The sequence below is a fragment of the Coregonus lavaretus genome, assembly GCF_964263955.1.
Source record: "Coregonus lavaretus genome assembly, chromosome: 6".
Classification (NCBI taxonomy): domain Eukaryota; kingdom Metazoa; phylum Chordata; class Actinopteri; order Salmoniformes; family Salmonidae; genus Coregonus; species Coregonus lavaretus.
In genome coordinates this window covers 39,060,171-39,203,355 of record NC_139993.1, presented here as the reverse complement: position 1 = coordinate 39,203,355, position 143,185 = coordinate 39,060,171, and the positions used below count along the sequence as shown (strand labels likewise).

The 143,185-nt window shown below is 43.9% G+C and overlaps 7 protein-coding genes across 10 annotated transcripts in view; 3 read left to right on the top strand and 4 right to left on the bottom strand.

The window, feature by feature from the left end:
• LOC311131541 (RNA exonuclease 1 homolog) overlaps window positions 1-3,525 on the bottom strand; it is a 17,853-nt gene extending 14,328 nt beyond the window's left edge. Inside the window, exons 1-4 of the mRNA XM_084164583.1 lie at window positions 3,161-3,525; window positions 636-2,644; window positions 312-416; window positions 1-217 (exon numbers count right to left, since the gene is read on the bottom strand). The exon at window positions 1-217 is cut by the window's left edge and continues 6 nt beyond it. Coding sequence (XP_084020709.1) covers window positions 1-217; window positions 312-416; window positions 636-2,644; window positions 3,161-3,347 — 2,518 coding nt within the window. The 5' untranslated portion in view covers window positions 3,348-3,525. The remainder of the gene's footprint in view (window positions 218-311; window positions 417-635; window positions 2,645-3,160) is intronic.
• A 22,987-nt stretch (window positions 3,526-26,512) lies between these two features.
• On the bottom strand, window positions 26,513-41,672 carry LOC311131553 (MAP kinase-interacting serine/threonine-protein kinase 2-like). 2 transcript variants are annotated; one of them, XM_084164604.1, is made up of 14 exons: window positions 41,560-41,672; window positions 40,812-41,027; window positions 40,251-40,338; window positions 39,983-40,102; window positions 39,780-39,877; window positions 37,485-37,564; window positions 37,190-37,263; window positions 36,863-36,967; window positions 36,404-36,459; window positions 36,074-36,169; window positions 31,302-31,496; window positions 30,894-31,058; window positions 30,755-30,795; window positions 26,513-30,598 (listed from the first exon to the last, which is right to left on the bottom strand). In XM_084164604.1, exons 2-14 carry the CDS (start codon window positions 40,860-40,862, stop codon window positions 30,325-30,327), a joined length of 1,443 nt encoding a protein of 480 aa, XP_084020730.1. In that variant the 5' UTR covers window positions 40,863-41,027; window positions 41,560-41,672; the 3' UTR covers window positions 26,513-30,324. The 2 variants fall into 2 exon arrangements, with proteins under 2 accessions (XP_084020730.1, XP_084020731.1); XM_084164605.1 differs by having other exon boundaries at window positions 39,983-40,084; window positions 41,560-41,658.
• Window positions 41,673-50,717: 9,045 nt separating this feature from the next.
• On the bottom strand, window positions 50,718-54,043 carry mob3a (MOB kinase activator 3A). 2 transcript variants are annotated; one of them, XM_084164619.1, is made up of 4 exons: window positions 53,832-54,043; window positions 52,224-52,783; window positions 51,366-51,568; window positions 50,718-51,108 (listed from the first exon to the last, which is right to left on the bottom strand). In XM_084164619.1, the coding sequence occupies exons 2-4, from the start codon at window positions 52,639-52,641 to the stop codon at window positions 51,079-51,081; spliced, it is 651 nt and encodes a 216-aa protein (XP_084020745.1). In that variant the 5' UTR covers window positions 52,642-52,783; window positions 53,832-54,043; the 3' UTR covers window positions 50,718-51,078. The 2 variants fall into 2 exon arrangements, with proteins under 2 accessions (XP_084020745.1, XP_084020746.1); XM_084164620.1 differs by lacking the exon at window positions 53,832-54,043 and adding an exon at window positions 53,471-53,803.
• A 390-nt stretch (window positions 54,044-54,433) lies between these two features.
• Window positions 54,434-65,637, bottom strand: LOC311131547 (tyrosine-protein kinase ZAP-70-like). The gene is made up of 13 exons (XM_084164594.1): window positions 65,541-65,637; window positions 57,872-58,366; window positions 57,500-57,660; window positions 57,272-57,410; window positions 57,090-57,171; window positions 56,956-56,978; window positions 56,819-56,858; window positions 56,495-56,705; window positions 56,032-56,238; window positions 55,618-55,810; window positions 55,343-55,483; window positions 55,102-55,214; window positions 54,434-54,985 (listed from the first exon to the last, which is right to left on the bottom strand). Exons 2-13 carry the CDS (start codon window positions 58,274-58,276, stop codon window positions 54,868-54,870), a joined length of 1,833 nt encoding a protein of 610 aa, XP_084020720.1. The 5' UTR covers window positions 58,277-58,366; window positions 65,541-65,637; the 3' UTR covers window positions 54,434-54,867.
• A 7,885-nt stretch (window positions 65,638-73,522) lies between these two features.
• adamts10 (ADAM metallopeptidase with thrombospondin type 1 motif, 10) lies at window positions 73,523-103,699 on the top strand. The gene is made up of 24 exons (XM_084164584.1): window positions 73,523-73,793; window positions 76,945-77,315; window positions 78,411-78,561; window positions 78,826-79,028; window positions 79,485-79,568; window positions 82,146-82,291; window positions 83,341-83,384; window positions 83,792-83,897; window positions 85,048-85,194; window positions 85,354-85,495; window positions 86,235-86,342; window positions 86,440-86,585; window positions 87,024-87,087; window positions 87,440-87,551; window positions 91,737-91,870; window positions 93,902-94,025; window positions 97,500-97,580; window positions 97,788-97,951; window positions 98,047-98,173; window positions 99,041-99,170; window positions 99,324-99,528; window positions 99,778-99,954; window positions 101,543-101,717; window positions 101,833-103,699. Exons 1-24 carry the CDS (start codon window positions 73,688-73,690, stop codon window positions 101,940-101,942), a joined length of 3,357 nt encoding a protein of 1,118 aa, XP_084020710.1. The 5' UTR covers window positions 73,523-73,687; the 3' UTR covers window positions 101,943-103,699.
• An 11,224-nt stretch (window positions 103,700-114,923) lies between these two features.
• Window positions 114,924-134,559, top strand: myo1f (myosin IF). Its single transcript, XM_084164585.1, has 28 exons — window positions 114,924-115,115; window positions 119,930-120,061; window positions 120,951-121,040; window positions 121,736-121,830; window positions 123,587-123,674; window positions 124,311-124,400; window positions 125,228-125,359; window positions 125,545-125,679; window positions 127,921-128,053; window positions 128,269-128,465; window positions 128,581-128,661; window positions 128,771-128,857; window positions 128,968-129,054; window positions 129,156-129,323; window positions 129,501-129,586; window positions 129,686-129,767; window positions 129,891-129,997; window positions 130,129-130,227; window positions 130,381-130,525; window positions 130,690-130,804; window positions 130,964-131,133; window positions 131,292-131,437; window positions 131,685-131,831; window positions 131,982-132,130; window positions 132,299-132,361; window positions 132,560-132,761; window positions 132,937-133,112; window positions 133,397-134,559. Exons 1-28 carry the CDS (start codon window positions 115,113-115,115, stop codon window positions 133,471-133,473), a joined length of 3,282 nt encoding a protein of 1,093 aa, XP_084020711.1. The 5' UTR covers window positions 114,924-115,112; the 3' UTR covers window positions 133,474-134,559.
• A 2,081-nt stretch (window positions 134,560-136,640) lies between these two features.
• On the top strand, window positions 136,641-140,615 carry acer1 (alkaline ceramidase 1). 2 transcript variants are annotated; one of them, XM_084164617.1, is made up of 7 exons: window positions 136,641-136,762; window positions 137,460-137,572; window positions 137,805-137,919; window positions 138,116-138,254; window positions 138,833-138,970; window positions 139,107-139,244; window positions 139,367-140,615. In XM_084164617.1, exons 1-7 carry the CDS (start codon window positions 136,756-136,758, stop codon window positions 139,542-139,544), a joined length of 828 nt encoding a protein of 275 aa, XP_084020743.1. In that variant the 5' UTR covers window positions 136,641-136,755; the 3' UTR covers window positions 139,545-140,615. The 2 variants fall into 2 exon arrangements, with proteins under 2 accessions (XP_084020743.1, XP_084020744.1); XM_084164618.1 differs by lacking the exon at window positions 136,641-136,762 and adding an exon at window positions 136,803-136,876.
• The last annotated feature ends 2,570 nt before the right edge of the window (window positions 140,616-143,185 follow it).

The window sequence follows — 143,185 nt, the reverse complement described above, 5'->3', positions numbered from 1 at the left end:
TGGAGGAGGATGGTAAGGGGGTGGGGCGGTGGGCTACTCTCTTCCTCTCCCCAGGGAAGGGGCTGGGGCTGGGTCTTGGCCTGGGTCTGGGTGTAGAGGCAGTCTTCACGGCTGCAGCAAGCTGGGCGGCCTGCTGCTGGGCAATCTGCATGCGCTGGTAACAGATCTCCTGGGCAGTCAGTCTCCTGTACGGTGGAGGCTTTGGCGTTGCCTCAGTCTGAAAACACAGAATCCAGTTTGTATTCAATGAAACGCTTTTTGCTACCGTGGTTACCATAGAGATGTGGGTAAATACCAGAGAACAAACTCACACTTCCTTTGGCAGAGAAATGTGAAACCCTCTTCTTCTGCCCAGGAAAGAGAGTAGTTTGATTGCTGTCTGTGGTGGCATCCTCATCGTCAGAATCTTTCGAGGGCTGGGAAGGGAGAGGAAAAACTGAATAAAATGTACATTTCACACAATATTTTACGAATAGAATATTGGAGACAAACACATTACATTCAGTCCCATTCTAAAACAAATTACACCAATTATTACTGATCTGTATGAACAGGATAAACTGCAATGAATGCTAACCTAAGGAAATATTGTACAAAACAAGTTACAATGAAGGGAGATGGCAATCTATGGGTACCTTGGCTTGCCTTCCCTTGTCCTCTGTCTTCACATCCTTGGATTCATTGAAGATCCGTAAGCACTCCTCCATTGGGTCATCATCCAGGTCAAAGTCCAGGTCCACCTGCAGACCGGAGTAGTCCACTCCACCACCATCCATGTCATCATAGCCTCTGTCATCATCTGGACCAACGTCATCATCCTCTGAGGATGAGGGGGTGAGCTCTGTGGCATTCCTCTTGTTCAAACGCCCCCTCTTGAAAGCAGCAGCTGACTTCCTCACAATTGTCTCCTCTTCGTCATCCTCCTCAGGTTTCTCCTCTGCACTCTCATCCCCAAACAGATCTACGTGACTCAGAGATCTTTGTTTTACCTTTCCTGTTTTGCCATCCGAGGAGCTTCTGCTGGTTTTCTTCACCTTGTCTTTACTGCTGTTAGAACTGTTAGAACTCCCTTTGCTAACTTTATTGCAGTCCTTTTCTCTTCCACTGCTGTAATGTTTACCATTCTTGTGTTCTTTAAACTTAGAAGAGTCCTTTTCCTTGTCTGAATTCTTCAGTTTTTTACTATCCCCACCCCCCTTTTCTCTCTCACTCTCGCTCTTGCTTGACTCCCCTTTTACTTTGTCTGTCCTTATCTTACTCTTTCCATCACTTCTCTTTCCTTCCTGTCCCTCCTTGCCTTTGTCTATGGATTTATCCTTTATCTTGCTTTTCTCCTCTTCTTTCTTTCCCTGATTCTTGCTGTCCTTCTTTGCAGTTTCGTGGCTTGATTTCTTTGAATCACTTATTTTCTTACCGTCCCCTGCTCCTTTTTCTTTACTACCACCACTCTTTTTACTGGACTCCTTTTCAGATTTATGCACCTTCTCTACTTTGCTGCTCTTCATGTGGCTGGTTTTAAATGGCCCTTTTTCAGTCTCTGGCCTGTCTTTTTGCCTTGCTACTTCCTGCTTCTCCGAGTCCTCCTGCTCTTTAACCTCCCTTCTCCTCTGTTGTTTCAGCCCATCTAGAGCTCCTTCTGTCCTCTCTCCTTTCCCTGGACCAGAGGCCTCCTCCACTAACCCACTGCTGCTCTTCCTCCTCTGCAGACGGCTGAGAGAGGTGGGTCGATACTCTGTCCCAGAGCTCTCCTCATCAGACTCAGAGAAACTGGCAGTGTACTTCAGTGGGTCTGGTATCACCTGCCGAGGCTTCTTGATTGTTGGCACATATTCCTCATCAGTTGACGGCTTTCCTGTCCCTGACAGGTGAGGTCTTTTTTTCCCTTCTCCCTTAGAAGCACCTGTCCTCTGGTCTTTCTTATTCTTGCCAGCAATTTTAGCTGAATAGTTGGAGAGAGGGTCATATTCCATGTCTGTGGATGGTTTAGAATTATCCACTGTGTACTTGTTCTTGGAGGACGCATTAGTGGAGTATTTAGGACTAGTAGGGGGAGAGGGTAGATGAGGAGTTCGTGTTCGAGGAGCAGGCTTTTTCAAAGCTGTTTTGGTAACTGAGGTGGGCACATATTCCATGGAGCTGGCATGGTTGTCCTTGCTGTCAGAGTCCAAGGTGTACTTACTGGAGCGAGGGGTGGGGTTGTAATCTGCTGTTGTAGTCATCTGATAACTGCCTGGGTCATACGCCAAGTGGGATGCCACGGCCGGTAGTTTTGGCCAGTTAGCCATCACTTTGGGGGAACTGGTGGTAGGGTCATATTCCTGGTCCCCAGTTCCTGAGAGTGGTTTTGGCACCACTTTGGGGGAACTGGCAGTAGGGTCATATTTTTTGTCCCCAGTTTGAGAGAGTGGTTTCGGCTGTTTCGCCAACACTTTGGGAGAACTGGCAGAAGGGTCATATTCCTGGTCTCCGATTCGTGAGAGCTTCTTCTTTTCCCGCTCCACCTCACTGCGTACCTCCTCGATGGCACGGTTGACCAACTCAAGCTCGAGGGCACCCATGTCCACTGTTGCAGCAGCAGGCTCCCCATTCTGTTGCGCCTCTGGTCTTACTACCTCTGGGTTGAATGGGTCATAGCCACCTTGCTCTGAAGAAAGCCATTAAGATACCAATTAGGATTAGCAAATTGTCAATAATTTTCTATGGTAAGTATAATGCACAGTTTTACAGTACTCTTAACAGTTCAGTTGAATATGTTATGTCTTTACCTTGCATAGAAATAAGGTTTCAAATGCCATTGTCAACAAACCTGACTTCAGACAACACGCAGAACCATTCAGAGTTCAAAGGGTTAACATCAGGACACCACTTACTTCACTCTGACTTTACTAGCTAGCTAATGGTAATGCAGCTAAAACGAATTACACAGTATAGCCGATTGAGGATTTATTTAATGTACAAGATGTGACGTTATCAACCCCTCAGTAAGGCTGAAACATGTTTTATATATTTCACAATGGTTAACACATTAGCTTTAGCTTCAATACTTGCACATTTAGTTAAACACTGTAGCTAACGTTATGCAGCCACTGCGACATCAATAAACATTGGATAGCTAGCTAACATAGCGAAGTTATAGGAATACAAAATAAATGCAAGTCACCCTTTTGGTTGGAGTAAAGTTCTTTTGATTTTCTAGTGTAATTTGATCCATAAGACGCACGTCTATGTTTGCTGTGTCTGAAGTGACAGTATGGTCTGTTGCACCCATATTTGCCGCTTTCCTCGTTGTAGCTATCCGTGTAAAACGGGCAGTCAATTCCACGGAAGAAACCGGTGGATCTCAGCATAGTCTTCCCAGACCTCTCTCATACCCGCAGAATCGAGACCGACAATTTGGTGTCGTAGTTCGTGTTTGAGTTGTAATAAATCGAGAAGAATCCACTTGTCTTCACATAAATAGGTCCATGTAAAACAACAATACAGCGTCCCTACGACGCCATGTTGGATGGTTAAAAAAAAGCTGTCGCGAGAAGCCCCACGTCGCACAAATCCACGTCATTGAGAATACCAAGTATTTGCCTGTGCAAGTTCAGGCCAAGGCAATGCGAGCATGTGGGTGTAAGAAAACTACCCACAGCATACTTTTGTCGTTTCATTTCTCACCTTCAAAATACGTTAACATTTGCCATCTCATTGTGTAAACGTGACTAAGGACTTAAAGTGACTATGAACATTAACAGTTCACCCTGCTACCTCAGCCTCGCTGACGCTTAACTACACAGGTGTTGGCAAGACTAGCGACCTCAAGCTTCTGTTAAGAATGTTTTAGCGCACAGTAAATAACCTTTGAAGTCTGTGTAGCTTGACTTGAGACCCAGTAGTCAGGTCAGCCTAATTTGTTCAGTTCTCCTCCTGGTGTTTACACAGGCAGCCAGATGCTGATTATTTTCTCTCACTAATTGGTCTATTGACCAATCAGATCTGAAAGAAATCTGTGATTAGACAAAATACCAATTAGTGGGAGGGGGGAAAAAAAATCAGAATTGGGCTGCATGTGTAAACGCTGCCTAAGTGGGCTGCAGCATTCTATAGCTTAATACCTGTGACTCAGATCTGAGTTTAAGATGAAAGAAACCAGACCATGAAGAAAGTGTTTATTTCACAAGTTTATTTTTTCCAGTCCTTATATGGTAATCAGAACAGCTGATATCTTGATGAGAAACTGCACTCTTCCTAATCAAAACATATGTAGGTAGGCCTATAGGAAAACGAAAAATGTGTTTACCAGAATTACACTGATTTGAGAGATTGAAACAGATGTTACCACATTCAATCTACCAAAAAAAAGGTCACGTATGGCATCAAAATACACACATTTACTTTGTCTGATTCTTCAAGCAGGTTTTTGTTGCCAAAATTGTTTTGGCCAAATGAGTTTAGACATAATACGACATCAATCGAGGATATGGGTCTATAAAATCAATATAACCATAAACAATTCATTATCATCTGTTAACACACAAAATGGTTATGCACGCAGTAACCCAACCATACCTTCCTGAGCTGAACCTCAAAGTCACCAACTCGCATACGAGGCCAGCTCTGCCCTTTTATACATGTTCTTCACCTGTTGCGCCCAACTGATCAATTAAACCAAACAATTATGCAAATTGTTTGGTATAGCCAGCCCTACAATACATTTGTCCAAAATAGAGTAGGGCAAATGGGAACCTTTGAGCATATTTTGAGTCTATAAAAAGCGCTATGGGCTATGTAGACCTAATAATAATACATTAGAATGTATTCAACTTTTATAGCGCTTTTCTATTATCAGGGCTATGCATAGGCTATTAATTAGACTATAAGGAACAAACACTTTTTCATGATAGACATTCAAGTAAATAAGTAGCTCAAGAGCAAATGCATGCATTTTATTACTGTGTATAGTTGTCTTTGACTTTGCTTGAAATAGTTATTGTGTGTCTACTGTGTCACAAATAAGAACGCAATACGCAATAGTTTATGACGCTTAGAGCGCTCCAGTGTGTGTTCTTGCTGAATTTTCTCTCTGTTAAACCAAGCTTCAAACGCACCATTAACGGGGCAAATTCTGAACACAAAATGTAGCAGGCTAGCTAGATGATGGTTTCCATCGCCAATATGTTTGCTACCGCAAATAATGATTTCAGCAATGGTGTGCATGTCTCTTCACGGCCTCTGTTCCTGGGTCTTGATGTGGCAATCCTTATCAAGACCATTGTGATTTTATTCTGCTCGGGCCTCATACTGTGGTGCTTATGGGATCTATGGAGAAGAAAGGATGAAGACTTCGATGACAATGATTTTTTGTAAGTTTAGAAACATGTTTTGTTTGTGTGTATGTGTGTGTGTGTGTGTGTGTGAGAGAGAGAGAGAGAGAGAGAGAGAGAGAGAGAGAGAGAGAGAGAGAGAGAGAGAGAGAGAGAGAGAGAGAGAGGGGAGAGAGAGAGAGAGGGAGTGTGTGTGTGCTCTAGCCAACACTTAAGTAATTTTCTCTTCAAAAAATGTTTTTACTAATATCAGTGATATCTTTTCTCACAAGGGACATGCTGAAGGATTTGACCACCCAGAGCTACACCCTATACAGTAGCTGCTTAGACCTTGTGAATGAACTGGATGATCTGCTGGAGAACACTGTGCACAAGGTCAGCTGTAGGAGCAGAAGACAGAGGAAGCCAAGGCAGCAGCGGTCTCAAGATTCCTACGACACGGCCAGTGAACTGGATACAAAGAGAAAACCTTCATTTTCCTCCAAACGTCATGTCGAGTTACTGGCTGACTGCAAACAGTGCAGGTCTATGCACCTGTGTAACAACGATGGTGGCAGGTGCGTCGACATCAGAGTGGACACTCCAGAGTCCAGAAACAAAACCACCACCAGCAGTAAGACTGAGGACAGCTTTTGGCCTCTGAACATTATGGGTTCCTCTGATTCTATCAGCTCATTTACCTCCTGGTCCTCCCTCAGCTCCTCAACATCCAGTCTATCCACTCTTGTGCCTGCAAGATCTGAGATGAGTGAAGCGATCCATGCTCCACCAGTGGTTTCCAAGGATGAGCCATGCTCTACTAACAAAGGTCCTGCTGGCAGGTCAGAGTTGAATAACCCACTGTCAGTAGAATTGCAGGGGAGGCACGGGCTAGAGCACAGTATCCGCAAAGAGGCCACAAAGAGGATTCCTGAGCTTGTTTTCAATGTTGAAGAGGAAAAACATCAACCTATGGTGTGTGACAAAGTTACAGATCCCGAACAGCACAACGCAAAGACCACATTTCAAAAAAGTCTTGCCATGTTTGAATATCTTATTAAAATCGAGGAAAAATCTTTTGGCAAATTATCAAAAGTGAACACTACTGATATATCCTGGGTGGCCTTCAATGATCAGAAAGCTCAGAAACGGGAAAAGATGGACCTCTTGTCTAAGCCACAGGGAAATGCTCGTCCTAAGAGGTTGGTGAAGAAGCTAGTCGGACCAGGTATTCGCATCCCTATAACCAGAGTGAAACATGTTTTATTAATAGAAAAGGCATCCATTCAACTTCTTGAGATGAACCTGAAACAGAAGCGTTTGGCAAATGTATTGGGAGCGACAACCATCTTCAGCAAGTCCATGGAACTGATCACACCCGAAGAAACTCCTCAGCCTAAGGAAGTGACATCATCAGAGGTAGAGTTGGAATTGAATTGCTCTAAGACACTTTTCATCAGCAAAGAAATGAGAGACAAGCTAGAGTTCCACATCAAACGCAAGACAATCCAACACCTCTGGGGTCTGCCTCAGGTGGTGCCAAAGTCTATTGATGCCCTCTTTCCCAAGGCACCAAAGATAGACCGGAGCAGAGTTTTCCCAAAGCCCAAGTATGACATTGAGGTGATGACAAGTGACTTGCCGTTTTTGACTGACGAACAGAAAGAGGCTTTAGAGGGCAATGTGAGGAAAAAGAAGGCTCACAAAAACTGGGGTTACCCAAAACGGATAATGGACTCTCTGAAGGCATTTGAGGTTCCTGAGGGTGTGGCCAAAGACCTGGACAAGAGACCTCGCCCTGTAGCCAAAGTCCAACACCCCCCAGCGGCCTCTAAGGTTAAGGATATCCCTGTGGAGCCCAAAGAGCCTCAGTCATCAGCTACATCCGAAACCAACGACCTCAAAGAAATGAGTAATAAACAACAGAACAAGCAGAACAACTCCCACAACCTATTAGAATCCAGCACCGCTAAGATTCAAGAAAGAGGACTTCCCAAAGTAACTTTTGGGCATTTTTCTAAGAAGTGTTTCCATTCCGAGTATCCAGTACTCACAACGTTTTTGAAATTTGGATCCAATCTAAATAAATATTCACTACACAAAGGCTCCAATGTGCACAGAGAGTTGATTGCAGGGAGCACAGAAGGGGAGGGAAGAGACAAGGCATCCCCATCTCCACAGACACAGACTACCTGTCTGTCAGAGCAGCCATCAGTGTCAACCAGCAGACCCTGCAGGAAGGAAAATCTTTTTTTTAATCACTGTGAGTACCAACATTAAAAGTTTACTCTATGGCTGATACAATGTAATGTTATCATTCAAAGAAATTTTGCCATTTAGTAATAATTTCTTATTTCCCCTCAACAGGAGTCCTGAAGGAAGAACATATTTTTCCCTCAACAGGAGTCCTCTTTCTAAAGAAAGAATACTTTATTTTGACCAACATCAAATAAATACAGATATTATTTAGCATTTATCCCTTGATTCTGTGCAATATTTTTAGGCGAATGAAGTAGTTTCAGAAAGTAAACACTAGGGGGAAACATACTCTTAGGATTTGAGCACTGCTCTAACTGTACTTAGCTAGATATAAACACTCCTACATATTTATTTGGACAGCAGTGCTTGACTTGGACTGAAATAGGTGACGGTACTCATTTTGGGTGCCGGTACTGTTTATATTTAGGTGCAGGAGCTGTGGGAGCTCTGAGGTACCGGAAAATCACCTTTATAATAAAGCATTGCATGCATATCATTGCATTTGCGAAGTGGTCTAGACTAGAGGAGTAGAGGTACAGTACCAGTCAAAAGTTTGGACACACCTACTCTTTCAAGGGTTTTTCTTAATTTTTTACTATTTTCTACATTGTAGAATAATAGTGAAGACATCAAAACTATGAAATAACACATATGGAATCATGTAGTAACCAAAGAAGTGTAAAACAAATCAAAACATATTTTATATTTGAGATTCTTCAAAGTAGCCACCCTTTGCCTTGATGACAGCTTTGCACACTCTTGGCATTCTCTCAACCAGCTTACATTTACATTTACATCATTTAGCAGACGCTCTTATCCAGAGCGACTTACAAATTGGTGCATTCAACTTATGATAGCCAGTGGGACAACCACCTTTTTTAAATAATTGTTTTTTAAATGGGGGATGGGGGAAGAAGGATTACTTTATACTATTCCAGGTATTCCTTAAAGAGGTAGGGTTTCAAGTGTCTCCGGAAGGTGGTCAGTGACTCCGCTGTCCTGGCGTCGTGGGGGAGCTTGTTCCACCATTGGGGTGCCAGAGCAGCGAATAGCTTTGACTGGGCTGAGCGGGAACTGTGCTTCCGTAGAGGTAGGGGAGCTAGCCAGAGGTGGATGAACGTAGTGCCCTCGTTTGGGTGTAGGGTCTGATCAGAGCCTGAAGGTAAGGAGGTGCCGTTCCTCTCACAGCTCCGTAGGCAAGCACCATGGTCTTGTAGTAGATGCGAGCCTCAACTGGAAGCCAGTGGAGTGTGCGGAGGCACGGGGTGACATGAGAGAACTTGGGAAGACGGGCTGCAGCGTTCTGGATAAGTTGTAGGGGTTTAATGGCACAGGCAGGGAGCCCAGCCAACAGCGAGTTGCAGTAATCCAGACGGGAGATGACAAGTGCCTGGATTAGGACCTGTGCCGCTTTCTGTGTAAGTTAGGGTCGTACTCTGCGAATGTTGTAGAGCATGAACCTGCAGGATCGGGTCACCGCTTTGATGTTAGCGGAGAACGACAGGGTGTTGTCCAGGGTCACGCCAAGGTTCTTTGCACTCTGGGAGGAGGACACAATGGAGTTGTCAACCGTGATGGCGAGATCATGGAGCGGGCAGTCCTTCCCCGGGAGGAAGAGCAGCTCCGTCTTGCCGAGGTTCAGCTTGAGGTGGTGATCCGACATTCACATTGATATGTCTGCCAGACATGCAGAGATGCGATTCGCCACCTGGTTATCAGAAGGGGGAAAGGAGAAAATTAATTGTGTGTCGTCTGTGTAGCAATGATAGGAGAGACCATGTGAGGATATGACAGAGCCAAGTGACTTGGTGTATAGAGAGAATAGGAGAGGGCCAGGAACTGAGCCCTGGGGGGCACCAGTGGTGAGAGCACGTGGTGCGGAGACAGATTCTCGCCACGCCACCTGGTAGGAGCGACCTGTCAGGTAGGACGAAATCCAAGAGAGAGCAGCGCCGGAGATGCCCAACTCGGAGAGGGTGGAGAGGAGGATCTGATGGTTCACAGTATCAAAGGCAGCGGATAGGTCTAGAAGGATAAGAGCAGAGGAGAGAGAGTTAGCTTTAGCAGTGCGGAGAGCCTCCGTGACACAGAGAAGAGCAGTCTCAGTTGAATGACCAGTCTTGAAACCTGACTGGTTTGGATCAAGAAGGTCATTCTGAGAGAGATAGCAGGAGAGTTGGCTAGAGACGGCACGCTCAAGAGTTTTGGAGAGAAAAGAAAGAAGGGATACTGGTCTGTAGTTGTTGACATCAGAGGGATCGAGTGTAGTTTTTTGAGGAGGGGTGCAACTCTCGCTCTCTTGAAGACGGAAGGGACATGGCCAGCGGTCAAGGATGAGTTGATGAGCGAGGTGAGGTAAGGGAGAAGGTCTCCGGAAATGGTCTGGAGAAGAGAGGAGGGGATAGGGTCAAGCGGGCAGGTTGTTGGGCGCCCGGCCGTCACAAGTCGCAAGATTTCATCTGGAGAGAGAGGGGAGAAAGAAGTCAAAGCATAGGGTAGGGCAGTGTGAGCAGGACCAGCGGTGTCATTTGACTTAATAAATGAGGATCGGATGTCGTCAACCTTCTTTTCAAAATGGTGACGAAGTCATCCACAGAGAGGGAGGAGGGAGGGGGAGGAGGAGGAGGATTCAGCAGGGAGGAGAAGGTGGCAAAGAGCTTCCTAGGGTTAGAGGCAGAGGCTTGAAATTTAGAGTGGTAGAAAGTGGCTTTAGCAGCGGAAACAGAGGAAGATAATGTAGAGAGGAGGGAGTGAAAAGATGACAGGTCCGCAGGGGGTCTAGTTTTCCTCCATTTCCGCTCGGCTGCCCGGAGCCCTCTTCTGTGAGCTCGCAATGAGTCGTCAAGCCATGGAGCAGGAGGGGAGGACCGAGCCGGCCGGGAGGATAGGGGACATAGAGAGTCAAAAGATGCAGAAAGGGAGGAGAGGAGGGTTGAGGAGGCAGAATCAGGAGATTGGAGGGAGAAGGATTTAGCAGAGGGAAGAGATGATAGGATGGAAGAGGAGAGAGTAGTGGGAGAGAGAGAGCGAAGGTTGCGACGGCACATTAACATCTGAGTAGGGGCAGAGTGAGTAGTGTTGGAGGAGAGCGAGAGAGAAAAGGATACAAAGTAGTGGTCGGAGACTTGGAGGGGAGTTGCAGTGGGATTAATAGAAGAACAGCATCTAGTAAAGATGAGGTCAAGCGTATTGCCTGCCTTGTGAGTAGGGGGGGACGGTGAGAGGGTGAGGTCAAAAGAGGAAAGGAGTGGAAAGAAGGAGGCAGAGAGAAATGAGTCAAAGGCAGACGTAGGGAGGTTAAAGTCACCCAGAACTGTGAGAGGTGAGCCATCCTCAGGAAAGGAACTTATCAAGGCGTCTTGATAAGTGTGCCTTGAATTCTAAATAAATCACAGAGAGTGTCACCAGCAAAGCAGCCCACACCATAACACCTCCTCCTCCATGCTTCACGGTGGGAACCACACATGCGGAGATCATCCATTCACCTACACTGCATCTCACAAAGACACGGCGGTTGGAACCAAAAATCTCAAATTTGGACTCCGGTCTAATGTCCATTGCTCGTGTTTGTTGGCCCAAGCAAGTCTCTTCTTCTTGGTGTCCTTTAGCAGTGGTTTCTTTGCAGAAATTCGACCATGAAGGCCTGATTCACGCATTCTCCTCTGAACAGTTGGTGTTGAGATGTGTCTGTTACTTGAACTCTTTGAAGCATTTATTTGGGCTGCAATCTGAGGTGCAGTTAATTGCCGATTTCTGAGGCAGTACATCCAACCGGCCTCACAACCGCAAACATTTTACATTTTAGTCATTTAGCAGACGCTCTTATCCAGAGCGACTCACAGTTAGTGAGTGCATACATTTTCATACTGGCCCCCCGTGGGAAACGAACCCACAACCCTGTCGTTGCATACGCCATGCTCTACCAACTGAGCTACAAGGGACTACGTGTAACACGCCAGTCCAGGACATCTATATCCGGCTTCTTCACCTGCAGGATAATCTGAGACCAGCCACCCGGACAGCTGATGAAACTGCAGAGTATTTCTGTCTGTAATAAAGCACTTTTGTGGGGGGAAATTTATTCTGATTGGCTGGGCCTGGCTCCCCAGTGGGTGGTCCTATGCACTCCCAGGCCCACCCATGGCTGCACCCCTGCCCAGTCATGTGAAATCCATTGATTAGGGCCTAATGAATTTATTTCAATTGACTGATTTCCTTTTATGAACTGTAACTTCGTAAAATCGTTGAAATTGTCTCATGTTGCATTCATATTTTTGTTCAGTATAAAAGGCGAGAGATAGGCTTTTGGCACTAGCACATCCGCCATCGCCGGTGAAACTGGAAAGCTTTTTTAGGACTATAATTTCCCCCTATATTGTACAATATGTGAGTCTCCTCCACACACTTAGGTCTAGGCTATTGATGGATTCAAGATGAGATCGTTTTTAATGATCTCACATTCTCAGTTTGTCAGTGTCAAAGTAGCCTGACATTTCAATCATTGGTGCGGTATTAAAAAAGATTCTGCTGAAGTCTCCAGTCATGTAAAATTACATCGAATTGCCTGAAATGCGTATATACAAGGCCACATTTTTCCCCGACCCTAGGCTTCAAAAAAGATTCTGCAAGTGCCTCTACTCTACTGCTCTAGTCTAGACCACTACGCAAATGCAATGATATACATGCAATGCTTTACTATAAAGGTGATTTTCCGGTATTTCAGAGCTCCCCAGGTCACCCCCCCACACTCACTTTATATTCCGGAACCTCCCGATTTACAAATTAAGCACTGGGCATAAGTATTTGGACAAATTCACTTATAGTGTATTACATTTTGTCAAAAGTTTAGGATTTGGTCCCGTAGGCCTATTCCTAGCACGCGGTGACTACATAATTCTTGTGACTCTACAAACTTGTTAAATGCTGCTAGTGAAAACCTTGATGACCTTGTACCTAGCCGGTGGGGATTCCGGTGGGGTACTGGGGGTGGCAGTGCTGGCAACACTGGCTGCAGTAACCCATGGGGAGGGGGTCACACTCGGACAATCAGAGAGGAGGCATTTTATTGTGGCCCTGGTGGCACAAAATAATCAAAGGTCTGACTGCACAGAGATGCTGGGGAAAATGGTCACAACGGGGGACCCACATGTGTGTGTTTCATGGGGGGTGGATCTCCATCACCTAGGACTTTACATTGGTTCATAAAATCTCACATTTTAGCAAATGTGTTGCTCAATCTTGCATGCTTTCTCAAACAGCTGTAACTGTATATGCATTCGTAAATCAGGTCCTTTCTTGAGTTGGGCTCTGGGATGTAACAACTTATGGTTGATTGTGGGGGAAAGGGGTTGAGTGTGTAAGAGTGTGTGTGTGTGTCTGTATGTATCCCACATCTGTTGCAATGGGGTAAGGATGTTAGGGATTGTTTGCTAAAATAATAATTGCTTGACAAAAATGTAATGTAATGCAATGGCAATCCTGGTTATAGGTAACAATCCTTTGCATGAACTGCCAACATTATTACGCATATTAATTCTTAATGATGGAAATTAAGATACGCAAGATATTTGAATATATATATATATATATATATATTATAGCTATATATAAAGCAAATTGAGGTGAGAGCATTGGAAATACTTTTAGAGGTTGATCTGCTTCTGTTCTGTGGGTGGCACTGTGTACTGTTTTCGAAGGATGGGGCCTAGGGATCCGGGGGGATGGGGGTGGTCTGCAGGTCACTGGGATGGGGAGGGGCTTTAGCGGGTGGAATAGTGGAGGACAATTGGAGGGTTACTTAGTAGCAATGCAAATATCACTATGGTACTTTTTAATGGTACATTTACAAACATATATTATGCTAAATAGATTTGAAACTTGTATTTCATTATAGTAAATGGTGAAATAAGTATAGCCAGTTATAATTGTAATGGCTTAGCAGATAATAAGAAAAGAAGAACAATATTTACCTGGCTCAAAGAGAAGGAATATAATATCTATTGTTTACAGGAAACTCATTCAACAATTTTAGATGAAGTTGTGTGGAAAAAGGACTGGGGGGGGGGCGAAATATACTTCTCCCATGGGCAAAGAAACTCAAAAGGGGTAATGATGTTAATTAACAGTCATTTTGATTTTGAATGTGCAAATTGTCCAAACAGATCCACAAGGTGATTTTAAATATGTTATTGGACCATAAACAGATATGGCTCATTAACCTTTACGGACCAAATAACGATGATCCACGCTTTTTTGAAAATATATATAATACATTATTAACCCTACAAGCAATACAATACTCTATTATTATGGTGGGAGATTATAATACTGTTTTAAATACCTCAATGGACCTTAAAGGAAATCACACTACAAACTATCACCCGCATCCTCTTAAGGAAATCATGAATGTCATGGATATATTGGAACTAGTGGATATATGGAGGCTTAAATATCCTGACCTAGTGAGATATACATGGCGGAGGCTCAATCAAGCTAGTCGTCTTCACTTATTTCTTATGTCATTCTCGTTGGCACCAAAAGTTTAAAAAGTGTTGATAGGGGACAGAATGCGGTCGGACCATCAGATAATAGTCATACAGTGGCTTGCCAAAGTATTCACCCCCCTTGGCATTTTTCCTATTTTGTTGCCTTACAACCTAGAATTAAAATTGATTTTGGGGGGGGGGTTGTATCATTTGATTTACACAACATTCCTTTGAAGATGCAAAATATTTTTTTGTGTGAAACAAACAACAAATAAGACAAAAAAACAGAAAACTTGAGCGTGCATAACTATTAACCCCCCCAAAGTCAATACTTTGTAGAGCCACCTTTTGCAGCAATTACAGCTGCAAGTGTCTTGGGGTATGTCTCTATAAGCTTGGTACATCTAGCCACTGGGATTTTTTCCCATTCTTCAAGGCAAAACTGCTCCAGCTCCTTCAAGTTGGATGGGTTCCGCTGGTGTACGTCAATCTTTAAGTCATACCACAGATTCTATATTGGATTGAGGTCTGGGCTTTGACTAGGCCATTCAAAGACATTTAAATGTTTCCCCTTAAACCACTTGAGTGTTGCTTTAGCAGTATGCTTAGGGTCATTGTCCTGTTGGAAGATGAACCTCCGTCCCAGTCTCAAATCTCTGGAAGACTGAAACAGGTTTCCCTCAAGAATTTCCCTGTATTTAGCGCCATCCATCATTCCTTCAATTCTGACCAGTTTCCCAGTCACTGCCGATGAAAAACATCCCCACAGCATGATGCTGCCACCACCATGCTTCACTGTGGGGATGGTGTTCTCGGGGTGATGAGAGGTGTTGGGTTTGCGCCAGACATAACGTTTTCCTTGATGGCCAAAAAGCTAAATTTTAGTCTCATCTGACCAGAGTACCTTCTTCCATATGTTTGGGGAGTCTCCCACATGGCTTTTGGCGAATACCAAATGTGTTTGCTTATTTTTTTCTTTAAGCAATGGCTTTTTTCTGGCCACTCTTCCGTAAATCCCAGCTCTGTGGAGTGTACGGCTTAAAGTGGTCCTATGGACAGATACTCCAATCTCCGCTGTGGAGCTTTGCAGCTCCTTCAGGGTTATCTTTGGTCTCTTTGTTGCCTCTCTGATTAATGCCCTCCTTGCCTGGTCCATGAGTTTTGGTGGGCGGCCCTCTCTTGGCAGGTTTGTTGTGGTGCCATATTCTTTCTATTTTTTAATAATGGATTTAATGGTGCTCCGTGGGATGTTCAAAGTTTCAGATATTTTTTTATAACCCAACCCTGATCTGTACTTCTCCACAACTTTGTCCCTGACCTGTTTGGAGAGCTCTTTGGTCTTCATGGTGCCGCTTGCTTGGTGGTGCCTCTTGCTTAGTGGTGTTGCAGACTCTGCGGCCTTTCAGAACAGGTGTATATATACTGAGATCATGTGACACTTAGATTGCACACAGGTGAACTTTATTTGACTAATTATGTGACTTCTGAATGTAATTGCTTGCACCAGATCTTATTTAGGGGCTTCATAGCAAAGGGGGTGAATACATATGCACGCACCACTTTTCCTTTATTTACTTTTTAGAATATTTTGAAACAAGTTTTTTTTTTCATTTTACTTCACCAATTTGGACTATTTTGTGTATGTCCATTACATGAAATCCATATAAATAAAAATCCATTTAAATTACAGGTTGTAATGCAACAAAATAGGAAAAACACCAAGGGGGATGAATACTTTTGCAAGGCACTGTATACACTACCGGTCAAAGGTTTTAGAACACAGACTGCCAAGAGTGTGCAAAGCTGTCATCAAGGCAAAGGGTGTCTATTTGAAGAATCTCAAATATAAAATATATTTTGATTTGTTTAACACTCTTTTGGTTACTACATGATTCCATATGTGTTATTTCATAGTTTTGATGTCTTCACTGTTATTCTATAATGTAAAAAATAGTAAAAATAAAGAAAAACCCATTAACTTTTGACTGGTAGTGTATATTTGCAAAACAATATATGGGGGATTGGAAGTGATACAGACAATTACATTGATGGAAGCTAAAATCTATGTGCAATATTAAAGCAGATCTACCCCCTAAAAAATAAATAAATAAATAACAAATACAAATGTAAAACTTGTTAAATGCATTTGCAGTTTGTTTTGGTTGTGTTTCGGACTGGTTGAGCCCAATAGAAATTGATGGTAAATAGTGTATTGTGTCATTTTAGAGTAACTTTTATTGTAAATAAGAATGGAATATGTTTCTGAACACTTCTGCATTAATGTGGATGCTACCATGATTACGGATAATCAATCAATCGTGTATAATGATGAGTGAGAAAGTTACAGATGCACAAATATCATGCCCCCAAACATGCTCTCACCATTACCAATAACATGGGAGGTCTTTTTGGGGGGGGGGGGTATGATATTTATGCCACTGTAACTTTCTCACTCACTTATTCACGATTCATTAATGATTATCCGTAATACATTGTTAATTACAGCTGTGAGTCTTTCTGGGTAAGTCTCCAAGAGATTTCCACACCTGGATTGCACAACATTTGCCCATTATTCTTTTCAAAATTCTTCAAGCTCTGTAAAATTGGTTGTTGATCATTGCTAGACAACCATTTTCAGCTCTTGCCATAGATTTTCAAGTAGATTTAAGTCAAAACTGTAACTTGGCCACTCAGGAACATTCACTTTAATCTTGGTAAGCAACTCCAGGGTAGATTTGGCCTTGTGTTTTAGGTTACTGTCCTGCTGAAAGGTGAATTGATCTCCCAGTGTCTGGTGGAAAGCAGACTGAACCAGGTTTTCCTCTAGGATTTTGCCTGTGCGTAGCTCCATTCCATTTATTTTTTATCCTGATTTTTGTCCCCAGTCCTTAACGATTACAAGCATACCAATAACATGATGCAGCCACCACTATGCTAAAAAATATGGAGAGTGGTACTCACTGTTGCTTGTTGTAATGTGTTGTATTGCATTTGCCCCAAACATAACAATTATTGTTCAGGACAAAAAGGGAATTGTTTTGCCACATTTTTTGCAGTATTACTTTAGTGCCTTGTTGCAAACAGGATGCATGTTTTGGAAACAATGTATTCTGTACAGGCTTCCTTCTTTTCACTCTGTCAATTAAGTTAGTATTGTGGAGTAACTACAATGTTGTTGACCCATCCTCAGTTTTCTCCTATCACAGCCATTAAACTCTGTAACTGTTTCAAAGTCACCATTGACCTCATTGTGAAATCACTGAGCGGTTTCCTTCCTCTCCGGCAATGTCACGGTTTCGGCCGAGGCTGCCTCTCTCCCTTGTTCGGGCAGGCTTCGGCGTTCGTTGTCTCCGGAATACTAGCTGCCACCGTTGTATGTTTCATGTTCGTTTGCTTTTGTCTGATTGTTGTCACACCTGTTATCATTTAGTGTCATTAGTGTCCTATTTAGTTCTCGTTGTGTTTGTCAGGTGTTGTGTGTTATTGATTTTGGTCTGTCGTGTGTTGGGCTTATTTTCGCCCTTTCGCTCGGTTGAGCTTTCCTCCACTGCGTTGGAGCGTTTCGCACCTGTTAGTGCACTTGTTGCTATTTCGCCTTCGTGCGTATTTTTGCCTTCGGGCAAGTGTTGTTATTTTTCCTGTTTGGAGATTAACTAAAGTTGTTTGGACTATCCTTCGGTGTTCTGCGTTTGATTCCACCACTCCACCCACCTACAGCACGCGTGACAGAATAACACACCAATAATGGAATCAGCAGGAGCCGCAGCAGCCCAGACGACGCTGGAGGACCAGGTTCGGGAACAACGGGACCAGATCCTGCAGATGGGGACCGCACTGCAGGAGGTGATCACCACCACCCGAGGCTGGGGACGCCTCCACCACCACCCTCCCTGCCAGCACCATCGGCCAGTCCGCCCATTCCTGCACCGGAATCCCGAGGAGTCCGACTCTCGCTCCCGAGGGCCTACGACGGAACCGCGGCCGGGTGTCAGGGATTCCTTCTCCAGGTGGAGCTGTACCTGGCCACCGTGCACCCGGCGCCCTCGGGACATGAGAGCGTGTCCGCCCTGATCTCCTGCCTTTCCGGGAAGGCATTGGAATGGGCCAACGCGGAGTGGAGGAGGATCGACGCGGACACCATCACGTACGACGAGTTCTCCCGCCGCTTCAGGGCAGTGTTTGACCATCCCCCGGAGGGGAAAGCGGCGGGGGAGCGTCTGGTCTTCCTCCGGCAGGGGAGGAGGAGTGCCCAAGAGTTCGCCCTCGAATTCCGTACTCTAGAGGCAGATGCAGGGTGGAATGATCGGGCTCTCGTCGATCACTACAGATGTAGTCTACGAGAGGACGTCCGTCGGGAGCTGGCTTGTAGGGACACCAGCCTCTCGTTCGACCAGTTGGTCGACATGTCCATCAGGCTGGATAACCTACTAGCTACCCGCGGACGTCCCGAGGGGGGTCCGTCCATTTCACCCTCCAGCGCCTCCGAGCCGTGTCCCATGGAGCTCGGGGGCGCTGGCGCTAGAGAGAGGAGGGGTCGGCTTACTAGGGGGTCCATCCCCTGCACCAACTGTGGTCGGGGAGGACACACCGCGGCTAGGTGCTGGGGATGGCCTCCTAGGGGAGAGGACGACAGGTCCCGCACTGGGGATTCCTTCCAGGTGAGTAGGCGCCCCACTCACCCAGAGCTCTCTGTTGCACATTTTTGTATACCTGTGAGTTTTCCACAGGTAGCACCTCATTCCCAGCATAAGGCGCTGGTAGATTCAGGCGCGGCTGGGAATTTTGTTGATAAGAAGTTTTGTTTAGCCTTAGGGATTCCCCTTCTTCCTGTTGATGTCCCTTTCCCCGTTCATGCCCTAGATAGCCGTCCGTTGGGTGCGGGCTTGATCAGGGAGGTCACTGCGCCACTTAGGATGTGTGCGCAGGGGGGTCATCAGGAGATGATTCAGCTATTTCTGATTGACTCTCCTGCGTATCCGGTGGTGCTGGGCATGCCCTGGTTGAGTACCCATAACCCATTTATTTCGTGGCAGGAGAGGGCTCTGATGGAGTGGTCTGCCCAGTGTGTGGGTCGATGTTTGGGCGTTTCCGTAGGGGCTACCTCGGTGGAGAGTCCAAACCAGGTGCCCGCATTGCACGTTCCCCCTGAGTATGGGGATTTGGCCATCGCGTTTAGTAAGTCGAGGGCGACGCGGTTGCCGCCCCATAGGCAGGGAGATTGTGCGATAGACCTCCAGGCAGGAGCTGCGCTCCCACGGAGCCATGTGTATCCTCTGTCTCAGGAGGAGAAGAAAGCTATGGAAACTTACATAGACGAATCTCTGAGACAAGGATACATACGGCCTTCCACTTCCCCTGCGTCCTCGAGTTTCTTTTTTGTGAAGAAGAAGGATGGGGGTTTACGCCCGTGCATCGATTACCGTGGTCTCAATCAGATCACGGTGAAGTACAGTTATCCACTCCCGCTGATTGCGACCATGACTGAGTCCTTGCATGGGGCGCGTTTCTTCACTAAATTAGATCTCAGGAGCGCGTACAACTTTGTGCGCATCAGGGAGGGCGATGAATGGAAGACAGCCTTTAGTACCACCTCGGGCCATTACGAGTATCTTGTCATGCCATACGGGTTGATGAACGCTCCGTCAGTTTTCCAATCATTCGTGGATGAGATCTTCAGGGACATGCAGGGGCAGGGGGTCGTGGTGTACATAGATGACATTCTCGTGTACTCGCCTACCCGTGTCGAGCATGTGGCCCTGGTGCGCAGAGTGTTGCGGAGGCTGGTGGAGCACGACCTGTATGTTAAGGCAGAGAAGTGTCTGTTTTTCCAGGAGTCGGTCTCCTTTTTGGGGTATCAGTTGTCTGCGTCAGGGGTGAGGATGGAGGTAGACCTGGTGTCAGCCGTGCGTAATTGGCAAACACCAACCACTGTGAAGGAGGTGCAGCAGTTTTTGGGGTTTGCGAATTACTACCGGAGGTTTATCCGGGGTTTTGGACAGGTGGCAGCTCCCATCACGTCTCTCTTGAAGGGGGGTCCGGTGCGTCTGCAGTGGTCTGCCGAGGCGGACAGGGCATTTGGGAGGCTGAAGGACCTGTTTACCTCGGCTCCAGTGCTGGCGCATCCGGATCCCTCTTTACCATTTCAGGTAGAGGTGGACGCGTCTGAGGCCGGTATTGGAGCCGTGCTTTCACAACGGTCAGGCGCGCCACCTAAACTCCGCCCCTGTGCCTTCTATTCCAAGAAGCTCAGTCCGGCGGAGCGAAACTATGACGTAGGGGACAGGGAGCTGTTAGCCGTGGTACAGGCCCTAAAGGTGTGGAGGCACTGGCTTGAGGGGGCTCAACACCCTTTCCTCATTTTGACGGACCACCGTAACCTGGAGTACATCCGGGCAGCGAGGAGGCTAAACCCTCGGCAGGCTAGATGGAATATGTTTTTGACCCGGTTTACATTTAAGATCACGTACATCCCTGGGTCACAGAACGGTAAGGCAGATGCGCTGTCTCGGCGGTATGACACGGAGGAGAGGTCCGTGGAGCCCACTCCCATACTGCCGGAGTCGTGTCTGGTGGCACCGGTAGTGTGGGAGGTCGATGCTGAGCTCGAGCGGGCGTTACGCACCGATCCTAGTCCACCACAGTGCCCGGAGGGTCGGAAGTACGTTCCGCTCGAGGTTCGGGATCGATTGATCTATTGGGCTCACACGTCACCCTCCTCTGGACACCCGGGTATCGGCCGGACAGTGCACTGTCTTAGTGCCAAGTACTGGTGGCCCACGTTGGCAAGGGATGTGAGGGTTTATGTTTCCTCCTGCTCGGTGTGCGCCCAGTGTAAGGCGCCTAGACATCTGCCTAGGGGTAAGTTACTACCCCTGCCCGTTCCACAACGACCATGGTCCCACCTCTCGGTGGATTTCCTTACTGACCTTCCTCCTTCACAGGGGAATACCACTATACTGGTCGTTGTGGACCGGTTTTCTAAGGCCTGTCGTTTGCTCCCCATGCCGGGCCTTCCTACCGCCCTGCAAACTGCCGAAGCCCTATTCACCCATGTGTTCCGGCACTACGGGGTACCCGAGGATATTGTGTCTGATCGGGGTCCCCAATTTACCTCCAGAGTCTGGAGGGCCTTTATGGAGCGGTTGGGGGTCTCGGTGAGCCTCACCTCGGGTTACCACCCGGAGAGTAATGGGCAGGTGGAACGTGTGAACCAGGATGTGGGTAGGTTTCTTAGAACATACTGCCAGGACCGGCCGGAGGAGAGGGCAAGGTACGTTCCCTGGGCCGAAATGGCCCAGAATTCCCTACGCCATTCCTCCACTAACCTAACCCCTTTCCAATGTGTGTTAGGTTACCAGCCGGTTCTGGCACCTTGGCAGCAGAGCCAGATCGAGGCTCCTGCGGTGGATGAGTGGGCGCGGCGCTCGGAGGAGACCTGGAACGCTGCACACGTCCACCTGCAGCGGGCCCTCCGACGTCATAAGGCGAGCGCCGATCTCCACCGCAGTGAGGGACCGGTGTACGCACCTGGTGATCGAGTCTGGCTCTCTACCAGAAACCTGCCCCTCCGCCTGCCCTGTCGGAAACTGGGTCGGCGGTTTGTAGGGCCATTTAAAGTCCTGGGAAGGTTGAACGAGGTGTGTTATAAATTACAACTACCTGTTGAATATAAAAGTATTAACCCCTCGTTCCATGTGTCCCTTCTCAGGCCGGTGGTAGCTGGCCCACTCCAAGAAAGTGAGATCAGGGAGACTCCTCCGCCCCCATTGGATATCGAGGGGGCACCGGCGTACTCCGTGAGGTCCATCTTGGATTCGAGACGTCGGATGGGGGGTCTCCAGTATCTAGTGGAGTGGGAGGGGTACGGTCCGGAGGAGCGGTGCTGGGTGCCGAGGAGAGACATTTTGGACCCGTCTCTCCTGACGGAATTCCATCGTGGGCACCCGACGCACCCTGCTCCGCGTCCTCCGGGTCGTCCCCGAGGCCGGAGTCGGCGCACGTCTGGAGCCGCGCGTCAAGGGGGGGGTACTGTCACGGTTTCGGCCGAGGCTGCCTCTCTCCCTTGTTCGGGCAGGCTTCGGCGTTCGTTGTCTCCGGAATACTAGCTGCCACCGTTGTATGTTTCATGTTCGTTTGCTTTTGTCTGATTGTTGTCACACCTGTTATCATTTAGTGTCATTAGTGTCCTATTTAGTTCTCGTTGTGTTTGTCAGGTGTTGTGTGTTATTGATTTTGGTCTGTCGTGTGTTGGGCTTATTTTCGCCCTTTCGCTCGGTTGAGCTTTCCTCCACTGCGTTGGAGCGTTTCGCACCTGTTAGTGCGCTTGTTGCTATTTCGCCTTCGTGCGTATTTTTGCCTTCGGGCAAGTGTTGTTATTTTTCCTGTTTGGAGATTAACTAAAGTTGTTTGGACTATCCTTCGGTGTTCTGCGTTTGATTCCACCACTCCACCCACCTACAGCACGCGTGACAGGCAAGTGAGTTAGGAAGGATGCCTGTATCTTTGTAGTGACTAGGTGTATTGACACACCATCCAAAGTGTAAGTACACTGAACAAAAATATAAACGCAACATGCAACAATTTCAAAGATTTGACTGAGTTATCAGTCAATTGCAATAAATGCATTATGCCCTAATCTATGGATTTCATATGGCTGGGCAAGGGCACAGCCACGGGAGAGCCAGGCCCAGCCAATCAGAATGAGTTTTTCTTTATTACAGACAGAAATCTGGTCTGCGGTTGTGAGTCCGTTTGGACATACTGCCAAAATCTCTAAAACAACGTTGGATGAGGCTTATGGTAGAGAAATTAACATTCAATTATCTGGCAACAGCTCTGGTGGACATTCCTGCTATCAGCATGCCAACTGAATGTTCCTTCAATACTTGAGACATCTGTGGCATTGTGTTGTGTAACAAAACTGCACATTTTAGAGTGGCCTTTTATTGTCCCCAGCATAAGGTGCACCTGTGTAATGATTGTGCTGTTTAATCAGCTTCTTGATATGCCACACCTGTCAGGTGGATCGATTATCTTGGCAAAGGAGAAATGCTTACTAACAGGGATGTAAACAAATTTGTACACAAAATTTGAGAGAAATAAGCTATTTTTTTGCTCATGAAACATGGGACCAACACTTTAGATGTTGTGTTTATATTTTTGTTCAGTATAATAACTTCACCATTCTCAAAGGGATATTTAATGTCTGCTTTTTTATTTTTTTACCAATAGGTGCCCTTCGTTGTGAGGCATTGGAAAACCTCCCTGGTCTTTGTGGTTGAATCTGTGATTGAAATGCACTGCTCAACTGAGGGACTGTACAGATACAGTGGGGAAAAAAAGTATTTAGTCAGCCACCAATTGTGCAAGTTCTCCCACTTAAAAAGATGAGAGAGGCCTGTAATTTTCATCATAGGTACACGTCAACTATGACAGACAAATTGAGAAAAGAAAATCCAGAAAATCACATTGTAGGATTTTTAATGCATTTATTTGCAAATTATGGTGGAAAATAAGTATTTGGTCACCTACAAACAAGCAAGATTTCTGGCTCTCACAGACCTGTAACTTCTTCTTTAAGAGGCTCCTCTGTCCTCCACTCGTTACCTGTATTAATGGCACCTGTTTGAACTTGTTATCAGTATAAAAGACACCTGTCCACAACCTCAAACAGTCACACTCCAAACTCCACTATGGCCAAGACCAAAGAGCTGTCAAAGGACACCAGAAACAAAATTGTAGACCTGCACCAGGCTGGGAAGACTGAATCTGCAATAGGTAAGCAGCTTGGTTTGAAGAAATCAACTGTGGGAGCAATTATTAGGAAATGGAAGACATACAAGACCACTGATAATCTCCCTCGATCTGGGGCTCCACGCAAGATCTCACCCCGTGGGGTCAAAATGATCACAAAAACGGTGAGCAAAAATCCCAGAACCACACGGGGGGACCTAGTGAATGACCTGCAGAGAGCTGGGACCAAAGTAACAAAGCCTACCATCAGTAACACACTACGCCGCCAGGGACTCAAATCCTGCAGTGCCAGACGTGTCCCCCTGCTTAAGCCAGTACATGTCCAGGCCCGTCTGAAGTTTGCTAGAGTACATTTGGATGATCCAGAAGAGGATTGGGATAATGTCATATGGTCAGATGAAACCAAAATAGAACTTTTTGGTAAAAACTCAACTCGTCGTGTTTGGAGGACAAAGAATGCTGAGTTGCATCCAAAGAACACCATACCTACTGTGAAGCATGGGGGTGGAAACATCATGCTTTGGGGCTGTTTTTCTGCAAAGGGACCAGGACGACTGATCCGTGTAAAGGAAAGAATGAATGGGGCCATGTATCGTGAGATTTTGAGTGAAAACCTCCTTCCACCAGCAAGGGCATTGAAGATGAAACGTGGCTGGGTCTTTCAGCATGACAATGATCCCAAACACACCGCCCGGGCAACGAAGGAGTGGCTTCGTAAGAAGCATTTCAAGGTCCTGGAGTGGCCTAGCCAGTCTCCAGATCTCAACCCCATAGAAAATCTTTGGAGGGAGTTGAAAGTCCGTGTTGCCCAGCGACAGCCCCAAAACATCACTGCTCTAGAGGAGATCTGCATGGAGGAATGGGCCAAAATACCAGCAACAGTGTGTGAAAACCTTGTGAAGACTTACAGAAAACGTTTGACCTGTCTCATTGCCAACAAAGGGTATATAACAAAGTATTGAGAAACTTTTGTTATTGACCAAATACTTATTTTCCACCATAATTTGTAAATAAATTCATTAAAAATCCTACAATGTGATTTTCTGGATTTATTTTCTTCTCATTTTGTCTGTCATAGTTGACGTGTACCTATGATGAAAATTACAGGCCTCTCTCATCTTTTTAAGTGGGAGAACTTGCACAATTGGTGGCTGACTAAATACTTGTTTTCCCCACTGTAATTATACACTATATATATAAAAGTATGTGGACAGCCCTTCAAATTAGTGGATTCGGCTATTTCAGCCACACGTTGCTGACAGGTGTATAAAATTGAGCACACAGCCATGCAATCTCCATAGACAAACATTGGCAGTAGAATGGCCTTACTGAAGAGCTCAGTGACTTTCAACGTGGCACTGTCATAGGATGCTACCTTTCCAACAAGTCAGTTCGTCAAATTTCTGTCCTGCTAGAGCTGCCCCGGTCAACTGTAAGTGCTGCTATTGTGAAGTGGACACATCTAGGAGCAACAACAGCTCAACCACAAAGTGGTAGGCCACACAAGCTCACAGAACTGGACCGCCGAGTGCTGAAGTGCGTGGTGCGTAAAAATAGTCTGTCCTCGGTTGCAACACTCACTACCCAGTTCCAAACTGCCTCTGGTAGCAACGTCAGCACAATAACTGTTCGTAGAGAGGTTCACGAAATGGGTTTCCATGGCCAAGCAGCCGCACACAAGCCTAAGATCACCATGCGCAATGCCTAGCGTCGGCTGGAGTGGTGTAAAGCTCGCCGCCATTGGACTCTGGAGCAGTGGAAACACGTTCTCTGGAGTGATGAATCAAGCTTCACCATCTGGCAGTCCGACGGACAAATCTGGGTTTGGCGGATGCCAGGAGAACGCTACCTGCCCGAATGAATAGTGCCAACTGTAAAGTTTGGTGGAGGATGAATAATGGTCTGGGGCTGGTTTTCATGGTTTGGGGCTAGGCCCCTTAGTTCCAGTGAAGGGAAATCTTAACGCTACAGCATAGAATGACATTCTAGACGATTCTGTGCTTCCAACATTGTGGCAACAATTTGGGGAAGACCCTTTCCTGTTTCAGCATGACAATGCCCCTGTGCACAAAGCGAGGTCCATACAGAAATGGTTTATCAAGATCGGTGTGGAAGAACATGACTGGCCTGCACAGAGCCCTGACCTCAACCCCATCGAACACCTTTGGGATTCATTGAAACACTGACTGCAAGCCAGGCCTAATCGCCCAACATCAGTGCTCGACCTCAGTAAAGCTCTTATGGCTGAATGGAAGCAAGTCCCCGCAGCAATGTTCCAACATCTAGTGGAAAGCCTTCCCAGAAGACTAGAGGCTGTTATAGCAGTAAAGGGGCAGGACCAACTCCTTATTAATGCCCATGATTTTGGAATGAGATGTTCGACGAGCAGGTGTCCACATACTTTTGTCATGTAGTGTATATGTGGGGTACAGAGACAAGGTAGTCGTTCAAAAATCATGTTAAACACTATTATTGCACTTGTGACTTGTTAAGCACATTTTCACTCTTGAATTTATTTAAGCTTGCCATAACAAAAAGGGGTTGAATACTTACAAGACATTTCAACTTTTAAGTTTAAATTATTCAGGAAAAACAATTCCACTGACATTATGGGGTATTCTGTGTGCAGGCCTGTGAATTTCTCTCCAATTTAAAATTCAGGCTGTAACAAACATTTTGAAAAAGTCAAGGGGTGTGAATTTTCTGAACAGCAGAAAGAAAAGAAAATGTGTTTCAAAGCATTTTTATTGTATATTTTTTAGAAAAACAATACAAAATTCTGCAACAGTCAGATGTTGCTTTGCGTGAACTGCAAATCAGTCACATGTTACAGTAAAGTGCTTATTTAAAATCAATGTTTGTCTGATGTAATTTCCAACATTTTCCCCATCAATATTTTGGGCTGGGAGAGAACAGTTAAAAAAAGTATTAACAACACTCAAGAAAAGCCTGAAGGCTTGAGGAGATCATAACCACATTGTAGAAAAAAAATCTACATTACCTCCCTCAAACTCAACTATTTATAAAAATGTTTAATTAAAATGTAAATGTTAAAATGCATTGCCGGTGGGCTACATTCAAATTGTGGGGAAGTGGATTATGACTGTCCAGTTGAAGGTCTCCATTTTACTTCAAAAAGGTCTCACAATGTAAGGAGGGATAGCTTGTATCCACTCTCCAAATAAAAAAGGCAGTCCAAAACTACTGCATTGGGTAAAAGTAGAAATGGTTATGACCAAGGAAACTCATACCATAATTATATCTAAGCGTACTACCCAAGTCTTTGTGCATTTCTGAGAATCCCAACCCTAACAAAATGTAGGGAGAAACATGTCCGATACAAAAGTTGAAATACTGAATTGAATAGGGATTTTCAAATCCCTAAAGTTTGCCTGACTTAGCTTAATGATTTTGTTCAGATTCTTGATAGCAAGGTAGTTCCACAAACAAAGAAGAAAGAGCTGCATACACAAATTCAAGTAAGTCTTACTATAAGACATAAAACCCCACAAAGATGCATCGGTAGAAGGTTTCTTTAAAAGATTACAATCAGTGTCCTATTATCAGCATAATGGGCCATATGACGCCAAGGGAGCCATTTTTTCCAGAGTACCACACTGCAGTGCTGGCAACACCACATGGACATTCATGAGTTTAGTAGTTTCTTACGCCTTGAATGCGCACTCGTGTAAAAAACCTCAAGTCAAAACACTTGTCATGACTTTTACCCTCTTTGGCAAATGGCTACAATGTCTTGAGACCATCACCGTAAAATAATTGTTCAATTTCAGAAAGAGCCAAACTTGTTTCCAAACAGATAGTTAAACACTTTCACATACAAAAACAGTAAAAGAAAACGCCTTCACTGGGCATTCATTTCGCTCCAGATACAAATAAAACACTTTCCCCATCTCACATCCTCTTGTTCATTCAACTAGAACTCAAGAACAAACGCTTAAAAAATAATCTTAAGAAAAACATCTGGTGTTCCACCTGAACACCACATGCAGGTCGATATAAAAAATAAAAATAAAAACCCGCTTAAAAACAGCCATAAAAATATCAGTGGCACAGTTAAACATTGATGTCGTTATCAAACATAAAATAAAGTAAACTTTTTAAAGAACTCATTAATACAGCTACATGTCCTCAGAATATATATATATATATATATATATATATATATATATATATATATTTTGAATGCTTTTCCATTGTGTTTATTGTTTTTAAATATGGTTTTCATAGTCTCCTTCACCATGTTCTATGCAAATTTGCAACGTTATGATGCAGTTTAGAATCATTCTGAGGGTGTGCGTCACATTAGAGGACAACATCAGGTTACCCTCTTAACGGAAAAGCCTGATTGAAACCGGATCTCAGAAATACAATAGCTCTAAGTCACAGCGGCCAAAATGTGCTTTTTTAACCCTGCTATGCTTGACAGGTTATTATGACAGCCATGGCATACAATTACTTCACACTAACCGGCAGTCAAATTACTTAAGACGTATTAGCTGTGAACATCGAATGGTCTGATGACGACAAAACTTAGTACACAATTTGGCATGGGGAACCATATTTGCCATTTTTAATGAGAGGGTAGCATCAGGCAAACCCCATTCAAAATGTCAGAGGCGTATACTACAAAGCAGGATCAATGAGTTTGCCAGCTAACGTGCCAAAATGTTCAGATTAAAAAAAAATATATTTTTTTTAAGTTGAGCTTGAAATGGGAAGTCTCTTTAGCTAGGTTTCCATCCAATTGGCGATAGATATGTAAATATTCAAAAACATTGCATAAAAACAAATATGCATATTTTCTCACCAGAGATAGGTTTTTATCAAATTGACCTGTTGCGGATAAAATGCTGTACGTGATGACGTAGTGCTCATAAATTACTTTTGCGGATAAATTCCCATGTACCGAATAAAGAATACAAGTTACGTCAACATTTTTTGTTATATTGCTAAATGTGCCCACTGGTCTTGGCACATGTGTTCTAGCCAACAGCTCGCAGATAGAGTGCCGGTAGGATAGCCTACATGAGATTATTATGGACAAAAGAGAAAGATTTGTCAAAAAGCAGCCAAGCGTCAATCATGTTTCCAGAATAAGACCCTTGATATTTATTGGAAAGGAGCAATCAAATCACTGCGTGCACTTTCGCCACCTTGTGAAGTTATGATTCACTTATTTCATATGTAGCCTAATAAACTGCATTCTTTGATGAGTCGTAGTGGGAGGACCACACAACATATCGCGTGACCAAGTTATATCAATATTTGCGCATAAAGGCATTTGCGTCACCATTTCCTCACATAATTAAATTGTACCGACAAATATCCCCCCTAGTCTATCATATTTTGTTTTAACATTTGTTAAGTTCACTGACAAATTTGCCGTTTCCATCAGGCCTGCCGTGAATTAAAAATAATAATAAAAGAGACGTACTTAAAAATAAAAAATAAACGCATAAAACGGTTGGATGGAAACATGGTTAGCAACTCAACCAAAAAACATTAAGTTTAGCTTTCTTAATGAACAAGAAAATAAAGTTACTTCTGGTTGTTCAAAGTTAGCTGGCTAACTCATTGATCCTGATTTGTAGTATACCCCTCTGGTATCAAATTAGTTACATGTGCCAAGAACTTTGAGTTGGTGCATAAAGCCTCTCTTGCAGAGGCAGGAAAAACACATTTAATTCAACCCCTATTGCATTGTAGAAATTCAGGAGGAATGAACGTTGAATGATGCATGGCCAGTGCTAGTTTGGCATAATTCATTTAATCTATTAAACTGCATTGGTAGACATTGCAGCGTAATAAGGGCTGGTTATAGATACACGTTCTCTGGTACTAGAGGCTCAAGTGCACAGCCACAAGGTTTTGTACTGTGGGCTTAAACCTTCTACAGAGTCAGTGTAGTTGAAGAGGAATTTATCCATTAAGATAAACAAAATAATCAGAAAGCTTTGAAAGTCCCAGCCAAACAATGGACTGCACCAGGAACTAACATCATTCGCGTCCAGCCTGCTCTACACTGAATCCCTCCACACGTCATCTTGGCTATTGCATAAGCATGTATGTATCTGCTGATGAGGCATTCATGCATACACAGACATACAGGCAAAGAGAACATTCTAGGTAAACTTAAGTCACAGTTGATCTAGTTATAACGTGAAAGCAGCACAACAGGTAGTACTTTGGTGTCTGAGCTTGGTTCAAATTTTCTGCCTTAGCTTGAGGCCTCCAATCCCATCGACCTCCCAGTCCCTAGCAGGCCCAGCAGCCCGTCAGCCTGGATGTGCGTGTGTATGCAGGCCCGGCTGATGTGCTTTACAAGTGCTGCTGTGGGGCAGAAGGCAGTTAGGAAACAGACAGCAGGCATGGCAGCAGTCTCCTGTTAAAGAGGGGGTCATGCCTGCAGTCAGTCAGTGTGGCTGAGGAGCTGCGGCCAGGTAGTGGCAGAGAGGCCAGGCTGAGCGGTCGTCTAGAGATCAGAATCGGTGTTGGGGGGAGGTGTCAAAGATGGTGGTTTAGGCACATGATGACGTGATGACAAGGGGGGTGAGGAGCTGGCAGAGTTCGGCGGCAGAGACGGGCTCAGTCTTCAAGAGGCTGCCCCTCTGCCTGCGCTTGGCCAGCTTTGAGTTGGATGGAGGGTAGAGGCGCATGGAGGTGGAGCTGGCTGTGATGACCAAGGGAGCCTCGTCAAGCTGCTGCTTCTCCTCCATCACTGCCTGCTCAGCCAGCTGCCGGTTCATGGCCACCGCCTTGCCAGCAAAGAACGTCAAGTCCTTGGCACTGTTTCTGATAGGGTAGGAGGAGACCAAACAAAAACATTAACAATGCAGGTGGTGACACTCCATTTTCAATAGTTGTACTTTCCTATAATGAGCTGATCAGGATACACTAGAATAAATAACATACCCCATATCCCTCAGGAACTCTGAAAGATGAACTCACCTTTGATGTAGGATGGATGTTGGCAGAGTGTCAGAGAAACCCTAAAAAAACAAAAAGCAGAGAGACCTGTTTTAACAGGTGGGTAGACAAAAACAACCCCCACCCATTCTACCCAAGAGAGAGAGAGCGCGAGACTTACCCCCTGCACCCAAGGGTGCTGCAGAACCTGGCCAGCACTCAGGCGGTTCTTGGCGTCACGAACAAGCAGTTTGGAAATCAGGTCTTTGGCACTTGAGGAGATGTGAGCCCAGTCCTTCTCAGGAAACTCATACTTCCCTTCCTGGATACTCTCGAACAACGTGTTCTGGAGAATAAATAAGCGCTTTCTTTACCATCACATAGTAAGGAACTTGAAGAAACGTATGGCTTGAATTTCACAATTGTGTGCAAGCCACAGGTGCCCTATGTAAACGTGCATCTAGGACTACTATACTACCTACTAAACAAACAGGATACCATTTCAGGAGCGCACATGATAAACAAAAGGGAGAGAAAGCTCGAGCGAGAATCTGACGCAGCCGGAGGTGGCCTTGGTTTCCTTTCTTACCTGGCATGTGTGGCATGGTTCTCCCATATCCCAGCCACAGTCGCTGCCGCAGCGGCCCACGAAGGGCGGGTAGCCACTCAGCAGGATATAAAGGATGACCCCCAGGCTCCACAGGTCACAGCGCTTGTCATAGTTGGTGGCCTCCTCACTGAAGGCCTCCACCACCTCAGGGGCCATGTACTCTGCCGAGCCACACTGCAGGAAACAGACAGATCGCAGGGTTAGTTAGCTCTGGGCTGGGAACAGTCAACAACTCCCACCTGAGGCTACTGCTGCAGCTATATAAAAACAGAGCTGAATGTAATATGTGGGTACAACAGTGAAAAGGAAAAACAAGTCTATGCTGTCCAATATCTGTGAACAAGTTTTTGGTAAAAAAAAAAGAAAAACTGCATTACTCTCCATTCAGCTGATGCCTCATGTGCCTGCACAGAATAATAAGCCTGTCTGAGACTCTGTTGTATGAGAGTCACATGGTAGACAGCAGCTCTGGGCTAAACTAAACTAGTACAGCAGAGGGGCTCAGGAGGAGGGGGGATTATCCACACTGATGGATTCCTTTAAGTGCCTCTGCTTTCCAAAACATCTCTGTAGAAAACATAACAAGGCATGGAGAACATAATGTGCAGTGGGCAGGGAGGTGAGGGCAGTGATGAGTGGGGCCTGTGTGACTCACACAGCCTGCTCTTAGCACTCTGCTCAAAACCCACTGTGGATCAGCTACAGGCTCAGCGTGACTGTGTCGGATGTGACACTAGGCCAAGCACTGAGCTAAGAAAAGAGGATTGTCGGTGGGTCAGTCTAAGAAAGCCCAGCACAGTTGCATAACTCCGGCAAACAAAAACACCCAATGGTGTTTCAATACTAGCACAGCTTGGCGGGTCATGTTTCGGAGGACGCATGTCTCGACCTTCGCCTCTCCTGAGCACGTTGAGAGTTGCAGCGATGAGACGAGGTCAAAACTACCAATTGGATATCGTGAAAATGGCGTAAAGATTACAATAATCAACAAACATGATTGAGGAATCTGTGGGGTTAGATTGACCAGACCATAGAAACTAAACCCAGGTCAGCAGAGGTATCAAGGACACCCTTTAAACAATCCTGATTGGCTAGCTAGCTTTATCATGAAAGGTGCTCTAGATAACCTCTGGTAAACCAAATGTCCATAAAACCCAAACAATGAGAGAGTCTGCTGCAAATCCCATTCCTCTATCCAAGGAGAGGCTGGAGAGCAGTCTGTTTGCACACAGTTAGCCTCTATTGTGAGCCCTGGTCCAGCTGTCACCCCAGCTCCGTCCCACTGCACCCTTATGCAATGCAATTTCGCAGTGCAGGACTCAGAGCAGACAAAGCCTAGTCTGTTGGCCAGCGCGCCCCAACACAGCTGGTTGCCTTCCTCAACAACACTCCCAGATTCAGGTCAACTCCAACCCTCTCTCATGCAACACCCAAGAGAAACTGCAACACTGCCAGCTAAAACAGCATCATGGAACAAAATATATTTCTGTACACCAAGGTGCTTCAGAGGAGTAATGGGATTATGATCATCAAAAGAGTACTCATGTTTCAGAGCTCCCTTCAAAAACATGGCTAAACCCAGCAGCCAGAGATAGGCTGGCTAGACTGACTGCTCAAGGCACTGATAAGGGTGTGGGGTTGCTAAAGGGGGTAGGATGAGAGAGCTCAGTTCTACTGATACTTGTACAGCAGATTTGACTTTCTAGAGTAGATAAACATAACCCTGCTGGTGCAATACTACTGTAGACTTGCATCAGTCAATACTACTGGACTTGCATAAGGCAATAGTACTGAAGACTTGCATCAGTCTCAGCCTCAATCCATCCTGCTGTGACACAGATAGTGGTTAATCAGCGGACGTATGAGGATTTGTTGGTGAAGTCAACCTGGGACTTTCCTAACCATGTGACCAGTCAGCCCATACAGTCATCATATGACAACACAGCTGTTGTTTGAGGACAGCTTACAGAAAGAGGAGTTGGTCTTTCATCAGCGCCTCAGTTGCACAAAAGTGCCTGACAAACCTCTGACAACTCTGTGAATTCCCCTTAAGGCGCAGCACAGGCCTGTGTGTGGTCTCGTACTGCTGCACACAGCCCCATGCAGATCTGCTTTCACCACTCAGTTCTCAGGAAACCACTTGAACATGATTCTCAGAAAAGAGACCAGCTAGTCCCTGAAATTCACACCCCTCTCCACCTGAAGACTTTCAACCTCTACAAGTACAGTTAAACAAATTGCCCACGCTTGCTTTTATCAAATTCTATTTACTCAAGCACATGAAAATCTGTAAATACATTGGGGAATAACATGGCCTAAGTGCAGGCATGTGGGTAAAGAAGGGGGAAAAACAATTTAAAGAGGGGGAGGGAGAGAAATAAATCAGAAAATATTGTCCCTGTGATGAGGCCAAAGAAAAACAAGGGAGAGCGCTGGGTACACACGCCACTCCCCCCACTCCCCCTCCCACTGGCTCAGCCAATCAAAGCACAGTTGCTAGGTACAAGGGCAAGACTCAATTTCTATAGAACAAGCTTCAGACATGGGGCTTTTGTTTCATGAATACAAAGAGAAATGCAGGCTTGCACAAATGTGGTGAGAGAAAGTGGGTGGTGATTACAGTGCGGGAAGAGACTGGAGGGTGGGTGGCAATGCTATTTCTGTTTCTGCATGTTACAGCACAAGTGATACAAGAGGATTGTAGCAGAGGATCAGTGAAGGAAAACATTGTTTCGTTCCAATTACCGTTCCAAGGAAAATAAGGTTCTCATTCAACCACTTCCACATACCATGGCTTGGCCTCGCTGTCTGTGCAATCTGTTCCCTGTAGCCTTAATCCTACTCAAGGATATTACATCTAGTTCTTTCCACAGGAATGACAAAATACCTTTATTCAAAACAAGTCTGACCCGACCCAGGGCACTCTCAGATAAAGACCAGGCCATTGTTGAAACCAGAGGGGGATGCAGGCAAGGTGAGGGAGAGAGCAGAGACCCATGATCATAGAGGGGGAGAACACTCACGCCACCCAGTCGGCCAAATGTGCGAGTGTGACCCCCCCATCCCACCAGACTAAACACGTGAGAGCCCTGGTCCCACAACTAATCAACCAACAGGCCAGGGCAGAGCTGGCCCGCCAACAGGCTGCTAAAGCTAGGTCAGGTTACAATGCAAAATCCACCACCCCCTACATTTCTCCACATTCCCCCTCTAGCTAGCCTGGACGGGCGATCAGCTTCACCTGCTCACACCCATCTCCCTTCCTCTGACAGCTATGGGATGAGGCGCAAAGAATGGGATGGGTTTCCTTTACATTTGAACCATTCCAATAACTGTGCCATTCAGGGTTCAAAGAGTTGTGTTTGACGAAACTTGGGGTTATGATGGTTTAACCCCATGTGCCTCACTATTTCCACTGATAAGTAGCAGGATGTGGACATTAGACTTCTGGGAATTTGAGTGGAGTTGACAGGAGCAATCCAGATATCTAAGCCTAGGAGCTGCCAGATAGGAGAGCGCGCCAAGGGCGGGGTACACACACACTGCTTGAGAGTCAATCCCCAGATGACACCACCTGATCTTGTCCAATACCATACAGGCCAGCCCATTTAACTGGGGAGTGGCATTGTAAAACCACCCTGCATATTATCCACCTGCCCCGTGTAAACAGCCAGCGGCAGGGCATGTGACCGATTAACCTCACTGGGGCTTTGTGCCACGTCCTATAATCACAGCACATCTGCCTTCTAGGGACGTAACAATTCACCAATACGCATCAGTCCCCGATTCAAATGTTTAAGATATGACTGCATCGGTCCGCAGACCCCAAACCGATCCAAATGTAACATGAATCAGTCAGCAAAAAAAATATTCAAACGCTACGAATCGCCGATTCAGTCAAATGATCATGGCTATACCTTCGGACTTACAATAGATGTTATTTCGATTGTTCAGGTTCCCCATCAGCAATAGTTTTGCTTTAAGCAATCAGTGTATATGGTCATTTTTAGATATACACATGTAATGTTGATAATTTCATAACAAGGAATCACTTTTGCGAGGTGCACTACATGGCCAAAGCGGGCGGAGAAAAGAAACCCAACAAAAACTTCCAAACGGTCAAAACCATTCGATTTTGAGATGCGGTGAAATCCAAAGTTGTGCGCTATATCTATTTATGCTATGTCATAGCTAATTTGTAAATATTGATACATTACTAGCTCAAACACTTAATCTGCAAAAATGACAAGTTAGTGTGTGATTGTAATTTCAGAACCAAAGTAGGGGGACAAAACATAGGCTACACTGCCCCCCCTAATTTATAGTGGTAGTGGGGTGGTAGATGCCCAGTCTCCCTTATGGCTCAGATCAGGTGCCTACAGAGTATACGCCATAGACATACATAATTTACACCCACACTGAAGTCAGCTCAGACAGATCCAGCTAATGAGCTCCATCAACAGATTTGAACTTAGAATAGAAAATGAATGCGTTTATGCAACAAATGTTACAAATCGCATCCATTCATTCTCTAATCAAACTGAAACGCACCGAATCGTTTCAAACTAAAATGTATCGTTTTAACCCATTTATTTAGATACGTATCAAATAGTCTTCAAAAGGAACGATGCAGATCCCTACTGCCTTCCATAGAATTTCTCCCATAGCATTTCCACAAGATTATTTATTCATGCAGTCAAAATGAGTCAAGGTGAACTGGACTGGCGCAACAGTGTAGTATACGGACTGACCGGAGTGAGGAGTTCTGGGGTGGAGATGGGTGAGCTGTCGCTGTTCAGCTTGATCCCACTGCCCAGGTCAAAGTCACAGATCTTCACAGGAGAGATCTACAGAGGAAGGGAGAAAGGCACGTTTTAGAGGTTACAAAAACATCCTTTCTTCTGATGCCGCTCAATAGATTTGTGACCAAAGTTCAGGGTGTAGGTTGTCGTTTATGCCTTTCATTGGGTATGATAGCACTTTAGGGGAAGGCGATTTATTGGCAATCATACTTAACTTCAGATTAGAGTGCCCTTGGGCCAGTGACTAAAGATATCAGACACCCGTCAATGGAAACTTACCTTGTCCACATGCTCACACAAGATGTTTTCTGGCTTCAGATCTCTATGTGCCATTCCTTTAAAAAAAGGAAAAGAGGCGTCATTCTGAGGCATGGTGAATTAAACAGTAGGGGTGGGGGGATTTTGGCATGTGGCAACTGACCAGCATGGGCTACTGCTAGGGATCACAGGGCGTCTATGGCTAACCTTTGACCCAACAGCCCAGGTGTGGAGGCAACACGCGAGACCATAAGCCCATTTATTATACCCAGGCGTACAGTTGGCCGAGCCTTCCAACAATCTGCTGAAACCAGATCAGATAGTTGCAATGCCCTTGTGAGACGCGCCAGCCCATCTCCAGATGCCAGCGCCCATTGCCATGCCATGCCATTCCCAGTATCCACGTTAAAACCCCATCCTCCCCCTTGGCCTGGAAGGCGTGCCCTGGGCTATGGCTCGACCCTGCTGGAGGAGGCTTACCTTTGTTATGCAGGAAATCCAGAGCGCTGGCGATGTCCTGCACCACAACGCAGGCTTCCTGCTCGCTAAAGTGTTGTCTCCTGTGGATGTGAGCCAGGACCGAACCTGCGGGTCAACAAGACTCTTATTACTCTGCTCAACCCAATTACATTGGCTTGTATAAAAAGTGCCTGTATTAAGCTACACCGACCAATTCAATATGAGACGCATGCAAGAGGAAATGGTGCATTTTACTATAGCTTTCCATTAGCGCGCGAGCCCCCCCCCCCCCCCCCCGAGACTGGGTGTGAGTGTTCAGAGCATTTAAGCATGGTTAGAAGCACTCACCTCCTCTTAGCATTTCAAACACCAAGTAAAACTTGTCTTCCTCCTCAAAGAATTCCACCAGCTCCAGGATGTTTCTGCAGTGAAGGAAACAGGACACGGTCATTATGTGGTCATACGATTACAACCATTACTAAAACAGCTGTCAGTCTGGAAATATGTATTGAATAACTGGAAAAACATCTCAGAGCATTACTCATTAAGTGCCAAGAGCATCTGGTGAAGTAAGGTGCACTGCTTTCTACTAAAAAGTGTCACAAGTCAGCCATGTGGTTGGACATATAGGCAGTAATCTTACCTGTGACCCTGGCACTGGTACAGCATCTCCACCTCCCTGAAAACGCGACTGCGGCTGTGACCTGGTCTCTTCTCAATGATCTGGAATGGAGGAGTCTGGGTTAGGGGATGGGGTTCCAAACACCATGTATGCATCATACTATACTGTGCACGGAATGGAAATAACCATGTGCCCTTAGCCCCACCTTCCAACCTTTACCACTTTAGGCACAGTTAGGATGAAGGGTTAACATACTTCTGAGGTTTGCCTAGTGCCTACCCACCCAGACAGCCAATAGGTTAAGCATCACACCTCTAAATATAGTATACGTGTGTAACCTATATTCCAATCTTCAAGGCTTGCTCCATGAAATCAAAAGGTTTCATTCCAGCCCCCACAGGCAACCAGTTCCCAGTTGCATCAACAACAGAGTGGAGACTAAATTTAGCTGTAGTACTGTTGTGGGCCGCTGCTTGGCAGCCTAGCTTGTTGCAAAGCCAAAAGAGACTGCTGACACTAAAAGCAAACGCCTCCATTTTTCCAGCTGCCCCCTCTTCTCATTGTCTGAGGGTGTACGTGACGCTCTTCCTGCTAGCTGGATTAGGGATGCCATTGAAACCCACCGGGTCAGAGCACAATGTTTATAGGATTAGAGGCCTGCGTTGTCCAAAGCTTAAGCAATATTCTAAACAGTCAGCACAAAAACCTGTTACTTTCTCCTGAACACAACCTCCAATGAGTAGCCTCCAAGTAGCAGACACTAGTATTGATTAACTAATAAATGGGAGAATTGATAGATGGCTAAATGGATAGCCAACACATGGGGGTGAGCCCCTTTTGTCCCCATGGAGGGCTGTGGGGATTTTACTGTCCTCTCAGAGACAGTCACCCAGCACCTCCAGGGGCTATAAATCCCTGCAGCCTGGCTTCAGGATGGCCCTATTGAATCATACTGCAGGTCTGTAAATAAACCCAGACATGTGAATGCCTAGACAGCCCAGGAGCACTCAGTGTGCTGGGCCCCAGGATGAAGCTAGCCAGGCAGGGAAGAAGGTAAGCAGATAGGAGACCGGCCCCTTCAGTTTGTTTTCCTGCAGCTCTGGCTTTTGTTCGGATTGCAACACTAGAGTCCCCGCCCCCCTTCCAGACATCGGGAGGGGGAGGGGTAGTTGACGAGGACATCTGGTGTGGGCGGTCTGAGCCCCTTCAGAGCCTCAACTGACCTTCAGACACTGGTTCTCCCACAACCCCCACCCCCCCCCCCCCCATAGGACCCCTCTTTTCAGTAAACAACTCTATTACTAGAAAGATTTAACGGGAACAAATACCATTAATATACTGGATGCAAAAGTAGTCTTACAGCAGTCAAAGAATCCATACAAAATATGGAACTAACTAAATCTTACAACACTTCTGCAAAAATGAAAACCAGACCAAATTGCACAACATCTCATGGCAAAAGGAGAGAGAAAGAGGCAAGAAGCCACAGGAATCCAACGACTGTTTTTCAATCCACGCCCCATTTTGTAGAAGAAATAAAACTGTGGCGCTAGAGGAACAAAAAAAAAAAAGTGAACACACCAGGTCACAACCCTTACCCAGGTTTATGTTTTGGTACAGCTGCCAGCACACCTCCTGCCACTAGGAGCCTGGCTGACGAATGAGAGCAAAGAGGGGTGGTGTCTTATTGGCTGGCAGAGCCAGAAAAACACAGTAAAGTTTCTGTGCTAGCAGTAGCTAGGTACCCAGTGCCCATAAAAACTACAACAGCAGCACAACACTGGCAGAGCCTCAGACATCAGTTAAAAATAACAAAAATGATCAATTCTGTCTTGGAATGTCCCAAACAAGGTTACAGTCCACAAATGTAGATGCCAGAGAAGACTGTGTCAAAGAGACTCATTGATATAGTGCATCTATAGGGTCTTCCATTAAAAAAAAAAAACATGAAATGAATTAAGGGGCTACATTTCCAGAGCAATTCCTTCACGTGCACAATTCACAGCTTGTGGCTAATGATCAGATAACCATGTGCAGTCTTTTGCAATGTAACATTCCCATATCGATCGCAACCCAAGGCCCAGACAGCAAAGAAGTGCGATGTGAAATGATAGCAGTCACATACCCATGTCAGGAGTGACGCACACTTCAGACACTATCCTCTGAAGTTGGCAATATCCTGGGAGAGCCTTCAATAACCTTTCCTAGAAAAATGGTCACGTTCCCAAATTCTATACAAACCACTCAAACATTCAGGCACTCAATGATATTGGGGTTCCTTTTCAAAGAACTCGTGCAGCATGAGAAACATCTTACCTTCACAGCATATTCTTTATTGGTGATGAGGTTGATGCAGCTCTGCACTCTTGCATATGCCCCCTCTCCAAGAACCTCTGCCTGCAGCCTGTAGACATCTGGTAGGACAAATGTACAAAAAATGTAAACTGTAGAAAAAAATTGCTTGATTTTGTACTATAATCTACAGAATCTGTCCTTTACATGAGAAGAAAATTACTCACCCTCAAATCGGCCAGAGAAGCTGTCAGTTGCCCTGCAACGCTTTTTCTTCTTATTTCTCTTCTTGGCATCAGGGATGTCAATAGGCTGGCTGGAGAGAATATCTACACAATCATAAAAATCTGTAAGAATAATTTAGAATTACAGGGTGCTACTTAACATAGGAAATGCTACTACAGAGTTTGTGTCCCAGGATGCCGATATTGACCTATTGGAGTAAGATGAGAACTTCTAGTCAAGGGTTCAGTACAAACAAATGAATACACTTACCATGTCTATTAGACGACTCAAAATTGAAGTCGGAATCAAGGAGGGATCCATTTTTTGTGAATTCATCAGTCTCAAAGGGATTTTGGCCCTAGATGAACAGAACAAATGGGTGAATTTAAACTAAAAGTTAAGCATTGTTCAAAATTACCCACACAATTTATGATAAAATTATCAAACCATTAGCTACAGTGGCCATGGCCTCATCCATTTCAATATTGAGTCAAGTTTCAAGAATTTCACAGCTGATACTGTATCCAGTGAACAATTCTGTACACTGCCCACTTGTACACAGGCTTCACATATACAATAACATCTGAACCAATATGTGATGTTGTGCCATTTAAAAACATTGTCCAAGTAGGCCAATTTAACATTTTCCCTGGGAAACTCAATTAGTCTGTCATTATCCATATCTGCATGTGTGAACTGTAAACATTGGTAGCAAGGCCACACGTTTGTCACCCAAGTGTGAAGACAGATGTAGTTAAATATAGCAAGATGGAGCCTGGTCTCACTTCGTCATCTTGTAACCAATGCAATCTAATAGAAACACTCATTCACCTTGAAAGAGCTATGGAATCCAGTGACTTCGCTGATCATATTTTGCACCATTTTGCTTTGATTAAATTTGATTATGAGGGACTGATGGCGGCTGCAGCGTTTATGTAGTATCAAATTACACTCTCCCAAAACAAAATGTTTATTTTAGAGAATGAAGCAAATTATCGCTGTGCTGTCTGGTCAAGATGATGCGGCGCTTTCAACCCGACGGGAGCACTGTGGTGAAAAAGAAATGCATTGTATAAACATTAGACAACAATCGGGAATATTTGACAACAATAGCCTAGTTAGGCCTATATCAAGCTAGACATTAAACATTGGAAGAATGTAACTTTAAGGAGTAGCTGTAATATTACATTTCAAAATAGTTCACCCAATTCACATAACGCAACATGGCCCGTTGTCCAACCACGTTTACTGAACCCACACTGCGCTACTAGAAGCAAACACTTTGCGTGAGAACACTGCATAGCAGCATGAATTTGCAGTTAACTAATCTAGCTAGTTAGTTAATCAATCGCACCAATATCCTCAAATTAATTACCAACTGAGTCAACCGACTAAACAATCTAAGCGTAAAGCAATATGGAAATGGCATTTTAAAACAATGAATGCCAATTCAACGATTTGGCTAGCCAGATAGCTAGTTAATGCTGTCGAGCCATCGACAGAAGCATTAAATTCGATAAACTCCGAGTAAAAAGGACGTCAAGCCAAAGTAACTATCGACAAACTAGTTTTAATTTACCCCGTTTTCGTTTTTCACAGCTCCAGTGTTAAAGCCGTTGTTTGACCCACTGCTTTCATCAAAGCCGCAGAGATTGTCGAGGGGAAACCAGATCGTGAGTGTGTGGAAGGTGGAACGAAATGCATCCCGACAAGGCTTTTTAATCTCACGACTGTTTCCGCCCACTTCTCGGTTCATCCAGCCCATTCGGTTACTCGCACCCAAAACACAGCAACAGACGGTTGGTTCATCACATGGGCTGGGATTAGGAATTACGTGTGTTCTCTAGGTCTGATTCCATTTCAGCCAATAGCATCTTTCCTAACGCCTTCTCATTCACCCTTCAGAAATGATCTGAAATTATTTTGTAGGTGTGCAAGCAAACACAGCCTTTCACCACATTGTGGAGATTCTGCCATGTCGCTTTCTTCTATAAAGAATGTTCAGAGTGCTAGGTTTTAGGAGAGGGGACAGAAATGGAACTGGGCGAGAGTGGATTGCTTTGTTCCCCATGAGTTCCAGTGAAGAGGCATGCTGGAATGAAGAGGATGTACACTAGTGTGTGTTAGGACACAAACAATGATCATGTTTATTCAGGTGTAGGCTTATCGTGTTCTGTCAGACATGGCGAGATATGCATTTCAACAATAGCATAAATCTAAGTATTTTTCACATTAGATCCTGAATAAAAAGTGCCCGCTAGACAGTTATCCTACTTACGGATGCTGGTGATGACAAATTGCAATAGGGGTACACACATAGACTAACCAGGTGAATCCAGGTGAAAGCATTGATCCGTTATTGATGTCACTTGTTAAATCTACTTCAGTCAGTGCAGATGAAGGGGAGGAGACAGGTTAAATAAGGAATTTTAAGCCTTGAGACAATTGAGACATGGATTGTGTATGTGTGCCATTCAAAGGTTGAATGGGCAAGACAAAATATGTATGTGCCTTTGAACAGGGTGTGGTAGTAGGTGCCAGGCACACCGGTTTGTGTCAAGAACTGAAACACTGCTGGTTTTGGTCCACCACCCAAAGGACATCCAGCCAACTTGACACAACTATGGGAAGCATTGGAGTCAACATGGACCAGCATCCCTATGGAACGGGGGAGGGGGGGTGCAACTCAATATTAGGAAGGTGCTCCTAATGTTTGGGATACTCAGTGTATGTGAATGCACACACACTAGTTTAGTGCAACATACATGTCATATAAATCAAATCAAATTTTATTTGTCACATACACATGTTTAGCAGATGTTATAGCGGGTGTAGCGAAATGCTTGTGCTTCTAGCTCTGACAGTGCAGTAATATCTAACAAGTAATATCTAACAATTTCACAACATATACCCTATACACACAAAACTAGTAAGGAATGGAATTTAAGAAAATATACATGGACAAGCAATGACAGAGCGGCATGGACTAAGATACAGTAGAATATTATAGAATAGAATGCAGTATATACATATGACATGAGTAGTGTAAGATATGTAAACATGATTAAAGTGACTAGTGTTCAATTTCTTAAAGTGGCCAGTGATTTCAATAGGCAGCAGCAGCCTCTAATGTGCTAGTGATGGCTATTTAACAGTCTGATGGCCTTGAGATAGAAGCTGAGGAAAGTAAAATATTAGTAGTATAGGACCCTCCTTCATGTCTTCACACTACACATCTATGGCATGTTATCTCTTGAATCGTGACCTAGCATCGCACGTTTCAGAAATTGCTGAGGTGGTACGCTGGCAATCAATTGTCTCTCACAGCAGTGATAATGAAATAACTCTCTGAGGATTTTCAAATGAGCTACTGTATCTTCCCGTTACGCCTAAGCAACATTGACACAATGAGTAGAAGAGTGACCCCGTTTATTTTGGTAATGTGCAATGGATTGCTTTCTCACAATGTTTAAGAACGAGTTTTAGCAAGTTCTATAAAATGACCCATTACATACAGTGCCTTCAGAAAGTATTCACACCTCTTGACTTTTTCCGCATTTTGTTGTATTACAAAGTGGGATTAAAATTGATGTAATTGTCATTTTTGGTCAACAATCTACACAAAATACTCTGTAATGTCAAAGTCGAAGAAAAATTCTAACATTCATGAAAAATTTATGAAAAATACAACTTGATTAGATAAGTATTCACTCCCCTGAGACAATACATCTTAAAAACACCTTTGGCAGCGATTACAGCTGTGTCTTTTTGGATAAGTCTCTAAGAACTTTGCACACCTGGATTGTACAGTATTTGCCCGTTTTTATTTTACAATTCTTCAAGCTCTGTCAAGTTTGTTGTTGATCATTGTTAGAAAGCCATTTTCAAGTTTTGCCATAGATTTTCAAGCTGATTTAAGTCAAAACTGTAACTAGGCCACTCAGCAACATTCAATGTCATCTTGGTAAGCAACTCCAGTGTAGATTTGGCCTTGTGTTTTAGGTTACTGTCCTGTTGAAAGGTGAATTCGCCTCCCAGTGTCTGTTGGAAAGGAGACTGAACCAGGTTTTACTCTAAGATTTTGCCTGTGCTTAGCTGTATTCCGTTTGTTTTTATCCTAAAAATATTCCAGTCCTTGCCAATGACAAGCATACCCATAACTTGATACAGCCACCACCATGCTTGAAAATATGAAGAGTGGTACATTTCTTTGCCACATTTTTTTCAGTATTACTTAATAAGTGCCTTGTTGCAAACAGGATGCATGTTTTGGAATATTTTTATTATGTACAGGCTTCTTTCTTTTCACTCTGTCATTTAGGTTAGTATTGTGGAGTAACTACAATGTTGTTGATCCATCCTCATTTATCTCATATCACTCACAACCATTAAACTCTGTAACTGTTTTAAAGTCACCATCGGCCTCATGGTGATATCCTTGAGCAGTTTACATCCTCTACGGCAACTGAGTTAGGAAGGACGCCTGTATCTTTGTAGTGACTGGGTGTATTGATACACCATCCAAAGCCTAAATAATAACTTCACCATGCTCAAAGGGATATTCAGCGGCTTTTTTTTTTACACGGCTACCAATCGGTGCCCTTCTTTACAAGGCATTGAAAAACTTCCCTGGTCTTTGTGGTGGAATCTGTGCTTGAAATTCACTACTCGGTTGAGGGACCTTATAGATAATTGTATGTGTGGGGTACAGAGATGGGGTAGTCTTAAAAAATCATTTAAACCACTAATATTGAACACAGAATGAGTCCATGCAACTTATTATGTGATTTATTAAGCACATTTTTACTCCTGAACTTATTTAGACTTGCCATAACAAAGGGGTTGAATACTTATTGACTCAAGACATTTCAAATTCCACTTAGACATGATGGGGTATTGTGTGTAGATCAGTGACACAAAATCTACATTTAATCCATTTTAAATACAGGCTGTAAGACAATAAAATGTGGAAAAAGTAAAGGGGTGTGAATACTTTCTGAAGGCACTGTAGCCTATGCTGCACCCAAAATAATGTATCTGTTTATTTAATGGTTGTGCAAAATATGTTGAATTATTGCCATGACCCAAACTTTTCGGTCATGTTCTTTCTGTTGTTTACCTATTGTTACTAACTATGTGGCCATGAAACACTTGCTACTGTATGTGCTAGTTTCCTTGTAGGACTTGTTTATAAGAAGAGGAACATCTTGTGACTGTGTTTTCTCTCTCCTTTCCTCTCCCCGGGCACTCAGTGTATCTTGGCCCATATACTTGGGCCTTAAACTGCAGCAAACATTATGTAAAGGTTTGGCTGCTACTCAATAGGGCCAGGACCAAATTATGCAATCCCAGGTTAGGTTGTAAAACAAACCATGGGGCTGAGGAGGGGCACTATGGGGTAACAGTAGCAGGGGCATAGTAAAAGGCTTCAAGTGGCAGCCTCATTCCAATAACAACATCCCAGGAGGTAGTCTTTCAGAGAGGGGATATTTCTGCCTGCTCACGGATTGGCTGAGATCAGGAGGCGTGGCTGACAGGATGATAACAACAATGGATTGCATTTATACAGCACTTTTGTGTGCTACAGTCAGTTACTCATTCACCACCAGTGTGTAGCAACCACCTGCGTGATGTATGACTGACATGCATCAGAATGTGTACAATACATTAACTACAAACCTCTGCAAACTTCTTGAATGGCCAACTCCTTGAATATTTCCCCCCCTTAAGTGTGTGTACATTACTGTATTTATACTTTGGATATCGCTTTTCAAGGGGAAAGTAAAACAAATAGCTGGTGGGGGTCTTTAATGTGTAGTAGCTCAAGACATCATACAGTGGGGAAAAAAAGTATTTAGTCAGCCACCAATTGTGCAAGTTCTCCCACTTAAAAAGATGAGAGAGGCCTGTAATTTTCATCATAGGTACACGTCAACTATGACAGACAAATTGAGAAAATAATTTCCAGAAAATCACATTGTAGGATTTTTAATGAATTTATTTGCAAATTATGGTGGAAAATAAGTATTTGGTCAATAACAAAAGTTTCTCAATACTTTGTTATATACCCTTTGTTGGCAATGACACAGGTCAAACGTTTTCTGTAAGTCTTCACAAGGTTTTCACACACTGTTGCTGGTATTTTGGCCCATTCCTCCATGCAGATCTCTAGAGCAGTGATGTTTTGGGGCTGTCGCTGGGCAACACGGACTTTCAACTCCCTCCAAAGATTTTCTATGGGGTTGAGATCTGGAGACTGGCTAGGCCACTCCAGGACCTTGAAATGCTTCTTACGAAGCCACTCCTTCGTTGCCCGGGCGGTGTGTTTGGGATCATTGTCATGCTGAAAGACCCAGCCACGTTTCATCTTCAATGCCCTTGCTGATGGAAGGAGGTTTTCACTCAAAATCTCACGATACATGGCCCCATTCATTCTTTCCTTTACACGGATCAGTCGTCCTGGTCCCTTTGCAGAAAAACAGCCCCAAAGCATGATGTTTCCACCCCCATGCTTCACAGTAGGTATGGTGTTCTTTGGATGCAACTCAGCATTCTTTGTCCTCCAAACACGACGAGTTGAGTTTTTACCAAAAAGTTATATTTTGGTTTCATCTGACCATATGACATTCTCCCAATCCTCTTCTGGATCATCCAAATGCACTCTAGCAAACTTCAGACGGGCCTGGACATGTACTGGCTTAAGCAGGGGGACACGTCTTGCACTGCAGGATTTGAGTCCCTGGCGGCGTAGTGTGTTACTGATGGTAGGCTTTGTTACTTTGGTCCCAGCTCTCTGCAGGTCATTCACTAGGTCCCCCCGTGTGGTTCTGGGATTTTTGCTCACCGTTCTTGTGATCATTTTGACCCCACGGGGTGAGATCTTGCGTGGAGCCCCAGATCGAGGGAGATTATCAGTGGTCTTGTATGTCTTCCATTTCCTAATAATTGCTCCCACAGTTGATTTCTTCAAACCAAGCTGCTTACCTATTGCAGATTCAGTCTTCCCAGCCTGGTGCAGGTCTACAATTTTGTTTCTGGTGTCCTTTGACAGCTCTTTGGTCTTGGCCATAGTGGAGTTTGGAGTGTGACTGTTTGAGGTTGTGGACAGGTGTCTTATATACTGATAACAAGTTCAAACAGGTGCCATTAATACAGGTAACGAGTGGAGGACAGAGGAGCCTCTTAAAGAAGAAGTTACAGGTCTGTGAGAGACAGAAATCTTGCTTGTTTGTAGGTGACCAAATACTTATTTTCCACCATAATTTGTAAATAAATTCATAAAAAATCCTACAACGTGATTTTCTGGATTTTTTTTTTCTCAATTTGTCTGTCATAGTTGACGTGTACCTATAATACAAATTACAGGCCTCTCTCATCTTTTTAAGTGGGAGAACTTGCACAATTGGTGGCTGACTAAATACTTTTTTCCCCCACTGTACATAACAGGTTAATTGATTTAAACAACATACTTACAGTAAGGACTAACAAGTATGTACATACATTATATAGGCCTACAACTACAGTAAGTAGGAATTAAAACCAAAACAAACTTGTTTTTTGTTTAGGGGGGTCTACACGTGTCTGTGATGTATACAAATACGTGTGTATGTATCGTAGGTGTGTGGATGTGTGCACAAATGCTTAATACTCTCCACAAGAGAGATGAGTGTGCTGCAGTTAGCAGTCCTCTTCTGTTTCATCTTGGCTGCTGGGTTTTTCCAAGGAGTCAGCGCTCAAGGTCACATGGTAAAGATTTACACACACTTGTTCTTAGAATGAGGTTCCCAGAAAAATAGAAACATGACCACCTTTAAAGGAAAGGAAAAACTACAACTTTCAAGCAAAATAAAATATTATTACAGAAATACATGTTATCCAAATACCACCTTTACACGTCCCAATGACACTTTAGTTGAGGATAAAGACATAATAGCACCAAAAGTACACATATTACTAAGTTATAGGTTCCTGAGACCACACATGATACAGCCCACCCAATACTTTCTCCAAGATATTCCCACTAAGGACATGAAAAATTGCTCAAATGTGCTGTGAAATTAATATACTGTGGAGTGGGTGTATTCCTGGTCAGCTCATGTTACATAACAATGTTACATAACATATGGCATTAATTTAAATTCTCCTTATTCAAACTGAGATAATACTAACAAAGGAGATTAGTGAACAATCAGCACACTTGGATGAAACATATTCAGTTCACTTCAGGACCACAGTGTTTGGCATTTTGTATATTATTTGAAGAAGATTTCACTTAAATGTAGGACTAGTCCAGACCAACCACTCAACCAACAGACAATCTTAACTGAAAAAATTCCCTATGGTGTCCCTAAAGCTGTATTTGCATGGTACTCAGGTAGGCAGGTACATTTTCTATACGAGTTATCTTACATGTCTGGCAACTGTAGTAATTACTATGTTGGCCTAATAATATGTTCCTACACTGTAGTTATACTGTACCTGTCCTTGTACTTATCTAGTAAACATATATATATTTTTAGGGGCTTCAAATTTAAGTAGAACCACAAACTGTGAAGGAAATTGTTTAATGAGTAGCATAGGATGGTTGTTTAGCAACAAAAGCGACTCATTCGCAAATTTGGGGCAAAACAGACAGGGTTGGCTTAGATTGTTGACAATGTAAACTATATGTCATCTGCAATGTTTAGGCTATTGAAAACATGCTGTAAATACATTTGCACAATGATGAGCACTTGTTGTCTCTCAAATATATCCTTACAGTTGTTGGTTAGCTAGCTAGCGAAGTTGAGCCATATTAGCATAGACGTGACATCAGTCAAAACACCTAAAACAAAACATGGTATCAAGAACAAGATAGAACTAGCTGAAACAAGCCACCTATGATTCCACACATAGCAGCTTCTTGTCATTGTTGCTAGTTATCTGGCCATCCAGAATCACAACAACACAAGGACTTCTGCTCCATTGAAGCGTGCACATCGTTTCCATGACGTTGTCAGCTAACCCGTCTATACAGGAGAACATATTGTAAACTGTGACTACCTAATTCTACTTGAACCCAATTTGACACTTTTGGTCCCTTTCTGTGTACATTTGAGAATATTTCATTATAAAGTCCTAAATATTAGACATCCCAAGCACTTGTTTTATTGTAATATCCTAATATGTAACGGGAATAATATCCTATTTCAAATAGAACTTAACTATAATTGAAATAAGACCATTTGAACTGACAGTCTGTGAGATAATACAGAGGACCATACATGAGGCAACTGACTTGCAAGTCATGAAACCGTTAGGGTGTGCACTCAAAGCCTAATATTTGCTGAGTCACATAATCCACCATGTCAATGATCACATTTGCATTCAAAACAGTACAAGCACATTGTCATTGCAACAACTCAGACAGAGTTGAGTAAGCTTCCGTTTGATTGGTGCTACTGAAATTCTTTAACTTGATCGCCTTGATACAGTTGAAAGTATGGTTCTTATTATACCTCAGTGGTCTAGTCTGGTCTAAAACATTCCAGTAAATAAAAAACAAGCAGATTGAGATGAGTTAAAAATACCTCCTGCCTGTTTTACACGTAGCTCCGTCTTACACGTAGCTCACGTAGCTCACACAGCGAGACCAGTCACAGGGTTGCTGTAGCGGGGAGAATGAGGGGAAATTATTCTTGTGAGTTGGCACTGAGACTACATATTCAAGCAGATGCAGAGAGAATTTTGATTAGAACCTGCTATGTACTATTGTTGACCGAGGGTAGATAGAAAAAATAATATTCCCCTCACAGCTAGTGGTTATGTACTCCTTTAACACGGCCAGTAGGTACTATTGGCACAACAGCCTGAAATAAAGGTGGTTTCCAGGTGTTGCAACCTGGTCTCAGAGCATTTCGTATTATTCTGTACGTAAATACGAGACACATTTCGTATGGTATGTATTAATTCGTGTATGATACTGTATGTTACGAATTACAATTTGTATTATATGTTATGAATTTGCAAAACGTATGATATGTTATGAAATCTAGCTAGGTGGCTAATGTTAGCTATCTGGCTAACATTAGCTAGGCTAGGGGTTAGGGTTACGTTTAGGAATTAGGTTAAAGGGTTAGCTAAAAGGTTTAAGGTTAGGGTTAGCTAAAAGGGTTAAGGTTAAGGGAAGGGTTAGCTAACATTCTAAGTAGTTGAAAAGTTGCTAATTAGCTAAAATGCTAAAGTTGCCGTGATGAGATTTGAACTCGCAACCTTTGGGTTGCTAGACGTTCGCGTTATACGCCCACCCATCCCGACTAAGTAACCATCTGTCTTATGTAATCATACGAAACGTAACGTATCGTATTAAATGGAGGGTCTCGGCTTTACGTAAGACTAATACAAAATGCTCTGAGACCAGATTGACAACCGGAATGGGCTTCCTACTACATATAAACTCCACAACCCAGCCATATGTATGTGTTCTTTATGCCACCTTGTGGACTAACTTAAGACCTGCACAACTGGTTTATTATGTTGGTTGGCTTCGCTCGACAGGCTTTGTTCTCAGTTCTTTTATTGCTTTTACAAAACAATGCCATAGATTTCATAAACAAACAATATACCAGTTTGAATGTATATTCTGGAAAAATAACAATGTATGATAACACAGCATGGCTTCAAACGCTGTTCGTCTAATCAGCATCCAAACTACCCATTCTATAATTAAACATAAGACACTGAGTTTAGAGTTTAGAGTAGGAACAGAGTGCGTTTAATCTCTCCACATACTACAATCTTAGATATGTACAAACATACATATATTATTTTAAGATAAGAAGAGAACAACTAAATGACAGGAATGATTCAGCTTCAAATTAAAATAGAAAGATTTCTCTCTTAATACTGTGCTCTGATAAAATGCTCAAAACATTAAAAGGAAGAGAATGCCTTACAATGTTCCTGGTTAAACAAACCTACATGGTTAAAATAGATTACAGTACTTGTTTATAAAAAATAAAGACTCTTTTAGATTTGGTTTATGTTTCCTGTTTCATTCTTCTACATGGACGGAACTAGTCTTCAAGGGGGAATGTGTCAAGTGGTCAGTGGCGCTCCCTTAGTGGCACATCTGTGATGTCATCTCTTTCTGTAGGAGACAGGAGTGGTAGTTTAGCAACATTATCATAGCAAAAGCACACAAATGTGCTTGTAAACATCACAATTCTAGGGTGCAACACAGACATAACTTCAGGCAGCTTCCTTTACAAAAAAAAGCCATGTAATGTGTAAGAAATTATATGAAAATTAAAATGTATCCTTGCCTTTATGAGTTTGTGCAATCGTTTGTTTAACAGCTCGCCTACCAACAAGATAGACAATTCAATTATTTGTATCCTCACTCACCAGTGGCTCGAGCTCCTTGTGGTCTGTGAGGTTGAACTCTGTTACAAAGTAGTAGAAGTGCTTGTAACAGGTGTTGACGTGGGCCTCTGCACCCATCTGGCTCACACGATCAAAGTGGTGGATGTAGACGTGGACGAACACACGAAACAAGCGAGACAAAATCTTCTTAGCTACCTGCATGAAGGTCTTGGGGAAGGGAGTACCTTCAAAAACCAAACAAAAGATGACAAAAGAATATGAAGATGTGTCCTCCGGGGACATGTAAAGTAAACACAAAAGTAGTCATGCTCTCAACCGTATCTGTGTTTGAATCAGTCTGTTTGTCAGATTAATTCTCAACTTTAAATATTACCTTGGGTGCAAATAAAATATATTTTGTTTTTGTGAACTACAGGATTATGCTTGTATCACTCGAAGGAGATATGTGAGCCTTTAAATGACAACACCTAGGGTAGAGGATTTATATTTTCCTTCATCCATCAAGAATAGATGAAGTTATCTGTCCATCCGTTTACACTAATCTAATAGTATTTTAGCAATGCATTTCCAGGGACATGTGCACATGCCATGCCTATTTATACCCTACTGTAGATTGTGTGACCCATTTCTAATGCCATTGCTTGGATGTTTCTACAGATAGTCAGATACCAAGTTGTGTGGTTGGAATTACGTGAAGAATGCAAGGTTAGGAATTTTTGGATCATTGTAGATGAACAGATACAGCTGTTGCACTTGGTAAAAGAGAACAAGGAATTCAGCCTATCAAGATGCTCTTTTGTAACTCTGCGAAAACATTAAACCTATTTATCACAATGCAGATCCAAGCCCATGTACCTAGTTATCATTCTTTGTACATACCGACGTTGGTGGGGAAGATGTGCTCGTTGTTGATCTGTACCTCGATCCAGTCCATCAGCAGGCTCATGTACTTTGGGGCTGGAACAGCTGTGGGCTTCTTGTATTTGTGCTCGTCCTGCCAGCGGTACTCGTACTTGGGCCCTCCGGACATGACGGGGCAGGTCTGGTCGGTGCAGGAGTCACTGATGGTGCCGTAGATGAGGTTGATGCGGTTGAAGAAGTCCACCACATGCACGGCCACCCAGTCATTCAGGTCCTCTCCATGGGGCAGTGCCACTGCCTGCTTCAGGTCCAGGCCTGCATTCAGAGACGCCTGAGCCTTCTTGTGCAGCTCGAAGCGCTGTGTCCCGGGCTCAAACTTACGCTTCGGCCGGAATGTCCTGTCCTTGTTGAAGACTTGCTTCAGGGCCATGGACATTGTTGCATGTGGTAGTTTGTTTATGTCTTTTTGAATTATTTACTGGTTAGATGAAGGAGATATAACAACAGTGGAGCTGTTAAACACTGGTTTTATTTTTCTCAAAGCTGGATTTAGTCCTGAGGCTGATGAAGGGTCAAATCTGAGAGAGGGGTAGAAATAATAATTTACAGTGTCAGATTCACAGATGCCATATTGTCAAATTCAGCAGTAACATGCAGTATTCCATCTGGTGCGGCTATGCCAACAAGGCCCACAATGTATTTCTTACATTTTAAATATATGTTAAAACGATATGCATCACCATTAGTTATGTCGTTTGGTAAGAATGCATAATACTGTAAGCGTTTGTTATGTTGCAGTCAATTTCTGAGCTCCAATTAACTAATTAAAAAACAATCAATTAATAACTAATGATAAACCACTGATTAATAATCACTTAATGAAATTATTAAACCATATTTAACTACCAAACCATAAAATACACATCTACGACTGCTGTCAAAAGAGTTGTAGGTTCATGGAAGTCTGTCCTCCACATACCTTAACAGACATCAACTTAGAGAAGAATAACGCCAACCAGTTACAATGTTGCAAAAGTGAGTGTTGTTACAGAGTAGACTAGCTAGTTACCATGTTGCAGAGAGTGAGGTTATTATTAGAATGTGGTTACAATGTTGCTAAGCTACACGAGTCATTTCCTATTTTTCACATTTACTTTATGGCCTGGTTCAGCCAAGCGAGCCAGCATGGCCAACCTTGCACGACTTTATGAAGTGACCTCAGATAATAAGGCCATTTCATATATTGAAGTTACTTATAGACCTACTTATTGACAGCAGACATCAGAAGTATAAAGTGGTCGGGGGCAAAAGTGAAACAAACTAAATCTAGCTAGTTAGTACATGATGTAGCCTTGCGGTAGCCTGAGCGGTGATGCTAATGTTGCTTTCTTGAACGATGAGGGCGCGTGACGAGGCCACCAAGTTTATTCATGACGTGAGAAAAAACGACATCAATCGCACTTGTTGCTTTTCGCAAGATAAAGTTAATCATAACCTGCTCCTCAAAAGATTTCTCATTATTACATTTCACGTAAAAAAATAACGGAGTAAATTGCTACCGAGCTGACGGTGACGAAATTCGTCTCCCAACCACTTTCCCCGAACTTGGAGAGAGATACCACTTACTTGTTCCGCTTTACTGAGCCTTCCCCTTGCGATGTTCCCTTGAATAAAATAAACTTTACTAATCGTTTTCAAATGTATAACAGGAGCTACATTATAATGAATGTATAATAGTTTTGAACATAGCGCTAAGTCTATACTTTATTAGGAAACAAAAATAGGCCCCTCCCTATCCAAAAAAAACAACAACACTTCCTTTGATCAGACGTCACTGTACACGGCCGGAGGACCGTGGCGCACCTCAATGAGGCGCACACACAACTCTTTATTCTAGGCCTACTGTACTGTAGTCTAATGATATGCCAACAAGTATCTTGATAATTCATACAAAGTGAATTGTTTGACATCATATTAATATAAGCAAGACTGTTGTGTCGATGATATAGCTATGGGTTTAATTGTTTCCTCATAGTATTCGATTTTAAAGTGTTGTGAAAATGTTAATCAGTTGTGGAAGTGACAAACTTTCACGAGAATTTTACTTCTTGGTAAGCGAAATTATGAAAATGTAGACCATTTCAAAACTCAAAAACGGAATTAACCCCATGTCTCTGACCTTAAAGTCTGTTTCATCATTCATTCACAAATAATTTCCACAATTACTTGATATACATACACCATATTCGGTGACATTTTTTATTTTTTTTACAAATGTATCGAGAGCTGAAGCACTTTATTTTTTATTTAACCTTTATTTAACTTAAATAGAAACAGAGTTCACACTAGACCTAATTATATTCTCAGGGAATTACACTTTCAATATGCAGTTTTACAATTCTAACACGCACCATTTTTTTTGAGTTTCTTCTAAAACATTCAAACCAACAAATGATGCAGTCCTGGGCTACAAAACAAGGCTGTTCTTATATGAATGACTTTCATTACCAACTCACATTTGCGTCAATAAGGCTTGTTTAGCTGTTGACTGTTGCTGCCTGTTTCTGAAGCTGCCAGTTTGTGCCCAGTTCATAAGAGGCTCTTTGTCTATCTTAAAGAATGCATTGTGTGGCGCGGGGACAGAGTGCATCTTGTCCCTGGACTATTTGAGAGGCTCAGCAGCGTCTGCGGTCCCCTCAGGCGGAGTTTTGTTGGATATAGAGTAATAAAAGCCTCGCATGCGCTCCTCCACCTTCACAAAGCCTGGCCGGTCCTCGTGTCTGAGAAGAGAAAGATCAGAGACTTTAGACGTAATGGATCTCATTTGGGCAGCAGTGTGGTCTAGTAGCAATACCATGTGGTGTGAAAATTAATAGGTCTCTGGTTTCTCACTTACTTGTATGTCCAGCAGTCCTTCATCAGAGCATACATTCTATCTGGACATCCAGATGGACATTCCATGCGGCTCCCACTGGCAATGAAACTGATCACCTCAGGACCTTTCATTTTCTGATCACATGTGGTAAAAAAACAGATTAAGATAATCTAGACAGCACTCAACAGCTCCTGTGTTGGAGGCTGTTATTACAGTATAAATGTTAAATATTTAGATCTTGCTGCTGCTGTACAGATAGTACCTTGTATGGTTTCCCTCCATAAGAAAAGGCTTCCCACATGGTGACACCAAAGCTCCAGACATCACTCTTGCTGGAGAATTTGTGGAAATTCATGCATTCTGGAGCATACCACTTCAGCGGCCATTTTCCTGCTGTGCGTGCCTATGTTCCCACCCACACACATGCTTACCATACCACATGAATATTGTACATATAAAGAACTGCAGTATTTAACTATATAAAACAGACCAACTTAACATTATAGCACATGACACGTGCAAGAAACTCATACCTACCTTGTAATAGTTGTCATCAGCACCCAAAGCCTTGGACAGGCCAAAGTCACTGATCTTGGCAAACTGTTGGTTGACCAGCAGGACATTGCGAGCTGCGAGGTCTCTGTGCACAAAGTTCTTCTCCTCCAGGTACTTCATTCCCATAGACACCTGGTGCATCAGCCCCACAATGTTCTCCACTGTGACCGTATCCCTGAGAGGTAGAGGGACAGAAAGGGAACTCAAATGAACCTTCAGGGGAATTCGCTCATGGTATTTAGCTTCACTTTGCTGAGCTCATCATCACTTTTTGAGTAATAGCAGTGCTATCATTAATTGCATTTCCATAACTCTCTATGATCAGTGTCACTATTAAGAGAATAACATGCTTTATGATATACTGTACTACTGTACGTGTGAAATAATTGGCCTTACTTATTGGTGGAGAGGAACTTGTTGAGTGGCCCAGCAGAAGCCATCTCCATCACTAGCATCAGGCACTCGGCCTGGCAGAGCCCCAGCATGCGGACGATGTAAGGGTTACTCAGCTGGTGCATGATCTCTGCCTCCCTCATCATCTCATCTTTCACCAGATTCTCATTCTCACTCTTCAGCACCTTGATGGCCACATCAGTGTGGCCCCTGGAACCACACAATAATTTGTGATGTGTTATGAATAAGGCCCAGTGTTTTTCTAAATTTTAGCCTCTAACTAGGGTCCAGAGTTTTTCCTGATCAGCTCACTTTCTCAGTAAAAATAATTATAAACCTCTGTGACATAAAACTTAGTTTTCAGTTGTTATAAATGGCTCTAGGCATGAGGTTATAGGTTCTAAACTCAGGCTCTGATGCTCTGTTTTGATTAATCCAAGAAGCAGCACCCCCCACCCTCCCTCACTTATTTGTCTTGAAGACTCCTTTCTTGACACAGCCAAAGTTGCCTGAGCCGAGCTCCACCTCATCAATCATCAGCTGCTCCCTATTGATGAAGAACTTCTTCAGGTCATTGGGGTCATGGTAAGGGTTGACAAATTCACTGCAGTCCATGGGCAGCATCTGACGGTCTGTGGGGGGCGAAGTGTTGACTTCTGTGGAGCACCCCAGAGGTACTGTAAGAAAGGGCCAAACCACAGGGAAATGTCTTAAAGACAAATTCAAAGATTTTTGTATGTGTATTTTGGTGGAAAGGCTATGTGTGTCTGTTGTAATGTTATTGACCTACCTCCAGGTGGCGGTGTGTATCCATTTGTTCTGAATTGCCTCTGAAAGAAATGTACTGTATTCAATAGATCTGTGTGAATGAAGTTGGAAAGTACTGTATCTACCATGGAGAAATTAGAAAATGTTCTTGATACTCACCCCTGAGGGCACAACTGGAGACTCTGAAAATGGATTTGAAAATGTATTAAATTACATAGGGGACAGATTTTGTGAAATTATAAGAAGAATGTGATGATTGTGATTCATTTGAGAACAAAATGTTGGTTCAGTACGTTTGGCATTGTTACGGTTCACACATGGTTCCCTCAGAACTGTCACTAGCCCATCAGGCTTCATCTTCAGATACTCAACCAGCTGCAGTGTAGAAGGGAGGGAGAGTGGGGTAGCAGACTTAAACATGAGGTAGCAGACAATACATTTGAACCAATTTGTTGGAGAAGAGAGAACAGCCTACCTGCCACACAGTGTCAAATTTGGTTCCCTCTGGCATGGAGTACTTCCCTGATTTGTCATGTAGAATCTGGTAATGGTAGGCCGTTTTTCCGTACATCAAAGAAAGGGCAAAGGTGCCGGACTCTTCCCTGTCTCTGACTCTGATGAGAAAAAAAAACACTATAATAATTGTTGTGAGTGTTTTGGGACTTTTGGATGGCATTGGACTAAAATATATTAAATGACTCACAGGAACTTTCCGTCTGGCTGTGCCCTGGAATAGAGTCGCCTCTCCCCCTCCTGGCGAGGGATCTTGCCGTGGTACCAGGGCATCCTCTCATGGGCGGTGGTGGCGATCAGCTTCTCCAGCTGTGGGGCCTGGCTGATGATGGCCTGCTCCATGGCCTCCCCCTGAACACAGATAGACAGTTAGTCAACCTGAGCCTACATGGGGGGGGGGGGGGGGGGGCAAGGCAAACTACAGTTCATAATAGCATAGTAAAACCAACAGGGCCAGCAGACTAACAACAGTAAACCTACTCATGCCAAGGTTCTACAGGGCATCAGAGATGTTGTTGGTGTGACTTCTGGCCCTGCTGCCAATCGTTCAGCCAACCCTCACCTCCAGGTTCCATGTCTGTCGTACATACTCCCTCAGCATGTTGTCCCTAAGGTTATCAAAGACGCCTGCTCTGATGGGGTTGTCTGGGGAGCGCAGACAGGGCTTCCTCAGGGTGCACACCAGGCCATCTGAGTCCTTACTGTAGAACTCACAGAGCTCCGCTGGCCCACAGTGGGGCTTGCCACCCGCAATACAGTAGGTGCTGTTGAGTTGTTTCTCCACAGAGTAGTGATGGAAGTCCAGGTCCCACACCAGGGAGACCACGTAGCCGCCCAGGCTCCGCAGACACTGGCGCAGCAGGAACAGTCCGTCGGCCATGCCTGCCAGCTTCAGGTGCTCCTCAGCCTCCGAGCGACTGATGCTGCCGTAGAAAAAAGGCAGCTCTGCCGCAGGGTCTGTCGCCATGTCTGAGTCTCCTCAGGAAGTATGAGGGAAGACTCCTCAGTTGGAAGGGTTGGAAGGGTTGGAGATGGCTGGAGGCTCCTGATTAAAGATCTATACAGTGAGAGAGAATGGGAAATAATAATGCATGACCACTGTTTTATTATTTTCACAATATTCAAATTACCACAAGTAATGCTAACTATAGTATATGTTTTCCTGATAGTTGTTTTTCTCTAATTGAGGATGTTGATGACTTATAGTCTACAGACTTCATCGGAACCTCCATCTCAGGGACCCAGAGGAGTATCTGAGGTATTTGTGTCGTTGGGCTGTTCTGTGTGCAGTAAGTGAGATAAATAGTAGGCTATGCGTGTTTCTCTACACTGCCACAGACTGGTGTTAAGCACAGCCACAACAGGAAATGACACCCGCCCCCGTCCTCCTTCTCCAACCTCTCTTCAGTTTCTCACTCTTCCGTTGAACAGGTGCTGCTGTTACTCAAATTTTCCCTGAGCTGTTCAACACACTAGCTGCACATATCAATGAAGATTATGAAAACAGATGTCATTTTTAGACAAATGAAAATACAGAAACAAAATATTTCAGATGTAGCCCCAATCAGTATTTGTTTCAACCAATTTGTGCTTTATTCTGACTATCAGGAGAATTTAAAATAAGTGTAGACTGCAGGCTGTGTGTTTATCATGAAAGCATGTTGTGTCTGCTCTGCTGTGAGGTAGCTTTATTTGATAACAAGTGGAAAATGCCTGTTGGTGGGCAAGACACAGATGAGTATCATAACTTTTTAAACGCACACCAGACAACTATCAAGATGACATGATATTCACACACAGAAGCAGAAATAAAATGAGTTTGGTAGACAAAATAAACAGTTGAATCAGTTAACATAGTGATGTACTGAGTTTTCTATTTGCGGTTTTCATACATCTTCCTCTTTTCCGTTTCATTTGACACCCCCATTTTGGAAAATGAATGCTTTAGCAAAAAAAAAAAAATGTAATCTGTTGGTGTGAGTCATAGGTCAGGGTGGTTTTCCTTGGTTTGGTTTGTAGTTTGAATCAACTGCCAAAATCAAACTTCAGTTTATTATATGATACACAATATACTAGCAGCTCCTTATGGGAACTCTTCATCCCTATTCTTCCTGTAAAAAGTCCAAACTTATGGCCCATGGCCAATATCTGATGTATTGTTTCAGAGTTCTGAAGTCTTGTGCTTGGTGAAAGGATTCTTTGAGGTGGGGTATGTCAAAAGGGGGGTGAAGGTAAAGACTGTATCACCTGTGTCTATGTGTGTCTATGCTCGTGTCTATGCTTTTAAAAGGGTGGTGTGATTCAATCACAGTTTCCTGGACGTACAGTACCTGTGACAGTCTGTCTACATCCATGTCAGAAACACAGACACAGAGCCATAGAGAGACGCAATGTGCCACAACACACACAGACTCCACCATGGCCTGAGAGCTTCAAACCCCCACTCACCACAGTAAAGGGACAGTGGTACAAAGACATGTTGTAATGTGAAAACTGTGCCTTCAGTATGCACTTGTTGACATTTCTGAAATTCTATTGATGTGAATGGCTAAAACTGATTTGTGTTTAGTTTTATTTCCTGTCTTTTTATCCTTGTATTATATGACCTGAATCAGCTAAAAGTCAGAACGACAGAATAAAGTACTTGAGAATAGCCATAAAAGTCAGTTCCCATGCAAATGGAAAGATATTAAGCATAAAAAACAATCTGTCAGAGAAGAAGATGTATTGTCAACAAGAGAGTTGTTGACAAGGAAATGTCCACATTTTATTTTCTAGTTCCCTGAATTTATGTTTGAACACATAGACAAAACTATAAATGTCTCACCACTAGCTCAATAATCGGAGCATAAATATGCTGTTTGCTTTTGACCACCCCAATTTTCATCCCTCATGTTGCTTTCCTTCCAGCTCAGAACAGAACACCTAAATGGATATTGACTTCTGATAAGGGAATGCACTATATATTCTCTTTTAAACTATTTCTGAATGTTATACTGCTTCATAAGAAAAACAAACCAACCAAGACAAATTTCCCTAACAATATATAGAGCAACCCAGATGTTACTTTACAAAACAGAGACTGACAGTGTGATGGATATTTAACTACATCAGTACTTTTCCCAACACACTTCTACGAACATTACCCATGCTGTTAATATTCAAACGTTACATTCCAGCGAAATGGCTGTTTTCCCACAAGACATTAAGCTCACATCAAAACCAGCTGTAGGCCTATATTCTCCCCTGGTAGACCCTGCATTCTCAGTAGTGCTTTGCCCGGAGGTTGGTTGGGGTTTACAGCGGAGCCAATATAGGGCATACAGTGCCAGCAGGTTGGACGGCTGAACCGGCCGACCCTTACAGGAGTCTCAGTCCCCATCTGCAGGCTGAAGGCCATAGCTTTAAAGAGCGGAGAGATAGCAGAACTGTGTTCTGACGCACAACCTTTTCCATGCAGTTACAAGTGGCTGTGAGGTCTACAATAGAAATGCCTTGTCCATTGTAGCACAGAGGATAACATGATAGAGGGCCCTTGGTTTAGCAATAAGACATTACATTCATCAACTATAAGCAGTAAACTCAGCTTTGCTAAATTCAGTCGTTGGCTCATGGCCATGATTTGTAACAATAATAATACATATTTGTCTTGTATTTCATATGTAATCATAGTCATATAAATAATGACCCACCATGTTTTGCCATTAGAGTGGATTAAAAATATGATTAAAAAGAAACGTTATATCAGAAAGGGTATCTGTTCTATAAGTTATACTAACCAAAACATTTCTAAATCATTAGATACTCAATATCTAGCTATTTTTATGCATTGCTTTGGCTACTATGCGCTTAACAAACCTTGTCAAATCAGGAGAACATATGCTTATCAAAACGTCTAAATATATACAGTGCCTTGCAAAAGTATTCATCCCCCTTGGCGTTTTTGCTATTTTGTTGCATTACAACCTGTAATTTAAATGGATTTTTATTTGGAATTTAATGTAATGGACATACACAAAATAGTCCAAATTGGTGAAGTGAAATGAAAAAAATAACTTTAACAAAAAAAAATCTAAAAAAAAAAATAACTGAAAAATGGTGCGTGCATATGTATTCACCCCCTTTGCTATGAAGCCCCTAAATAAGATCTGGTGCAACCAATTACCTTCAGAAGTCACATAATTTGTTAAATAAAGTCCACCTGTGTGCAATCTAAGTGTCACATGATCTCAGTATATACAGTGAGGGAAAAAAGTATTTGATCCCCTGCTGATTTTTTACATTTGCCCACTGACAAAGACATGATCAGTCTATAATTTTAATGGTAGGTTTATTTGAACAGTGAGAGACAGAATAACAACAAAAAAATCCAGAAAAACGAATGTCAAAAACGTTATAAATTGATTTGCATTTTAATGAGGGAAATAAGTATTTGACCCCTCTGCAAAACATGACTTAGTACTTGGTGGCAAAACCCTTGTTGGCAATCACAGAGGTGAGACGTTTCTTGTAGTTGGCCACCAGGTTTGCACACATCTCAGGAGGGATTTTGTCCCACTCCTCTTTGCAGATCTTCTCCAAGTCATTAAGGTTTCGAGGTTGACGTTTGGCAACTCGAACCTTCAGCTCCCTCCACAGATTTTCTATGGGATTAAGGTCTGGAGACTGGCTAGGCCACTCCAGGACCTTAATGTGCTTCTTCTTGAGCCACTCCTTTGTTGCCTTGGCCGTGTGTTTTGGGTCATTGTCATGCTGGAATACCCATCCACGACCCCCTGGCTGAGGGAAGGAGGTTCTCACCCAAGATTTGACGGTACATGGCCCCGTCCATCGTCCCTTTGATGCGGTGAAGTTGTCCTGTCCGCTTAGCAGAAAAACACCCCCAAAGCATAATGTTTCCACCTCCAAGTTTGACGGTGGGGATGGCGTTCTTGGGGTCATAGGCAGCATTCCTCCTCCTCCAAACACGGCAAGTTGAGTTGATGCCAAAGAGCTCCATTTTGGTCTCATCTGACCACAACACTTTCACCCAGTTCTCCTCTGAATCATTCAGATGTTCATTGGCAAACTTCAGACGGCCCTGTATATGTGCTTTCTTGAGCAGGGGGACCTTGCAGGCGCTGCAGGATTTCAGTCCTTCACGGCGTAGTGTGTTACCAATTGTTTTCTTGGTGACTATGGTCCCAGCTGCCTTGAGATCATTGACAAGATCCTCCCGTGTAGTTCTGGGCTGATTTCTCACCGTTCTCATGACCATTGCAACTCCACGAGGTGAGATCTTGCATGGAGCCCCAGGCCGAGGGAGATTGACAGTTATTTTGTGTTTCTTCCATTTGTGAATAATCGCACCAACTGTTGTCACCTTTTCACCAAGCTGCTTGGCGATGGTCTTATAGCCCATTCCAGCCTTGTTTAGGTCTACAATCTTGTCCCTGACATCCATAGAGAGCTCTATGGTCTTGGCCATGGTGGAGAGTTTGGAATCTGATTGATTGATTGCTTCTGTGGACAGGTATCTTTTATACAGGTAACAAACTGAGATTAGGAGCACTCCCTTTAAGAGTGTGCTCCTAATCTCAGCTCGTTACCTGTATAAAAGACACCTGGGAGCCAGAAATCTTTCTGATTGAGAGGGGGTCAAATACTTATTTCCCTCATTAAAATGCAAATCAATTTATAACATTTTTGACATGTGTTTTTCTGGATTTATTTGTTGTTATTCTGTCTCTCACTGTTCAAATAAACCTACCATTAAAATTATAGACTGATAATTTATTTGTCAGTGGGCAAACGTACAAAATCAGCAGGGGATCAAATACTTTTTTCCCTCACTGTATACACCTGTTCTGAAAGGCCCCAGAGTCTGCAACACCACTAAGCAAGGGGCACCACCAAGCAAGCAGCACCATGAAGACCAAGGAGCTCTCCAAACAGGTCAGGGACAAAGTTGTGGAGAAGTACAGATCAGAGTTGGGTTATAGAAAAATATCTGAAATGTTGAACATCCCACGGAGCACCATTAAATCCATTATAAAAAAATTGAAAGAATATGGTACCACAACAAACCTGCCAAGAGAGGGCCGCCCACCAAAATTCATGGACCATGCAAGGAGGGCATTAATCAGAGAGGCAACAAAGAGACCAAAGATAACCCTGAAGGAGCTGCAAAGCTCCACAGCGGAGATTGGAGTATCTGTCCGTAGGACCACTTTAAGCCGTACACTCCACAGAGCTGGGCTTTACGGAAGAAAAAAGCCATTGCTTAAAGAAAAAGAGAAGCAAACACGTTTGGTGTTCGCCAAAAGGCATGTGGGAGACTCCCCAAACATATGGAAGAAGTTACTCTGGTCAGATTAAACGAAAATTGAGCTTTTTGGCCATCAAGGAAAACGCTATGTCTGGTGCAAACCCAACACCTCTCATCACCCCGAGAACACCATCCCCACAGTGAAGCATGGTGGTGGCAGCATCATGCTGTGGGGATGTTTTTCATCGGCAGGGACTGGGAAACTGGTCAGACTTGAAGGAATGATGGATGGCGCTAAATACAGGGAAATTCTTGAGGGAAACCTGTTTCAGTCTTCCAGAGATTTGAGACTGGGACGGAGGTTTACCTTCCAGCAGGACAATGACCCTAAGAATACTGCTAAAGCAACACTTGAGTGGTTTAAGGGGAAACATTTAAATGTCTTGGAATGGCCTAGTCAAAGCCCAGACCTCAATCCAATTGAGAATCTGTGGTATGACTTAAAGATTGCTGTACACCAGCGGAACCCATCCAACTTGAAGGAGCTGGAGCAGTTTTGCCTTGAAGAATGGGAAAAAATCCCAGTGGCTAGGTGTGCTAAGCTTATAGAGACATACCCCAAGAGACTTGCAGCTGTTATTGCTGCAAAAGGTGGCTCTACAAAGTATTGATTTTGGGGTGGGGGGGGGGGGTTAATAGTTATGCACGCTCAAGTTTTCTGTTTTTTTGTGTTATTTCTTGTTTGTTTCACAATAACAAATATTTTGTATCTTCAAAGTGGTAGACATGTTGCGTAAATCAAATGATACAAACCACCAAAAAATCAATTTTAATTCCAGGTTGTAAGGCAACAAAATAGGAAAAATGCCAAGGGGGGTGAATACTTTCGCAAGCCAACGCGGCAATGTTGTTTTTTATATAGTGGTGTAGGCCACTATATAACAATGTTGCTTAGTAACACATACAGTGTTTGCAGAAACAACTACAAATAGGCCTACAAACATCAGACCTATATTAAAATGGTGGGAGGTCTCTAATATGTAGTTCATTTAAAGTCTGTGGCTGAGACTGCTACCTAGAAAACAAATAATACTTAGAAATTGCTTATGTCAATGGAAAATCGAAAAGGGACTTACTGCGCATATTTTTCCTATACGTAGAATGAAATTGCCCAAGTCAGCCACACATCCTCAGGACACAGTTTAGCCAGTCTGGTTTAAACCAGGGCCCTATCCCAACAGGCAAATCAAGTTGTTTCTTATAGATTCTTATAGAACCCATTGCATTGGTTATATTGGAATGCATTATGTTCAGAATATTTCAAAGAAGTATGAAGATTGGTCTGTCGTCTAGTTGAGAATGAGTCTCTGTTAAAAACGACATAAAAATACAGCCCCTTATTTTCATACAAAGCACAGTAACCTCTTTTGTATTATTTATCTGATTACAAGTGCCAACGAGTCTCAAAATAGAATCTACAGTATAATTCAAAATAAAATTACAAGCAGTAATGACACACATAAAACACGGGTGTGTCTACTTGAAAATCTTACCCCCTTTTGGCTTTCTATTCATATACACAATGAAAGCAACTATTTATAAATATAATTACTTTTGAAGCCACAGCTAGAATGTCTTTGCCGCACCGTGGTGAACCCATTTTGCCTTTGTTACAGCACAAACTCTACTAATAGAAACATATTAACAGTTTTAAATGTGTTTAAGACACTGGTTATAAGGGAACAAGTCATAGAAAATGAACATTTCAAGAACAATCTTTTACATATATTATTTATATAAAATATTGTATTGTATACTTCAAAGTAGATTAAAGTAATGGACTTTCAACTTTATATTTTTTCCGTCTCCAAAATACAGCCTAAACAAATTCCTTGATTTGGTTAAAAGAGATTCATCCTAATTCCTCAATTGAAAATGAGTGAATAAAAAGACAGAACTGGCTTTTTAAATTAGATGCACTCACCATACACTATTTCACTGGAATGGAGTAAAGAAGTCAGAGATCTTAGTAGATTGGCCTCAGAGACAGAGAGCTGCTGAGTCTGTCCATCTGTATAGGTGACAGAGAAAATGCATCAGCACTGCTGAGTGAGGGCATGAGTGAGGGTTCAGGAAAACTATGTGGGTTGATTGATACAGCCCTGGAATCTTCACTAACCTACTTCCTCACCTCAGTTACATGAAACCCTTTCTACTATACTACCCTTTCTTTCATGAAAAGGCAGAAATAAAAAATGGCACAATTTCAATATCTACAACCATCTGACAGAGCTGACCCAGTCTTCTGTATCCACCTGTCGACCACGGCCCTCCAGCAGTGAGGCTATGATGGAGGTTTTAATGGTTAGATGGAACAGCATTCCATTTCAGATATCTCTTTGTTGGAGGCCACATGTCAAAACTGGGCTAGTGCAGGCCCTCAAAATCACCTACAGAGGGCGGTCTGGATTAACTATTCAGGTAGGCCTAACTACTATCACTAATAACAAGTCAAGTGTACGTGTAATATGCATAGGATACACATGATGTACACAGTACAATGGAAAACTTAATAAAGGAATGTCAGAAGTAGGATAATAACACTGGCACGCTGCTATTACTACTACAGTTGTCTACTAAATGCCTTCTATGCTCGCTTCAAGGCAAGCAACACTGAACCATGCATGAGAGCATAATCTGTTCCGGACGACTGTGCGATCACGCTCCCCGTAGCCAATGTCAGTAAGACCTTTAAACAGGTTAACATTCACAAGGCCACAGGGCCAGACAGATTACCAGGACGTGTACTCATAGCATGCGCTGACCAGCTGGCAAGTGTCTTCACTGACATTTTCAACCACTCCCTGACCCAATCTGTAATACCTACATGTTTCAAGCAGACCACCATAGTCCCTGTGCCCAATAATGCCAAGGTAACCTGTCTAAATGACTATCGCCCCGTAGCACTCACAACTGTAGCCATGAAATACTTTGAAAGGCTGGTCATGGCTTACATCAACACCATCATCCCAGACACCCTGGAACCACTCCAATTAACATACCGCCCCAACAGATCCAAAGATTAAGCAATTTCTATTGCATCCCTCACGGCCCTTTCCCACCTGGACAAGATGAACACTTATGTAAGACTCCTGTTCATTTACTACAGCTCAGCGTTCAACACCATGGTGCCCTCCAAGCTAGCTCATCACTAAGCTAAGAACTCTGGTACTGAACACCTCCCTCTGCAACTGGATCCTGGACTTCTTGACGGGCCGCCCACCACACTGACCCTCAACACAGGGGCCCCTCAGGGGTGCGTGCTTAGTCCCCTCCTGTACTCCCTCTTCACCCATGACTGCGTGGCCATGCACGACTCCAACACCATCATTAAGTTTGCCAACAACACGACGGTGGTAAGCCTAATCACCGATGACGACGAGACAGCCTATAGGGAGACCTATGTAGACAGCCTATCTTTTGAATTAATAAGACATGCTGCTTAACATCAGAACCCCCTAAAAACACACCACTGCGATACAAGTGACTTTTCCTAGCAGGTTAGGAGAGCATTTTCGCTAACCCTAACCATACTCCTAACCTGCTACGAAAAGTCGTAGCTGTATCGAAGAGGCGTGTTTTTAGGGAGTACCGTTTCGTTATCTGCATTGGCCGTGCAGCATTTACGGTGATACGGCCTCTGCAGAAGTCAGGGCATTCATAATTATTTCTCATCGCTGAGCAGTGCAGAGCTGTTGAGCAGAGCTGTTGTGAAGGAAGTTATCAAGGAAGTGAGTTTGTGTTTATACAGGACCTCCCGCCCCCACCTACCGTCAAACAATCATGTCAATGCGGAGCTATACGGAGCCCTCAACATTGTTAAAACATTTGGAAGGCGCACAGCGATGCGGTACAGAGCTCAATTTGGCCTCTGCGTGCCTCCGGAGGATAGGATAATTAACGTGGCAGGTTAGGAGAATTAATGTGTCAGGTTAGGATAATTAACGTGGCAGGTTAGGAGAATTAAGGGGCAGGTTAGGACAAACTTAGCAGGTTAGCGTAGCCGGTTAAGATAATTGACATGGCAGGTTAGGAGAACTAACCTAGCAGGTTAGGACAATGTGGTTAAGGTTAGGAAAAGGGTTCGTTAGGGTAGGTAAAACGTTACAAGGAAGCAGCAAGCAGTCGCTTCTAAAACGGTCTTGAGTGGCAACCAATCTGTTCAATTAGCTGTTTCGACTTCCATACACCCACTTATTTCGCAACGCCCACTTTCAGACACACTCCACACATATACTAGCGATGCATCTTTGAAATACTATTTAGTTTTTACAAACTTTTTCAACTCTGAATCAATTGGGCTTCCCAAAAAATAACATGGTCGCTGTTATAGAACGTTTATTTTGATTAGAGTCCCATCTAAGAGCCAGCTGTAAACTGCGTTATTAGGCTATTACTATTAGGGAAGTCGCATTTCTTGCCTAAACCTTTTCATCGAAATAGTATATTGTAAACGTAGTTGACCAATAAGAACAAAATGAATGTATATATATGCTGTTGCAGAAGTGTGGTTATAGTTGTGTTTAAAAACATCCCCTTCTTGGGGCCCTTCGTTTTCTGAAGCACAGTATAGGCAAAAATCTTTGGTGTAGCTCCTCTGTGCGTAGTGTTCAGACGCTGTCATTACCATTTTTACTTCCTGGTCTAGTACGCAGCAGTGAGAGCGAGCGTGCAGGCATTCACAGCGTATCTGTGGCAGTGGGACCCTGGGAGCAAGAGAGCTCCACTCACTGTACGATCATCAGCTCAATACAAACATAACTTCTCAAGGTAACTGACACGTCTTGAAGGAAAACAGGAGAAAGACACCGGAAACCCTGAGAGGCAACCATAGTGAACTTGGACAGGGAGAAGGAAAAGGTACTGGACCCTCATTTGAAACTTATTTTATGCTCATATTTCGTAAACCTAGTGTGCACTTTTGTCTATATTGTGAGAGCATAGTCGATTCCGTAAAAATGGTTGACGACTTCTTTAGAAGTCTTCCATATCGATTTTCCAGCTATTTAAAGTAATTTTGCACAACTCGTGAAAATGTGCATGGAATTATCAGGTAGAGTCAGACCATGACATTTTGTGATGGTGTTGATTTCTCAGTAAAGTAGAATCTTTTGAATTAACAACATTGTTGGGGGGTATTTCCTTGTTTAATTGCATTGAGGTTATAATGAAGAAACTGTCAAGGATCCGGACACTTTTCCCCATTTGTTAGATTCAGTTAAGTGAAATGGGGACCCGTTATTTGTAAAGCTGAACCCAGGTGGGCGGTGAGGGACCACGCTTGGCTGATTCCAGGCAGCAGCAGCAGTTAGTGTCAAGTTCTGAGGGTTTCTGCCGGGTGGGGAGCGAACAATGCTCCAGCAAGAGTTGGGCAATGAATAGGCAGAAGGGGATTCTTCAGGACATCAGCAAACTACTGCACTCTCAGTGTTTGAAGAATATTTGTGTGCTTGGGTGATGTGTATCTATCACTCTCTCTATCTCTCTCTCTCTCTCTCTCTCTCTCTCTCTCTCTCTCTGTCACACACACACCTCAAACTAATATTTGAACTAAAAACTCAAATCAAGTACCTTGAAGGAGTTGCATTGCACAGTGAACACAGTGATGTAACAGGTAGGCCTAACTGCCAAAATAATGACAACACTTGAGTAAATGAGGGATACAAAGTGTATTGAAAGTAGGTGCTTCCACACAGGTGTGATTCCTGAGTTAATTAAGCAATTAACATCCCATCATGTATTAAAAATGCTGGGCAGGCCATTATTTTGGCTACCATGGCTATGCCCCCATAGGGCACGAGTGGTCACTGAATGGTTTGATGAGCATGAAAACGATGTAAACCAAATGCCATGTCCATTTCAGTCACCAGATATCAACCCAATTTAACACTTATAGGAGATTCTGGATCGGCGCCTGAGACAGTGTTTTCCACCACCATCAACAAAACACCAATGATGGAATTTCTCAGGGAAGAATGGTGTCGCATCCCTCCAATAGAGTTCCAGAGACTTGTAGAATCTATGCCAAGGTGCATTGAAGCTGTTCTGGTTCGTGGTGGCCCAACGCTCTATTAAGACACTTTATGTTGGTGTTTTCTTTATTTTGGCAGTTACTCTGTAGCTCAGCTGGTAGAGCACGGCGCTTGTAACGCCAAGGTAGTGGGTTCGATCCCCGGGACCACCCATACGTAAAAATGTATGCACGCATGACTGTAAGTCGCTTTGGATAAAAGCGTCTGCTAAATGGCATATTATTATTATTATTATTATTATTATTATTATTATTAGTCCATCATGTAACTTTCCCCTTGCAGATCAGTACCCACCTCTTCCTCAACCAACAAATGTATGACACTGACACAGAAGTGACCTGTTGCTGATTAGGCTAGTGATCTCTTTTGTAACAAAACTCAAATGTTGGTATTGCTGGGTTAGTTCTAAAAACTTATGGTAAGAATCTGTCACTAAAATGATTGATGTTTTGTTTATATTGTGAATGCCCTTCATATCCAATAGTTTCACCATGATTTGTAAGTCGCTCTGGATAAGAGCGTCTGCTAAATGATGATGTAAATGTAGGGCTGGGCAGTGTTTGATCAGCATGTGAGGTCTCTCAACGGACTGAGGCGAATGGACAAGTCTGTGGTCTGTCGTTGTCTGGGTGTGTAGTATGAGAAATATGAAACTAAAGACTTAAACTGCCTCATACGTAAAAATGTATGCACACCTGACTGTAAGTCGCTTTGGATAAAAGCGTCTGCTAAATGGCATATTATTATATATTATATTATGTTCTTCTGTACACTCTCTAGAGTTGCTGACTGACTCAGTGAGCCCAAGCCAGCTCTCACAAAATATTGTCTTCGACTAGGGCTCATTTTCAGAGTGCGCATCCTTGGCTGTCTGACAAGCCTAGTTGTTTATGTTCCCACTTTTCATCTCCAGATTGTTTATTTGGGAGAAACTGAAAGAGGAATGCCTCTCCACCAAAGACAGTGTTTAGACTGAGATCCCTTCCTTTATTCTCCATATTATTTTTATCACTTCATCTGTTGTTTGTTGTGCAAGGCTTAACGTGGGGGAGTCATGTAAATGGAGCTTGCTTTTCTACGCCACTTCTGAGGGAGTGACTGCTGTCAGGGCGATACAAGTATCTAGGCCATGTGCTGCATGAGCTCCCAGCTTTCCCTTAGTGTTGATGTGTTTACATTATAGTAAAGAGGCCACACTCCCCTACTCGAATAGGACTGAAATGACAAATGAGACATCAAAAGAGTAAGTCTAATATCAGAGAGGAGTGACAGGAAGAGTAGACAATCCTAGTGGTTTCTTCAGAGGAGCACACTGAGGGTGGTGTTAGGAGCTGAGCAGGGGACTGAGCAGCGTTTCTTAGAGTGAGCCTTTACATTGAGCAAGTCATATGGGTTTGATTAGTGTGGCCTATTCTGCCTGTCTGTACAGTTCCTGGCAGGGTCACTATACATAGTCTGCAAAAACGTACTTTTCACTGCCTTCTCCAATATGTTGAAAAGCTTACGGTCCAGACTACATTATGACTTTGGCCCACCCTGAAATTGCAATTTACAATCCCCTGTCTAATGTCTCTTCTACTGTTGTCCACAAATACCTCCATGTCTTGCTTTTAAAAAGCACTCTGACCACATTGTAATTGTGCTGTATACAGCCCATTCCAATTCTTGAACTCGCCATTGCCACAATCAGGCATTCAAATTGGTCAGAGGTACTCATCTAAGGAAATGATAAAAGTGTCTGCTAAATGGAATATATTATATATATATTATAAAATGCTAACAGTACTTACAGCATTATGGTTGTATTGGTCGAATGACAAACACAACAATATATTTTTCCGAAAAGACCCGCAAAGACATATGACAAAATCACTTTCAACAAATTGTATAAATTCACAAATGACCAGATTTTTGTCATGTTTCTTAATTGAGCAATGGTTTAGTGAGTGTAGAGAGAACTTGAAGACAGTCAGTAAAGCTTTTAAGCAGCCTTGTTTAAAATCACAAAGGCAATGATAGGGGGTCCGATTATGTGGGCTTTGTTTAAATAAACAAGATGAGAAATAGTTTTAATGAAAACATTTGATATCTTGCTGCAAGTCTAATAACCCCACAATAAAATGAGACTCCAACAACAAGTAATGAAAATAAAGGAGAGTTTGGCCAAGCAGGAAATGACTGAAAAAAGCCTGGAGGGAGGGAGGGCTGTGGAGATGGAGAGGGGTTTACAGTTGCTCCACATTTAAGGGAAGTGGGAACACAAAGCCGCCTCACTGTTTTAGGACCCCATTCCGTACGGTACTGTACCGTGAACCGCTGCTCTGCTGTACTGGGACCCAGGGAAACCAGAGGCACATTAAGCCTCCATCTATCCCAGTCACCTCTCTCTGTCAGCTACGTCTGTAGATTGTATGGTAGTCAGCATTATCTGATTATGAGCAGACTATTAGTGTGAAAAGCTTCAGCTGCTCATTTTCAGATGGGCCGGGTCAGAGAGAAATAGTTTGTCTCACTTGTGCTTGAACAAATGGATCATTATTCATTAGCTAGATTAATTAATGTATGGAGTAGGAAGATACAACATGGCAAAGCTTCAGGCCAGGCGGTCTCTGGAACTGGATGTGTACAATGGTCTACAGAACTCAGAACATTCCAAAACAAAAATATTTCCTCTGAAAGCAGTCAGAGAGAGGTGAACCTTAATCCAGGCACAGAGAAAGCTTACATTTTTTCAGAAGGCGCAAAGATTCTTGTTTCTCTCACTCCCTCTCTCTCACTGTCTCTCTACACACACACACTTAGTATTTAAGCATGGCTATCCCAGCTCTCTCCCGTCTCTCTTTCAGCCCCTTGAGCTTTGTACTCCCTTTTTCATATTTGTTTTGTCAGGAGGCAACTTGTTCCCTCACTCTCGTCGCCAAATCGTTTCCCATCTGCTTCCGGTTACCTTTGCCTGCAGTTGGTTTGCCGCCAGCCATCTGGGCCAGTGTGGCTTCTTCTCTGTTCTCTGCCCAGACATACTCAGAGAATGATAGAGGCAGGGTAGGCAGTGTGGCTCGAGGGAAGGTTATCAAAGATTGGGTTTGGACCTCTCAATGACATTGCCAAAAAGGCTTAGGAACAAAAGTCACAATGTTACTGTAAATAGGACTCCTCCTCATCCAGGATTTTAACTCCTCTGTACACTTCAAAGTGTGATGGGGGATGGGACATCTTCAGCGTTGTGATGTAATAATAACCAATGTTGCTTTTTTAAAGGTAATTTTTGATCTCCCAAAAAAGCCTGATCTATGGCTAATGGCCTATTCTCGCTGTGTGTGTCTGCCTCTTCCCTGTGATGTGGCCAGGCCACATGAGGCCCACAGTGAGTGTGGAAGTAACCCGCTGCTTGTCTCAAATTGGGTAATTGTCCCCCACAGCCACTGACATAACACCCACTTCCAGCTCCTCTCAGCCTAAGCACAGCGTTTTAAAAGATCAATGCCTTCCTTTCTCTTTCCGGTGAGCAGACGACTAAAAGAGACACAGGGCCCCCAGGTCGAGACTTGCTTACCCTGGTCATCAGATTGTCAGCCAGTGTTTTCCTGTGACGGGGAATGATTGATCAGCTGAATACGCAGGGGGAGTAGGCTGTTCGTGAGGCACTGACTACAGACTAGATATATTTGTGTTGTCAGATGGGGACCATTTGGGTCAGGGGGATCTCATGCTCTCTCTCTCTCTCCCTCCCCCAATCTCCCCTCACACTAACCTGTTTCTCTTCCACAGGGAGGCCACAGTACATTATAGACTCCGCTGTTGCTGCTGCTGTACTCAGAGACAGTCTCTCCATCAGAATCTTCCTCTGACTGTGGTCCTACCAGAGAGAGAAGCAGAGAGGCTGTGTGTCCAGAGCTCTCCAGTCTGGTCTCTAGAGGTCTATCCTGCTGCTATGGCCCGTGAGTGCGCTGCGTCCCACTGGTGAGCGAGGGGCATCAGAGGGCAGAAGACATGTTGGGACAGAGGCCTGGGGACCGCACTGAAGCTTGCTGTAGTAACCATGGAAACGGTATGGAGGAACTTGGCCTGCATTGTTGTCATCATCGTCATGGTTGCCACCGAGGTCGCAGAAAGTCAGACTGCTGAAAAGTTCACCCAGTCACACGGTGAGCAGAGATCGGGCCGACTAATTTCTTCTCTTTTGTTTGACATAAATGGAAATGTTTAACTGTGTCAATGTTTGTCATGAATACACAGTTTGATTATATTGTTATTGCTGTCATATTCATTGGGGAATTGGTATTATTCCCTCTCCTGAACTGTAAAAGTGGTTCAACATTTCCAGTCACCTAAGTCCAACAGAGGTAAAGGACCAGTTCAATTAACTCTTCCATACAATGTGGAGGGCCTACTCTGAGCTGAGCAACACTCCAGGGCAGAGGCCCTGCTGAACCTGAACCCTGCTCTCACAAATCAACTCCAGAGACGGAGAGCCACGCGCCCCCCTCACCTCTCCTCAGCCAGGCCAATCCCCTTTAGGCTCGGACATAAATACCCAGAGTGTCCATGACAGAACAAGGCACTGATTGTGTATTTCTTATGCTTAACCTCTGCACCCTGTAAGTCATCTGTTTCCAATAGTCTGCCACACTACTTCCTTGAAAACCACTACAGGCCCATTCATTAATCTCCTCTGTTTAAACAATGCTCTAGAAGGACACCTTTCTAACCCAAAACTGAAACCAGCTCCATTGATGGACGGTAATCAATTTTATGAGTTTATGAGTGGTCCTCTGTAGCTCAGCTGGTAGAGCACGGCGCTTGTAACGCCAGGGTAGTGGGTTCGATCCCCGGGACCACCCATACACAAAAATGTATGCACGCATGACTGTAAGTCGCTTTGGATAAAAGCGTCTGCTAAATGGCATATTATATTATTATATTATCATATTATGAGTTATCATTTGTCACAAATATTCACTGGAAAATGCAACAAGTAGGTTAATGCTTAATTTGTTAATGCTGTGAAATTCAATCAGGACAGGCTGTTTAGTACAGTACGTCTGGTGTTATACATTTCAGCACCACTGTTAGATTCCTCCATGCTAGTCACGTCTCCTACAATGGATATTGACTCCTGGTCAAGCGTTAGTTGTTATCTAACTGAGAATGGTAACCTCTTTAAGTCATTCTAGATTAAAACCTTCAATGAAAACAGAGAATGAGAAAATGGGGGGCATGAAATCTGCTTGTATTTGCTGCAGCACTTCATGACAAGCTGCAGAGTATATTTGGCTTGTCTTTGTGTTTATTTAAAAGAAGGAGAGGACAAATATGCAGACATGGCGTAGTTGGAGAGTTGGGCTTTTTCTGAAAAAATATTTCTTTGAAATAAGCGAATAATGAGGTAGTGGCATTAAGTCATTTAGTTCAGTGTTATTAAACCATTGCATGGAGTGTATATATAACCTTTCCCTCGGACTGAGACTGAGGCTCCGCACCGCAGTCTCATAACTCAGCCAGTCAACTGTCCCAGGCAGAGGCGTGACCGACAGACATATAGACAGACAGACAGGCCGACAGACAGACAGGCCGACAGACAGACAGGGAGACATGGTGGGAGACAGACACGGCGGGAGACAGACACGGCGACAGAGAGGGAGACATAGAGGGGGGACAGACACAGGCAGACAGACAGACAGACAGACAGGGTGACAGACAGATACACAGATATGGAGACAGACATTAAGACAGACATGGAAACAGGAAGGGAGACAGGGAGACAGGGAGCGAGAAAGACAGGCAGCCAGAGCTGAGAGCAGAGTTATGAGCAGAGGAACTGCTGACAGGGCCCTATGGTGACGGAGGCAGAGATTGACTTTTTCAGCCAGGCATGGATGAGAGAGAGAGAAGTCCCTCTCTGGGAATGCTTCAGTAAAAAGGGCCACTGTTCTCATTTCCCTCTTTTTTTTAAAGAGGCTAATTAAAGGTTCCTTTCTTCTAAAAGCTAAAATAAAGCGAACCCTAGGTAGTGCTTAATGACAGTTTATTTTACAGAAGGTGAGCGCTCTGCAGACCTTTATTCTTTTATGTGTCTCTCTCTGTTACCGGTTGGGTTTATTGGTGAGTAATGATAGTTTCCTCCTCTTCCTGGTGATTAGAGAAATGGTTCACCCTGTGGTGCTTTCCATCAGTTGTAGGTGACCTGGGAGAGGATCAGACGCCACGCGACCCTTCAGACCAGACTAGGACCTACTGTACGCTTATACTGTGTTTAGCCAACTTCACTCCCCTATTTTCCATTGTACCAGCCATATTTCCCCTTTGAAGTACCCTGCACATCTGGGCACAGTGCATTGGGAGGGGGCTGGCTGCAGAATGGTAGCCTTATGAAAGCAGTGGTAGAGCCAAGTCAGCCCACTAGCTGCCTCACTCATTAATTAGACAGGCTTATCAGGTTGCTGGACAGATTACTGCTGCGCTGCAGAGAGAGAGAGAGCCATTGCACAGAGCAGGCAGGGCACGAGGAGCAGCTGTATAGCTGTGGAACCACAGAGGGATGGAGAGAGGGAGGAGGGGAGAGTAGGGGTAGAGTACACTTTTTAAACTAGGCCTCATTAAGTCCTTCCAAATATTTGAATGGTCTACTTTATCTGACCGCTGGCCTCCGAGTCACCTCCAGTCCTCCATGAGGCTTTCCTGTGCCAGATACTTTTGCCCCTGTGAAAATACCATGAAAATACGACTTTTTATGTGGATCAATTGTCTGAAATGTTGTAGGAGAGGAATTCAAAGCTCCTATAACTGACTGTTGCAGAATGTGCTGAAGGATGTGAAATGGAGTTGGGAGGGGGCTGGGGGGCTGTAATGGTGCTTGCTGTTTATTTAAGCTGGCCTGGCCACATAAACAGAGGCTGGGTCTGGACTCACGGTACAGACACTAATCCCTGCCTGTTTACTCTGTGGGGAGGGCTGTTTCTCCACAAAACAAGGCAAAAGGCCTTGATGAAAACTGGGCTCATTTCTGTTGACCTTTCCCCTGTTAGTGCAGTGTTTGGAGCGCCATGTTTGGACAATAAATCTCCGGGCCCGCAGCCAGAGACAGGAAGTATAGGATTTCAGGGTTGCCATGGAGACAGCCTTGGGAGGGATAGCGTGGACTGAGAAGTCCTCAAGAATCCCACTAGTCACTACTGACTCTGGCCTGTCCTCATGAGCTTTAAAGCCATGATGATAATGCACATACTGTATATTCAACCAAAGTTTATTTGTAATGTCAGTGTTTGTGCTCTGTCTCCTCTCTCTGTCTCTCTCCAGCTACGTTCCTGTCCAGCCTGGGCCAGTATGAGATTGCCATCCCGGTTCGCGTGGGGCCGCAGGGCGAGACCCTGGACACAGACGATGGGGGTGCAGACAGCCCCAACCACCATCGGCGGAGCCGCCGCAGTGCTGAGGACCAGCAACAGGACCTGTCCCAGCTGTACTACCAGCTCTCTACCCCCACAACCAACTTTCTTCTCAACCTGACCCTGCAGGGGGGCCTGCTGTCCCGTCAGTTCCGTGTGGAGTACTGGAGGAGGGGACGTCTGGCCTGGAGCCACCCTTACGCCCTTCAGTGTCTCTATGTAGGCCACCTGCAAGATCAGCCCCACTCTAGCAAGGTGGCTCTCAGCAACTGTAATGGCCTGGTAAGAATTTGTTGTCCTTGGCCTCAAGGGACCCAGGGCTAATGGAGCTCCAGTGGAATCCTCTCCCTCTCAGTGTAACATTATGATTCTGTGTACTAGGATAGCTCTGACCCTGGATCCTGGACTAGACCAGGGCACCTGTCTGGACCACATGCTATTCTGGAGCAGTAATGCACCTGTGTAAACAAGGGATTACCAAAGCCCATTGTTATCACCAGACTTCCCCTGCTGGTCACAACTCATAACGTCACTAAGGCATGTTCACAGCTGGACGTCCAGACCATTCAGTAGCCAGCTAGCACCTCCGCCTACGGCAGACCCTTTTGAAATAATGAAATCAGTCAAATGACACAATTCCAATGAAATTGACACATGAAAGCATTCTCCTTATCCATCTATTATTGTGATACCTTTACAGCTAATAAATAATTGGGCCCAAAATAACAGGGGTAAATACAACCAAGGATTAAATCTGCTCACAAAGTGTTAATAAGTCCCACACATAATTACTTGTGGTCAGACTAGCATAACTTAATTCAGCAGGGAATCCGCTGTGTGTCCACGAGAGCATCACTAAACACATTAGAGGATTAGGTACACTCTGAAAGTGCGCTGCTATTGTAGCGACTAGAGAGGGCCAGGGGGGAAACACTCACTTTGACCTCAGAGGCTGCAGTCAAGATATCTAATCAGGGGAAGTGTTAGTGTCTCTGTCTCCTCTCTGTGGAAAGACAGATAGGATCACTCTCCCTATGTATCTGACCTACAGAAAAGTCTGGGAGAGAGGTGAGGGCCTGTATTTGTTTAGGCCCAGGCTGATGAGAGACTGATATGATTATCATTCCAGGCCAGGGATAGTTATGTACTGTACTGTATCCACTGAGGGGAGGTGAGATATTAGAGACTGGCTGTAGACAGACGGAGACCTCCAGTAATGCTACTGTAATGGGCCTGTCAGGCAGCCGAGATACTGACAGGCAGCAGAGATACTGACAGGCAGCAGAGATTGGGACTTCTGTACATGTCAGTTCTTGTCCCGTCACCACCAGCCTTCAGAGGGCCCCTGGCTCACCTCTGCTTCCCTGACTTTTCCAGCAGGGGGTGATCGTGGCGGGGGGTGAGGAGTACATCATCGAGCCTCTGACCCCGGCCGAAAACCTCACGAGGGGGGAGAGCCGCCCCCATGTGGTTTACAAGAGGTCATCTCTTCGCCACCAGTACATGGACCAGTCCTGTGGGGTCATCGGTAGGTAGAGCTGTCTGGGTACTGGGTACAACATGCCCCTTTAAACGCTCATGTTTCACAGGTTACGATTGGATCAGCAAACAGTTGTTTATGATATCTGCTGTACAAGCAGTCTCAGTTTACAGGACATAATAACCTTGTTTTAATACATGTACATTAATGCCACTCTTCTCATCAGTCAAAATGTTGTGGAGTGGCTCTTATCAGGTAGTGTACCCTCTCCTCTCTCAGTGCCATTAACCGCTCTTTGTGACTGTTCTTCAGATGAGAAGCCAGGTAAAGGCATGTCCTGGTGGCAGAGGACTCTGAAGACCCCTCCCAACCCCATTGGCCGAGGCCAGCTGCCCCTGAAGAGGTCTGTGAGCAGAGAGCGCTACGTAGAAACACTGGTGGTGGCCGACAAGATGATGGTGGGGTACCACGGCCGCCGGGACATCGAACAGTACGTCCTGGCTGTCATGAATATTGTAAGTTTCACATCGAGTCAGATCACTACAACTGGCAGGGTGGAAAACTCTGAAAATACTTGAAAAAGCCCCATAATCTCCTATTGTCCTATCCACTTTGTCTGTGTTTAGGATTGAGTCTAGGATTGTTGTTACTGTATTGAATGGTTCTTCTGTCATCTCCTACAGATAGTGTAGTAGTATTCTTTCACAGGATATCACTTCACACCCTGTTGATCAGATGGCTAAGCACACACTCATGTCTGGAATGTATTTAATGAATGGTTGGCCTCATTTTACAGTTCCACACCAGGTTGCATCCATCCTGTCACAAAAGCCCAAACAGAAGAAACTAAACTACAGGAGTGTACTGTAAAGTAACCCAAATTACACACGTTTCTAGGTTGTAAGTGGTAGTGATGAATGATGTGTCAGCTCTTTTTAAGACTGGTCTTTTCTTGTTTCCCTGGAGGTCAGGTTGCCAAACTGTTCCAGGATTCTAGCCTGGGGAACGCAGTGAACATCGTGGTGACCCGCCTCATCCTGCTCATGGAGGACCAGGTATTCTCTTCTAGACCCATTCTGGAAAAATCTCTGCCTTTCAATGGACTCAATGGAGTCTACATCCATCCACCCTGCCTCCTCTGCATCTCACTCCTAGTCCAGTCCAGCCTAGTTTCCAGGCCAGCATCTATGAGCTCCTTGTTTGTGTCCAATTATTGGCTTAAGTGTTCTTCCTCCTATGCTCCCAGCGGAGACTGTCTTGTAAGTGGAGCCGTTTGCGGTGGTAGAGAGAGAGCGACCTGCCAGGCGGCCCAGCCATGACTGCACTTGTTGTTGCTGGTGACCTCTCGGGCCATTGCTATGACGTACATTAGTGCCCTAGAAAAGTGCATATCAAAATAAAAAGCTAAATATGAAGGCAGGCATCACTGTGGCCTAGTGTTCTGTCCACCTGCTGCCTGGTGATTGACATGAATGTCACGTCATGTTCTTGGTCCCTGTCCAATCCACCAGGCCATGGCACTGTGCTATTAACGGCATGCGGTCAGACTGAGTGCCAGGACAGGGTTACACTCTCTGGTGTAATGTGGACATTATAAGCTTCAGAGGGTATTATAAGGGGACTAGTGGGTTTGCAGTGAAGGTACTGTGGCAGTGTAATAACCCTTTTTCACTCACAGCTCCTGTCATCCTGTATACGCCCGGGTTGAAATTTATAGATTTTGTCATTGATAAGCGCCTTAATTGGAACGCAGTGGCTGTACAGTACCATGCTATACATGACATCAGAGTTTCTCCACTTCACAGCGCTGTATGGGTTTTCACTGACAGCCGTTATAAACTTGAGCACCGTGCGCAACAAGAAGATTCCCCCATCCCTTCCACTAATTGGGCTACTTTTTGCACATTTTGTTGTTGTCTGAGTGAGGGAAATGCTGTAAATCGAGAGGAGTCGATGTGTTCTGAAAGATGAGACTTTGAGGATTGTAATAAATACAGCTTTGATGTCATACAAGCAAACCACACACCCATGAGTCCAAATGTGCACTTCACATTTCCATATTTGAAAACTCATGTCATTTACAGTATCAATGTTTACGATCGCTATGTTTGATCCACAGTTACAAGGATGACATGCGTTATACCCGGGGTCGTCCTGAACAGAATGAGCCTATGTTTGTCGTATTGTGAAGAAAATTTGAGGCGGAACACGCACATGAATGCACTCCTGTCTCCATTCTAAACCACTCTATGTCTGAAGTGCCTTTTGAAAGCCTAGCACTGTAAGATCGTATTCTATTACTTAGATAACCATGTTAGCAATATAATACGCTTTCAAATGATGCCCACCTGACCCATACTGCGATTTTAAAGTGTAATGAACATTTTTGGATTGTGTAAACAACAACAGTAATTGTGTGATGGTGGGAATGCAGGTATGTGTTCCAAACAAAAAACTATAAGTGTGCTTGCTTCAGTTTCTCAATAGTAAAGCTAGGAGAGTTAAAAAATGCACCTTAAAGTGGAAGGCTCTTTCCTTGAGCCATAAAAATGCAATGAAATTACTTAGGAGCTGTGCACAGTTTGGAGAGGTGTGTCCACTTGGAGACACCATTGAGACCTCACTCAAACCCTTGTAGTCTTTTTTTTACCTACTACAAAATGTATATAAATATTCTTATTATGTTACTGAATGTATCCAGAGTATTTTCAGATTTCGTAATTGACAAATGCTGTGAAAAGTACAGTAAATGTAAAATGCACATCAAATCAACAGTGTAATGTTTGGATTCAGTCTTGTGTCAGGTTAACTGTTGTGTCCTCAGCTTTTGGTCTGATAATTTCACCATCATCTCCAAAGTGTTCTTTCAATTGCTACCATTGTCATGCATATGATTTTTATACTTCTTCTGTAAGAAACATTTCAGTTTGGCCCTATCCATATAGACCATTTCCACGAGTGTAAAGGGTTAGCAACCTGTATGATTCATACCAGACAGCTGAAAATAAGCTCCTGAAATTTGCCCCGGGCGTATGTCATCTGACAAATAAATAAATGTTATGATCATTAGCAGTAGTATTAGTATTATTCTTGCCGTTTTAGTCTGTTGTGGTTGGGCTCAGACCAAAAGTAGTCTCCCAGAGCAGAGATTCTGCTGGTTCCAGCTGAAAACTGCCCCTGGAAAACAAAACAGGCCAGCCAGCCCACTGAGCCCAGAGATGGATTGTGGGATGTGACAATTACTAGTTATGTCACCACCATGTGCATTCCTGTGTTACCAGCCTTACCCAGCTGTAGCTAGGAGAGTATTCCCTCACCCCTGCCAGGGTGGCTAATGGCAGAGGGAGAGCAAAGCAGTAGACGCTCCTGTCCTTATCAGTCCAGTTCAATAGCCCCTTGGCAGAGGCTCATTCCACAGCTATGGTTATACTGATAAATTCTGTTTATGTAGGGAAAAGGAATTATTGGACCACACAGGGAATGTCTGTCTCATTACTCCCGTTGGCTTCTAAATGATTGTCGGTGGTGGCAGATCTATGAAAACCTAAAAGTGATTTATACAGTCATTTGATTATTTCACTGTACTCTGTTCCTTAATATGTTGATTTCAGTTTGTATTCTGTCTCTGTCAGCCGACTCTAGAGATCAACCACCATGCAGGGAAGTCCCTGGACAGCTTCTGTAAGTGGCAGAAATCCATCCAGAACCGGAATGGCAATGGGAACGCCATCCCAGACAACGGCATTGCTCACCATGACACTGCCGTGCTCATCACCAGGTCAGCACTCATAGCACCAGAACATTCTTAGTGATTCAGTGTTCACAACTCGGACTTTCGCGTCAATCATTAATTGACGCCAATCTGAAACTTTTGTGAACAATCGAGATAAGTGCACAGATCTCAAGACCGAATACTGCTCTTAGTACTGAAAGGCACCCGCTAGCATTGTCAATGCACATAATGAAACCTCTCTAGCCTAATTCCTTAATGATCCACCACTGAGTCTATTGGACAAACAGAATATATTATGCTCAAATTCTTATTTGGATTACGGTTTTAGTAAGAACTTACTCCATATTCTGCCCTCGAGATGCCTCTGAGTTCACAGGCTCCTTCCTTACCTCATGGCCTGTCATTTTCGGCAAATGTGCGTTAGTGTCTGGTCCTGTCTGGAGTGATGAAACCTAGGCAGTTATACTCAACTGAGCATCTGGAGAGAGAGCGCTGTAGAGCGAGAGAGGTAGAGAGAGGGAAGGAATCAGAGCACAGCTGCCTTGAATCTGACAGCCTTGAGCCGGGCCAAGGAAGCAAAGTGCAGTTTCAGAAATAGTGAGGCACTATTTAGGGGGGAAACGGCAACAGCAGTGGAAACACAATACTGCAGAGAGATACAACAGAGCACCATTCACTGAAAAACACTCCTCTGCCCATGCTTGGCTCCTGTTCCTAGTAGCTTGGAGTATCTTGGGATGTTTGGTCTGTGAGAACATGTTCTTTATATGAAGACTTTTATCAAAGAGGGATGGAAAATTAAGTAACCATCATTTTATTTCCTGCCATTGTTCAGACCGTATCAGTTACTTATCAGGTCTGTTATGTGTCCATAGGGCTTAGTGTCGCTGAGAGAGAGAGGGGGGGAGGGAGAAAGCGACAGCGAGCGAGAGGAGAGAAATAGTGTATGTGTGAGAGTCTTTGTGTGTGTGATTACATGTGTGAGTGCTTTTTGCTGAATGTATGTTTTAGTGTAAGTGTGTGTCAGGGTGTGGACGCACCGACTGCCAGAGTATTCATTTTAGTAAATTATTTATTTCCCTTCCTGTTCCTAGGTACGACATCTGCATCTACAAGAACAAGCCATGTGGAACCCTAGGTAGGACCTCTGGTTAAACCTGGAAGCCCAGCCCAGGAGAGGGCTAACCCTGGGCATACACACTGCACACACACAGGCCGCTTGTTGGGAAGCACTGAGCTTCAGTGTCAGACTATATATAATTTAAAGAGCCAGGGGAGGGGATGTGACTCAGGAAACTGCCCTCATTTTCACTATTAAGTACCTACCTATCGTATCTCTGCTGCAGCTGACTGACCATCATGACTGACTAGCACAGTCTTAGAGTGACACATAGATGCAGAATTGTAGGTTTTAGTTAAGTTTGTAATGCATGTAACTGTATGTATTTTTACTTGCATCACCTCTGTATGTGCTTCAGCATGCATGAATTGGAACGGACATTTCTGGCTATGTTAGAGACAGTATTGTGTGTGTCTCTGTCCCAGGTCTAGCTCCAGTGGGGGGGATGTGTGAGCCAGAGAGGAGCTGCAGCATCAACGAGGATATCGGCCTGGCCACAGCCTTCACCATCGCCCACGAGATAGGACATACGTAAGGCGCTCACCCACGTCACCTATATCACCCTCATATCCCTCACCACTGGGGCCCTGAGTTGTTCCTGACCAGGGAAACAATCGGGGCCCCAGTAACAGTTACAGCCTTCATCACCTTTGACACACCCTTTGGTCTTTAGGCTCGGCTTCTGTTTTATGGACCTACGCTGTTTCAATAAACCACTCTTTCATTGGTGTTACCTGTGACCCCTCATAGGAAACCCCTGTCCTGGCTTCTGCACCTGCCTCTGCCCCTTGCCCCCAACCTGCCCATAACCCCCACCCCTGCGCTGACCTGGGCTAAACTGGCCCAGCCTCAGCGTGAGATTGCTGTTAGATTAGAGCTGTACCAGAGGGAGAACTTACGTAATTACCTCCATGAGTAATTTCCATCAATACACAACTTGTTAATAGCTTAATATTTTCTTTGTCATATTTATACGCAAGTGGAAAAAGTTACGAGTGTGGCTGGTACACTATATCATTCTGGGCCTACCTCAATGCCTGGCAATAGGCATGTCTTTTGTACCTTCCCTTCAAGACACTTAGTTTTACTTGCTGGCATACCAGCCGATCTTACTCATGCATACATATTTATCTAGGCGTATGCCTGAGTAATATCGGACATGCTCCACTGGACATGCTTGTCATTTCCAAACCTCTTCATTCCCTGCCATGAAAGAGGATTCTGTTAGATTTGCGCTGATATTTTCCTTTCAAAAGCCATTACTTGGTATCATTTTAGAAAATCCACTATTTTTGCTAAGTAATTGAGTGTGCCATTTACCTACGTGTGGACACAGGCCTCTGAGGTATTTTCACAGGTGGCAAACCCATTGGTGCTCCCCCCTAATGGCTAGTCCAGGTACCTTTGAACTGGATGGGGTGCTTGTACCCTGGGGCTGTCTAGACGGTGGGCCTTGTCTTTTACAGTGCCTATGGAAGTGTGTATCAGACAGAGAGAGCAGAGCACAGAGACACTTTGCTGTCTGTTAAATCTGCACAGACCCAGTTCCGCGCTCATGGTGTTAATGAGGTTAACAGGGAGAGGATGTTTGATACCATCACCAATACCCCAATACCTTTTTCACACATGCTCAGTCACCCAGGAGATATATCAATGCAGTACCATCTGGTTCTCCCTGCAGGTTTGGGATGAACCATGACGGAGTGGGCAACGCCTGTGGCTCCCGCAGTCAGGAGACAGCCAAGCTGATGGCTGCACACATCACCATGAAGACCAACCCCTTCGTCTGGTCTGCCTGCAGCCGAGACTACATCACCAACTTCCTAGAGTGAGTCTGAGACTCACCTCCAATGCATAGGATATTAAAGGGAGTTGCAGGGCTTGTTATGTGTGGACAGTGGGATAGAGTAACTAGCTAGGTACATTGTGGGTGAGGTCCATGTTTGTTGGGCCTGTATTCATTGTCTTCTCCTGTTTGTGTCTGCAGCTCAGGTATGGGCTCATGCCTCAACAACGTCCCCCCGAAGCAGGAGTTTGTGTACCCAACCACGGCCCCTGGCCAGGCCTACGATGCAGACGAGCAGTGCCGCTTCCAGTATGGAGTGAAGTCTCGGCAGTGTAAATACGGGGTACCTACTCACCTTCCTCCTCTAACTCGCTTGATAAGGCTGTATGGTCATTTGTAGCTGACAGATACATTCAGTACTGTATGTGTGACCCATGTAGAAATGATACTCACACAAATCTTCTGATCCATCAGTACCACGTGCACCATATGTCCTCTCCCTCCTTCCCCTACTCCAGAGCAGACGTGCGTTTCTCCTCTCCATCTGTAGGCCAGCTCTCCTCTCCTCTCTGGCATATCTCTGGCTGTCTGCCCACTCTGATCAGTGCAGCATGAAGGCAGGGTAGCCAGTAGCCACTGGATTTACTGCTATTTATTTGTCTCCCAGCTAGAGTTGACATTTTATTTTTAACCAGTCCCATTGGTTTTTGGCCCCATGTGTGAAGAGTTTATGAAGAAATATTGTGCTATCTTTATTGTATAACATTTTTTATTAGATGGTCTATTTTATTGGCCCGACAGCTGAGTGAACAGACATCTGGAACAAAATAGTACTTTATAGTGTCATTATCATTGATACTTTGCAGTCAGAGCATATGTATACAATAAAATACAGCGCCATATGTTATTGCTATTGTAAAAGCCTTAAATACATTAGCACCACAGAGACCAGAGGTAGTTGAACCAACCACTGGTGCCATCTGCTCCGGGTCAGTGGGCCCTCTTGGCTGGGCTCATCAGGGCCTGTTGTCTCTATATGGTCTGAAATGGACACACTCTGACAGCTCTCCCTGTGTCTGCAGGAAGTCTGCAGTGAGCTGTGGTGCATGAGCAAGAGCAACCGCTGCATCACCAGCAGCATACCTGCTGCGGAAGGAACCATCTGTCAAACCAATACCATAGAGAAAGGGGTAAGCACTGGAATGTTCCATGATCAGCAGAAATGGGGGGTGTTTGGTTTTTATTTCATTAGTTCCACAGCTTGTGCCTCTCCTGTGTGTGTTACAGTGGTGCTATAAGAGGGTGTGTGTGGCCTACGGGACCCGGCCAGAGGGGGTGGACGGCGGGTGGGGTCTTTGGACCCCCTGGGAGGAGTGCAGCCGTACCTGTGGGGGAGGAGTGTCCTCCTCCATCCGCCACTGTGACAGCCCCAGGTGAGTGATGTGGATCTCAACTCTGTCCATAGGACGGACAATAGTCATTGAATTCACAGCCACTGTAGAACTGTAAAGCCATAGGGTTGAATCTGGCTGGCTCTTCCTAACTTCCAAGCACATCTGTTTGGAAGAGAGACGCCAGTCTACCACCAATCATTTTAACATCTCACAATAATCACCCACGTGCAACAATGACAGCCGTAATAAAGGATATCAACACAGACAGTGGCAAACTGACTTCTCTCTGGTGTTTCTACTGAGGAGTTAGTCTGATTTGACTTGGATAGCTGAGTAATAAAAATACAGACCGAAAAGATTGAAACAGGGTGGTAGAGCCCGGCTAGCCATGCGGGAGGAGAATAGAACCCAGTGTGATTGGGGAGTTATTGTTCAATTGCACTCAGATGTGTTTTGCCTCTGCTTTTCTGGTTCCAGGCCAACGATTGGTGGAAAGTATTGTCTGGGAGAGAGGAAGCGCTTCAGATCGTGCAATATTGATGTGAGTGGGGGAGCAGAGCAGAGTGGAGCAGCAGCTCCCTCTGAGAGGCCTACAGTACCATCACCATACTCATCCTGGCCCGGCCCAACTCTACAGCTCTCAGACTGACCTAATTAACAGCAGCCTGCCCAGCCCAGAACTAATGCCCTCAGTGTGTGTGTGTGTGTGTGTGTGTCCATGCGTGTGTGTGTTTGGTAGAGTGTAGAGGCTACTATGAGTTCAGTCTTATTTTAAATGACTGCTGGCAGCAAAAGAGACAGGGTAGGGGATACAGTGGGTGTCTGATGTCGAGAGGCCTGTGATTTGACTGACACAGAGCTGATCTGTGCCCCTCTGTGTGTGTCTGTCTCAGGAGTGCCCTGCAGGCTCTCAGGATTTCCGGGAGATTCAGTGCTCCGACTTCGACAACGTTCCTTTCCGGGGGAAATTCTACACCTGGCAACCCTACAGGGGAGGTGTGTACAGTAAGTGTGTGTGTGTGTGTGTACCCCCTCCCCCCTCCACAGCAGACTGTGATACATCATTACAGAGGTAACTACAGTGTGTCTGCTCGGTTGTCATTTCAGGCTGAAAACGTCTGAAGATAGGGAGAAAGCTGACATACCTGCCTGTGAGTTTACAGAGAAAGAATAGTGCAGCAGCACATAGAGAGAGCTGAGCAGGAGAGTGCTGCCAGACCGTGGGCCCAGAAAAGGAAGAGGGGAGAGCAGAAAAGAAGAGAGAAGTAGGGTAGAGAGAAGAGTAAAGGGGAAAGCTGCAGACAATCTCCTGTCTGGCTAGAATGCCTGTGCTTGATGAGCGCTGCGCTGGACGCGAAAGATAAATACTTTCGACGACATAGCTGCCTTTAATCTACCAGTCCAATAACATAATGGCTTACAGAGGGGCCCTCTCCAACTCCAGGCAACAAGTGCTCCTTTCATCAAGTCAGCTGATTTTACAATGGAAATCCCTTGCAGCTGTTAAAATACGAGCTGTGCCACAGTCTGCCCTGCGTTAGGGCTATATCACACATCCCAGCCCCCTTCTCTCCCCTCACTCTCACTCACTCACTCACTCACTCACTCACTCACTCACTCACTTCTTCACTCTCCTTCTACATTCCTCCCTCTTTCTCCCTCTCTGTCCTGCTTTCTTTCCCCCTCTCTCTTGCTATTTTTCTCTCTCTCTCTCTCTCTCTCTCTCTCTCTCTCTCTCTCTCTCTCTCTCTCTCTCTCTCTCTCTCTCTCTCTCTCTCTCTCTCTCTCTCTCTCTCTCTCTCTCTCTCTCTCTCTCTCTCTCTCTCTCTCTCTCTCTCTCTCTCTCTCTCTCTCTCTCTCTCTCTCTCTCTCTCTCTGTCCTGTACTCGGACACCTCTAGCAGGCCATCGGGCTCGACTCAGACAGCCAAGGACAGTTCATTAAAAAAAGTTTTAGCAGTCATATACATTTTTTTCTGAGGCATGAGCCATCCACATTGTTGAGCTCGGTCCAACAACTTTTGCAGGAAGCCTTCCTCCAGCAGGCCCACCAAGTCAGTCAGCCCCCGTCCATCCATCCATCATCCCACAGCTTTGTCATCCGCTAGCCTCCCAGGCAGCACATACTGTACCTGTTTCAGCGGTGCCAGCACAAACAGAGCCCAAAGTGATTGCAACAACTTTTCACAGTGGAACTAGCTGGAAATGGGTATACTTGGCTAGTGCACAGCCGTGGCAGTATTAGATGACTTGTCAGCCCATAAAGTGATATGTTAGTGCACAGGCTGCTCTTCCAGCCCGTAGGGGGTAACAGTTTGGGGGGTTGTGGGCTGTGATGCCAGAGAACCCTGGCTAAGAGAGTGGAAAGTCACTCTGCTGCCTGCCTGGTCCTGACTGTCGGCTGGTACCTCTGTGCTCCCTGCCTGGTCCTGACTGTCGGCTGGTACCTCTGTGCTCCCTGCCTGGTCCTGACTGTCGGCTGGTACCTCTGTGCTCCCTGCCTGGTCCTGACTGTCGGCTGGTACCTCTGTGCTCCCTGCCTGGTCCTGACTGTCGGCTGGTACCTCTGTGCTCCCTGCCTGGTCCTGACTGTCAGCTGGTACCTCTGTGCTCCCTGCCTGGTCCTGACTGTTGCTCGATTAGCACTTATTTCTGCTCTCACATGACCAGAGCCTGGCCAGGTTATAAAGCATGGAAACTGGGTTGACCAAAGGGGGGTGGTGAGTAAAGTGAGACCATGGCTGTGTTGTGTTGTATGTGTGTTGCATTGTGTGTATGTGTTTGTGTTGTGTGTTGGGTCGGCCCATAGAGCAGATGTGCTGGCGTTTCCGTGCTGAGACATTGATTGGCCTTGTCAGCCAGTAAGAGAGCTCAGTGTGGTCGCTGGCATGCTCTGTAATATGGTATAAATGAGAGCACCTGTCAGTGCACAAATACCCCCCCCGCCCCCTCTCCCTTTCCTCTCCCCCTGTCGGTTTTTGTGCAAGTCTGCAGGATTACCACATTCCAGTTTCCCAGGGAATTTGCTGAGAGATGCACTATTTCTGTTAGCGCCCTCTCGTTCTTGTTGTTGTGAGCGTTTGACCCCACTGTGCTGTTAGCGGAACCAAAAGCCTCAGAACACACAGCCCCTGATCAGTCCCAGACCTTAGGTGGTAGAGGGGTGACACAGACAAAGAGGGGGCCGAGGGTTATGTGTGTGTGGATAGAGGGAGTGAAGGGGGGGACTTAATCACAATCAGCTGCTTGTTCTCTTGATGTTAACAATCCAAACTGTGCTCTCCCCTCTCCAGACCTCCTCCACCTCCCCACTCTCCTCTCTGCCTGCTTGTTCTCTTGATGTTAACAATCCAAACTGTGCTCTCCCCCCTCCAGACCTCCTCCACCTCCCCACTCTCCTCTCTGCCTTTGGCACCCGAGTCCTTACAGCTGTGGGGGAACAAACTAACTGGGTGGAACATAAAACCCATTAAAATACCATGCGTGGTCATCAGACACATTAGAGCAGCCCGTGGTGTTTCTCAGTAATGGAGGGGAACGGCTGGAGTAATTGTATTGTGTCTTCACCCAACAAGAGGCATCAGGCCTCACTGCTGAAAGTGCAAATAAAGAGCGAAGTGGAAGTGATTTTCTTTTCGTGTTTGTGATAACGTTGTGTAATGTTGTAAACCCGACAGAGCAGCACAAAATCGCATTGTGTAAATGTTTTTGAGCAATGAAATGGTGTGAAAGCCAGTGTGTGTGCCATATAAAAGGCTGAGTCTGATGTTGTTGTCTCTGCTGGCTGCTGCAGATCCTATAGAGGACCTCCGCAGCTGGCTCTCTGGTCAACTCAATCTAGCTCTTAATCATGCTATGTGTTGTTTACCAAGACACCTAATGAAACGTACAGCTCTTAATAACCTCTGACTTATTTCTGATGGTATTGTCATGTCCTTGCCAAAACACCAGCCGTCTATGGGATCCTATAGATGACCTTCACAGCTGCTCCTCTCGCCACCAGCCTGTACCGTTGATACCAGGCAGGATGGGTCCATGGACTCATGCTGCTTAAGCCAAATCCTGACTCTGCCATCAGTATGACGCAACAGGAACAAGGATTTGTCAGACCAGGCAATGTTCTTCCACTCCTCAATTGTCCAGTGTTGGTGATCGCGTACCCACTGGAGCCACTTCTTCTTTTTAGCTGATAGGAGTGGAACCCTGTGTGGTCGTCTGCTGCAGTAGCCAATCCATGACAAGGACCGACGAGTTGTGCGTTCCGATATGCCGTTCTGCACACCACTGTTGTACTGCGCTGTTATTTGTCTGTTTTTGGCCTGCCTGTTAGCTTGCACAATTCTTTCCATTCTCCCTCGACCTCGCTCATCAACGAGCTGTTTTAGCCCACAGGACTGCCGCTGACTGAATGTTTTTTGTTTGTCACACCATTCTCGATAAATCCCCTAGACACTGTTGTGCGTGTAAAGCCCAGGAGGCCTGTCGTTTCTGAGATACTGGAACTGGCACGCCTGGCACCGACTATCATACCACACTCAGTCGCTTAGGTCACCCGTTTTGCCCATTCTAACGTTCAATCGAACAGTAACTGAATGCCTTGATGCCTGTCTGCCTGCTTTATATAGCAAGGCCACGTGCCTCACTGTCTGTAGGAGCAATCCATTTTCGTGAACAGGGTGGGATACCTGTCCGGTGAGTGTATATTGTTGTTTACCCAACAGTATCACAAACAATTAATGAAAATAACAATGCACAGCTCATATAAACCTCTGACATGATGGTATTGTCAAGTCAGGGTATTTGTTGTTTACCCAATAGTATTACATGACAGCTTATGAAACCAACAGTCCTTAGCCTGCGTTTACACAGGCAGCCCAATTATGATATTTTGCCCAATTATTGGTAAAAGAGCTAATCTGATTGGTCAAAAGACCAATTAGTGGAAAATATCAGAATTGGACTGCCTGTGTAAACCCAGCCTTAAAAACTGACATGATGATATTGTCAGGTCCTTGCCAAAACACCTGTGATCTAATCAAGACCTCTAATCAAGACCTCAAGACCACCGAGAGACGTAGGATTATGGGTAAACCCAACCCAAATTTGTTGCAGAATCTAATCCGGGATCTATTTGTGTTGGTATTGATCTATTGTCTCATGTCCCTCTTCTCTGTGCTGCTCTGTTGTCCAGGTGGAGTGAAGTCCTGCTCTCTAAACTGCCTGGCGGAGGGATATAACTTCTACACAGAGCGTGCTCCGGCTGTGGTGGACGGGACCCCATGTCGAGACGACTCTCTGGATGTCTGTGTGAACGGAGAGTGCAAGGTGAGACTGCTCCGTCCTTTCTATCCTTTCCTCTCATTTAACTCTTCTCCTCCTGGTTGTCTTGTTGAATTAGTATTGCCTTTCAGATGGTAGTGCTCACTGCTCACAAAAACAATGCCGATTGTTCCCCCGTCCTGTTGTTTTTGGATGGCTTCAGAGCCTGTCAAGAAGCAGAGTGGCTCTGGAACGGGAGGGGAGGAGGGAAAAACGAAATACTCTCGCTGAATGACACCAAACCACAAAACATCTGAATTGTTGTTTTGTGGTTTCCTGCAGCTATGTGGAGCCGAGCTAGATTTCATTAGGCAGTTGAACGGCCATCCCTCTCTCCTCTCTTGGGCTTTGTTTGGAGCTGTCTCAGGGCCTGGGCACGTGGAGGTGGTGTGAGTGGAATTATCTGGGCTCGTCCAGACTCCGAGCCTGTTTATCAACATCTCGGCTCTGTTCTCCTCTCCTCCTCTGTTCTGTTCTGTGTGTAGCAGGAACTCAGTGACCCTCCAGCTCAGCTGACCCTCCAGCTCAGCTGGCTAAACATATTCACTTCAGCCCCTTCTCCCACTTTCTCTCTGTTTCTTACTCTCTCTCTCTCTGCCTCTCTCTCTGGGTTTTTCCTATTCTGGCATTCTCACTTCTCATCTCTCTCTTTATCTCTTATTTTCTAGCTCTCTCTGTTTCTTTCCCTCTCATACTCTCCTTCTCTCATTATATCTCAGTTTCTATCTCCCAATTTCTTTCCCAATCCTCCCGTCTCCCTCTGATATTTATGGTGCATATAAAAAGGCGAAAACAGTGAGGAGAAAAATGTAAGTATTGTTTGCAGCCTCATGGTGGTTAGGATCCAGAGAGTAAGGGATTGATTTGAAGCGAGCGAGGGAGAGAGAGCGGGAGCAGAGAGAGAGATGTGTGTGCTTGGAAACACATGCGCAGGCTGCAGCAGGCTGCCTGGCCTGGGCCAGGCTCACCAGGGGACACGGCCCAGAGCCCAGTCTGAATTGAAGGGCCAGAGCCCAGTTTGAACTGAAGGGCCCAGTCTGAATTGAAGGGCCAGAGCCCAGTCTGAATTGAAGGGCCAGAGCCCAGTTTGAACTGAAGGGCCCAGTCTGAACTGAAGGGCCAGAGCCCAGTCTGAACTGAAGGGCCCAGTCTGAACTGAAGGGCCAGGGCCCAGTTTGAACTGAAGGGCCCAGTCTGAACTGAAGGGCCAGGGCCCAGTCTGGAACAAGTCCTGCCATTACTAAGGGGAAATGGCTTCCACATTGATAGTTAATGGAACCTAGACCTGCCTGGGTCAACAGGGTTTGAAGTGCCCCAGGGTTGCTCCAGCCATCCATTCACATGTTAGAGTTACTGTACAGTGCAATAGTTAATTTAGACCAACATTTGTGTTTACTTTGGCTTGAACCGTCTGTTGGTATTTGGTATTTTTTGTATTTTATTAGGATCCCCATTAGCTGTTGCGGAAGCAGCAGCTTTTCTTCCTGGGGTCCACACAAAACATGAAACATGACATAATACATAACATTAATAGACAAGAACAGCTCAAGGACAAAACTACATCAATTTAAAAAAGGCACACGTAGCCTACATATCAATACATACACACAAACTCTCTAGGTCAAATAGGGGAGTGGCATTGTGCCGTGAGGTGTTGCTTTATCCATTTTTTTAAACCAGGTTTGCTGTTCATTTGAGCAATATGAGATGGAAGGGAGTTCCATGCAGTAATGGCTCTATATAATACTGTACGCTTTCTTGAATTTGTTCTGGATTTAGCGACTGTGAAAAGACCCCTGGTGGCATGTCTGGTGGGGTACGTGTGTGTCACAGCTTAGTACAGGTTGTGTCTTAGGAATGGGTACGTTGTTGACATCCTGTGCTGTCAGTTTATTCATTAGGCACCTGGGAAACGTTTCAATCAGCCTCACTTCTGAAGGACTGTGTGTGTTCTGCTTTCCTCTCTATAGAGGCTAGTGGCTGTGTCTGTGTGCCTCTGCCTGCGCCCTCTGATCTGTGGCTCTTGTCTCCCTGCAGCACGTGGGCTGTGACCGGATCCTGGGCTCGGATGTGCGGGAGGACCGCTGCCGTATCTGCGGGGGTGACGGGAGCAACTGCGCGGCCATCGAGGGCGTCTTCAATGACTCCTTGCCTGAAGGAGGTACAGTTTAGTATACAGAGCAGGAGTCCATTCACCACAATACTGCTAGGAAGGAATCTTAACCCAGTTCTTTGATGCTTACTGCACAATGATGGTCTCTACAGTTAGTTACACTATAAACCCCAGTGTACAGTCTGTGTGGTACAGCAACAGTAGTGGTAGTTCAGTGGCAGGAGGTATCAATAACTGTCTGAGTGGGGTGGGGGGTTGGGGGGCTGAGGAGTGGGGTGGTAGTGGGCCCCTCTCTCAGGCCAGGAAGGCGTGGACAGACAGACACTGGGGGGACTGTTCTGTTCCAAGACTTGGCAACAGGACACGTCTCTCTCTTTAAAAGACCCTGATTGCTGCGTTTCTCTGTCCTCAAACTCTTTGCTCCCTCCAACACCACTTCTAGAACAGGCCAATAACACATACCTCTCAATTAGACTGGGGAATAAAAATGAAAAACACAAATAAAATGTCAAAGAAGAAAGGGCCTGTGTTTTGGACCAGGGAGCTCTTTCAACGTTCTGAGAATGAGATTTAGTTAAGTTCGAGACATCCATCGAGAGAGATTATGCAACCTAATAGTTTTATGGAAATTCAAACAATGTGTGCATGCATTTGGATTCTGACATGAGCTAAATATGTGTTGGACTGCTGCCTTGCAATGTGAGTTAGGGGACCTCAGACATTTTGAAAGTAATGTATAATTATCTGTTCACATGCAAGCTTTCTAGTTGCATGATCTGCAGACTGTACCAGTTAATCATATAGAGTTACTGGTGAATATCTTGCCCTGCCAACTCCCCTCCATCCATCCCTCCCTCCTGTAGGTGCATAATGACCTTTTATTTCGGTACCTATTTCAGTCTAAACACTCTGGCCCTGATTAATGGTTTGTGATTAATTCTGTGGAAACATGTCAGGGGAAAACTGATACAGCCCAGCCAGGCTTACAGATGACGCCAGGCTCAAGAATTAGCCATCACCATCTCCAAGAAAACCAAGCCGTTGTCGAGGGCTTGAGGTAGGCTCAGCCTATAGCTGCTCAGTTCTGATCAGGAGACGCTCCAGAGGTCTCAGTTCCATCATTCCATCATAGTGATGACTGTTGGAAGGTTTGTGGTCCTCTGTCCTATTATAGAGCCATGGGTAACTTCACCCTGCAGGTACATGATACTGCACTAACCCTAATGCCTTCTCAAAACACTCTAATAATATATATATATTTTTTAAGTACGGTCAAACTCCGAATACTTTTCCTTCAGGCTATCACGTGATTATGTGAGCTTTAAAGCATAGTTAAACTCAGAATACTTTAAAGTGTGGTCAAACTCCGAATACCCACTATTGATCAATAATAACCCTGGATCAATTTCCTTAGATCGTCTGAACCAATTTCCTTAGGTTCTACCTACCACCGGCGAGATTCATTATTATAGGAAAATAGTTCTGCCAAATTGAACCCCAAAATGTTGTGGATGAGGAGGACGAGATCTTTCACCACTAAGGCTCGTCTGGAAAACAGACCCTCACAGAGATGATTGAATACGGTCTCTTACCTTATTTTTTTATTGTGGCCAGAGGGATGTCTGAGGCCGAGCGAAACAGATCAAAAAGTCAGGTCGCTCTCATCTGTGTCACAGCACCAAAAATTAGATCCAAAGATTAAGGCAGAGACTATTTAATGATAAAATAGAAACTTTAATACAAGCAGCTGCAGGATGAGATCCACCTCCTGATTTCACAGGGAAGAACTCAAGGAAGAAATGGTTCCATGTCCCTTATATAGTGGGAGGTGATAATACAATCATATTGTTTACACAACAGTTATTTTATACATCAACAGTTCCTGTCACGAACGTCGAAGGAGGAGGACCAAGGCGCAGCGTGGAATGCGAACATATTTATTTAAATAATGATAACACGAACAAAACAAAAAAACAATAACGTGACGTCCTTGGTTACATACACAAACCAACACGGAACAAGAAACCACACCAAATGAATGCCTAACGGCTACCTAAGTATGGCTCCCAATCAGAGACAACGAGCTACAGCCGTCTCTGATTGGGAGCCACCCTGGCCAACATAGATATACAAAACCTAGAAATTAACACCCTGGCTCAACATACGAGAGTCCTCAGAGCCAGGGCGTGACAGTTCCGGAACACAATGGCCTTGTTAGGGTGCAGACATACCAGGAGTCTATGAAAAGCATATCACAGTACAACACAGAACAGATCCCAAATTCTGCCACCACAATATGGAGACCTTGGGCTCTCTTTTTTACGCTGGGGATGAAGGCTGTGGGGAGGGAAGGAGTGTGTGGGGTTTCTCTCGCGTCCATCCGGTGGCACGTGGCAGGCAGTTTTAGGTGTGGGTTGCGGGAGTGCTGCGCCTGCAGAGCCAGACAGGTCTATTTTAGGCCCTCTCCCTCCACGACAGCAGCAACTCTGCCCCCTCCACCCCCTTACCTCCCCATTCTGGAACCCTCAGAGTGGACACACCCTCCTGGTGTGGCCGCAGCTCGGTGGCTGGGACCACACTGGCCGGCTCAGCAACAGCCTTAGCCTGGGCCTACACTCTGGCTCTTGGCTGATTTACGAGCCACAGAGCACTCAGTCATGTCTACCAGGTTTTTTATGTCTCTGAGGTGCAGACCAATCCTCACTCCCAGGAGGGTTTAAATGGGGTTTGTTGTCAGGCGCTAACCAAGCAGTACAGCAGATGGGCTGGTGTTTTGAGTATGTTGTTCTATCTAGAGATTCACACCTAAGAGTGATGATGGTGCCATATTCTCCCGTGCCTCTGCAACCTTACTACTCCCATCTGGTGTCTGCATCTTCACCTGAGTTATCACCTCAGACGCTCTCATCTATCTTTCTAGGTTCTCTCTTTTTCTCCTCTCTGTGTCTGTCTGTCTGCATCCATCCATCCATCCATCCATCCATCCATCCATCCAGGAACTTTGGTTGTGGTGGAGGGTTACTCAGGGGTTGAGGGCCAGGGGTTTATTGCTCTTTGGCTCTCTGTTTACCGCACAGGCCCCTGATTGTTAACAGAAAAACCTCTCCCTCTCCAGCCGCCAGGAACCGCAAGTACAGAGCTGGGTTACTGAAATTACTCACAGCACCGACTGCTGCACCAGAGAGGGGTCAAAAGTCAAGCCTCTCCTTTCCTCAGCGGTCGCACCATTGGAATGGGTTATTAAATTATTTATTCCGTTTTTTTTTATGTGAGACTGAAGTTATTTACAGGGCTGTGGTGGCTGGCTGGACAGCACAGCCTGGCTTCAAACATGGTTATTGAACGGTGCCCAGGAATTTGGTTGGAATCCGAAGTCTCTTTTTATTCCATTGAAGTCCCACAGAGTAAAACACTATTTATACATTATTCTCCCTCCAGTATGTCAGTGAATAAAACCTCCACCTTGCCTTTCTCTTCTTTCTTTGTGTGTGTGTGTGTGTGTGTGTGTGTGTGTGATCCCAGGTTATGAAGAGGTGGTCAGAATCCCCAAAGGATCTACCTTCATTCATATTCAGGAGCTCAACGTCTCCCTCAACTACCTAGGTGAGAGTCTTCTGTGTCACAATATGTTATACTGACATGATGGATTCTGTAGTGTGCATTCAGACTCAAACTGAAATTAAAATGTAAGTGCATTGGCACATCAGTAATGCTGTTATTAGAACTATTATAGCATTTCAAATCACTAACACATTTTTCCTCAGTCATAAGTTTGCAGTCAGACATGCTCTCGTTCCTTCTCTGCTCCAGTGCTGAAGAGTAAAGGGGACCAGTACTTCATCAATGGGAAGCTGACCATCGACACCCCTCGTAGGTTCGACATCGCAGGGACCACCTTCCACTACCGCCGGCCCACTGACCAACCTGAGACCCTGGAGGCCCTGGGGCCCACCAACATGACCCTCATTGTCATGGTAACAGCCTAGCTGTGTGTGTGTTATTGTGTGTGTGTGTAACAGTAATTATTCTATGTAATAACATACGCGTGTATGTGTTTGTGTGTGTGTAGGTGCTGGTGAGGGAGGAGAACCCAGGGATCCACTACCGCTTCAACCCTCCAGTCAACAGAGACCCTCTGAGTGGATACGCCTGGCACTACACATCCTGGTCCCGGTGCTCCGCACTCTGCGCTGGGGGTACCACCACTACTGGCTCTATAACTCTGTACTGTACTCTTCACTGGCTCATTGATTGATGTTATTTGATTTAGAAATGCACACAAAACCTTTTATTCATTCAGTTATATCTCTTAGCCCATATTAATTTAATATTATTGAGGCTAAATATACCATCATGGTCACCTCATGACACACCTGTTGTTTGTTTTACTAATGATCCATTTAGCTGCTGTGCAGGGCTGGGTACTCTATATAGACGGTACATTGACCTCTCTAGTAAACTCACTGACTCACTCATGCACAGTGCATACCCCTCACTTTCTCAACGGCTTTCTCATATTCCCTCACTCACACATATACACACACTGGTACAGAAAAAAACCTCATAGTGCATATCCCCTGGTGGCTCGAGAGTTTTCCTAACGTAACACTGACCCTGGGGAAACATGGGAATGGAATGTTCATGAACAGAGAGGACTGTGGGGTTGGTGAAACTGGTCTGAAGCCAGCTTTGAAGTTACACACACACTCTTTCTTCGGTTTCTTTCTGTTGCGGGTAAATGATCCAAAGTAACTAGCTTGATATAAACTAATTTACTTTGCTTAAAAGCACATTTACTTGACCTTTATGTCAGCAAAACAAATGAAAGGAGAAGTGCTTATACAAGTTCTACACTGTGAAAGGCATTTACATTTGAGTCATTTAGCAGACACTCTTATCCAGTAGAGTGCATACATTTTCATACTTTTGTACTTTTTTCGTACTGGTCCCCTGCGGGACCATGCTCTACTAACTGAGCCACACAGTGTGAGCTGCATCAGATGAATGACCAAAGGAGTTGTGGCTGTTTTTATAATGTGTTTTTCTCTCCCTCTCTCTGTCAGGTGCTCAGATCCAGCAGGTAGTGTGTAAGAAGCAAGCTGATCACTCCGTGGTCTACAACCACTTCTGTGACAAGAAGAGCAAACCCAAAGACAAGAAGCGATCCTGCAACTCTGAGCCATGCTCCCCAAGGTGAGTGTCAATGTATCTGTCTCACTGCGTGTGTGGAGCTCCTCTGATTGGGCCTTTATGACTATATACGCAGAATAAGTGTTTACCTATCATGTGTGAGCGTATGAGATCCTGCTGAACTAAGCCCTGTCTGTCTGTCTGTGTCTCCCCCAGCTGGTGGTCTGGGGAATGGTCTGAGTGCAGTCGTAGCTGTAACGGGGGCCTGAGGACCAGAGAGGTGCTGTGTAAGAGGAAGATCTCTCCTACAGAGGAGAAGGTGCAGGATGACGGGGCCTGTACCCCCCAACGACCCCCCCTCACTGAGCCCTGCAACAACCACACCTGCCCCCCAGAGTGGCTGGCCCTGGACTGGTCAGAGGTACACCCAAAATACCCCCATAAGCCTACCCAACTTTTTTTTAAATCTAACAAACAGAATCTAGAGACTTCAAGAAAAAGAGAGAAGTTGCTTACCTCGACACTTCCTATACCTATGCAACATTTCTGTGTGTAATTAATGCCACCTGCTGGTTGGATTATGTACTGTTCTCTGGTGTGCTCTGGGGCTAAAGAGGTTGGAGCTCTGACTTGAATAACCTCTCCCTCATCTCTCTCTCGCTCTCCCCAGTGTAATCCCAGCTGTGGTCCAGGGTTCAGGCACCGTGTCCTTCTGTGTAAGAGGGGGGAGAGTGGAGACACACTGCCAGAGTCCCAGTGTCCCAAGTATGGGCGTCCCACCACCAGGGTGCGCTGTAACCTGCAGCGCTGCCCACCCCCCATGTGGGTCACAGGGCCCTGGGGAGAGGTAAGGCTGCGGCTAACATGGGCTCTGCTCTGTATTGAACTCTGCTCTCATTCAACTAGACCTCCTACAGGTGTAGGACATTTATTCTGTCTGGTGCTTTAACGTGCGAGCGAGAGAGAAAGAGAACTGTGGGTTTTCAGTGAATTCATGTAAATCACGAGGCTCATTTGAATTTCCTGCGTCACATAAAAATTATCAGCGGCAACAGAGTGATCAAATTTAAGATACCACATACACTATATATACAAATGTATGGGGACACCCCTTAAAATGAGTGGATTTGGCTATTTCAGCCACACCCGTTGCTGACAGGTGTATAAAATCGAGCACACAGCCATAGACAAACATTGGCAGTAGAGTGGCCTTACTGAAGAGCTCAGTGACTTTCAACGTGGCACCGTCATAGGATGCCACCTTTTCAACAAGTCAGTTTGTCAAATTTCTGCCCTGCTAGAGCTGTCCTGGTCAACTGTAAGTGCTGTTATTGTGAAGTGGAAATGTCTAGGAGCAACAACGGCTCAGCCACGAAGTGGTAGGCTACACAAGCTCACAGAATGGGACCGCTGAGTGCTGAAACGTCTGTCCTCAGTAGCAACACTCACTACCAGTTCCAAACTGCCTCTGGAAGCAACATCAGCACAATAACTGTTAGTCGGGAGCTTCATGAAATGGGTTTCCATGGCCGAGCAGCCGCACACAAGCCTAAAATCAACATGCGCAATGCCAAGCGTTGGTTGGAGTGGTGTAAAGCTTGCCGCCATTGGACTCTGGAGCAGTGGAAACGCGTTCTCTAGAGTGATGAATCACACTTCACCATCTGGCAGTCCGACGGATGAATCTGGGTGTGGCGGATGCCAGGAGAATGCTACCAGCCCGAATGCATAGTGCCAACTGTAAAGTTTGGTGGAGGAGGAATAATGGTCTGGGGCTGTTTTTCATGGTTCGGGCTAGGCCCCTTAGTTCCAGTGAAGGGAAATCTTAACGCTACAGCATCCAATGACATTCTATACGATTCTGTGCTTCCAACTTTGTGGCAACAGTTTTGGGAAGGCCCTTTCCTGTTTCAGCATGACAATGCCCCTGTGCACAAAGCGAGGTCCATACAGAAATTGTTTGTCGAGATTGGTGTGGAAGAACTTGACTGGGCTACACAGAGTCTTGACCTCAACCGCATCGAACACCTTTGGGTTGAATTGGAACGCCGACTGCGACCCAGGCTTAATCGCTCAACATCAGTGCCCGACCTCACTAATACTCTTGTGGCTGAATGGAAGCAAGTCCCCGCAGCAATGTTCCAACATCTAGTGGAAAGCCTTGCCAGAAGAGTGGAGGCTGTTCTAGCAGCAAAGGGGGGACCAACTCCATATTAATGCCCATGATTTTGGAATGAGATGTTTGACGAGCAGGTGTCCATTACATTGGTCATGTAGTGTATGCAGGTCCTTGACTGATTTGATGTATTTAAGTGAAGAGGAAATACTAGAAAATGTTAATCGTTCCTGTTCAGATTTGTAAAGTGCTCTATTGTCCGTCTTTACTGTTTCCTCCTAGTTTTGTGACCGGTGTCTCTCTCTCTGTTCTGTGTCAGTGCTCGGCCAAGTGTGGTCTGGGTCAAGAGATGCGCTCTGTGCAGTGTCTTGTACACACCGGCCAGCCGTCCAATGAGTGCCCAGACCTCCAGCGCCCGGCAGCCATGCAGCAGTGCAAGAGCAAATGTGACCTCAGCAGCCTACCCATGGACATCCCTGAGGGTGACCCTGAAGGTCAAAGTTCCACTGTATTAATTACTTTCTCAGTGTATTTTCCTGCTAGCTTAATAACCATTTAAGTTATACAAATGTTTAACCTAATCTTTGTATATACATTCTTCCCTTCCAGAGTGCAAAGATGTGAACACAGTGGCGTACTGCCCCCTGGTGCTCAGGTTTAAGTTCTGCAGCCGCCCCTACTTCAGACAGATGTGCTGTAAGACCTGCCAAGGACACTGACCCCTGATCCAGAGTGAGAACCAGACCCATACTCTGAGCCATCCCCAGCGGGACCAGACCAGACCGCCTGAGCTGAACATTCCACATGGGGGAGGGGCTGACAAGCCAAAGCACCGCAGAGCAGCCTCCCTGACATCAGGGGAGGGTGAGAGAGAGAACTGCTTTTATCCCCAACTCTGAAATTGCCCTAACTGATACCAGCTGTGGGGGCACTGCTGTGAAGACCAGATGGGCTGCTGGGATACCTCTGTTTCTATGTCCTTATATCCTTATTAGTGTTTGGTGCTACTACCATTGCCATGCTGGCCACAGGACTGGCCAAAGTACTCTGTTCAGCTTAGTTACATTTCTCTGTTGTTTATTAATCTTACCCTGAGACACTATGTCCATATGGACCTTTACTTGTATATTTACAGACGTTCTATGTGTACACAATCTACACTGTAGAAATGAAATTGTCCTGATACTTTATCACTTACCCAATGTTAATGTTTGTTATCTGGTGGCTGTGCCAACTCACTTGGTCTTCTATGTTATCTTGTCAATGCTTTCTCTCAGAACTAAATCTTCATGAATTCTTACTAACATTATGCTTTTTGAAAAGGGTTTGATTTGCACAAAGTATGACTAGTCATAAGGATACTGTATGTTTAGTTATTTGGGACTTGTCTTGACGACTCTACTTAACACTAAGGTTCTCTGTCCACAGTCCGGTCTATGCTCATAACCGTTTACGCACTACTGTCTTGTCATTTTACGGGACCCTGCAAGGGCTGGTCAATAGTCGGTTCAGTTCACGTCTAGCAGCTAACCTCAACACTTCTCTCATACTGTAGCACTTACTGTACACATTTAGAGACAGGCAAACCTACCATAGCCTCATCAATGTGAACAATGCTACATGGTTCTCTCTACTACTCACGTATACAGTGAGTGGAAACAGTGTCCATCACTGAGTGAACCACTTCCAACCTCCGATTAGAGGGGAACAGAGACCCTCACATGTCCTCTGGCCTTGAGTAGTCCTTCTGTCTGATAGCGTTGCCTTCCTACTGCGCCTTTAATGGTAAACCAGTTAACTTCGGTTTTTAATATGCTGCATGTACAGTGAATGCTTTACACATCCATCCTTCTACTGAGCTCATACCCAGAACCAGCTCTTGCAATATGTCCGCTATGATTTCTATTTGAGTAACTAGGTTGTTATTACTCTCCTGATGGTGCTTTGGAATGGTGCTGTTTCTTAGCTAATTATTGTCGTTGTTTGTTGTCATTCTGTTGAATATAAAGTGGTTTTTGTTGAGGTTGGTGCTAAAGTCATAGTGCTATATCAGTTTGTGAGAAGAGAAGGAGAAGTTAATCCTTTATTTCATCACCTATAGTAACTCAATATGGGCCAGGCCCATATGTTACCTAACATTCAGTCTCTTATACAAGTGGGTGTCAGCACACTGACTGATACTTTTTACTATCTCACAAAAACCATAACAGAACTGTTTTAATAAAACACACTGTCTTATTTGACTGTCTAAATATGTAAGCTAAGTACATTTTGTTTTCTATTTTGAACCATCTGTGTCTATGGTCATGGTGTGACCTCGGAGGCAAACAATTTTATCAAATGTTAGGGACAATATTGTTTGTTGTTTTCAGATGCTTATTGTTACAGATATTTACTTTAATTACTACAGAAACATGCCCCCGTTCCCCATGTACAACCATTGAAATGAACATATTAAAGTGAATAAATATGGCGCATTGTTAATAAATGCATTGAGCATTGTGTGCTTTACCCTCTCTCCCTCTGGAGACCCCTGGCCCAGACAGAAAGCTAGATCATCAAATGATCATCCATCTGTTTCTGTATCTGTATCGCATAGATGTCATGGAAAATAATGCGCAAGACTTGTAGCTATTGTTTCCTTAGTGAGGTTGTTATGTGATGTCTGCTTTAGGCTCTTCCTGATTGGAGGAAATCTGCTGACGGTTATTGAGGCCTGGCGTGAGTCATTCTCACCACTGACATGTTACGTTTCAGGCCCTGCATCATAGCAGAGTTTAACTTGGGGCCTTTCTGGGTATGCTGGTGTTCACCCAGATTGAGGATGCTATTGAAGACTTGGAGCCCCACATCTCTCAGCAGTATACGCTATACTCATGATTACACTGTGCTGGTCCGAGGCCCACTGCACTTACAGTAACACTGTGAATCTCTACTTGTCAGTGAAGAGCCTTTGCATAGTTTTATTTAACCTTTATTTTATCAAGGAATCATACTGAGACCAAGGTCACTTTTACAGATGAGCCCTGAAATACATAAATTACAGAAAATACGCACATCAAAATATAAATACAAAACGCAAGCAGAAAGAAAATCAGTCATGAAAAACAAACACAATCGTAATAAGGTCCTCAATCAGCTTTCTGAATTGGCTTAGAGGCACCAAATGTAAGAACATTTTGAAGATTGTTCCACAAATAAGGTGCAAGAAAACTAAAAGCTGATTTACCTAACTCAGGAGAGACCAAAGGAATTTCCAGAGTTAGGCATCCCTGAGACCGGGTGTGGTAACGCGTATGTCTAAAGTTTAGTAAAGATGTTAGGTACGGTGGGACTTTTTTAAAAAGGGCTTTATAAATGAAAACCTATAACTGAATATGTGTCAACCTACGTAACATCAAAGAGGGCCAACCAACTTTCTGGTAGAGAATGCAGTGTTGAGAACTAAAATTGTCGGCCATAATAAAGCGCAATGAAGACGCAGCTGCGTTCATGTAGATGATATCCCCATAGACTAAGACCGATAGGAACGTCGACTGAATAATCTGCTTTCTACTATTTAGCGAGAGGCAGGACCTACACTACATGACAAAAGTATGCGGACACCTGTTTGTCGGAAATTCCACCTTTGCTGCTGTAACAGCCTCCACTCTTCTGGGAAGGCTTTCCACTAGATGTTGGAACATTGCTGCGGGGACTTGCTTCCATTCAGCCACAAGAGCATTAGTGAGGTCGGGCCCTGATGTTGGGCGATTAGGCCTGGCTCGCAGTCAGCGTTCCAATTCATCCCAAAGGTGTTCGATGGGGTTGAGGTCAGGGCTCTGTGCATGCCAGTCAAGTTCTTCCACAACGATCTCGACAAACCATTTCTGTATGGACCTCGCTTTGTACATGGGGCATTGTCATGCTGAAACAGGAAAGGGCCTTCCCCAAACTGTTGCCACAAACTTGGAAGCCCGAACCATGAAAAATAGCCCCAGACTATTATTCCTCCTCCACCAAACTTTACAGTTGACACCATACATTGGGGCAGATTCGTCCGTCGGACTGCCAGATGGTGAAGCGTGATTCATCACTCGAGAGAACGCGTTTCCACCGCTCCAGAGTCCAGTGGCGGCAAGCTTTACACCACTCCAACCGACGTTTGGCATTGCACATGGTGATCTTAGGCTTGTGTGTGCTGCTCGGCCATGGAAACCCATTTAATGAAGCTCCCAACGAACAGTTATTGTGCTGATGTTGCTTCCATAGGCAGTTTGGAACTCGGTAGTGAGTGTTGCAACCGAAGACAGACGGTTTCTACGCGCTACGCGTTTCAGCACTCGGTGTTCCTGTTCTGTGTGCCGTACCACTTCGCGTTGTTGCTCCTAGAAGTTTACACTTTACAATAACAGCACTTACAATTGACTAGGGCAGCTATTGCAGGGCAGAAATTTGACCAACTGACTTGTTGGAAAGGTGGCATCCTATGACGTGGCACGTTGAAAAGCCATTCTACTGCCAATGTATGTCTATGGAGATTGCATGGCTGTGTGCTCAATTTTATACACCTGTCAGCAACAGGTGTGACTGAAATAGCCGAATCCACACATTTTGGAAGGGGTATCCACATATTTTTGTATATATAGTGTATTTCTAAAGAAGAAGACCTTTTTTATTCTCAGCTTCTTAACTCATCAATATGCTTTTTAAAAGACCGCTTTTCATCTATCCAGATGCCCAGATATTTGTAAGCAGTGACACGATCAATATGGACACCATAAAATATATTTTTATGCGTGCTAGAGAACAACATACAGTACCAGTCAAAAGTGTTTTATTTTTTTATTTTTTTTATTTTTATTTTTATTTTATTTTTTTCGGGGGGAATGGATCAGCTTAATATTGCAGATAGATTGTATCTTCTATCAATGTAATTGTCTGCATCACTTCCAATCCCCCATGTTTTATTTTATTTTTTATATATATATTCCCCTTTATTACTTTTCAACCCCACCATCCTTTCCCTACTTGGAGTAAATTAGTGAACAACAATGCCCAGGCCTCTACTTCCGGTCTATACTTACTATCTACACCTTATGGACAGAGTTAATTTTACAATAATTATATATATATATATATATATATATATATATATATATATATATATATATTTTTTTTTTTTGCTCCTGAACTTCTTCTACTCTCAACCTCTCCGATCATTTTCATGATGTCCATCCGGTTTGCTTCTAAATGCCATATCTTTCTAACTGTGCTCTTTCCCAAAAGCTCCCAACATACAACCTATATACTTATTATGGACACAGTATGCTTACATTATTAGCTATCTTTGTTATTATTTGTTGTTATTTGTTATTAGTCCCATCCTTCAACTCTATTCATTACCTCCCATCTATCTCTTAACACCATCCATATAGGATTTCTATTTGCCATATATATTTCAACTGTACTGTGATGTTTTACAAAAGTTCTGAACCTTTCTATTCTCATTGCTTCTACAGATTGTGAATTAAAAATAAACATTTTTGCTAAAAGTATTATTATATTATTGATTGATTGACTATGACTTTTCAGATCACCCAGTAATGCTATCTGCAAGGTTAGTTCCAGGTAAATATTGCAATCCTTTAGCCATTCCTGGACCTGTGTCCAAAAACAAGCTACAAATGGACAGAACCAAAACAAATGATCTAATGATTCTGTCTCTTCACAGCAAAATCTGCAGAGCTGGGAAGATTGTATCCCCCATATAAATAACATTCTATTGGTAGCAAGAATTTTATATAATAATTTAAATTGAAAGATTCAAATTTTTGAATCCGGTGTCGTTTTGCGTGTCAGTTCATAAACACTATGCCATGGGATCGGTACGTCAAAGATCTCTTCCCAACTATTTTGCAATCTATATGGGACGGCTGTCAATCCTTTGGTCCTTAAGTGAAACTGATATACTTTTTTATTTATCACAGTTTTCCTTAACCAATTATGTTCTTTAATGCAAGGCCGACAGACAAGTTCCTTACTTTCTCCCCCTTCAACTTTCCTCTTCCACTTTTGCGGTAAGGCTGCAATTATTTGGTTGTAATTTTGGGTAGAGCAGACATTTCCATATGTTTTTGTTAGCTGCATGTGCGACATAACTCCACCAGTCCTACCGATGATATCATTTACGAAGATTATACCTTTTTTAAACATTCTGTCAAAAAATAAAGGTTTTTTGTCAATTAGTATATTTGAATTTAACCACAATATTTGTTGCATTATTTGTTCTGTCGTTTCTGGAGGATTAAATTGAAATTGCAACCAACTTTCTATGGCTTGTTTTAGAAATAGTGACATTTGGGAGATTATTTCCTTTTCAAATAACTGAAAGTGAGAGGTTGTAATCTGAATAAAGGGAAAAAGGCCTTTCTTGAACAGTGGGTGAGACAATCTTACTAATTTGCTTGAGAACCAGTTCGGATTTAAGTATAACTTTTGGATGAATGAAGATTTTAGTGATAGGTCTAATGCTTTAATATTTAATAATTTCTGTCCTCCGAATTCATATTCATTATATAAATATGCTCTTTTAATTTTGTCTGGCTTGCCGTTCCAAATAAAATTGAATATTTTTTTCTCATATAATTTAAAAAACTGTTTGCTAGGCGTAGGCAAGACCATAAGCAAATAGGTAAACTGGGATAATACTAAAGAGTTAATCAGGGTGATTTTTCCACAAATTGACAGGTATTTTCCTTTCCATGGTAGTAAGATCTTATCTATTTTTGCTAACTTTCTATTATTACCAGTCAAAAGTTTGGACACACCTACTCATTCAAGTATTTTTTTGTGACTATTTTCTACATTGTAGAATAATAGTGAAGACATCAAAACCCATGAAATAGCACATATGGAATCATACAGTAACCAAACAATTGTTAAACAAATCACCTGGAATGCTTTTCCAACAGTCTTGAAGGAGTTCCCACATATGCTGAGCACTTGTTTGTTGCTTTTCCTTCACTCTGCCGTCTGACTCATCCCAAACCATCTCAATTGGGTTGAGGTCAGGGGATTGTGGAGGCCAGGTCATCTGATGCAGCACTCCATCATTCTGCTTCTTGGTAAAATATCCCTTACACAGCCTGGAGGTGGGTTGGGTCATTGTCCTGTTGAAAAACAAATGATAGTCCCACTAAGCCCAAACTAGATGGGATGGCGTATCACTGCAGAATGCTGTATTAGCCATGCTGGTTAAGTGTGCCTTGAATTCTAAATAAATCACAGTGTCACCAGCAAAGCGCCCTCACACCATAACACCTCCTCCTCCATGCTTTACGGTGGGAACTACACATGCGGAGATCATCCGTCTCACAAAGACACGGCGGTTGGAACCAAAAATCTCCAATTTGGACTCCAATTTCCACCGGTCTAATGTCCATTGCTCGTGTTTCTTGGCCCAAGCAAGTCTCTTCTTCTTATTGGTGTCCTTTAGTAGTGGTTTCTTTGCAGCAATTCGACCATGAAGGCCTGATTCACACAGTTGTTTATTTTTTATTTTTTATTTCACCTTTATTTAACCAGGTAAGCCAGTTGAGAAGAAGTTCTCATTTACAACTGCGACCTGGCCAAGATAAAGCATAGTAGTGCGATAAAAACAACAACACAGAGTTACATATGGGGTAAAAAACATAAAGTCAAAAAATACAACAGAAAATATATATACAGTGTGTGCAAATGTAGCAAGTTATGGAGGTAAGGCAATAAATAGGCTATAGTGCAAAATAATTACAATTAGTATTAACACTGGAATGCTAGATGTGCAAGAGATGATGTGCAAATAGAGATACTGGGGTGCAAAATAGCAAAATAAATAACAATATAGGGATGAGGTAGTTGGGTGGGCTAATTTCAGATGGGCTGTGTACAGGTGCAGTGATCGGTAAGGTGCTCTGACAACTGATGCTTAAAGTTAGTGAGGGAGATAAGAGTCTCCAGCTTCAGAGATTTTTGCAATTCGTTCCAGTCATTGGCAGCAGAGAACTGGAAGGAATGGCGGCCAAAGGAGGTGTTGGCTTTGGGAATGACCAGTGAGATATACCTGCTGGAGCGCAGACTACGGGTGGGTGCTGCTATGGTGACCAATGAGCTAAGATAAGGCGGGGATTTGCCTAGCAGTGATTTATAGATGGCCTGGAGCCAGTGGGTTTGACGACGAACATGTAGTGAGGACCAGCCAACAAGAGCGTACAGGTCACAGTGGTGGGTAGTGTATGGGGCTTTGGAGACAAAACGGATGGCACTGTGATAGACTACATCCAATTTGCTGAGTAGAGTGTTGGAGGCTATTTTGTAAATGACATCGCCGAAGTCAAGGATCGGTAGGATAGTCAGTTTTACGAGGGCATGTTTGGCAGCATGAGTGAAGGAGGCTTTATTGCGAAATAGGAAGCCAATTCTAGATTTAACTTTGGATTGGAGATTCTTAATGTGAGTCTGGAAGGAGAGTTTACAGTCTAACCAGACACCTAGGTATTTGTAATTGTCCACATACTCTAGGTCAGACCCGTCGAGAGTAGTGATTCTAGTCGAGTGGGCGGGTGCCAGCAGCGTTCGATTGAAGAGCATGCATTTAGTTTTACTAGTGTTTAAGAGCAGTTGGAGGCTACTGAAGGAGTGTTGTATGGCATTGAAGCTCGTTTGGAGGTTTGTTAACACAGTGTCCAATGAAGGGCCAGATGTATACAAAATGGTGTCGTCTGCGTAGAGGTGGATCTGAGAGTCACCAGCAGCAAGAGCGACATCATTGATATACACGGAGAAAAGAGTCGGCCCAAGAATTGAACCCTGTGGCACCCCCATAGAGACTGACATAGGTCCAGACAGTCCCCTCTGAACAGTTGATGTTGAGATTTGTCTGTTACTTGAACTCTGTGAAGCATTTATTTGGGCTGCAATTTCTGAGGCTGATAACTCTAATGAACTTATCATCTGCAGCAGAGGTAACTCTGGGTCTTCCATTCCTGTGGCGGTCCTCATGAGAGCCAGTTTTCATCATAGCGCTTGATGGTTTTTCCGACTGCACTTGAAGAAACTTTAAAAGTTTCGTATTGACTGACCATGTCTTAAAGTAATGATGGACTGTCGTTTCCCTTTAATTATTTGAGCTGTTCTTGCCATAATATGGACTTGGTCTTTTACCAAATAGGGCTATCTTCTGTATACCACCCATACCTTGTCACAACACAACTGATTGGCTCAAACGCATTACGAAGGAAAGAAATTCCACAAATTAACTTTTAAGAAGGCACACCTGTTAATTACATTTACATTTTAGTCATTTAGCAGACGCTCTTATCCAGAGCGACTTACAGTTAGTGAATACATATACATTTTTTTTATACTGGCCCCCCGTGGGAATCGAACCCACAACCCTGGCGTTGCAAACACCATGCTCTATCAACTGAGCTACATCCCTGCCGGCCATTCCCTCCCCTACCCTGGGCCAATTGTGCGCCGCCCATGAGTCTCCCGGTCACGGCCGGCTGCGACAGAGCCTGGATTCGAACCAGGATCTCTAGTGGCACAGTTAGCACTGCGATGCACAGTGATGCAGTGCCTTAGACCACTGCGCCACTTGAATTAATTAATTGAAATGCATTCTAGGTGACTACCTCATGAAGCTGGTTGAGAGAATGCCAAGAGTATGCAAAGCTGTCATCAAGGGAAAGGGTGGCTATTTGAAGAATCTCAAACATATTTTGGTTACTTCATGATTCCATATGTATTATTTCATAGTTTTGATGTCTTCACTATTATTCTACAATTTAGAAAATAGTACAACTAAAGATAAACCCTTGAATGAGTAGGTGTGTCCAAACCTTTGGTAGTGTACAGTGCATTCGGAAAGTATTCAGACCCCTTCCTTTTCTCCACATTTAGTTATGTTACAACCTAATTCTAAAATGGATTATAACGTTTTTTTCCCTCATCAATCTACACACAATACCCCATAATGACAAATAAAAATAGGTTTCTAGAAATGTTTGCATATTTATAAAAATACAAAATAAACTGAAATATCACATTTACATAAGGATTCAGACCCTTTACTCAGTACTTTGTTGAAGCACCTTTGACAGCGATTACAACCTAGAGTCTTCTTGGGTATGACGCTACAAGCTTGGCACACCTATATTTGGGGAGTTTCTCCCATTCTTCTCTGCAGATCCTCTCAAGCTCTGTCAGGTTGGATGGGGAAAGCCGCTTCACAGCTATTTTCAGGTCTCTCCAGAGATGTTCGATCGGGTTCAAGTCCGGGCTCTGGTTGGGCCACTCAAGGACACTCAGTGAACCTTCACCCCAGTCTGAGGTCCTGAGTGCTCTGGAGCAGGTTTTCATCAAGGATCTCTCTGTACTTGGCTCCGTTCATCTTTCCCTCGATCCTGACTAGTCTCCCAGTCCCTGCCACTGAAAAACATCCCCACAGCATGATGCTGCCACCACCATGCTTAACCGTAGGGATGGTGCCAGGTTTTCTCCAGACGTGACGCTTGGCATTCAGGCCAAAGAGTTCAATCTTGGTTTCATCAGACCAGAGAAACTCCAAGCGGGATGTCATGTGCCTTTTACTGAGCAGTGGCTTCCGTCTGGCCACTCCACCATAAAGGCCTGATTGGTGGAGTGCTGCAGAGATGGTTGTCCTGGAAGGTTCTCCCATCTCCACAGAGGAACTCTGGAGCTCTGTCAGAGTGACCATCGGGTTCTTGGTCACCTCCCTGACCCTTTGTAGTGTATTGAGATTATCATGGTGTTAAATGTTTTTTGAGTGGAACTGAAAGAATGTTGATTTTAGTATCAAGAGGGAATGTTTTAGTGTAACGCCACATACAACAGACAGGAAGTGTGTTGTAGACAGGGGAGACTGGTGATTGGCCAGAAGAGGGAGCCCATCTTTTTGCATTGTTTATAAATAGGGGTAAACGAAGAAGAGAGGCAGAGCGGCCATTCTGAGGCGTCGCTCTCCGGGTGTCATGTCACCTGTCACTTATGCTGAAGCTTGTGATCTGAATAAACTTATGATCAAGGATTCAGTATGAGCAGACTCCTTTGTTTATCAGCAATAATTGCCACCACTCACTCGATACGACACCTTCTCTCCCGTTTAGCCTGACAACCAGCTCTAGGAAGAGTCTTGGTGGTTCCAAACCTCTTCCATTTAAGAATGGAATAAATGTTTTGGTACCCTTCCCCAGATCTGTGCCTCGACACAATCCTGTCTCGGAGATCTACAGACAATTCCTTCGACCTCATGGCTTGGTTTTTGCTCTGACATGCACTGTCAACTGTGGGACCTTATATAGACAGGTGTGTGCCTTTCCAAATCATGTCCAATCAATTGAATTTACCACAGGTGGACTCCAATCAAGTTGTAGAAACATCTCAAGGATGATCAATGGAAAAATAATGCACCTGAGCTGAATTTCGAGTTTCATAGCAAAGGGTCTGAATACTTATGTAAATAAGGTATTTATTTTATTTGTAAAAAACATTTTTTATAAAAATTTCTAAAAACATTTTTTCGCTTTGTCATTATGGGGTATTGTGTGTAGATTGCTGAGGATTTTTGTGTATTTAATAAATGTTTCAATAATGCTGTGACGAAACAAAATGTGGAAAAATGTTTACTTTCTGAATGCACTGTACTTAGTTCTACCTGCATTCAATACTAATTTCAGGTCAATAAAGTTTTTATGTAAGACAATGAAGGCAGACTGTAGTTCAGATAGAGCCTGGTCAACCGTGGGGGCAATAGCATACACAGCAGTATCATCGGTATACAAGAGCAGGTTACAATTTTATTGTTAATGTAAACCGTAAAAAGTACAGGTCCCAGAATCAACCTCTGCGGGACACCTTTCGTCATATCCAGGAAACCTGATTTAACACCATCAGTAGATAGACATTGAGTTCTATCTGTCAAGTAATTTTTAAACCAGTTACATGCAGCCTGGTCTAGGCTAATTGAGGAAAGCCTCTGAATTAGCAGTGAGTGATCAACAGTTTCGAAAGCTTTTGGCAGGTCAATGAAGAGGGCAGCACAATGTTGTCTTTTATCCATACAGTTAACCACATCATTTATAACTAGGGATGCAGCAGAGATAGTGCTATGACCTGGTCTAAAACCCGACTGATGTACATTTAGAATACATTTCAAAGATAAGAAAGATCTTAGCTGAGAATGAATTAAGGATTCTAATATTTTAGCTAGGCAAGAAAGTTTAGAGATAGGGCGATAATTATTTAGGTCACAAGGGTCACCGGCTTTGTGAAGGGGGAGTACATGGGCCGCCTTCCAAACCTTGGGGATAGTACCACATATAATCATTAGGTTAAAAATATGGGTTAATGATTCTGCAATCAGGGGGGCAGAGAGCTGCAGCAAAAATGGATCAAACATACATCAATCTTAAGCAAGGCATCTAGCACCACAGATAGTAAATTGTTGAAATTAAAACAAAGATTCACTAGACATTGACGGTTAACCGTCGAGTCAGCTAGAGGCTGGTAGAGGGAGGAGCTGTCGATTGACTGACCAGGGTCAATTAAACCACAGTTTCTCTCAAATAAAAAGCCTGCCGAGATAAAATGATGATTAATAGCATCACTTATCCCTTTCTCCTCAGTTTGATGCCAGAGTCAGACAGAACTTGCTTAGGCAGGGAAGAAGAGGAATTTGTACGCTTCAGTGCATTTACTGTTTTCCAAAATTTAGAAGGATCACCAGCAGAGTCAGAAATAGAGCTTAAAAAGTAGCTTGATTTAGCGTTCTTAATCGAGATAGTACATCTGTTTCGCAATTGTCTGAAAGATTGCCAGTCCACTACAGAGTCAGTTTTCCTTGCTTTGGCCCAGGCCTGATTTCTCATCTGAATGGGCTCAGATAGCGCAGAAGAAAACCAAGGGTTAAATCTATCTTTGACGCTGTATTGTTTAAAATGGGCGTGTTAATCTGCTAGAGGAATAAATATGGCGGATACATTTTCTAGAGCCAACTCGGGGTCAGGAATACAGGAGACAGTGGCTAAATCAGAGTAGAACATGTCATGTAAAAACCCTTTAAAAAATGTATCTTTTTAATTAAACGTTTTAAAGTTCGTTATGGGTGTAGTGCAATTCACTGCAAGCCTTTCAGATGTTAAAGATGAGAAACTAACCACAGTCTGGGTGGAGTAGTGAGTAAACAACTGAAGCATCATGTAGAGAGAGATGAGAAATCAAACACAGAAGTGCCATAGACTTCTGCTTAGAGGATCATCAGTTAAAGTATCGGTATGTTATAGAGGAGGTATTCATGATATGAAAATAATGTCTGTATCAAAGATTAAGTATGTCATGGACTTTAACAATGTATGATATAACAGCCCCTAACAGTATCAACATTGACTGTTAATTAGGTCTAAACATTTAGACCATGACTGTATGAAGAACTGAAAATGCAACAGAGTAGAAGAAGTGGTACCTATAGATCTAGGATGAGTGTGTGTGTGTGTGTGTGTCTGTCTGTTTGTGTGAGTGTGTGTGTGTGTGTGTGTGTCTGTCTGTAGCTGTGTGTGTGTGTCTGTATCTGTGTGTGTGTGTCTGTGTCCTCTTAAGTCTGTAGCAGAGCAGTTCTTGTTTCGCTCTGGGTCTGTGGGAGTATGAGGAAGTACGTTTGAACGCTTTGAATGTTAAAAGTCTTCTAGGTGGCTGTTCTGTCTGTCTGTCTGACTGTGTGTTGGAGACTTCCTGACTGTGATGGTCGTGCTGTGAAGGGGCAAATGTGGGATTACCGACACACATACTCTGGACTTTGAACACCTGGTGCAGAACCGTGGAAGGAGAGGGGCACACACACCGCTGGCACGATGGTAACACACCTCCACCTCACACACACACCTAGACTATTGCAGCCTCTCCTCACTAGGACTTGTCTATCCTCTCCATCTACTGTATATGCTGAGAACAGGTGGCTGGTGCCACCTCAATTGGGGAGGACAGGCTCATAGTAATGACTGGAATAGAATTCATGGAATAGCATTGACACATCAAGCAAATGGTTTCCTTGTGTTTAAAACAATTCCATTGTCATTCCATGTCATTCCAGTCATTATTATGAGCCGTTATGAGCCATCCTCCCCTCAACAGCCTCCTGTGATGGTTTCCTCTCTCTGACAGACTTTCTGAAGAACATGGTCTCATATGTTACGTTGAGGTCACTTGACTCAGCTGTACAGTGAAGTCTCTCACATTATGCCCAGATCCAGGCACTTATCACACTCTGAAGCCTGGCAACAGCTGACTGTGATGTTCAGTGGGTGTTCATCTTATGTCAAGATGATGAATGGAAAATAGATAACTGTTGTGTTCTATCACTCGTGTCAACAACAATCATACAACAAAGTGCTGCAGAACAGGAGGCAGTGGACATCAAGTAGTAGAGACTCTAACTCCTTAAATGGAGAAGATGCTGTCAGTTCCTCTTTTGACTGACAAGCCTTGTTAGTATCCACTCAGGTTATAGTGAGTGTTTCTAGTCAAGAGGGATAGAAGCATTGATTAAATCCTATATCATCACATTTTTGTAAGAGTGTGCTGTACACTATGGAGTAGTTAATAAAACTGCTCTGCTGCTACTACAACCAGTTTTTTTCATAACCAGAGATTGGATTCTCATGACGTTAACAAGACATAGAAAATACATATAGGTACGACAATAGTGATCAAAAGCATTACAAACTGTCCTATCAAATGTGAAAACCAGCAGTAGAGGGGACTATTGTTCCTGAGGAGCTGCGTAAGGTCTAACCCTTGTTCTTCTCTTTTCCTACTAGCACTGAGTTTGCTGATAACTTCTTTATTGAGGAAAAATGTACTTACTACGATATGTGATACAGTATGTTGTTGTCTCACCTAGCTATCTTAAGATGAATGCACTAATGGCAAGTCACTCTGGATAAGAGCGCCTGCCAAATGATTAAATTGTAAATGTAAGGGGGGACTGTTTAAAGAAGTTCTATAGTATTGTCCGGAATGGAAGAGCAACAGTGACGTGTTGAAAAGTCGAGAGGGTTTCACAAGATGTAGTGGTGAAGTGTGAGAGGGGAAGTGCAGCAGCCCTGACAGAGAGACAGAGGGGACTATAGTTTCTATCACAACACTTCCTCTTCACACACACTCCCAAGCACAGAACCTGCTCCTTGCTGGATGCGCGAACACACAAAATATTTTCTAAGATAGCTGAATTGGACAAATTTACATTAAGCTTACAATAAGACTTATTTCATTGATAGATTGATTTTGGATGCCTTGTCATGACTTTTTCTGCAACAGGCTGACTCACTCACAGTAGTCACATTGATGATGGATGGAATACATTACAGTAGTTCTCTCTGAGCACACAAAGCATCTCCCAGGTCTGACACTACACAGCAGAAAGTGGGCTATTTTAACATATCACTGGATCAACAGTCATATCAGCACTTTGCTATTTAAAGCTTTTGGCTTTTGTCCTCCATGTCCACCTTTATATCAGTGCTTCCTCTTCTAATATCATCACACTTGTGTTTATGACTATGGTACAACCAAGGTAAAGAGCTGAGATACTGTAGATGAACTGAAAACTTGCTTTCTTATTCTCTGAGTCTCTGTCTCTCTCTAACCCAATTGCTGTCTTATTGTCGCTCTCTTATTTGAATATTTTGTATAGTTTTAATTTCAAACAAATGGATAATCTGATTTGGTATGTGAAAACAAGGTGTCAGTGCCATGCTGTAGATGTGTGAGAGAGAGCGTCAGAGAGAGAGACCAAAAATATTTGAGCAGTCAGAACCTTGGTCTCACCCAGCTGAGGCCATTTCTGTGTGCTGAGCAGAGAACTGATGGATGTGGTCTGAAATGTGTGACAAACAAACAGCCTTAGTCAGGTTATTCACATGAAAAATGAGCATCATTCTTTACAACAGAGATTCAATTACCAGCCCTCAAGGACTGAAGTACTGCTGGTTTTCTTACAGTATCTAATGTACATGGTAGCTTATTGATAATTGAATATAATTGATTGATTGGCCAGAGAGTTGAATGACTCACTAGAACCTTCTCCTCCAAAGTTATCACTAGCTGGTTGAGAGAGTTGGAACTCAGACCACAGTATCCATGTTAGGCCTATTTTCAGAATCTACCACACATCAAAACAAAACAGTGTTGGGAACCCAGACAAGGCCAAGACCATATCATACAGTGTAATACAACATTGTTGGCCAAACCTGGTTCACCTCAACTCTTTATGTGATGATGAGGATGTCAGGAATCTCTCTGCACGATGTGGTGGACGTGATCATCATATTGAGGGCATAGGAATGGGAGGGGAGCTGAAAATGAAAAGAGAGTCCTTTTTTTGGCAGTTACTTTAAAATGCACTACATTCACTTTGGGTAAAGAAATCACCAAACCATGGCCCAATTAAAGATTTGTATAACTAACCCAAGATAGACCACATGATGTCGTTTCCAATGAGTGGAAACGAGAACTGGATGCTTCACATTTATACATCCGGTGAAATATCTGTCTCATTGTTCTATCTGTGGCCCAATGGTATACTTTAAGCTGAGTCCCCTCCCATTCCACAGACTCCTATGGGTAGCATATTCAACAGATACCATAACTACTGGTTGTCACTGTGGTAGATACAGTGGCGAAAAAAAGTATTTAGTCAGCCACCAATTGTGCAAGTTCTCCCACTTAAAAAGATGAGAGAGGGCTGTAATTTTCATCATAGGTACACGTCAACTATGACAGACAAAATGAGAATTTTTTTTCCTGAAAATCACATTGTAGGATTTTTAATGAATTTATTTGCAAATTATGGTGGAAAATAAGTATTTGGTCAATAACAAAAGTTTCTCAATACTTTGTTATATACCCTTTGTTGGCAATGACACAGGTCAAACGTTTTCTGTAAGTCTTCACAAGGTTTTCACACACTGTTGCTGGTATTTTGGCCCATTCCTCCATGCAGATCTCCTCTAGAGCAGTGATGTTTTGGGGCTGTCGCTGGGCAACACGGACTTTCAACTCCCTCCAAAGATTTTCTATGGGGTTGAGATCTGGAGACTGGCTAGGCCACTCCAGGACCTTGAAATGCTTCTTACAAAGCCACTCCTTCGTTGCCCGGGCGGCGTGTTTGGGATCATTGTCATGCTGAAAGACCCAGCCACGTTTCATCTTCAATGCCCTTGCTGATGGAAGGAGGTTTTCACTCAAAATCTCACGATACATGGCCCCATTCATTCTTTCCTTTACACGGATCAGTCGTCCTGGTCCCTTTGCAGAAAAACAGCCCCAAAGCATGATGTTTCCACCCCCATGCTTCACAGTAGGTATGGTGTTCTTTGGATGCAACTCAGCATTCTTTGTCCTCCAAACACGACGAGTTGAGTTTTTACCAAAAAGTTCTATTTTGGTTTCATCTGACCATATGACATTCTCCCAATCCTCTTCTGGATCATCCTAATGCACTCTAGCAAACTTCAGACGGGCCTGGACATGTACTGGCTTAAGCAGGGGGACACGTCTGGCACTGCAGGATTTGAGTCCCTGGCGGCGTAGTGTGTTACTGATGGTAGGCTTTGTTACTTTGGTCCCAGCTCTCTGCAGGTCATTCACTAGGTCCCCCCGTGTGGTTCTGGGATTTTTGCTCACCGTTCTTGTGATCATTTTGACCCCACGGGGTGAGATCTTGCGTGGAGCCCCAGATCGAGGGAGATTATCAGTGGTCTTGTATGTCTTCCATTTCCTAATAATTGCTCCCACAGTTGATTTCTTCAAACCAAGCTGCTTACCTATTGCAGATTCAGTCTTCCCAGCCTGGTGCAGGTCTACAATTTTGTTTCTGGTGTCCTTTGACAGCTCTTTGGTCTTGGCCATAGTGGAGTTTGGGGTGTGACTGTTTGAGGTTGTGGACAGGTGTCTTTTATACTGATAACAAGTTCAAACAGGTGCCATTAATACAGGTAACGAGTGGAGGACAGAGGAGCCTCTTAAAGAAGAAGTTACAGGTCTGTGAGAGCCAGAAATCTTGCTTGTTTGTAGGTGACCAAATACTTATTTTCCACCATAATTTGCAAATAAATTCATTAAAAATCCTACAATGTGATGTTCTGGATTTCTTTTTCTCAATTTGTCTGTCATAGTTGACGTGTACCTATGATGAAAATTACAGGCCTCTCTCATCTTTTTAAGTGGGAGAACTTGCACAATTGGTGGCTGACTAAATACTTTTTTCCCCCACTGTAAGTGTGGGAAGCAGTACTTTACAGAGATGGCCATATTGGCATATGCTCACCTCATCTACAGAGCGTTGCCTGGTAACTGTCCTCAGCTTCCTGTACTGATAACCACAGTTAGTCACATTCTTAATGACATGGTTATACACAGAGAGACCCTGCTGCTGAGAAACTTCTCTCTGTTGTCTGCTGGTGCACATGACTTCCAATTGCAGAAGGCCCGTGCTTCCTCTGTTTTTCTATACCCTGCCTTCTCCTTTGTAGATACCCTCTCATAATGTACTGTAGCTCACATTTAGTATGAACTAGGTAATCTATAGATCTACCTCTGCTTTTTTCTCTGCCTCAATTACAAATAAAAATGGTGTGCATTCCCTAACCCTAACCGTTCTGTCCTGCAGGGCAGTAAGTACCACTGGCAGAGTCAGAATGTCAAGCAGAGTGGTGTGGACGACATGGTGCTACTGTCCAAGATCAGTGAAGACGCAATTGTGGAGAACCTGAAGAAGAGATACATGGACGACTACATCTTTGTATCCTGTTTCATTGTATGTTAGGGACCTTCCTTCATCACTTCTCACAAATGTCTCAGTGGGGAAGTACACTGTGAAGACACGACCTGTCCCGTCACACGCTCTCTGACTGATATATTTATAGGCACATACACAAACACACACACACACACACACACACACACACACACACACACACACACACACACACACACACACACACACACACACACACACACACACACACACATGCACACAAACAAAAAACTGTTACAAATGGCTTTAAACCATGTAGAGAGATTTGAGAATTGAGATCGTTGAGGTCATTCCACTGGCCCATAGCATTAGGTCCTTCCATTCTATATATCATGGGTGAGCACAGCTGATGTTTGTACTCACACAGTAGCAACAACACAATAACAAACATACATACCATCCTTGCCTCATCTCCCTAACACACATACATACTCACTCAACCTCATCACATGCTAACACACATACATACTCACTCAACCTCATCACATGCTAACACACATACATACTCACTCAACCTCATCACATGCTAACACACATACATACTCACTCAACCTCATCACATGCGCAGACACACATGAATGTATGCAATAATAGGACTGCACTGTTCCTCTTTTGGATGCACTGTGTGACTTCACAGCACACTACCCTGTTTTTAGTACACATTTTACTGCACATTCGAGACTTACTTCATTCTTTGTGTGAAAAAAAGCATTCTATTTTTGTGTATTATACAGTCCGGAGAAACTATGGTTTGGGATATTTGTCTTTTTGAAAAGTTTACATCATCATCAACAATTTCGATGTGATTGTTTCAATATCATATTCCACGATTTCACCAGAAACACCCTACCTATTCCTTAACTGTCATGTGCAGACCTATATTGGCTCTGTGTTGATATCAGTGAACCCATTCAAACAGATGCCCTACTTCACTGACCGGGAAATTGAACTCTACCAAGGGGCTGTGAGTAAACCATCCTATTGTTCAATGTTTACTTTGGTCTTTATGTGCCCATTCATTTCCTTGTTTACCTTAGTAGTTGTATATTAAACTCCCTCTCTCCGCTCCATTCTCTCTCTCTCTCTCTCTCTCTCTCTCTCTCTCTCTCTCTCTCTCTCTCTCTCTCTCTCTCTCTCTCTCTCTCTTTTCTCTCTCTTTTCTCTCTCTCTCTTTTCTCTCTCTCTTTTCTCTCTCTCTCTCTCTCTCTCTCTCTCTCTCTGTCTCTCTCTCTCTATTCTCTCTCTCTCGCTCTCTCTTTTCTCTCTCTCTCGCTCTCTCTTTTCTCTCTCTCTCTCACTCTCTCTCTTTTCTCTCTCTCTCTCTCTCTCTCTCTCTCTTTCTCTCTCTCTCTTTTCTCTCTCTTTTCTCTCTCTCTCTCACTATCTCTCTCTTTTCTCTCTCTCTTTTCTCTCTCTCTTTTCTCACTCTCTCTCCTCTCTCTCTCTCTGTTTTTTTCTCTCTCTCTTTTCTCTCTCTCTCTCTCTCTCTCTCTCTCTCTCTCTCGCTCTCTCTCTCTCTCTCTCTCTCTCTCTCTCTCTCTCTCTCTCTCTCTCTCTCTCTCTCTCTCTCTCTCTCTCTCTCTCTCTCTCTTCTCTCTCTCTGTTTTCTCACTCTCTCTGTCTCGTTTTTGTCTCTCTCGTTTTTCTCTCCATGTAAAGGCCCAGTATGAAAACCCTCCCCACATCTATGCCCTGACTGATAACATGTACAGGAACATGATGATCGATCAGGAGAACCAGTGTGTTATTATCAGGTGTGTTATTATACCAGTGTCATAACTGCTATCTGTTTCTGCTGGCAGGCAGTATGGAGGCCTAGTTCTTCTCTGTGCCTCTCTGTGACGCACCTTAGGCCTTCTCATGTGCGTCATGCTACCCAAGAACACTTACTCTCACTGCTTTTCTCAGAACTAACAAAGAACCAAAGAACAATCAGTGTGTCGTTTCCTTTCTTACTATACTGAACAAAAATATAAACGCAACATGCAACAATTTAAAAGATTCTACTGAGTTACAGTGCATATAAGGAAATCAGTCAATTTAAATAAATGTATTAGGCCCTAATCTATGGATTTCACATGACTGGGAATACAGATCAGAAAACCACCATTTGCCTCATGCAGCGCGACACATCTCCTTCGCATAGAAATGATCAAGCTGTTGATTGTGGCCTGTGCAATGTTTTCCCACTCCTCTTCAATGGCTGTGCGAAGTTGCTGGATTTGTCGGGAACTGGATCACGTTGTCGTACACGTCGATACAGAGCATCCCAAACATTCTCAATGGTTGACATATACAGGCCATGGAAGAACTGGGACATTTTCAGTTTCCAGGAATTGTGTACAGATCCTTGCGACACAGGACTGTGCATTATCATGCTGAAACATAAGGTGATTGCGGCAGATGAACAGCACGACAATGGGCCTCAGGATCTCGTCACAGTATCTCTGTGCATTCAAATTGCCATTGATAAAATGCAATTCTGTTCGTTGTCCGTAGCTTATGCCTGCTCATACCATAACCCCACCGCCACCATTGGGCACTCTGTTCACAACGTTGACATCAGCAAACCGCTCGCCCACATGACGCCATACACACTGTCTGCCATCTGCCCGGTACATTTTTTATACTGCGATTCATCCGTGAAGAGCACACTTCTTCAGCGTGACAGTGGCCATTGAAGGTGAGCATTTGCCCACTGAAGTCAGTTAGGACGCACAACTGCAGTCAGGTCAAGACCCTGGTGAGGACGGCGAGCACGCAGATGAGCTTCCCTGAGACGGTTTCTGACAGTTTGTGCAGAAATTCTTTGGTTGTGCAAATCCACAGTTTCATCAGCTGTCCGGGTGGCTGGTCTCAGACTATCCCGCGGGTGAAAAAGCCGGATGTGGAGGTTCTGGGCTGGCATGGTTACACGTGGTCTTCGGTTATGAGACCGTTGTGATGTACTACCAAATTCTGTAAAACAACGTTGGAGGCGGCTTATGGTAGAGAAATTAACATTACATTCTCTGGCAACAGCTCTGGTGGACATTCCTGCAGTCAGCATGCCAATTGCATGCTCCTTCAAAACTTGAGACATCTGTGGCATTGTGTTGTGTGACAACTGCACATTTTAGAGTGGCCTTTTATTGTCCCCAGCACAAGGTGCACCTGTGTAATGATCATGCTGTTTAATCAGCTTCTTGATTTGCCACACCTGTCAGGAGAAATGCTCACTAACAGGGATGTAAACACATTTGTGCACAAAATTTGAGATAAATAAGCTTTTTGTGCATATAGAACATTTCTGGGATATTTTATTTCAGCTCATGAAACATGGGACCAACACTTTACACGTTGCATTTATATTTTTGTTTAGTATAAAATAAACAGAGAATTTCATGTGCAGCCATAGATCACCTTCACAAAAAGTTTCACACAAAGTTTTTTGACAAGATGTAGAGGTGTAAATTAGAGGGTTATCATTGCCTTTAATATGTCTGTATGTTTTGTGTGTGTTGTGCCCAGTGGGGAGAGTGGAGCTGGGAAGACTGTGGCTGCCAAATACATTATGAGTTACATCTCCAAAGTATCAGGAGGAGGTGATAAAGTGCAGGTATTACCTACTGTTATTACTATTACTACTAATACTACTATTACAATGACTAATACTACTATTACTACTATTACCATTACTATTACTACTATTACTACTAATACTACTATTACTACTATTACAATTTCTAATACTACTAATACTACTAAAACTACTAATACTACTATTACCATTACAAATGCTACTATTACCATTACTAATACTGCTATTACTACTATTACTACTAGTACTACTATTACTACTAGTACTACTATTACCATTACTATTACTACTAATAATACTATTACTACTATTACAATTACTAATACTACTAATACTACTATTACCATTACCAATGCTACTATTACTACTATTACTATTACTAATATTACTATTACTACTATTACCATTACCTTTAGTATTAATACTAGTACTTATAATGCTACTATTACTACTATTACAATTACTAACACTATTAATACTACTATTACCATTACTAATACTACTAATACTACTATTACTACTATTACCATTACTAATCCTACTATTACTACTATTACCATTACTAATTTCTACTTTTAGCATTTTCATTACTAATGACTGTGAAGGAAACTCTGAAGTGCTGTGTTGTGATGTTTCTCTGTATGTGTCTGTCAGCATGTGAAGGACATCATCCTCCAGTCCAATCCTCTACTGGAGGCCTTTGGCAATGCCAAGACTGTCCGCAACAACAACTCCAGTCGCTTTGTGAGTGATACGTACAGCAACCAGCCTCCCCTTTCCCTTATTTGTCTTTCTATCCTCCTCATCTTTTTCTTCCTCCTCTTCTCTAGACACTGTGTGTGGGCTAATAAAGTAAGACTGATACTGTAAACTGATCATTTCTGAAACCACTTGCCAACTGTTGTTTTCCTGTGCTCTACCAGAGACGATCTGCATTCTGCAGACTATATACCCCAGCAGCAGTATGCAACAGTCACCGTTCACCCTCTCCTCTTTCCATATTCCTGAGATCCTGAAATGTTAATCTCAACTCCTAACCACATCCACATGCAACAGTGCAGGCTTTGTAGCTGAGTGCATGTCACCTCTGGGGTTTCCTGCCTCTATTACGGTAGAACAACACAATGAGATGAAAGAGCTTGAGAAGACTGAGCTGAGGTGAAATCCTGGGTGGGGTCAACAAGCTGTGTCGTAATGTAAAGATATAATGCAAATATATTTTTAGGGAGTTTACCACACTTCGTGGTACATCTTGTGTCACTGCTCTGATAATTCCATTCTACCAGTACAGAGGGCCACAAACCCATTCCCATTTACATTTGAGTCATTTAGCAGACGCTCTTATCCAGAGCGACTTACAGGAGCAATTAGGGTATAGTGCCTTGCTCAATGGAACTTCGACAGATTTCTAACCTAGTCGGCTCATGGATTTGAACCAGCGCCCTTTCGGTTACTGGCCCAACGCTCTTAACCACTAGGCTACCTGCCACCCGGACCATAACCATAAAGTCATAATAATCAACCATGTCTAATTTGAGTGATATGTTTTTGTGCGTGTTCTGATCTAACAGGGTAAATACTTTGAGATCCAGTTTAGCAGAGGAGGAGAGCCGGACGGTGGTAAAATCTCCAACTTCCTCCTTGAGAAGTCGAGAGTGGTGAGCCAGAACGAGAACGAGAGGAACTTCCATGTCTACTACCAGGTCAGTCAGGCCCTGAGCTAGGCCAGCAGTGACACAGCTACCCACAATGACAATGTGTTTGACTTTCTCGCCCTACACCACAGATTTAACGGTTCTGTAGGGTTTCATAATTGGGTATGAATTGTTTATGTGTAATTCATGTGCTGTAAATTTCAGTTGTGTTTTGTCTGAACTGTTGTATTTAGCTAATAGAGGGAGCCAACCCCCAGCAGAAAGAAACCCTGGGCATCATGAGTCCAGATTACTACTACTACCTGAACCAGTCTGGGACATACAAAGTGGACGGAACAAACGACAGCAAGGACTTTCAGGAGACAATGGTACCTTACGCCATCAGGGCTTAAAACATAGAGTACACTTTTTTTGTGAGCAATTCTTGATTGAGACATCACAGAAGCACTGGGAGCAAATTGACACTTATATTTACACTACCATTCAAAGGTTTGGGGTCACTTAGACATTTCTAAGTGACCCCAAACTTTTGAATGGTAGTGTAAATATAAGTGTAAATTTGCTCCCAGTGCTTCTGTGATGTCTCAATCAAGAATATCCATTAAAATAACATCAAATTGATCAGAAATATAGTGTAGACATTGTTAATGTTGTAAATGGCTATTGTAGCTGGAAACTGCTGATTTTTCATGGAATATCTACATAGGCGTACAGAGGCCCATTATCAGCAACCATCAGTCCTGTGTTCCAATGGCATGTTGTGTTTGCTAATCCAGGTTTATCATTTTAAAAGGCTAATTGATCATTAGAAAACCCTTTTGAAATTATGTTAGCACAACTGAAAACTGTTGTGCTGATTAAATAAGCAATAAAACTGGCCTTCTTGAGACTAGTTGAGTATCTGGAGCATCAGCAATTGTGGGTTCGATTACAGGCTCATAATTGCCAGAAACAAATAACTTTCTTCTGTAACTCGTCAGTCTTTTCTTGTTCTGAGAAATGAAGGCTATTCCATGCGAGAAATTGCCAAGAAACTGAAGATCTCGTACAACGCTGTGCAGTACTCCCTTCACAGAACAGCGCAAACTGGCTCTAACCAGAATAGAAAGAGGAGTGGGAGGCCCCGTTGCACAACTGAGCAAGAGGACAAATACATTAGAGTGTCTAGTTTGAGAAACAGACGCCTCACAGGTCCTCAACTGGCAGCTTCATTAAATAGTACCCGCAAAACACCAGTCTCAACGTCAACAGTGAAGAGGCGACTCTGGGATGCTGACCTTCTAGGCAGAGTTGCAAAGAAAAAGACACATCTCAGACTGGCCAATAAAAAGAAAAGATTAAGATGGGCAAAAGAACACAGACACTGGACAGAGGAAGATTGGAAAAAAGTGTTATGGATAGACAAATCAAAGTTTGAGGTGTTCGGATCACAAAGAAGAACATTTTTGAGACGCAGACCAAATGAAAAGATGCTGGAGGAGTGCTTGATGCCATCTGTAAAGCATGGTTGAGGCAATGTGATGGTCTGGGGGTGCTTTGGTGGTGGTAAAGTGGGAGATTTGTACAGGGTAAAAGGGATCTTGAAGAAGGAAGGCTATCACTCCATTTTGCAAAACCATGCCATACCCTGTGGACGGCGCTTGATTGGAGACAATTTCCTCCTACAACAGGACAATGACCCAAAGCACAGCTCCAAACTATGCAATAATTATTTAGGGAAGAAGCAGTCAGCTGGTATTCTGTCTATAATGGAGTGGCCAGCACAGTCACCGGATCTCAACCCTATTGAGCTGTTGTGGGAGCAGCTTGACCGTATGGTACGTAAGAAGTGCCCATCAAGCCAATCCAACTTGTGGGAGGTGCTTCAGGAAGCATTTTTACATTTACATTTTTTACATTTAAGTCATTTAGCAGATGCTGTTATCCAGAACAACTTGCAGTTAGTGAATGCATACATGTTTTTTTGTTTGTTTTTGTTAGTTTTTTTGTTTTTTTCTTACTGGCCCCCCGTGGGAAACGAACCCACATCCCTGCCGGTCAAATCCTCCCCTACCTTGGACGACGCTGGACCAATTGTGCGCCGCCCATGGGTCTCCCGGTTGCAGCCGGCTGCGACAGAGCCTGGACTCGAACCAGGATCTCTAGTGGCACAGCTAGCACTGCGATGCAGTGCCTTAGACCACTGCGCCACTCGAAGCATGGGGTGAAATCTCTTCAGATTACCTCAACAAATTGACAACTAGAATGCCAAAGGTCTGCAAGACTGTAATTGCTGCAAATGGAGGATTCTTTGACAAAAGCAAAGTTTGAAGGACACAATTATTATTTCAATTAAAAATCATTATTTCCAACCTTGTCAGTGACTACATTTCCTATGCATTTTGCTATATTTCTTATTCAAACTCATTTCATGTATGTTTTCATGGAAAACAAGGACATTTCTAAGTGACCCCAAACTTTTGAACGGTAGTGTATATTCGTAATACAGGCTTATAATTAGCTAAATATACTGTTCTATTGTGTATTCCCAGTCCTTGTGTGTTGTCAGGGCCAGCAGTAATGGCGCTCTGTACAGGACCATAGATTTCAGTGTTGAGTTTTGTCCACAGGAAGCCATGAATGTGATTGGGATCCCAGAGGCTTACCAGGCTCAGGGGCTGCAGATCATAGCAGGAATCCTGCACCTTGGAAACATCAGCTTCATAGAAGCAGGCAACTATGGGCAGGTGGAGAGCACTGACTGTGAGTGGGAGAGCACAAACATGCCTAATACACACACATGAAGACATGCACACAGAGATGCACATGCACAAGTAAGCATCAATGTAACATTCCCCATAAGGTGAAAAAACATTGGAGAGGGATAGTCACTAAAACACACTTTTGCCATAATGAAAGCAGGAATTAATGTATAAACAGGTGTTCTGTTTGTTCTGTTTGTCTTTCCTCCCTCCCAGTGCTTGCCTTCCCTGCCTATCTGCTGGGTGTTGACCCAACGCGTCTGCAAGAGAAACTGACCAGCAGAAAGATGGACTCGAAGTGGGGTGGAAAGTCTGAGTCCATCGATGTGACACTCAACCAGGAACAAGCCACCTATACCCGCGACGCCCTGGCTAAGGCCCTCTACACACGACTCTTTGACTACCTGGTGGAGGTCAGGGACATCTACTATACACTGCAATGATACACACACAGACACAAATACAGTAATGATGACACATTCATTTCATACTAACTAATTCTCCTCTCTCTTCCTCTCCTATTACTAGGCCATAAACAAAGCCATACAGAAACCTCATGAAGAATACAGCATAGGAGTACTTGACATATATGGTTTTGAGATATTCCAGGTAAATTGTATATTAAATACATAGAAATATACATCTCTGATTGGAAAACGAGACAAGACATAGCTATATCGTAACATTCTCTTTAACTTGGATGTGTGCTTTCTGACAGAGGAATGGGTTTGAGCAGTTCTGCATCAACTTTGTCAACGAGAAGCTACAACAGATATTTATTGAGCTGACACTGAAGGCTGAACAGGTACAAACCACTCTCAAATCTCAACACTTTTAATTTAGTTTACGAGGTGTCTTGGATGTTGTAAAAGTTATATTGGCATTACAATGTCTATCTCTCTATGTTTCTCCCAGGAAGAGTATGTTCAGGAAGGCATCAAGTGGACACCAATTGAGTATTTCAACAACAAGGTTGTGTGTGACCTCATCGAGAATAAGTTGGTGAGCCAAAAATGACAATATATCAATGCAATTTCCACAAATGTATCTATATTCTACTTGTGGCTACTACTCTACATGTCTAACAATCCCCTCCCATCCAGAACCCGCCAGGCATCATGAGTGTGCTGGATGATGTGTGTGCCACCATGCATGCCAAGGGTGAGGGGGCAGACGGCACCCTGCTCCAGAAGCTCTCGGCGGCGGTCGGCACTCACGAACACTTCAACAGCTGGAACTCTGGCTTTGTCATCCACCACTACGCAGGCAAGGTGGGTACCAGGAGAGGACACGCCTTCCCACACTCAAAACAGATAGAAGTAGACACTTCTAGGCTGAGGTAGATAGGAATGTTCCATCATTGGGAAGTGGGTAGGTAGACATGTGAGTGAAATGTTAAGGTCGGTGTGAATGTTGATATTTACACATGATGTGTCATGTCACCTCAGGTCTCCTACGAAATAAACGGCTTCTGTGAGAGAAACCGGGACGTGCTTTTTACTGACCTCATTGAACTCATGCAGAGCAGTGAACAGTACGTATGCCTCTATCTTTACCTTAACAGACACGTGTCTCAAAATAACCAAGGCTTGGGAAAATCAATTAAATGTGGTCCTCCATTTTGTCCCCACAGTGACTTCATCCGCAGCCTCTTCTCTGAAAACCTCAACACAGACAAGAAGAGCAGGCCTACTACTGCTAGCTCTAAGATCAAGGTAACTGTCCCCACTCTACTGCCAGCACTGTGGTTCAGTGGCTGGGTGTAACAGTACACCCATAGGTTTGAGGTTATTAGTAGCTACATGGTGGTACATCCATCTCTTATGTTCTCTCTACAGAAACAAGCCAATGATCTGGTGAACACATTGATGAAGTGCACCCCCCACTATATCCGATGTATCAAACCCAACGAGACTAAGAGACCCAAGGACTGGGAGGAGAGCCGGTTTGTCCCTATTACACCCCCCAACAGACAACAAATATGCAATAGCAGAACATTCAGAGAATTCAGCAGGGAGTTATGACTATATAGTTTGGAACATTAGAATAAAGGGGATGATGAACCTATGTGTTTAGGGCCAAGCACCAGGTGGAGTACCTTGGGCTGCGGGAGAACATCCGTGTACGTCGAGCCGGCTACGCCTACCGCAGAGTCTTCAATAAGTTCCTACAGAGGTGAGTCTTACTTACTCTTAGGTGTGTGTCCTTCAGTGTCTGCTTTGTGTCCGCTCAGTGTGTGTGCGTGTGTGTGTGTGTGTGTGTGGGGGGGGGGGGGGGGGGGTAGTGTATGCTCTCCCCAGTGCCTGACCCTCTATGTGTGGCCTGCAGGTATGCCATTCTGACGGCGGAGACGTGGCCGTCCTGGCAGGGGGGAGAGCAGCAGGGGGTCCTGCATCTCCTCCGCTCTGTCAACATGGACACAGACCAGTACCAGATGGGGCGCTCCAAGGTCTTCGTCAAGGCCCCAGAGTCGGTAGGGGCCCACATAGGTCTCCCTGGGAAAAGTGCTGTTTATTTTATCTCAATGGGACTTCCCGGTTTAAATGAATATATGAAATGTTTTACAAAAAAGGTGTGAGGTATTCATCTGTATAGTGTAAAATGGTTTATTTGATCAAAGCATTCCGTCTCTCCTAGCTCTTCCTATTGGAGGAGATGCGGGAGAGGAAATTCGACTTGTTCGCCAGGACCATCCAGAAGGCCTGGAGGAAGTACATCGCCAGGAGGAAATATGAACAGATGAGGGAGGAGGGTAAGTGTGTCAATGATCCTAGAGAGGTGTGTGGGGATGAAACAAGGAAGAAAAATGAATATACATAAATTAATGTAAATACAGAAAATGAATATACAGCAATGAATATGTCCTGGAAGGGTCTTACTTAACATGACCTCTCTCGCATGTTGTCCACAGCCTCGGACATCCTGTACAACTCTAAGGAGCGGAGGAGGAACAGCATCAACAGGAACTTTGTAGGAGACTACCTGGGCCTGGAGCAGAGGCCTGAGCTCAGACAGTTCATGGCCAAGAGGGAGCGAGTCGACTTTGCAGACTCTGTCAACAAGTTTGACCGCAGGTTCAAGGTGAGTCTACCTCTCCCTCCCCCCACAGAGCGGTGAGGAAAACAGAGCCAAGGCCAGGGTTAACAGCACAACATTGGGTTAACTTCTTCCATCTTCCATTTACACCCACTCATTCTCACTCTCATTCTTTCTCGCCCCCTCCCATTCTCTCTCTCAAGTCCATCAAGAGGGACCTGATTCTGTCTCCCAAGGGTATCTACCTGATAGGCAGAGAGAAGGTGAAGAAGGGGCCAGAGAAGGGACAGATAAAGGAGGTGTTAAAACGGAAGCTGGAGTTTGCGAGCATCCACTCTGTCTCTCTCAGGTAAGGGTTTTTTCTCACTGCTAAACTTAGAATAGCATATAACAGTTCAATGTGATGTATTTCCAGGCAGTACCAATGAGAGCTTTTGTGGTCAGTGTTGTCATTAATAAACAGGAACTGATCACACAGGATATGTTTTTTTTTTTTTACGTTGCTATATCAGCCTACTGTGTGTGACACTTATTGTCTTCTACCAACGCCAATCCCTCAAATCTTTCCATTTCTACCTTTCTCCCTCTCCCTGTAGTATGAGACAAGATGATTTCTTCATCGTGCATGAGGCTCAGTATGACAGTCTGCTGGAGTCCAACTTCAAGACTGAGTTCCTCAGCCTGCTCTGTAAGCGCTATGAAGAAGTGACCAAGAACAAGCTGTCTCTCTCCTTCAATGACAGGTATGACTACACACATACTGGATAGGAACAGCCTTGCTATATGACTCTCTATGTGTGGTCTCCATAGTTTAATTGATCGAGTTAACTTTGGATAAAAGCATCTGGTAAAATGATCATTTCATTCATGTCCACTGTTGTGGCTCTCTATAGGCTGGAGTTCCGGGTGAAGAAGGAGGGCTGGGGTGGAGGGGGCACCCGTGTTGTGGTATTCCAGAGGGGACAGGGGGACCTGGCAGAAATCAGACCAGCTGGAAAGACCCTCACCATCACCGTGGGAGATGGCCTGCCCAAGACCTCCAGTGAGTAGCAGGAAGAGAGAGAATCACATACAGAAGGAGGAAAGAGACATTGATATAGATAGACATGTATAAAATACTAAGTCTGACTCAATACAGTGTACAGTATATAACATATCCTATTAATCCTAATATGTCATAGTTTAAAACTCTACATGTTTATTTTGTCAGAGCCCACCAAGAAGGGATCTCCACAGAACCATGGAGGAGGCAGGAATCAGCCTCCCAGCAGAGGTAAACTCATTATTTGGTCCAGATATGTTCCTACATCATCAGCATGCCTCACTCCATGAACATGGCCTTGCAGTGCTTACTATGAACTGTGTACCACCACTGTGATAGTTATGTTGAGATATTAGAGGTCTTAGTGTATGAATAGTATACTGTATGTCTTGTGTTTTGATGGTATCTGGGTTCCTCTTCTTTGACTAGGGCACCAGAATGGTGCAGCCAGAGGTAGAGTTGCTCCAGCGCCACAGCAGCCAGAGCACACCTACTCTGTGCCCCAGAAACTGAACCGGCCCCCCAGCGCCGCCCTCCCCAAACAGGCCTCCCAGAATTCAAGACGAGGCTCGGCTCAGACTCAGCAGGGGAACCTGGACTTCCTCAACGTGCCTGACCAGGGCGTGTCTGGGTGAGCTGAATAAACTGAGCATACAGTGGGCATTCACAAAATATACTATCTGCAGTGAAGGATTGGAGTTGAGCTCTCATCTCTCTCTCTCTCCGTCTCTCTCATCTCTCTCTCTCCCTGTCTCTCTGATCTCTCTCTCTCTCCGTCTCTCTCATCCCCCTTTCCCTCTCTCCAGAATGCAGAGGAAGAGGAGTATCAGCAGCCAGCGGCCACCCCCGGCCCCGTCCAGCCGGCCCAAGTCCCAGCCCCGCCCCACCGGCCCGCGTTGCCGGGCGCTGTACCAGTATGCTGGCCAGGACACAGACGAGCTCAGCTTCGACGCCAATGATGTCATCGACCTGCTCAATGAAGGTGAGGAACACGTAGGGAGGGAATAGAATAGTACTCAATTGTCTATTTGTGAAGAAACTAACTGTGTCCATCTCAACAAAGGAAAAGGGTGAGAAGAAAGAGGCAGAAGAGACTATAGAACTTGTTGGATGCTTGGCACTACTACACCAGTGTTGTTATGCTTGAAGTGCTGATCCTGAATAAGCTCACGGCATCAATTCATGCTCAGACCTGTTTTGGATTAGTTATAAGGCTGTACTGTGTATGGAGTCCACAGCTGTTCGTCTCTCTGTGTTCCCCTGCAGATGTATCAGGCTGGTGGAGAGGCAGGTTTCGTGGCAAGGAAGGACTCTTCCCTGGGAACTATGTGGAGAAGATCTGATTACTGCCTGTCCTGTGGCCCAACAAACAATGTATACAACAGACATTACTATCCACTGTAAAGCAATGGTGAACTACATGTAAGCCTAACAGTGTTTGGCTTACAAGAGATATCTGATTTACCAGCGTTTCAATAGGATCATCATGTTGACACCAGTTCTTTGTAATATCTGCACAACAATATCAGTACAGAGAAAGATGCATGTTGAAAAGCTAGCTGAAACAGAGGACCGTGTCTTTCTTATCTGGACCTTATTCCAGTTTCACAAAAGAGGACTTGGATGCAAAGCTTTGAGGTGGTAACTCAAAATAGGATGCAATGATTTTATGCACATTATTTTAAAAATTGCTTTGTGATAACCATGTGACAAATATAATGCCATCAAGTGTGGATAAAAAAGCATCCCAGAAATTCAGATTTAGTATTTGAGTAAATATTACCTTTAAAGGGGCAATCAGCAGTTACTACATCAATTTTTGGACTTATAAATTAACTATATATGTACCCCTTTGATTCCTGAAAAATGTAACTTATAAATGCCACATGAGAGCTTAGTTCAACTGTCTTACCCCATCAGAACCCAAAATATAAGCTTGTTTTACTCCAATGTTTGTAAACAAAGAAAATGTAAGCAAACACAGTATAGCCTCAAAACATGGTTAAAACTATAATTTGGATATCTTGGATGGTCAATCTTTGCATCTATAGCTCTGTCTATGAATTTGAGTTATTACATTTCTCCAGCCCGATCCCTTAGCCTTTTACCGAACCAGGGGTGGGGAGGCTGCTTTGGTATTGTTTATTCTTATGATTGCTGCTTTAAGGAACCACTGGGAGGTACTGCTGCACCATTTCCGTGTCTTCAATTCTTGCAAGTCAATGTGCACTGAGCATAAAAAGTTGACTGATGTATGATAACATACATGGTTCTTTGATGTTTTAAACTTGTAATTACAAATAATAGTTCTGCTATGTTGAATTCATTACAAAAACTTGTTTATGTGTTGTAAAAGAACTTCACCTTGAAATTAACACATTTTTGTCCAGTGGCAGTGGTCACAATAAAGACAATTATTATAGATACACAAATGATTGAGACACTGTTTTTTTCTTCCTTGACGCAATGTGTAACTAAATGAAACTGAATGCCACCTCATTCTTATATCATGTTTAGCTATCAATAATGAAACCTGGAATGCATCTTTGTTTTTCAAAGTCTCGTAACCCTGTAAGAATGCTGTCTTAATTATGGCTATGAATGATGTGTTGTCAAGAGAGAGTGCAGCACAGTAAATTCTTCTTCAGCTGGGAGGACTGGTCCAGCAGGTGAGCTTTTACTGAAACTGGGAGCTTTACATGTTAAGAATGGAAATGCTAATCGATTACAATGGTCAATGTGTGGCTGCCGGTTTATAGTAATCTTTGGAGCAGTTACTGAAGCATGCAGCAGGTGATAGTTGCATCTTTGGCCAATTATGTTGTATAAAAACATGTCTTGACAATATGAAGTGTTGAATATGCATAGTAGAAAAGTGCATATTCAACACTTCATATTGTCAGTTGTGTGCCTTTCCAAATCATGTCCAATCAATTGAATTTACCACTGGTGGACTCCAATCAAGTTGTAGAAACATTTCAAGGATGATCAATGGAAACAGGATGCACCTGAGCTCAATTTCGAGTCTCAGAGCAAAGGGTCTGAATACTTATGTAAATAAGGTATTTCTGTTTTTTGTTTGTAATATATTTGCAAAAATGTTGTCATTATGGGGTATTAGGTGTAGATTGATGAGGAAATTGTTTTATTTAATCCATTTTTGAATAAGGCTGTAACGTAACAAAATGTGGAAAAAGTAAAAGGCTTTGAATACTTTCCGAATGCACTGTACCTAGTGAATAACCAGTGGATAACCAATTAACTAAAACCAAATGTTCTGTTATGATCAGACTACATACTCAATGAATACAGCCATACTATGGGGTATATGTTAAACATACATGGTAGGCTACTGCTTTAATAACTGAGTATTGTCCTTAGTACCTGTGGAGAAGGGCACATTAACCAGGCTGTGTAGTTGTTGAGCAGGATCCCCTGCTTATTCTGATGATCCACAGACAGACCAGTAGAGCTGGTCTCAACTATGACCTCATTCCCCATCACCAACCTGATTTCTTAAAATGAAAATACACCTGTATTACCCAGACTCTGTCGTAGCCGGCCGCGACCGGGAGACCCATTAGCCAGCGTCGTCCAGGGTAGGGGAGGGAATGGCCGGCAGGGATGTAGCTCAGTTGGTAGAGCATGGCATTTGCAACGCCAGGGTTGTGGGTTCGATTCCCATGGGGGGCCAGTATGAAAATGTATGCACTCACTTAACTGTAAGTCGCTCTGGATAAGAGCGTCTGCTAAATGACTAAAATGTAAAATGTAAATAATTGTATGGGCTCTTTGCCTATTCCAAACCAGCATTAGCCTAGATTAATTTTTTAATGAATGGCAATATGTTGGGATTGTGTGGTGATTAAACATGCAGCCTAATCAATGTTGAAGTAATGACTTGCATATTTGATTTGATTTCTAATATATATATACCAGGTGTCCGTGCTGTTTGACTGACTTGTAGTTATGCCGACTCACCTCCTTGTAAAATGGCATAATAGCATAATAGCACAATTGTTTCAATGAACATTGTCAGGAATGTTCTTTCTTCTAGAATACATTAATAATACAATGGCAAACACACGGGTAAAGAATGATTGGCTACCTATGTCAAAAGCAAAGGGCATTGATGTGACATATGATCAAAGTGGTCTCACGCTTGTGTGCTTGTTCCATGCCCGTCGGTACACCTGGCCATAGAGAATAAGAATAGCCACAGCTTTTGCCATTAAGTGTGTATTCCTTCTATTCTAAAACTATAATTTCAAACAAAGGATGCCGAATAAGAAATAATGTATTGCTGGTAATGTAATATGGTAGGTTTTAGTTATATTTGTTTGATCACGTGTTGCGTGTTGCTGAGGTTGGGTATCAGGTTTTACGTTCATGCGTAAAATGCACCCATGTGCATTTGGTTCCCATTCAACTTTAATCCAAATTCTGAACTGACAGGTTGTAATATAACAAAGGTACTGGGAATGTCAGTTTCACAGTAGTATTTCTTGCCACACCGGGGCATGTTGTCACAGTAAAGACTCGTGCAACAGGATCGGGAGCATTTGTCCCCTACTTAAAATCCACCTGACACTTGGAGAGGAAAGTAGTTGTGGTTGGATTACAACATGGGAGGTAAGCTCTATATCTATTGTATCTGGTCGTCTGAGATGGTGGTCATATAGGGCCTACATAAATTCCACATAAACGCATGTTGTTTTGTTGTCAATATATAGGTTATAACAACAGGTGACAGATGTTTTGATGATGACACAATTTCATGATGATGACTTGTCTTCTTGAGTCTTTCAATGCAATGTTAAGATAATATTTGCTTTGGTTTTAAAGCATCACATGATTGCAGTATGGATGGATAAAACAGAACATTTAGCATTGACAGTCCATCCTACTCTGTTTGTAACCCATTTAAATGTAATCTTTGAACAACATGTAAATAGTTAATTTCAATTATATTTATTAGCATTGACTATTGTGCCATTTTACTCATGCTGCTAACAATCCAACAGGCCGGCTGGATGTAGCACTATAATTCAGTACAATATAAGCAGCACTGGAGCAACCATTTTGGTGCCTGTGGTTGAAGAAGCCCATGCTAAGGCATCCAATCCTGGATATTTGCTTATCTTTTCAAAAAGGGCAAAAACAGACAATTAACATTTCACTAAAGCAAGTCCCTCATATGGCGTCTTCAAAATGTGGATCAGCATGTGGAGTCTTTGAAAAAGGCTACATCCACATGGTTAGTCATTCTGTGCCCTATGCTGGAAGCTCTGAATGCAACGGAAAATAATGGCCTCTTTCTCCCCCACAGGGTTCTATTCTAGTGAGAAGATGACAGGCCTGTTCGCCTATGAAAGCTCCGATTTGGACTGGTGTGAGGATAACTACAGGCACTCTGAACACATAGTGGAGTACTTCAACACTGTAAGTGCACATTATTTATTTCTTACAATATCCAGCTGAGAAATACGCCTCTGTGCTTATTGTACCTTTCTGAAACTCCATTGCAACTCACTTGTCTACTGTACTCTTTTATTGTATCTGTTGAGGACCATCCTTTTTGGCCACAATGATGATAGGTGTAGTGGAAAGGTGCATCACTCACTGCATTACATTGTGAATCCTTCTTTTAGAAAACTCCTTTCTGTTTCTCCAGATGAGCAGCCTGTTCTTCTTCGTGATCTCCCCCATCATGCTGTACCTGCTACACCCCTATGCCAGGGAGAGGAACCTGGCTGTACACCTGGTCTGGATCATGATGATCTTTGTGGGTGTGTCTCCACTCTCCTTTCCAAACATCAGGCCAACCTTCATTCAGTTATAACTCCACTCCAAGGGTGGCCTCATCAGTCTGCTTTCAGTTCATTCTGAATTCAATAATAGCTCTTAACCTATCCCCCATAGATACTGGGTAGGGGCTGGGGGCCATTTAGGAACGGGGCATTAATGTGTGTCCCCTCCTTACAGGTCTCTTCTCTGCCTACTTCCACATGACCCTGAGCTTCATGGGCCAGATGCTGGATGAGCTGTCCATCCTGTGGGTCCTGGGGCTCTGCTATGGCCTCTGGTTCCCACGCAGGCTCTACCCCTCCTTCATCAAGGACAGGTTGGTCACCATTGCTCCTAGTCGAGGCTTCTGCAGACAAAATGTTGTCTGTGAATACTGGAAGTAGCGTACCGGGTGCTGCCTTCCTGTCTCTATTCAATGTAACCGTGGAGCAGCGTCCTCGTGTGTTTAGATCTCCCTGCTACAAGATCATGCACCTGTTCTCTCTATATAGACCAAACGGCAGTACGTACTGTAGGCTTTTAATAAGGCAGGAGACAATGACAGGATCTTTTTACAGGGCACGCCAGGTTGAAACAGAAGCCATGCTAAGCCAGGAGTCTGAGAACCAGGCCAGGAGCAGCCTGCAGTGTGCTATATTCACCAGCCAGTGGGAGAGAGGGGCTCCCTGGCGTTCTGAATGACTCTCCCATTAACACTGTTAAAACAGTGTGAAGATAATCCCAATTTAACTAGAAAACTAGCCCTTGGTTCAATAGTCCCCATTGATTTACCTTCCAGTGTTTTCTGTGCTGTCGTGTGTTGCCTGTCAACTGTCTTCAAGTTCATTGTATGTCTCCTACCCACCCCTAACCCTCCCTCTCTCTCTCTCTCGCTCTCTCTCTCGCCCCCTGCAGGACGACTTTCTCCCGGCTAGTCATGATGATCACTGTTGTCACCACCCTATGCTCCTTTGTCAAACCCACTGCCAACGCCTACCTCCTCAACTGCTTTGCCCTCCACATCATCTACTCATTGGGTCTGGAGATGAGGATGTAAGGCAATAACTCCCATTATTGTACTGTACATTACTGTCTATCACGCCATCAGTTCACTGTCTGATAACTGCTATCTAATAACTGCTTTCTCTCTCTCTCGCTCTCTCTCTCCCTTTATTTTCCTCACACACAGCTGTACTGACCAGAAGGTGCTGCGGTTATGCTGGGCTGCTGTTGGCCTGTGGGTGCTGGCCATCTCCTGCTGGATCAGTGATCGTTTCGGATGCAGCTTCTGGCAAAAGCTCAATTTCTGCTACCTGCATGGCATCTGGTAAGAGTAGGGGAGACGACAACAATGATGTTAATAGAAGTTAGATGGAACAATTTTATTTTTTATTTTGTGAATCACAAACAGATCCATGTATGACTGACAAGTGTCTATTCACTCTCTAGGCACATTCTGATTGTGATGGCTGTAGCCTATGCAAGCACCCTGATAGCCTACTTGGATGCCATCTATGAGATACCCTACTCCCTGCCAGGCCTTCAGTACTGGCCCAGTGACAACTGGGTCCTGGGCTTGCCTTACATCGTCCTGAAAGGAACCACCAAGACTCAGAAAATATTCTAGAGAACATTTAACTTCTGCAAGAGACAACTTGAAGTCTTTGGTGATGAAATGTGGTCTGTAGTGCCATGCAGAGAAAGTGTAAAATGTGGTGCCTTTCTTTTTACTTAGCAGTGACTCCGTTTGAGAAATGGTTGCAATCCATTAGATTGCTTCTTATTTGATATGAAAATAGAATCAATGCCACTCAGGTCATCAAGTTCGATGTTTGTTTGGTGTGCATGTGTGAGAAAATTAATGTGTGTATGTTTGCATTTTGTGTGAATTTTGATCAATTCACTCATCGGTTATTTGCGTCCATACAGATGTAGAATCTTAATTTGATCACTCTTTTTGTTGCTGAGAATTTTCCTGCACCGCAGGAAATGCAAATGAGCTTCATGGTTTATATAAATTCACTGAAAACCTACTGTTATATTAACAGTATTGCACTTTTCATGTAGCATACTTTTAGCCAGCTTAATAGCCTAACCACCGATCAAGCAACATTGTTGCTCAGGATTATTTTGCTATCACAATATAGGTCAAATGAAGATCCTACATCTGTATGTGCATGGATATTCTCTGCACATCATGTTTGTAAAAACATTTTTGTATTTAGCTGTGTTTTGGTATGATTACATGCTTGTCTTTGTAGTGACAAGTACTGAGATTCTTTCAACAAAAAAGACAGCTTTGATTAAATGTGGGGCTGAATCACAACCACATTTCAGGGGGCTTGTAGAGTTTGTTTACATAACCTACACCCTTTTCAGGGATAAATATCACATTGTGTGTGAACTGAACTAAACTATCTAAGTCATTTTATAACATACATTTTTATCTTGGTTCAGGGACGTATTAATTTCATCTCGCTCAGGTTTTTCAAAGAGTATTACAATGTTATTATAGAAACTGTTAGGAACATGTCAAGGTTTGTTATGTGTGAGGTTCTACCTCTATGAGCAATTACATTTTTATATGAATAAGATTAAAAGTTTGTACATTACTGAAATAAATGCATTGACGAATTTGAGACGTTTCTTAACAGAATGTAGTTTTTCTCTTTTGATTAAAAAAATAAAAGTTGCTATGAACAATATATTGAGCATTAGACATATATATGTGGTCCTCTGTAGCTCAGCTGGTAGAGCACGGCGCTTGTAACGCCAAGGTAGTGGGTTCGATCCCCGGGACCACCCATACACAAAAATGTATGCACGCATGACTGTAAGTCGCTTTGGATAAAAGCGTCTGCTAAATGGCATATTATTATATTATTATATATTTTTTTTCATCTACCTCTTTTAACTGCTGTGTTTTGTATTAGGATCCTTGCTAAAATAACAAATATTTGGAAACCCACCAGAAATCCCTCCTAAAGAAAATAAATTGAGTATGAACTAGAAATGTTAAATCATTTGGTACATTGTAGACATGTTTTCAAAGTCCTATTCCTACCTGGTCTCTGACACAAAGAAATTGGCATGCACATGATATTCATAAACTGTCAGAGGGAACAGTGACATCTAGTGTACAGATTACCCACTAGGCAAAAACTGGTTGAATTAACATTGTTTCCACGTCATTTCAACCCAAAAAATCTATGTGATGATGTTGAATCAACGTGGAAAACGGATTGAATTTGCAAAAAGTAATCAATGTAAGGGCATTTTTTATTTTTTTATTTTTTCCAACTGTTAACCTAGATCCAATGACATGGTGACATTTTTTGTTGATTTCATGTTGAATTCATGTTAGTTGACAACTCAACCGAATGTAAATCAAAACTAGAAGTTGAACTGACGTCTGTGTCCAGTGGGTACAGTATTTTTTATCTTTCTTTTGTAAGCTCTGTAAAGTTGTAAATATGTAACAACCATTGACTTACATATGGCTAACAACAACCCCTATGAATGATCTACACTGAGTGTACAAAACATTAGGAACACCTTCCTAATCTTGAGTTGTACCCCCCTTTGACCTCAGAACTGCCTCAATTCGTCGGGGCATGGATTATACAAGGGATGCTGGCCCATGTTGACTCCAATGTTTCCCACAATTCTGTCAAGTTGGCTGGATGTCCTTTGGGTGGTGGACCATTCGTGATACACACAGGAAAATGTTGAGTTTGAAAAACCCAGCAGCGTTGCAGTTCTTGACACACTCAAACCGGTGCACCTGGCATCTACTACCATACCCAGTTCACTTAAAGGCACTTAAATATGTTGTCTTGCCCATTCACCCTTTGAATGGCACACATATACAATCCATGTCTCAATTATCTCAAGGTTTAAAAATCAGTCTTTAACCTGTCTCCTTCCCTTTATCTACACTGATTCAAGTGGATTTAACCGGTGACATCAATAAGGGATCATAGCTTTCACCTAGATTCACCTTGTCAGTCTATGTCATGGAAGAGCAGGTGTTCATAATGTTTTGTACACTCAGTGTATATACAGTGTGTGTGTGTGTGTGTGTGTGTGTGTGTGTGTGTGTGTGTGTGTGTGTGTATGTGTGTGTGTGTGTGTGTGTGTATGTGTGTGTGTGTGTGTGTGTGTGTGTGTGTTTGTACATTTTATAAACCCTTTCAGTGATGACTCAATCAAACATGGTAACCATTTCAATAGTGGAGAAGAAAAACAGGGATTGACTAAGTTACAACATTTATATGCCTTTGACAGCCAGATGGGAGTTTAATAAAGACTGATCCATGCCTCAAAGACTGGATCAGTGTGAGTGACACAGAGAGGCCAGGGCTGATAGAAAGCTCTGACCCTCTGTCCAATAGCAGTGGCCTGGTAATCACACATCAAAGTTCCACCGCTACAGGCTACACTGTGCAGTGCCTCTAGTCCCTGTGTCTCTGTGAAGCTGTGGACGTCTTCTATCAGGAGCCATGCTGCTCTCTATTAAGATTACCCATTGGAAATAGAGCCAGTACACCACCACATTTGAGGCAGCAGAGAAAGCAGATTGAGTCTGTCTGTCATAATCTTTGCATTATGCTGCTGAGCTTAAAGAAATGCAGCTCGGCTCAAGTCAAGGGTCAGAGTTTGGGATGGACGCTTACTCAATCTGTGGCTGGTGGAATCTCACTGTTGTTTTTATTCAGCACTTGTTCATGGACGTAAAGCAGTGGAAGTCATCATGGTATCAAAGCAAACACAGACATATTTGGGTGTTCTATTGCCTATATGCAATATCCTGCGGGCCTATGGAATGCTATGCTATGCAATGCTCAGTGTTGCCTCGAAGCAAATCAAATCTGTTTTTAAATGTCATCCACTACTAGAAATCAATGTCCTTCATTTCTAGGATCAACGTCACCAATGAGTGTTTTGGATTGCAATTTAAATGTTTCAATTTCGATTATGTTTCAGTTTCAAGAATGTTCCTCATATATCCCAAATTGTCATGCATCCACCTGGGTACATGCAATTAGGGACAAAAACTCATTTGGGAATACGATTTTCAATTGTGAGTCAATAGACTGTTATAGGCTAAATTAATGTCAGTTTTATGAGATATTCACACATGTTATTATTTTTTATCTGTGAATATATCAGATCACTGCTTTTACATTGATTTATCCAATGTGCATTCCACATCTGGACCTACATCCTTACATCCTTATTGCTTTCTTTATTAAGACAAGCTCCCTG

Coding starts and splice junctions, on each gene's coding strand:
- LOC311131553 (XM_084164604.1), bottom strand. CDS start 40,862: ATGGTGCAAAATATGATCAGCGAAGTCACTGGATTCCATAGCTCTTTC. Junction 40,103..40,250: donor TGAGTCGTCTAATAGACATG/GTAAGTGTATTC, acceptor TTATTCTTACAG/ATTTTTATGATTGTGTAGAT. Junction 31,497..36,073: donor CCCCAGAACTCCTCACTCCG/GTCAGTCCGTAT, acceptor TGTTTCCTGCAG/TGTGGCTCGGCAGAGTACAT.
- mob3a (XM_084164619.1), bottom strand. CDS start 52,641: ATGTCCATGGCCCTGAAGCAAGTCTTCAACAAGGACAGGACATTCCGG. Junction 51,569..52,223: donor CATCTTCCCCACCAACGTCG/GTATGTACAAAG, acceptor TGGTTTTTGAAG/GTACTCCCTTCCCCAAGACC. Junction 51,109..51,365: donor ACAAGGAGCTCGAGCCACTG/GTGAGTGAGGAT, acceptor TGTCTCCTACAG/AAAGAGATGACATCACAGAT.
- LOC311131547 (XM_084164594.1), bottom strand. CDS start 58,276: ATGGCGACAGACCCTGCGGCAGAGCTGCCTTTTTTCTACGGCAGCATC. Junction 56,239..56,494: donor GGAGTCTTCAAGACAAATAA/GTGAGGGAGGGT, acceptor GTGTGGTTCCAG/GGGCCACACTGATGTGGCCA. Junction 55,215..55,342: donor ATGGAGGGAAACCATACAAG/GTACTATCTGTA, acceptor ACATGTGATCAG/AAAATGAAAGGTCCTGAGGT.
- adamts10 (XM_084164584.1), top strand. CDS start 73,688: ATGGAAACGGTATGGAGGAACTTGGCCTGCATTGTTGTCATCATCGTC. Junction 73,794..76,944: donor AAAGTTCACCCAGTCACACG/GTGAGCAGAGAT, acceptor GTCTCTCTCCAG/CTACGTTCCTGTCCAGCCTG. Junction 97,581..97,787: donor CGTCTCCCTCAACTACCTAG/GTGAGAGTCTTC, acceptor TCTCTGCTCCAG/TGCTGAAGAGTAAAGGGGAC.
- myo1f (XM_084164585.1), top strand. Junction 129,055..129,155: donor ACCTCATCGAGAATAAGTTG/GTGAGCCAAAAA, acceptor CCTCCCATCCAG/AACCCGCCAGGCATCATGAG. Junction 130,526..130,689: donor TCGTCAAGGCCCCAGAGTCG/GTAGGGGCCCAC, acceptor CGTCTCTCCTAG/CTCTTCCTATTGGAGGAGAT.
- acer1 (XM_084164617.1), top strand. Junction 138,971..139,106: donor TTGGGTCTGGAGATGAGGAT/GTAAGGCAATAA, acceptor CCTCACACACAG/CTGTACTGACCAGAAGGTGC. Junction 139,245..139,366: donor TGCTACCTGCATGGCATCTG/GTAAGAGTAGGG, acceptor TTCACTCTCTAG/GCACATTCTGATTGTGATGG.